Source organism: Triticum urartu, chromosome 2A (genome assembly GCF_056163025.1).
Source record: "Triticum urartu cultivar PI428250 chromosome 2A, HENAU_Tu73, whole genome shotgun sequence".
Taxonomy (NCBI): Eukaryota; Viridiplantae; Streptophyta; class Magnoliopsida; order Poales; family Poaceae; genus Triticum; species Triticum urartu.
The window spans coordinates 331,595,211-331,739,389 of NC_141874.1; the positions used below are offsets into that span (position 1 = coordinate 331,595,211).

The window sequence follows — 144,179 nt, forward strand, 5'->3', positions numbered from 1 at the left end:
CTCTCGCCCGAACCCATCTCCTCGATCCCCATCTCCTTCCGCGCACGCAGCCCCCTTCTCCATCGATCTCCTCCTTCCTCTCGCTCTCATCCTCTCGATTCCCCCGCGGCCCTGGCCTCCGACCGCGCCAGCCCCGACGCCCCAGCAGCTTCTCCACCTCCGCCAGGCGCCGCAGGCCGCCGCCCTGCACCCTCGCGCCGCAAGCTCCGCATACCGCCTCGCTGCGCAGGAGCTCTGCCGCAGCCGCCAACCTCCCGCGCCCTGTCCTCGCTGGGATCCGCCAGGGAGCCGCTCGAACTCTCCTGTGCCGCCGCTCCTTCTTTGATTCGGCGAGGTCCAGCCGTCCCAAGCACGTCGCCCTGCCCTGCCAGGGACCTCGTCGTGGCTGCCCACGAGGTTCCCACCGCCGGCGCCTGTTCCCGGCCGGATCCGCCGCCGGCAACATCGTTCCTCCGCTCCGTCTCTCCTACTACTTCGTCCCCGCGCCACCCGGTGACCCCGTCGTCACTCCGACCGGCGAGTCCAGGCCGCTGAGCTCTTCGTCTTGCTGCTGCTCCGCCATCGACCTCCTGTTGCTGCAGGACCATCCCCACCGGGCGCTGTGGGCATGCTGTTTCTTCTCTCTCAAGGTCGAAAGGATGCCAGTTACACAAAACACCAAGTACCATGTCGGTCCTCCAAGAGTTTGGGTTCGACAAGTTCGATGACGTTATTGTACAACTACGTTACCGAGACTGGCAAGACCGACTGAACAAAACCGCCAAGTACCTCTATGAACGAATGCGTCAAGGTCGCCTTGGAAATTGCCAAGTACACCACCGACAAAATCACACGGATGCTCGAACGAGTGTTGCATGAAACACCAAGTACCACGACGACCATCGGCATGTACCCCTACACCGCATCAGAACGCTGAGTTCCTCTTCGGATGTGTGTACGACTATCAGGGCCAAAAGACCCGTATACCATTATCGTCTCCAAAGAACCATGTAACGGAACCGTCAAGTTCGACTATGACTCGTGTACGGCTACGCGGGATTCCTCGGACGCCAAGTTCAACGATGCATCAAGTTCCTCGCCGTGACCCCGAACACCTACGGAAACCCGTGTAGCGATAGACATGTACCACTACTGCCGCCCGTACTTCTACAGAACGTGTACCACAACCATCGCCGAAGACCCGTGAACGATTAACGATGACCCTCCAAGTTCGTCCATGATTTCTATGTGCCATTGCCATCTACGTGAACCACTACTTCCACTACGGCATGAGTACAACTACTACCACCACTAACGTGGCGAGAACGTTTACTTCCGCTACGAACTTGATCTATTCCGAAAAGTCTAGCCTCGAAGGTATAACTCCGAGATGACGCCCGTGAACGAATGAATGCATGTAGGATGAGATGCCCCTTTGTCTGCACCATGTCAGTATTGTCACTCGTTTCCATGCCACTAACTCGTGGGAACCCGGTTACCGGGATCACCCCACCTTCTATCGCATGTCACGCTCCCGCCACTTTTCCTTTTGCACCGGTATTTCCATGAGCTACCGGAACCGTTATCGTTGACGTGGCACTCCCTTTCTTTCCGCCATGATGACAAATGCTTCATAATGCTCTTGTCAACTTTTAATAAATAATTGCATAAACTTGATCATGTCATCCGCATCATGATAACAACTTCAAGAATGATTAAAATTGTTGTTGCACCAAATTGCTAAATGCATATGGGGATTTACCGGAATTGTTGTTGTTGTTTCCGGCCTCATTTAAAATGCCTAACTATGTTTTCTACTCATGTTTCACCTCTTGCCATGTTTAACAACATTTAATATTGTTGAGTATCTAACCAAGAGTGAACCAAATAAGGATGTGGTGTTCCGTCAATATGCAACTCGTTGCATATTGAGCTCCACTTAATTTGTAGTATTGTTTGTGCACTTTGCCATGCCATGCATATTTAAACCGGACATGCATCATACTTGTTTGCACATCATGCCATGTTTATGTGATGGTTGTTTACTATGTTGTTTGCTTCTTTCCGGTGTTGCTCCTTCGGGTTAGTTCCGATAATGTCGTGTTTGTGAGGATCCGTTCGACTACGTCCGTTTGTCTTCTTCATGGACTCGTTCGTCTTCCTTGCGGGATTTCAGGCAAGATGACCATACCCTCGAAATCACTTCTATCCTTGCTTGCTAGTTGCTCGCTCTTTTGCTATGCCTATGCCTCGATACCTACCACATGCTTTATCATGCCTCCCATATTGCCATGTCAAGCCTCTAACCCACCTTGTCCTAGCAAACCGTTGTTTGGCTATGTTACCGCTTTGCTCAGCCCCTCTTATAGCGTTGTTAGTTGTAGGTGAAGATTGGAGTTTGTTCCTTGTTGGAACATGGATATTTTGTTGGGATATCACAATATCTCTTATTTAATTAATGCATATATGTACTTGGTAAAGGCTGGAAGGCTCGACCTTATGCCTGGTGTTTTGTTCCACTCTTGCCGTCCTAGTTTCCGTCATATCAGTGTTATGTTCCCGGATTTTGCGTTCCTTACACGGTTGGGTTATAATGGGAACCCCTTGACAGTTCGCCTTGAATAAAACTCCTCCCGCAAGGCCCAATCTTGATTTTACCATTTGCCACCTAGCCCTTTTCTTTTCCTTTGGGAGTCGCGCTCCCGAGGGTCATCTTTATTTTAACCCCCCCCAGGGCCAGTGCTCCTCTGAGTGTTGGTCCAACCTGTCAGCTGCCGGTGGCCACCAGGGGCAACTCTGGGCTGGTCTACTGGAACCTTGGACAATCCGGTGTACCCTGAGAACGAGATATGTGCAGCTCCTATCGGGATTTGTCGGCACATTCGGGTGGCTTTGCGGGTCTTGTTTTACCATTGTCGAGGATGTCTTGTAACCGGGATGCCGAGTCTGATTGGATTGTCTTGGGAGAAGGAATATCCTTCATTGACCGTGAGAGCTTGTGATGGGCTAAGTTGGGACACCCCTGCAGGGATTTGAACTTTCGAAAGTCGTGCCCACGGTTATGGGCAGATGGGAATTTGTTAATGTCCGGTTGAACAAAACCTAAAGCTTATCTTAATTAAAATGCATCATCCGTGTGTGTTACCGTGATGGTCTCTTCTCGGCGGGGTCCGGGAAGTGAACACGGTGTTGGAGTTATGCTTGACGTAGGTTGTTCTAGGATCACTTCTTGATCATAGTTTCTCGACCGTGCTTTGCCTTCTATTCTCGCTCTCATTTGCGTAAGTTAACCACCATATATGCTAGTGTTTGCTGCAGCTCCACCTCATACCTTTTACCTACCCATAAGCTTAAATAGTATTGATCGCGAGGGTGTGAGATTGCTGAGTTCCCGTGACTCACAGATACTTCCAAAACCAGCTTGCAGGTGCTGATGATATCGTGCAAGTGATGAAACCGAGCTAAGTAGGAGCTCGATGAAGATCGTGTTTGTTATGTTGTTCCGTTTTTCAGTTGATCAGTAGTGGAGCCCAGTTGGGACGATTGGGGATCTTTGTAGCATTTGGGGTAGTCTTCTTTTTATTTTGGTTCCGTAGTCGGACCTTGAATGTATCTGGATGATGTAATGCTTTATTCATGTATTGTATGAAGTGGAAATTGTAAGCCAACTATGTATCTTTTTCCCTTATGTATTACATGGGTTGTGTGAAGATTACCTCACTTGGGACATTGCTTACAATGCGGTTATGCCTCTAAGTCGTGCTTCGACACGTGGGAGATATAGCCGCATCGTGGGCGTTACAATCTTATCCACGCAAATAATTGCGTCCTTCTCGTCTGATAGAATGAAATGACTCCCACCGGCCCTGGCATCTTCAGGGTGTTGTAGGCATAGTGGGATGTCGCCATGAATTTTGCCAGACCTGGGCGTTGAAGGATTCTGTTGTATGGCCGGGGGAGGTCGACCACATCAAGCACAACCTTCTCAGTCCGGTAGTTCAACTCTCCTCCGAATGTCATTGGCAACGTGATCTTTCCCTTACGATGACTCCTACCGGGGTTGATTCCTTGAAACGTGCCCGTGACTTTGAGTTCTTCCTCTGCTATCTAATGTTTGCTTATGACCTTTGGGGAAATCAGATTCAACCCGGCCCCGCCATCAACCAACATCTTCATGACTTTGAGGTTGCAGATCGTTGGTGAGACCAACAATGACAAGCACCCTACCGCGGTGGTGCGGTCAGGATGGTCCTCTTTCATCAAAAATGATGGGCATGCATGACCACTTGAGCGACTTTCGAGATCCTGCCGCTGGCTCCATGACATTGACCTCACGTACCCACCATTTAAGTTGGCGGTAAGAGGAGTGCAGAGATGCACCCCCGTCAATGCACATGGTGTTAGTGGCCTTTTGGAATTCCTGCTTGCTGGTTTCCTCTTCATCCACTCCATCACTTTCATCATTGCAATCCTCCTTCTCTTGGCCCCTGGCAGGTTTTCCTTGGTTTTGAAGTGTCTTGCCGGGGCAATTTGCTCCACCGCCTCGGCCCTTCCCGCCAGCGCCATTCTGATCTTTTTCCTTATCACGCTTCTCATATTCAGCCCTCTGCTTCTTAATGAGATGCTCAACCTAATGACATTCCTAGAGATCGTGGCCCTTGGTTTGATGAATCTTGCAATATGGCCCATCACCTTTCCCAGCCTTCTCGGCAGCCGCAGCCTCCCAGTAATCAGTGCACATGGTAGCCTCCTTGTCGGGGGCTTCGGGTTTAGCCTTCTTACCGGTACTAGGCGTGCCCGATCCCTCAATGATCAACACAACCTTAGCCTTGCGCTTCTTGTTCTTCTTCTTCTTCTGATTGGTGGCCTTGTCGTCATCCTGTGAGATGATGTCGACGCCATCTTCTTCTCCAGGGAGTTTGCTCCCCTCCTCCACCCAAGCACAGTTGTCCACCAGGGTGTAAAGCTCCTTTACAGTCTTGGGCAACCAAATGTTCATCTTGGAATGTATCCCACGGTTGCGCATGTTGGACTTGAATGCAGCTATCATAGCTACCGGGTGAAATCTGGAATATTCCTGTGGACTCGGCTAAACCTCTACACGTATTTCTGCAGAGTCTCTCCTTCCTTCCACGGGAGGAGCTGCAAATCGCTGGGCCGCCCTGGTTCTTGGTGGCCGCCCGTCAAGGCACCAACGAACTCATGGCACAGGTCAGCCCAAGTCGAGATGGAGTTCTTCGGCAGATGCATCAGCCAAGACCTCACGTTTGGCTTGAGCGCCAAAAGGAAGTAGTTGGCAAAAATGTTCTCATCTCTTCCCCCAGCAGCTTGAACAGCGATAGTGTAGATGCTAAAGAACTCTGCCGGGTTTAGTCTCCCATTATATTTCTCTGGTATCTCTGGCTTGAATGTGCGAGCGGATGGCCAACATACTTGCCATAACTCACGGGCGAAGGCAGGGCATCCAGCCTCGAAAGGCAGGTACCTCCTCTGCTGAGTGCAGGCTCGTTGATTGGCCATCGTGCCCATTGGACTGGTGGTGGTTGCCGCAACGTTGCTCGATGGTGACGTGCTCGCCCCCATCTACCTGTCCTCCGGGGCTCGCCGTCGGCCTTGACGTGCTCGAGGATCGGACGAAGCCATCAAGACGTCATCAAGCTCTTGGTCGCGTGGACCTCGTGCTGGTTGCCGTGGTGGGGATTGCGCCATGGGGGTGGCCCCTTCCGCATGGCCAGTAATGTGGGCTGCCGTCGTTGTCTGGAGAGGCCGTGATGGGCTAGCTCGTTGTGAGCCTCCAGCCTTGGCAAAGCCAATCAGACTCTGAATGGTGGCTCTCCACCTATCCATCAAATCAGTTGCTGGCGGAAACCTCAGCAGCAGCTGGGCCTGCGCCATGGCCTCTGTTGGGGATATAACTTCGAGGTGTGACCCGCACAGGAGGGGCTGTGTTACACCATTGGCGTCTTAACACGAAGAAGGTCCAGGGAGGCCCAGGGAGAGGCATGAAGACGGCGGCTCTTGGAGGCAGGCCTGCTAAAGGCCCAGGACTGGGGTTGTGAACCGCCGTAAGAAGACTTGTTCTGTAAGGCATAACTAGTTAGAAACCGAGCCGGTCACGTTGTGTGAGCCACCCAGGAATCTGTAAGCCTTAAGGTCTCTACCTGTGTATATAAAGGTGAGAGACCCGGCAGCTGGTTAACTCAAGAAACAAGAAATCGAGAACTAGGTCAAGCATATTCGGTCCATTGTAATCGAAACTCAAGCAATACAACCAGATGCAGGACGTAGGCTTTTACCTCATTGAGAGGGGCCGAACCTGGGTAAACTCCATGTGTCATTTGTCCTGTTCAATCCCTTCAAGTTAACCTAGTCATGATGGCTCCACACCTAAGTCCTTTCACTAGGGCATCTGCCGTGTTAAATCCATGACAGTTGGCGCCCACCATGGGGAGCACGTAGGTTTCGAGTTCTTGAACGGCAGCTTCTCAGGGATCAAGGGATATGACATGGGCCGGATGACCAAGAGCCTCCACGGGAAGATCTACATCGACGACGCTGGATGTGGTCCGGAGGCTGATTCAATCGAATACGGGTACCAGGTCCCCTTCGGTGGAATCCACGTTTTCATCGGTAAGATTGGTGAGTCTAAGCCTGAGCCAGACATCTACGACGACACCATTGAGACGGCTCGGTGCACAAGACCTGCCATGGTCCAGCCCAGCCAGAAGAGAGCTTTTGTTGGCTTTATTCATGGGCAGATCTTGTGGAAGGTTCAGTGTCAGGTGGAGAGACAACCATCTACACAGGTGATGAGTCCTCAACCGGCAAAACTGAATCAATCTATCAATTGCAAGATGGTGGGCTTGGGGGCTATTCCGATGGCGACAGTATTCTGGACCCCTATGAGCCGTCAAGCAGGGCTGCTATTTTCATGGCCGGTACACAACAGATGCTGAATTTATCAACTGTTGCGGCTATGACCTCAAGTTCAACAGCTACCACGATGGCTGGGGCGAGTGTCCCTGTGCGCCCACTGGCTCAGGTCTTATACGAGCTCTTGGATGCTTTGGCAACTTTATTAGCTGCAGAGATAACCCCGGCGACTCAAGTACAACATAAAGTGGAGGTTGCAAAACTGAGGGATGAGATAGCTCAGGCTAAGAAGGAGCTTAACGGTGAGAATGCTAGGATGGCAACAGATCAAGCTACGCTGGAGGCCGAGTCACAATGGATTCAAGTAGAAACTTTCTGGTTAAACTTGGATCAAAATGCATCAAATGTTGTTCTTCGGAGAAGGCACCAAAGTTGTTTACCTCCGCAGTTCGAGGCAAGGAATCGTTTCAATACACCTGGGGCAGGACCAAGTAACCTGCCCGGTGTGACCCGGGCTACTGAGGCACCCCTGGCCAGGGCGACGGCTCAGCCTCGTGTGGTAGACCCGCCCCATCTGGACTTAACTCCGCTCCAGCAGGTGTTAATGCCGCCGGGTCATTATTCCAACCCTCTAGATAACATGATTGTTGCGGCCTCATGGCTGGCAGCTCTTCTAGTAGAAGGAGAATATCCTGCGGCGGTCCAGGCCCGAAAGGCAGTGGAGCTTCTTCAGACGGCGGTAGCTCAGCAGGCGGCTTACTTATATAGCCGCGAGCGGATTCATTCAACTCCGCATGCCAGCCGAAGTTACAGCCAACATGTTGAATCGCTGGTGGTTTCCAGCAGTGAGCTGCACCATAACCCGCCTCGTGGGCATGACCCGTCGTGTGATGATAACAATGCTTAGATTGTGAGGGATCAAGCTAGGGCACGTACAGAGGCGGACCTGGCGGCTCAGTTAGCAGCTCATCAATAGCTTCAGTTGAACCCGTCATCGTCTGTTGAGGCTAGGTTACCTCCGGGACGATGAGTGTGCCACGTTTAGCGCCGGCTCTACGGAATGAGCGCCTTCCCAAAGATTTTAAGGGCCCTCGCAAGGTGCCAAACTACACAGCGGATCTTCCACCGGAGGGCTGGATTGAGAGCTATGAGCTGGCTATGGAGATGCTGCATGTTAACGACGCTGTGTGCGCTAAGTACTTCACCATGATGTTGGATGGGCCGGCTCGCACGTGGCTGAAGGGATTGCCCCCCCAAGTCTATCAAATCATGGGCTTAATTGAAGGTGTGTTTTATTCAGAATTTGAAAGACACGTGTAAGCAGCCTCTGTCGATTATCGACCTAGACGCTTGTGTCCAGCGCGAGGATGAGCCAACCAACCACTAGGTCCGCCAGGTCTCGTCTTTTATCCAGTCATCGGATAGTATCAACGCTGGCTCTGCAGTCCTAATTTTGGAGAAAAATTTCCGGTTCATTCCCCTTAAACAGAAGCTAGGGCGGCTTAAACGTCACTGCAATGACATGGGAGAGATCATGGTGGCTCTCAGCAAATACGCCGACTCAGATAGCACTAAAGACCCTGATTCAGATGAAGAAAAGTCCAATAAGGGGAAGAAGAACGACAATGGAAAAGGGCAGCAGCCAAATATGACGGGGCATAACCAGGAAGGTAATGGTAAGCATAAGAGCCTGATAGCGGGTCAGACTTTGTGGCCAATACCAACACACAGAACAATGGCCAACGTCGTAAGGGAAAGCCACTACCTCGTTTGGGTGGCCGAGGTTCAACATTGAGCCGATGTTGAATGAGCCTTGCCCGAAGCATAGTTAGCCCAATAGACCGTCGACTCACATGTGGAAAGATTGTTTTATCATGAAAGAGTATAAGAGCTCCGGGTTTTCTCAGGACGACAATTACAACAATGGCCTGTACGGCGGTTCATGATCCGGCTCACACGGGCCCGGCTTTGGAGTTGGCGACTCAAATTTCGGATATCAGGGTCAGAGCAATCATGGCGGTTATGGTTAACAGCATGGTCAGGGTAACCAACAACAACAATCAGGGTATCAAAGTAATCCAAAGCATCTGAATAGTGGCCAATATCACTTTTTCACCACAAGCCTGTGAAAGTGGGATCAGAAGGTTCATAAGTGAGCAGTGAGTGCAGTTGAGCCGGTGGCCCCTTGATATTTACGATGGTCAGAGCAGCCAATTGTATGGAGTCGTGAGGATCACCCGCCCCGGATTGATAATCCGGGTCAGCTGGCTTTGGTGGTAGCTCCTCAGGTTGGAGGTTACAAGTTCACTAAGGTGCTTATGGATGGAGGCAGCAGTACCAATAACCTTTATTATGATACTTTTCGCTGGATGAATTTGACTGATAAATATCTTAAGCTGTCATCTATAGTTTTTCATGGGGTGGTCCCTGGTAAGTCAGCATACCCAGTGGGTAAGATAGCCTTGGAAGTGTCTTTTGGCAATGAACATGATTACAGGGCTGAGACATTGAATTTTGAAGTGGTTAAAATCATGAGCCCCTATCATGCTCTGTTTGGACGGTTGGCTTACGCCAAATTTATTGCATGGCCTTGTTATGTGTATTTGCATCTTAAGATGTCGGGTCGCAAGGGTATTGTCGGTGTCAAAACCGGCGGATCTCAGGTAGGGGGTCCCAAACTGTGCGTCTAAGGCGGATGGTAACAGGAGGCAGGGGACACGATGTTTACCCAGGTTCGGGCCCTCTTGATGGAGGTAATACCCTACGTCCTGCTTGATTGATATTGATGATATGAGTATTACAAGAGTTGATCTACCACGATATCAGAGAGGCTAAACCCTAGAAGCTAGCCTATGGTATGAGTGTTGTTGTCCTATGGACTAAACCGTCCGGTTTATATGGACACCGGAGGGGCTAGGGTTACACAGAGTCGGTTACAAGGGAGGAGATCTACATATCCTTTGGCCGGACTGTTCGACTATGAAGATACGGGACGAAGTCTTCAATCTTGTATCTTCATAGTCGAACAGTCCGGCTGTCCGGAGACCCCCTAATCCAGGTCTCCCTCAGTAGCCCCTGAACCAGGCTTCAATGACGATGAGTCCGGCACGCAGATTCGTCTTCGACATTGCAAGGCGGGTTCTTCCTCCGAATACTCCATAGAAGATTTTGAACACAAGGATAGTGTCCGGCTCTGCAAAACAAGTTCCACATACTACCGTAGAGATATTTCCACAAATCCAATCTGCTGACACGTTCAGCAACATGACATCATGTTATGGCTCGGTCATTATTCGAACCGTTTTTCTCAACCAGCAATGCACATATCTCGAGGCAGTTTTCTTGACACGTCTTGTCGAAGCAGAGATCGTGTCCCCCTTATTACGGGATTCTCATCAATACGGACGTGGGAAACCCAACCGTGCCATCAATTACGGCGCTCGGGGAATAAGCGATTTTACCAGGTAAGTGGGGAGGCGCATCACCTCTTCCGCCCTTATAAAGGGACAAAGATTCACCCTTTTTACCCATGCCTTCTTCCTTGCTTATCCATTCTCGCGCACCCGAGCTCCAGCGCCCAAGTTCGCATCTTTCTCCTCAAACCACTCTGAGCATGTCGGGAGCGGGAGGCAAGTGGATGGTCTCCTCCGTCACGGAGGATAACATCGCAAAACTATGGGAAGCAGGATATCTGGCCGCGGACATCACGCACCGGCTGCCAGATGCGGGGAAGATCATCCCTACGCCCGCACCCCACGAGAGGGTAGTTTTCCTTACCCATTTTGTCTGCAGACTGGGATTTCCACTTCACGCGTTCGTCCGCGGGCTCATGTTCTACTACAGGCTGGATTTTCATGATCTGGCCCCCAATTTCATCCTCAACATCTCGGCGTTTATCGTCGTGTGCGAGGCCTTCCTCCGCATCCGGCCCTACTTCGGCCTGTGGCTGAAGACCTTCAATGTTAAACCGAAGGTGGTGGTCGGCCAGCAAGCGGAGTGCGGAGGCTCCATGGTGGGCAAAATGCCTAACGTCACATGGCTCGAAGGCTCCTATGTGGAGACCATAAAGGGGTGGCAATCGGGGTGGTTCTACATCACCGAGCCGCGTGACACCAACTAGGTGGCGGCCCCCGAATTCCGATCCGGAATCCCCACGCGGCTCACCTCCTGGAAAGAGAAGGGCCTGTCCTGGGGTTCCGCAGTAGAGCTGACCGGACTCCAAACCTGCATCAAGAACATGATGAGCAAGAAAATCAAGCTTGTCAACGTGGTCCAGTTCATGCTCTTCCGCCGGATTCTCCCATGTCAATGACGGGTATTCAATTTGTGGGAGTTCGACCCGGCCAAGCACCAGACGCTGCGAGAGCTCTTCGACATGACGCACAAGGACGTCTGGAAGGAGCTGTTCAAGGGCGCCGAGGTACCTCCTCCCCTTACCGAAGACCGCGGACTCAGCGCAAAGCGCCATGCCAATCCAGTAAGTTTTTATATCTTGCAGGATAGTTATTTGCCCCCGCTTAATCATGTGCGGGATCTAAGCTTCTATGCCAATAACAGGACTGGGTAGAGACAGCGGAGCAGATCGATTGCCCAGCCCCCCTGCCTTAAGATCCTGTAGATGCTCTCCTAACGGAGATGTTGGTTCCGACGCCTTACGAGGTGCCGGCGAAGAAGGCCGCAGGGACCCGAAAGGGTCTCCGGCGGAAGGTTGTGTCGGACTCTTCGTCCGATAACTCTGACGCGCCCTCCTCTCATGAAAACGAGGAGGAGGAAGAGGAAAGTTCTCCCCCCACCAGCCGAGGGAGACAAGAAAAGGAAGGCTGCCCCAACCGGGGAGGCCGAAGGGTCCAAGAAGGGAAGGACCCTCCTTCTGGACTGCTCCACGACGGCCGCCCACAGCGACGATGAGTAGTTACCCAGGGACAAGCCCCTGGCGAATTCATAAGTATCTGGATACCATAGTAATTCATGGTATGTTTTATTGCACTGCTTCTCCTTACGTCGAATATGATATGCAGTTCGTCCCGAGCCCGTATCGACGTATCTTCGTCGGACGGTTCTTTGGACTCGTCGGATATGAATAGCGATTCACTTCCGACCGCCTCCACCCCTTTCCCTATGGACAACGTTGAGGTGTTGTCCAAAAGGCACCGAGCCAAGGGGAGGTAGTCCTGGGGGCGCCTCGAGGCGACCTTCCAGACCCTGGGCGCAAAGGGAGCAAAACTCCCACGGGCACCAAGTTCGGCCCCCAGCCGAACACTGCGCCGGAACCTTCGGTGGTTCCGGACTCCGGCAGGCGACCCCCATTAAAAGGGGCAAGCCGCCCGTGCCGGTGGCCTCTGTCCATCCAGAGGCACCAGACAACTTGCTCGGCGCTTCCATCGACAAAGAGCACCGCACTATCATGAGTGCGGTGATCGAGAAAGTTCAGTCCACCAAAAACGGACTAACCGAAGCTTGTGCCAGCCTCCTAACAGGCTTTGAGGTAAGGAATCAAAATATAGGAAAAATATTACCGCATAGACAGTAGCCCCCGATGCTCTGTTTGGCGTTCGTGAAGAAAGGCCGAATAGAGGATCAAATAATGACTCAGGAGTCTAATCAGAATATGTCTATGTGCATATGCAGGCTTCACTGCTGGCTGCTGTCGCATGTACTGCGGAGGTCACTGCACTGAAGCAGGACCTTGAGCGGTCCGAGGACGAGCTCGGCCTTATCAAGAGGCAGCTCGAGGAAAGCAAAGGTAAGCAATACCTTGTCTATATATTAAAAAGAAATTTGGTTATAAAATAATAGGATCATCATGAATTTGCCAGGGGCCACGACCGAGGTGGCGACCCTGAAGAAGGCGCTGTCCGAGGCCGAAGACATAGCGGCCAAGGAGTGCATTGAGCGGGAAAAGCAAGAAGCCCGGGTAGACGATGTGCAGCAAGAGCTTGAGGCTCTTGCCAAAAAACACGAGTCCTTGGAGCTGGACTCTAAGACACGAGAGTCCGAGCTTGCAAAGGCGCTCGAAAGCGCACGGAGCGCCAAGGCTGAAGCCCACAAGGCCCTCCAGGAGATTGAGGCGGTGAAGAAGATAGCGGCGGTTAAGGCATTTATTATGCAAAGAAAGCATGTGAAGGAAACTTTCCTTTTACTTACCTGAATTCGGAGCTCTCCAGGAGCGTTCGCAGATCTTCCCCGCAGTGTGCTTGATGCCGCAGAGTTTTACCGAGCTGAAGAGGGGAGCTCGTCGGAAAAGTTGTTCTGGTCTCGGTATACTGGGACCGAACACCCAATGCCCTTGAGCGACCAGCTGAAGCAACTGGTTGAGCTTCACAAGGCGGCTGAACAGACCATGAAGGGTCTTATAGTCCGGATGTGGCCTGGCGAACCCCTACCTAGCAGCTACTTCGGTCTGGTGAGGCGGCTTGTGGATGCCTGCCCATGGCTCGAAGTCATAAAGCAGTCCATCTGCATCAAGGGTGCGCCCAGGGCTTTTGCCCGGGTGAAGGTGCACTGGGCGAAGATGGACGCCGTGAAGCTAGTGAAGTAGGGGCCACCGGAGGGCAAGGAGCATCGCTGCCCCGAAATGTATTATGACAGTGTCCTGAAGGGTTCCCGCCTTGTGGCGGATGAATGTGCCAAAGATGTAATTTTTGAATGAACATGCTCATGTGATCCTGTAATGTGAAACGAGTTCATTTGTGCTATGCAACGCTTTTTGAATATAAAATATTACCTTCTGTGCGGCCGTTTATAAAATCTGAGAGTTGGCCAGTCGTCGGCTTTTGCCCCCATGTAACTAGTTTCGGGATAAACCTGAGCACTCTTTATCCCAATTTTGGGTCCTTCGAGGGAGGTGTTCAGCACAACGACCTAGGCAATCGGACTATAAGGCTTTATCACTCTCACTTAGCCATAGAAGTCTACAATTTCAAATTTTGGCGAAGCCCCTAGTATCCGGAAGGCCGAATTTGGGGCGCTATATACATCTAAGTCGGGCAAGGCCAACTCCTCGCCCGAAGCGGAAAAAGTCTTTAAGGACTTGAGACCTCTCGAACAGCGAACAGCTCTCGCCTTATCATGACAGTCAGTTTTCAGCTTTCTGTACTGAGGTGCTCGTCCGGAAGAACCGGGACACAATCGTAGTAGTTCTCCCAGTGCTACCTTAGCCGATATAGCGGAACGTAAGGTACCAAAACATGGGAGCCGAGCAAACCCAACTATTGACCCAAGACATGATTCGGAGCTGATGCATATAATGCTATATGTTCAGGGTGCCGCACTGTCGAAAGTGTTCGGACTTCTCACGCCGTATTATGGGGTAAACGAAAGCCCTTGGCGTACTGGTCATACCTGAATGTATGGGTGCAAGTTGTCGTAAATGAACATATACATAAAAAAGGATGGATGATGCAATAATAGACTAACACTATGCATTGTTATTTAAATAATACGTCGAAGCGTACTGATACAAGTAGTGCAATAAGCAAAAGATAGGACTATTTGACATGTGTTGTTCAAGGGCAAGCTGCATATGGGTAGTAAAAAGCGAGTGTATTGATTGTTATTGGAGACCACCTGGGGGTTCCCTTGTACGTCTTAGCTTCTTGCTCCTTGGTTGTTTCTTCCCGTAATGTGTCCGGCAATCATACTGCCGGAAAGGGCTTCCAGGGGGTAAGGTCCTGAAAGAGAAAAAATGATAAAGATATGCAGCCCCTAGGGAGGTTAAGCCGCATTGCGGGACGTGCCCTGATCGTGCCCCCGCCTATGCCCATGGTATTTTCAGTGCGTAATTATGTACGCGTGGCACGGATTTCGTCGCTTGATTGGGACTGGGATGGGGGCTGAATTGCTAGGCGAGCTCTGAACGTGCCAGGTGATCCTGTTGCAGGTTACTCCGAACTCGCTTGACGTTATCCGGGGGCTGTATCGCCGAATTGGAGGTTTGCCTTAAAAGGCTGCTTTGTACTTCTGCTGCGAGGGCCGCAGTGTGCTCTTCCGTGCGGAGCGAGCGTTCTGTGTTTCCATTGACTATTATGACCCCCCTAGGTCCGAGCATCTTGAGCTTGAGGTATGCATAATGCGTTACCGCATTGAATTTTGCAAATGCGGTTCGCCCGAGCAGTGCGTGATAGCCACTGTGGAACGGGATGATATCGAAGATTAACTCCTCACTTCAGAAGTTGTCCGGAGATCTGAAGACCACTTCCAGTGTGATTGAGCTCGTGCAACGGGCCTCTACACCTGGCATGACGCCCTTAAAGGTGGTTTTGGTGGGTTTGATCCTCGAGGGATCTATACCCATTTTGCGCACTGTATCCTGATAGAGTAGGTTCAGGCTGCTGCCGCCGTCCATAAGGACTCGAGTGAGGTGAAATCCGTCGATGATGGGGTCTAGGACCAATGCGGCGGATCCTCCATGACGGATACTAGTGGGGTGGTCCCTGCGATCGAAGGTGATCGGACAAGAGGACCATGGGTTGAACTTTGGGGCGACGGGATCCATCGCATAGACGTCCCTTAGTGTACGCTCCCGTTCCCTCTTGGGAATGTGGGTTGTGTATATCATGTTCACCGTCTTCACTTGTGGGGGGAACCTCTTCTGTCCGTTCGTGTTCGGCGGCCGGGGCTCCTCCTCGTCATCGCTATGCAGCCCCTTGTCCTTGTTTTCGGCATTTAACTTGCCGGCCTGCTTGAACACCCAACATTCTCTGTTGGTGTGATTGGCTGGCTTATCGGGGCTGCCGTGGATTTGACACGAGCGATTGAGCATGCGATCCAAACTGGACGGGCCCGGAGTACTTTTTTGAATGGCTTTTTCTGCTGACTGGATTTAGAACCTCTGAATCCGGCATTGACTGCCGTATCATCAGCGTTATCGCCGTTGCTATGGCGCTTGTGTTTGTTACGACGTGGTCTGCCGTTGGCATCTTTAGTATCTGAAGTGCCCAGATTCCTTGATGTGTTGTTGCTGCGAGCCAGCCAGCTATCCTCACCCACGCAAAAGCGGGTCATGAGTGTCGTGAGGGCTGCCATGGACTTCGGCTTCTCCTAGCCAAGGTGTCGGGCGAGCCACTCATCATGGATGTTATGCTTAAATGCCGCTAAGGCCTCTACATCCGGACAATCAACAATTTGGTTTTTCTTAGTTAGGAACCATGTCCAGAATTTCCTGGCAGATTCCCCTGGCTGCTGAGTTATATGGCTCAAGTCGTCAGCATCCGGTGGTCGGACATAAGTGCCCTGGAAGTTGTCAAGGAATGCATCTTCCAAATCCTCCCAACTACCGACAGAGTCTGCTGGCAAGCTATTCAGCCAATGCCGAGCTGGTCCTTTGAGTTTTAGTGGGGGGTACTTGATGGCATGCAGATCATCACCGCGAGCCATGTGGATGTGGAGGAGGAAATCCTCGATCCATACAGTGGGATCTGTTGTACCATCATATGATTCGATATTTACGGGTTTAAAACCCTCCGGGAATTTGTGATCCATAACTTCATCAGTGAAGCATAGGGGGTGTGTGGAGCCTCTGTGCTGGGCTATATCACGACGCAGTTCATATGAATCTTGTCTGCTGTATTCGGCCCGGCGGAATTTACTTTTAGTATATCCAGCGTGACGGTCGTCGTCCCGCGTTGGCGCGTGCGCGCGTGATCCGTATATCGACCTTGCATGTTTTTCCCTACTTTTCAATACGTCTCGCAGGTCACACGTGTTGCCCCGGGCCTTGGTATTTTTATTTGGTTGGCGGCGGAATGCGGGCTGGACTTCGAGCTGAAATGCCTCTCTGTCTTGGCCATGAGGTGGCCGGTCAGACGCATCGTACACTGGTGATGTGGGTTTCAATGCTTCCTCCTCGAGGTGAGGTAGCAACCTGCACTTTGGGTAATTTTTGGTTGGGCGCTCGAGTTCATATTCCTCGGCCGCAAGGACGTTGATCCATCTGTCTGCTAGCAAGTCTTGATCAGCTTGAAGCTGTTGTTGCTTTTTCTTCAAGCTATTTGCTGTGGCTATAATCCGGCACTTGAAGCGCTCCTGCTCGACGGGATCCTCAGGCATGATAAATTCTTCGTCGCCGAGACTCACCTCGTCTTCGGAGGGAGGCATGTAATTTTCCTCCTCCGATTCTCCGTCTGCTGCCCGCTCTGGAGGGCTAGCTTGTTCGTCCTCTCGCTCTAAATCGTGCTGGAGGGGATTATTGTCGTCTTCGGCACTGTCCGGAGTGTTATTGTCTCTTGTGCCGGTATCACTACTTTTGCTATGGCGGGACTTAGAGTGGCGCCGCTGACGTCGGCGTTTGGGTTGCTTCTTGGAGGGGTCATCCTCCGTTGTCTCATCGCCATTGCCTTCTTTGGGGGTGTCCACCATGTATATATATCATATGATGAGATGGCGGTCCAGCGCCCTATGGGCGGTGGTTCCTGTTCGTCTCCTGCATCGTCGTCCATACCGTCGATGTCTTCGGGGTCGAAGTCGAGCATGTCGGTTAAATCATCGAAAGTGGCTACTAAGTGGGTGGTGGGTGGGCAACGAATTTCTTTGTCGTCCGCATCCCATTCTAGCCGGACATAGTTCGGCCAAGGTTCTCCTGACAAGGAGAGGGACCTTAATGAATTTAGCACGTTGCCGAAAGGCGAGTGCTGAAAGATATCCGTGGAGGTAAACTTCATGATCGGTGCCCAATCGGATTCGACAGGCATGGACGTAGGCGGCTCGGAGTCTGTGGCCGGAGACAAATCCAGTGGTTCGGCAACACGACTCTCGTAAGGGGTGAAGTCAGTATCCAGCTCTATTGCCATTGAGAGTGCGGCCTCCATGGTGGGGTCTACCCCCCATCCTTGGATGGCACAATTTTCTCCGGATTTAGGGCCGGAGTAATTGCAGATGCGATCTCCCGAACATTGTCCGACGACAGAGTTACGTCATGCTCGTCATGATTGAGCGGCGCACCTGACATGGGCTCGAATCCGTCGAAGATCAAGTCCCCGCGGATGTCGGCAGTGTAGTTTAAGTTTCCGAACCTGACCTGATGGCCAGGGGTGTAGCTCTCGATCTGCTGCAGATGGCCAAGCGAGTTGGCCCACAGTGCAAAGCCGCTAAATACGAAGATCTGCCTGGGGAGGAAAACCTCATCCTGGACCGTATCATTACTGATGACCGAAGGAGCCATCAAGCCTTATGGTGACGACACAGTGGAACTCTCAATGAAAGCACCAATGTCGGTGTCAAAACCGGCGGATCTCGGGTAGGGGGTCCCGAACTGTGCGTCTAAGGCAGATGGTAATAGGAGGCAGGGGACACGATGTTTATCCAGGTTTGGGCACTCTTGATGGAGGTAATACCCTACGTCTTGCTTGATTGATATTGATGATATGAGTATTACAAGAGTTGATCTACCACGAGATCGGAGAGGCTAAACCCTAGAAGCTAGCCTATGGTATGATTGTTGTTGTCCTACGGAGTAAACCCTCCGGTTTATATAGACACCGGAGGGGGCTAGGATTACACAGAGTCGGTTACAAGGGAGGAGATCTACATATCCGTATTGCCAATCTTGCCTTCCACGCCAAGAAGAGTCCCATCCGGACACGGGACGAAGTCTTCAATCTTGTATCTTCATAGTCCAAAAGTCCGGCCAAAGGATATAGTCCGGCTGTCCGGAGACCCACTAATCCAGGACTACATCAGGTACCATCACGGTACATGGTCACAAGAAGATAGACTTGGAATGTGAAGAAGGTGATGCTGCTTACACTGAATCTGCATGTGCCACAGAGGAACTTAAGTTTTATAAAGACAATGTTGACCCGGCTGATATTACTCCATTGAATAAGCCAACCACAGAGCATGATCCTTTGTTGATGTTTACATCGGCGGATGATACCAAGCAGGTTGACTTCGTCCCTGGTGACTCATCTCAGCAGTTCGCTATCAGTGCCAATGTGGATCCAAATTAGGAAAGCGCGCTCATCGAGTTCATCCGTGACAACGCGGACATCTTTCCATGGAAGCCTTCAGACATGCCAGGTGTACCGAGAGAACTCGCTGAGCACACTCTCAATATTGATCCTAAGTTTAAGCCGGTCAAGCAATTCCTTCTTTGTTTTAATGAGGAGAGACGCAAGGCCATTGGAGAAGAGGTGGCCCGTCTCTTAGCACCTGGGTTCATTGTTGAAGTTTTTCATCCTAAATGGTTGGCTAAACCAATGCTAGTACTTGAGAAAAATGGCACTTGGCATATGTGTGTGGATTACACAGACCTTAATAAGGCTTGTACAGATGATCCATTTGCTCTTCCCCGCATTGATCAGATCATTGATGCTACGGCGGGTTGTGAGCGGTCGAGCTTCTTTGATGCTTATTATGGTTATCATCAGATCAAGATGGTAGTTAAAGACCAAGAGAAGACAGATTTCATCATGCCTTTTGGTGCTTTCTGCTACGTGTCTATGCTTTCTGGACTCATGAGTGCCCAGGCGACTTAGCAGCGTTGTGTTCAGCACTGTCTTCATAACTAGATAGGACGCAATGTTCACGCTTATGTGGATGATATTGTTGTAAAGTTCAGAAAGAAGGAGACTCTGCTAGATGATTTGAAGGACACCTTTGATAACCTCCGGGTCTATAATATGATGCTTAACCCAGCCAAATGTGTTTTTGGTGTGCCTGCAAGAAACTCTTGAGGTTTCTGGTCTCTGAGAGAGGTATTAAAGCTAACCCGAATAAAATCAAGGCTATCACTTCATTGGCTAAGCCGGCGTGCGTTAATGATGTCCAGCGTCTGGTGGGTCGTATTGCAGCTTTAAGCTGGTTTATAAGCCGGCTAGGAGAAAAGGCTATTCCTATGTACCAGATTATGAAGAAAACAGTCTAGAGTGATGCTGCTAATGAGGCGTTTGAGGCGCTTAAAAAACAGTTAGCTAAGCCGCCGATTCTTGCAGCTTGTGTTGAGAAGAAGCCCTTGCCTTTATATGTGGATGCTAACAGCAGAGCCATCAGCGTCGCGGTTGTAGTGGAAAGGAAGGAAACGGGTAAGGAATATCTGGTTCAAAGGCCGGCTTATTATGTCAGCGAGGTCTTAATTGGGTCTAAACAGAGGTACCCACATTGGTAGAAGCTAGTCTATGGGGTGTTCATGGTCAGTCGCAAGTTGAAGCATTATGTCGGGTTTCGGTTTCCGGCAGACCCTTGAGGTTCGAACACTGGGGTGCGCGCGGAGATTTCGCCTTCTACCTACCTGCACCCCACCGCCTCGCTAAGATCTAAGCTATGGAAAGAACAACACAAGAGACACAGGGTTTATACTGGTTCGGGCCACCGTTGTGGTGTAATACCCTACTCCAGTGTGTGGTGTGATTGATTGCCTCTTGGGCTGATGATGATGAACAATACAAGGAAGAACAGCCTCGCGAGTGTCTGTTCTTGGCTGGGGCGATGAACTGCTAGGAGTTCAGTCACCCTTCTCTCTCTCTGTGTGATGCTACTCGATCCGATCCCAACTTGTTTCTGGATTGGCCGGTCTTCTCCTACCATGGGGGTGGCTAGTCCTATTTATAGGCAAAGGCCCTGGGCCTCTTCCCAAATATTGAGCGGGAAGGGCGCCAACAATTGGCCATTTTGAAGGGGAACATCTGGTACACTTATCCTGACTAAAGTTGGTCCTCGCCTGCCAAAGGCTTTGGTGGGGACGCTGGCTTGGGCTCCACAATGACTTCCTCCCTGCCGTTGGGCTGGTCTTGGTCTCGTTGCACCGAAACGGGTGCCTTTGCTTGATGCTCTCGCCTGCGCTTGCTCCCTTTGCACCAAAGAGGAAAGGAGGACACTGCGCGGGCTGGCGCCCGCCTGGCACCCTTGGTCGTCATGGCTTGCGTCACGGGCACCTCGTGAGGTACCCCGTCCTGATCTCTCCGCCTCCTCGCGAGCCAGCCTGATGAGGCCGTGCCTGAGGAAGCTCTGTGTCGTCCGCCCCTCGAGGCTTGGCCCCTCGCGAAGCTTGATGAAGATGGGCCGCGCTGGGCCCCCCTTTGAGCCACGCCGCAGGCCGCAGGCAGGCAAGTCTGGGGACCCCCGTTCCCAAAACGCCGACAGTAGCCCCCGGGCCCAATGCGTGCCCGGACTTGGCCATGCAGGGAGGCGAAAGGGCAAGGGCGAAGCGCCGCAGGCCCTAACGGCATGCGGCCTTGGGTGCCGCGTGGCGGTTGATTGGACGTGAGCGCCTCCACTTCCCCATGGCGCCTCGGCAACTGCACGGACTGGACAAGTCCCTGCATGGAAAGCGGGTCATGATTACCTGCGATCATGGAGGCCGACGGTTGGCCTTCGCCGGCTATAAGTACGAAGCGGCTCGCGCCCTTCCAGTCCATCTCTTCTTGCTTCTCCTTCTTCCCGGTCCTTGCTCCGTCTTGCTGTGATGGCTCCGATCCGCCGGTTCATGGCGGCAAAGAAGGGAAAGGCTCCCCGGGAGGAACCAGACCTGCTCCCGCCGAAGAAACGGCTCGCCCCCCGCCACCGGGACGAGGGAGCCCATCAGGTGATGTCGAGGCCCTGGTGCGAGCGGCCACCGCCGGGGTTCCCGCTTCCCTTGTACGCCCACATCGAGGGCTTTGAAGGAGTCGATGCCGATCGCCACGGGCGGTACCGCTGTCGGCACCGACGGGTCATGAAGGTGTGGGTCGTCCCCCTGGGGTCCACACCGAGGGCTCCTCCCGAGAGTTCGTGCTCCACGCCGCCATGCCTCCTCAGTCTTGGATTCGCCTTCCTCCCTTCTTCGCCTCCATCATCCCGCAGGGAGAGCCCCTAGAGCTTTGGCTGCAGCATGCCGGCTGCAGCACCCTCGCGACCGAGGCAGAGGACACGGTCGTTCCCCCGGGCGAGGTCTTCATGACTCAAGGCTGGAGCGAAATAGCCTGGGTTTGCTGGACGAGAGGCGCCTTCGCGATCCACTTGGAGTACGACGGTGCTTCGGTGATGTTCTTCAAGGTCTTCGATGCGAACGGGCGCCGGCTGGAGTGCTGCCCCGGGAGAGGTGGTCGGGACCCTGCTACGGCGAGGACTAGGCCCGCCGACCGCTCCCTTGGCGGCTCCTCAGGCGGCGGAGGATCCAGCGACTCCGGCGAGCTCTTCGCGACTCCGGAGACGAGTGATGACAGCTACGAGCCCCCGAGCCGGCGCCGCTCCTAGAGCAGGACGGGCTTGTCAGGCCGTCGCCGACTCTGATCTGGATGGGGTTGGCGCCGGTGCTTGACGGCCCACTGTTGATGATGGCGTCTTTTGCAGGGGCGCGTGCAGTTAGCGCCCTTTTAGGATTTGTTCCTTGCGAGGAATCAAAGACGCGTCCCATGGGGGCTTTGTAAGATGCCTGTGATCCTGTTTGTTAATATAACCCTTGTCGTAGAATTGTGCGAGTTGCTCATTCCGTCTTAGCTCAGTTCTCCCTTTTGAACCTCACGAGGGCTTGGTGCTCTGCGCCGACAGGTCCTAGTCCCAAGGCGGCTTCAGCTGTCGCTGGTATGCCAGGTCGCGATGTCGTGGTCAAGGCCAGGAGGTGAGCGACCCGGGGTCCGGTAAGAGCCCCTGAATAGCGATGCTCAGGAGGTCCCCTTTGGCGCTCAAGCAGCCGTCGTTCGGTGAGAAAGGAGAGCGGCGTCGCTAACACGGGATTGCATTAGGTGCGGGGATGGTGCCACGGTAGCTGGTGCTTCCGGGTGGTGACTTATATCGAGAATCAGGGACCGCTCCCTGGTGTGTCGCCGGGTCCGTGCATCGGCAGGCGTGAGGTTGCTCGGCGAGGTCCTCGCGTGTCCCTCCCCTCTCGCCTTTGCTCCCCTTTCTGCTCTACGTCCTCGGTGAAGGAAATATGCCCTAGAGGCAATAATAAAGTTATTATTTATTTCCTTATATCATGATAAATGTTTATTATTCATGCTAGAATTGTATTAACCGGAAACATAATACATGTGTGAATACATAGACAAACAGAGTGTCACTAGTATGCCTCTACTTGACTAGCTCGTTAATCAAAGATGGTTATGTTTCCTAACCATGAACAAGGAGTTGTTATTTGATTAATGGGATCACATCATTAGGTGAATGATCTGATTGACATGACCCATTCCATTAGCTTAGCACCCGATCGTTTAGTATGTTGCTATTGCTTTCTTCATGACTTATACATGTTCCTATGACTATGAGATTATGCAACTCCCGTTTGCCGGAGGAACACTTTGTGTGCTACCAAACGTCACAACGTAAATGGGTGATTATAAAGGTGCTCTACAGGTGTCTCCAAAGGTACATGTTGGGTTGGCGTATTTCGAGATTAGGATTTGTCACTCTGATTGTCGGAGAGGTATCTCTGGGCCCTCTTGGTAATGCACATCACATAAGCCTTGCAAGCATTGCAACTAATGAGTTAGTTGCAAGATTATGTATTACGGAACGAGTAAAGAGACTTGCCGGTAACGAGATTGAACTAGGTATTGAGATACCGACGATCGAATCTCGGGCAAGTAACATACCGATGACAAAGGGAACAACGTATGTTGTTATGTGGTCTGACCGATAAAGATCTTCGTAGAATATGTAGGAGCCAATATGAGCATCCAGGTTCTGCTATTGGTTATTGACCGGAGACGTGTCTCGGTCATGTCTACATTGTTCTCGAACCCGTAGGGTCCGCACGCTTAAGGTTTTGATGACAGTTATATTATGAGTTTATGAGTTTTGATGTACCGAAGTTAGTTCGGAGTCCCGGATGTGATCACGGACATGACGAGGAGTCTCGAAATGGTCGAGACATAAAGATTGATATATTGGACGGCTATATTCGCACACCGGAAGTGTTCCGGGTGATTTCGGAGAAAACCGGAGAGCCGGAGGGTTACCGGAACCCCCTCGGGAGAAGTAATGGGCCATATGGGCCTTAGTGGAGAGAGAGGGGGGCAGCCAAAGGTGGGCCGCGCGCCTCCTCCCCCCCTGGTCCGAATTGGACTAGGAGAGGGGGGCGGCGCCCCCCTTTCCCTCTCCCTCCCCACTTCTTTCCCCCTCCTAGTAGGAGGAGGACTCCTCCTTGGCGCGCCATAGAGGGCCGGTCGGCCTCCTCCCCTTGATCCTTTATATACGGGGGCAGGGGGCACCCCTTGATACACAAGTTGATCCACGTGATCATATTCTTAGCCGTGTGCGGTGCCCCCTTCCACCATAGTCCTCGATAATATTGTAGCGGTGCTTAGGCGAAGCCCTGCGACGGTAGTACATCAAGATCGTCACCACGCCGTCGTGCTGATGGAACTCTTCCCCGACACTTTGCTGGATCGGAGTCCGGGGATTGTCATCGAGCTGAACGTGTGCTAGAACTCGGAGGTGCCGTAGTTTCGGTGCTTGATCGGTCTGGCCGTGGAGACGTACGACTACATCAACCAAGTCAACGCTTCCGTTGTCGATCTACAAGGGTACGTAGATCACACTCTCCCCCTCTCGTTGCTATGCATCACCATGATCTTGCGTGTGCGTAGGAAATTTTTTGAAATTACTACGTTCCCCAACAGTGGCATCCGAGCCTAGGTTTTATATGTTGATGTTATTTGCACGAGTAGAACACAAGTGAGTTATGGGCGATATAAGTCATACTGCTTACCAGCATGTCATACTTTGGTTCGGCGGTATTGTTGGACGAAGCGGCCCGGACCGACATTACGCGTACGCTTACGCGAGACCGGTTCTCCCGACGTGCTTTGCACATAGGTGGCTTGCGGGTGATAGTTTCTCCAACTTTAGTTGAACCGAGTGTGGCTACGCCCGGTCCTTGCGAAGGTTAAAACAGCACCAACTTGACAAACTATCGTTGTGGTTTTGATGCGTAGGTAAGATTGGTTCTTGCTTAAGCCCGTAGCAGCCACGTAAAACTTGCAACAACAAAGTAGAGGACGTCTAACTTGTTTTTGCAGGGCATGTTGTGATGTGATATGGTCAAGACATGATGCTAAATTTTATTGTATGAGATGATCATGTTTTGTAACCGAGTTATCGGCAACTGGCAGGAGCCATATGGTTGTCGCTTTATTGTATGCAATGCAATCGCGCTGTAATGCTTTACTTTATCACTAAGCGGTAGCGATAGTCGTGGAAGCATAAGATTGGCGAGACGACAACGATGCTACGATGGAGATCAAGGTGTCGCGCCGGTGACGATGGTGATCACGACGGTGCTTCGAAGATGGAGATCACAAGCACAAGATGATGATGGCCATATCATATCACTTATATGGATTGCATGTGATGTTTATCTTTTATGCATCTTATCTTGCTTTGATTGACGGTAGCATTATAAGATGATCTCTCACTAATTATCAAGAAGTGTTCTCCCTGAGTATGCACCGTTGCAAAAGTTCTTCGTGCTGAGACACCACGTGATGATCGGGTGTGATAGGCTCTACGTTCAAATACAACGGGTGCAAAACAGTTGCACACGCGGAATATTCAGGTTATACTTGACGAGCCAAGCATATACAGATATGGCCTCGGAAGACGGAGACCGAAAGGTCGAGCGTGAATCATATGGTAGATATGATCAACATAGTGATGTTCACCAATGAAACTACTCCATCTCACGTGATGATCGGACATGGTTTAGTTGATTTGGATCACGTAATCACTTAGAGGATTAGAGGGATGTCTATCTAAGTGGGAGTTCTTTAAGTAAATTAATTGAACCTAAATTTATCATGAAACTTAGTACCTGATAGTATCTTGCTTGTTTATGCTTGATTCTAGATAGATGGCTCGTGCTGTTGTTCCGTTGAATTTTAATGCGTTCCTTGAGAGATGATGGTAGCAATTACACGGACTGGGTCCGTAACTTGAGGATTATCCTCATTGCTGCACAGAAGAATTACGTCCTGGAAGCACCGCTGGGTGCCAGGCCTGCTGCTGGAGCAACACCAGATGTTATGAACGTCTGGCAGAGCAAAGCTGATGACTACTCAATAGTTCAGTGTGCCATGCTTTACGGCTTAGAATCGAGACTTCAGCGACATTTTGAACGTCATGGAGCATATGAGATGTTCCAGGAGTTGAAGTTAATATTTCAAGCCAATGCCCGGATTGAGAGATATGAAGTCTCCAATAAGTTCTATAGCTGCAAGATGGAACAGAACAGTTCTGTCAGTGAGCATATACTCAAAATGTCTGGGTATAATAACCACTTGATTCAATTGGGAGTTAATCTTCCAGATGATTGCGTCATTGACAGAATTCTCCAATCACTGCCACCAAGCTACAAGAGCTTCGTGATGAACTATAATATGAAAGGGATGAATAAGACTATTCCCGAGGTCTTCGCAATGCTGAAAGCTGCGAAGGTAGAAATCAAGAAGGAGCATCAAGTGTTGATGGTCAACAAGACCACTAGTTTTAAGAAAAAGGGCAAAGGGAAGAAGAAGGGGAACTTCAAAAAGAACGGCAAGCAAGTTGCTACTCAAGAGAAGAAACCCAAACCTGGACCTAAGCCTGAAACTGAGTGCTTCTACTGCAAGCAGACTAGTCACTGGAAGCGAAACTGCCCCAAGTATTTGGCGGATAAGAAGGATGGCAAGGTGAACAAAGGTATATGTGATATACATGTTATTGAAGTGTACCTTACTAATGCTTGCAGTAGCACCTGGGTATTTGATACTGGTTCTGTTGCTAATATTTGCAACTCGAAACAGGGACTACGGATTAAGCGAAGATTGGCTAAGGACGAGGTGACGATGCGCGTGGGAAACGGTTCCAAAGTCGATGTGATCGCAGTCGGCACGCTACCTCTACATCTACCTTCCGGATTAATATTAGACCTAAACAATTGTTATTTGGTGCCAGCGTTAAGCATGAACATTATATCTGGATCTTGTTTGATGCGAGACGGTTATTCATTTAAATCTGAGAATAATGGTTGTTCTATTTATATGAGTAATATCTTTTATGGTCATGCACCCTTAAAGAGTGGTCTATTTTTGTTGAATCTCGATAGTAGTGACACACATATTCATAGTGTTGAAGCCAAAAGACGCAGAGTTGATAATGATAGTGCAACTTATTTGTGGCACTGCCGTTTAGGTCATATCGGTGTAAAGCGCATGAAGAAACTCCATACTGATGGACTTTTGGAACCACTTGATTATGAATCACTTGGTACTTGCGAACCGTGCCTCACGGGCAAGATGACTAAAACACCGTTCTCCGGTACTACGGAGAGAGCAACAGATTTGTTGGAAATCATACATACAGATGTATGTGGTCCGATGAATATTGAGGCTCGTGGCGGATATCGTTATTTCTTCACCTTCACAGATGACTTAAGCAGATATGGGTATATCTACTTAATGAAACACAAGTCTGAAACATTTGAAAAGTTCAAAGAATTTCAGAGTGAAGTAGAAAATCATCGTAACAAGAAAATAAAATTCCTACGATCTGATCGTGGAGGAGAATATTTGAGTTACGAGTTTGGTGTACATTTGAAAAATTGTGGAATAGTTTCGCAACTCACGCCACCCGGAACACCACAGCGTAATGGTGTGTCCGAACATCGTAATCGTACTTTACTATATATGGTGCGATCTATGATGTCTCTTACTGATTTACCGCTATCGTTTTGGGGATACGCTCTAGAGACGGCCGCATTCACATTAAATAGGGCACCATCAAAATCCGTTGAGACGACGCCTTATGAACTGTGGTTTGGCAAGAAACCAAAGTTGTCGTTTCTGAAAGTTTGGGGCTGCGATGCTTATGTGAAAAAGCTTCAACCTGATAAGCTCGAACCCAAATCGGAGAAATGTGTCTTCTTAGGATATCCAAAGGAAACTATTGGATACACCTTCTATCACAGATCCGAAGGCAAGACTTTTGTTGCTAAATTCGGAAACTTTCTGGAGAAGGAGTTTCTCTCGAAAGAAGTGAGTGGGAGGAAAGTAGAACTTGACGAGGTAACTGTACCTTCTCCCTTATTGGAAAGTAGTGCATCACAGAAAACTGTTTCAGTGACACCTACACCAGTTAGTGAGGAAGCTAATGATAATGATCATGAAACTTTAGAACAAGATACTACTGAACCTCGTAGATCAACCAGAGTGAGATCCGCGCCAGAGTGGTACGGTAATCCTGTTCTGGAAGTCATGCTACTAGATCATGATGAGCCTACGAACTATGAAGAAGCGATGGTGAGCCCAGATTCCGCAAAATGGCTTGAAGCCATGAAATCTGAGATGGGATCCATGTATGAGAACAAAGTATGGACTTTGGTTGACTTGCCCGATGATCGGCAAGCAATTGAGAATAAATGGATCTTCAAGAAGAAGACTGACGCTGACGGTAATATTACTGTCTACAAAGCTCGACTTGTCGCAAAAGGTTTTCGGCAAGTTCAAGGGATTGACTACGATGAGACCTTCTTACCCGTAGTGATGCTTAAGTCTGTCCGAATCATGTTAGCAATTGCCGCATTTTATGATTATGAAATTTGGCAGATGGTTGTCAAAACTGCATTCCTGAATGGATTTCTGGAAGAAGAGTTGTATATGATGCAACCAGAAGGTTTTGTCGATCCAAAGGGAGCTAATAAAGTGTGCAAGCTCCAGTGATCCATTTATGGACTGGTGCAAGCCTCTCGGAGTTGGAATAAACGTTTTTATAGTGTGATCAAAGCATTTGGTTTTATACAGAATTTTGGAGAAGCCTATATTTACAAGAAAGTGAGTGGGAGCTCTGTAGCATTTCTGATATTATATGTGGATGACATATTACTAATTGGAAATGATATAGAATTTCTGGATAGCATAAAGGGATACTTGAATAAGAGTTTTTCAATGAAAGACCTCGGTGAAGCTGCTTACATATTAGGCATTAAGATCTATAGAGATAGATCAAGACGCTTAATTGGACTTTCACAGAGCACATACCTTGACAAAGTTTTGAAGAAATTCAAAATGGATCAAGCAAAGAAAGGGTTCTTGGCTGTGTTACAAGGTGTGAAGTTGAGTAAGACTCAATGCCCGACCACTGCAGAAGATAGAGAGAAAATGAAAGATGTTCCCTATGCTTCAGCCATAGGCTCTATCATGTATGCAATGCTGTGTACCAGACCTGATGTGTGCCTTGCTATAAGTCTAGCAGGGAGGTACCAAAGTGATCCAGGAGTGGATCACTGGACAGCGGTCAAGAACATCCTGAAATACCTGAAAAGGACTAAGGATATGTTTCTCATATATGGAGGTGACAAAGAGCTCATCGTAAAAGGTTACGTTGATGCAAGCTTTGACACTGATCCGGACGATTCTAAATCGCAAACCGGATACGTGTTTACATTAAACGGTGGAGCTGTCAGTTGGTGCAGTTCTAAACAAAGCGTTGTAGCGGGATCTACATGTGAAGCGGAGTACATAGCTGCTTCAGAAGCAGCAAATGAAGGAGTCTGGATGAAGGAGTTCATATCCGATCTAGGTGTCATACCTAGTGCATCGGGTCTAATGAAAATCTTTTGTGACAATACTGGGGCAATTGCCTTGGCAAAGGAATCCAGATTTCGCAAGAGAACCAAGCACATCAAGAGACGCTTCAATTCCATCCGAGATCTAGTCCAGGTGAGACATATAGATTTGCAAGATACATACGGATTTGAATGTTGCAGACCCGTTGACTAAGCCTCTTCCACGAGCAAAACATGATCAGCACCAAGGCTCCATGGGTGTTAGAATCATTACTGTGTAATCTAGATTATTGACTCTAGTGCAAGTGGGAGACTGAAGGAAATATGCCCTAGAGGCAATAATAAAGTTATTATTTATTTCCTTATATCATGATAAATGTTTATTATTCATGCTAGAATTCTATTAACCAGAAACATAATACATGTGTGAATACATAGACAAACAGAGTGTCACTAGTATGCCTCTACTTGACTAGCTCATTAATCAAAGATGGTTATGTTTCCTAACCATGAACAAGGAGTTGTTATTTGATTAACGGGATCACATCATTAGGTGAATGATCTGATTGACATGACCCATTCCATTAGCTTAGCACCCGATCATTTAGAATGTTGCTATTGCTTTCTTCATGACTTATACATGTTCCTATGACTATGAGATTACGCAACTCCCGTTTGCCGGAGGAACACTTTGTGTGCTACCAAACGTCACAACGCAAAATGGGTGATTATAAAGGTGCTCTACAGGTGTCTCCAAAGGTACATGTTGGGTTGGCATATTTCGAGATTAGGATTTGTCACTCCGATTGTTGGAGAGGTATCTCTAGGCCCTCTCGGTAATGCACATCACATAAGCCTTGCAAGCATTGCAACTAATGAGTTAGTTGCGAGATGATGTATTACGGAACGAGTAAAGAGACTTGCCGGTAACGAGATTGAACTAGGTATTGAGATACCGACGATCGAATCTCGGGCAAGTAACATACCGATGACAAAGGGAACAACGTATGTTGTTATGCGGTCTGACCGATAAAGATCTTCGTAGAATATGTAGGAGCCAATATGAGCATCCAGGTTCCGCTATTGGTTATTGACCGGAGACGTGTCTCGGTCATGTCTACATTGTTCTCGAACCCGTAGGGTCTGCACGCTTAAGGTTTCGATGACAGTTATATTATGAGTTTATGAGTTTTGATGTACCGAAGTTAGTTCGGTGTAACACCCTCGATGCGACTATAGCTCCCACGTGTCGAGGCACGACTTAGAGACATAATCGCATTGAAGGCATATGTCGCAAGTTAGGCAATCTTCACAAACATCCCATGTAATATAATAATAAAAGGAGAGATAACATAGTTGGCTTACACTCGCCACGTCAATCAAGTACATAAATAACATTACTTCATCCAAACACTCATGGCCCGACTACGGTGCCAAAATAAAAGATAACTCAACATGCGACACGGTCCCAATCACCCCCAACTGGGAGGCTTGAAAGCAAATGGTAGGCATTGTAGCATTGGCATAGCAAAAGAGCGAGCAAACTAGCATAGCAAAGATAGTGGTGATTTCGAGGGTATGATCATCTTGCCTACACAGTTGTCAGAGTTGACTGGATCCTCGAAAGCAAACTCAACGGGCTCCTCGTTAGCGAACTTGTCTCCCGTCTCTACCCAAACAAAACAAACAAGCAACACGGATACAATCAACCACGTGCAAGGGTCAAGCAATATGATGCAATGATGATATGCTATGCGGGATACAATGCGGGATGCAAAATGCAAGATATGACAGGAAATGCATGAACCTGCCCTCAACATGGAAATCCAAGTGTGCCACTGGAAAGACGAGATTAAATCGCTTGAAAACGATATAAAGAACGCCGGAATCGGAGTTACGGTTTGGAAATGGCAAGCGATACAAAAATGACACCGGTCTGCGATTTATAGCAAGTAGGCATCTAAATGCAATGAAATGAACATGCTACAGCACCCAAACATGACAACAAGATACATGGAAGGGATGCACACAAGATTCTTAACAAAAGTCTAGCACTGAGCTACGGCCAATTCATCCATTAACAGGTTCAAACAAGCATGGCAAAAATGCATATGGCAAACAGATCTCAGACTTGTCTGGAATTTCAGATCAGGTAGCCCTCTTCGGAGCAAAAAAACTACATGCTACAGGATCTTAACATGGCAAAGTAAAGCATGGAATAGAGCTACTCAAAGAGCTTAAGAAAAGTCCCTTAGTGACCTTGAGCCAAAAGGGATCATAAAATACAATCGCAAGCACGTGAACATAGCAAAAACATAATCAGTTTTCAGACTTAGTGAAAACTGACACATGCTGAAATATAACTCAAGTTTTTCAGACTTAGTGAAAACTGACACATGCTGAAATATAACTCAAGTAGGCATGTTTACGAGCTCGATGCACTCACTACGGTGCATGTCATGGCAAGACAAGAATACACCCATCAATAAGGCACAAAATTCAAGCTAGACATGGCAAGAACAATAGCATAGCATGCACGGATCAACTACAACATCATCGGCAAAATTGCAAACAAGTCCACAATCTGCCCAGATTCACAAAGTAGCAAAAGTAGAGCTCGATTGACTCAAGCTAGGGTGCTCCATAATTGCAAACAAAGACATTTATGCATAGAGCACTACAATATTAACAAAACATCCTCACTGATCATCCTCAAAAGAGGCACGGATCACTAGGAAACAACATGAAAATATGGCATCATGAGATAAACAGCTTGAGGACTTAGTGAAATGGCTAAGTCCCTGAAAACAAAATTACTAAGTGAACCACTTTGCAAGCTTGCATAAGACACCACACACATCACAAAAATACATGGGTTGCACCTCTGGAAAGATGACAAAACCCTTAACAAAACACATGTAGTGCATCAGGGCATATCATGCACACATTAATCATGACAAAAATGACAAAAACCTAAACGGAGCAGCAGATCTGACAATTAACTCAAGTAGCCTCCTTCTAACAGCATTTCGGGCATCAAGATGAGTTCAAATAAAAATGATGCAATGGAATGAAATGATGTACTCTCAGAGATGAACATTTTGATATGCTATATGCATGAATCGGAGCTACGGATGCAAAGTTATGGAGCCACGAACATGGGCATATGGACTGAAAATATCAGGGACCCTCCTTGGGCCTCCCAGGCCATGCGGTGGGAGGCGGCGGCGAGGCCACGTGGCGGCCCCTCAGTGGCTGCGGGCGGCGGTGGCGCTTGTCTGGCGAGAAACAGACATGTCCGGCGCGCGAGGTGGATTTTTAGGATTTCAGAGGTAGGAGGAGATCCGAAAATCGGGGGGGGGGGCCTTTAAATAGGCATAGAGGGAGCTAGGAGAGTCCAAATGAGGTGCGGTTTTCGGTCACGCGATCATGATCGAACACTCTAGATGATGGAGCAGAGTTAGGTGGGTTTTGGGCCAAATTGGAGGGGTGTTGGGCTGCAACACACACGAGGCCTTTTCGGTCCCTCGGTTAAACATTGGAGTATCAAACGAAGTCCAAATGGTACAAAACTTGACAGGCGGTCTACCGGTAGTAAACAAAGGCTGCTTGGCAAGTCTCGGTCCAATCCGGAAATGTTTAATCCCACACACGAAAGAAAGCTAGAAATGACCACCGGAGGAGAACGAAGTGCCAGAATGCAAAACGGACAACGGGGAAAATGCTCGAATGCAAGAGACGAACACGTATGCAAATGCAATGCACATGATGACATGATAAGAGATGCATGACAACGACAAAAACACACGGAGACAAAGAAACCGAACCCGAGGAAATAAATTAACTTAACACCGGAAACGGCAAGAGTTGGAGTACAAATTGGGAAAGTTACATCCGGGGTGTTACATTCGCAGTCCCGGATGTGATCACGGACATGACGAGGAGTCTCGAAATGGTCGAGACATAAAGATTGATATATTGGACGGCTATATTCGGACACCGAAAGTGTTCTGGGTGATTTCGGAGAAAACCGGAGCCGGAGGGTTACCGGAACCCCCCCCCGGAGAAGTAATGGGCCATATGGGCCTTAGTGGAGAGAGAGAGGGGCAGCCAAAGGTGGGCCACGCGCCTCCTCCCCCCTGGTCCGAATTGGACTAGGAGAGGGGGGGCGGCGCCCCCCTTTCCCTCTCCCTCCCCACTTCTTTACCCCTCCTAGTAGGAGTCCTACTCCTACTACGAGGACTCCTCCTTAGCGCGCCATAGTGGGCCGGCCGGCCTCCTCCCCTTGATCCTTTATATACGGGGGCAGGGGGCACCCCTTGATACACAAGTTGATCCACGTTTCATATTCTTAGCCGTGTGCGGTGCCCCCTTCCACCATAGTCCTCGATAATATTGTAGCGGTGCTTAGGCGAAGCCCTGCGACGGTAGTACATCAAGATCGTCACCACGCCGTCGTGCTGACGGAACTCTTCCCCGACACTTTGCTGGATCGGAGTCCGGGGATTGTCATCGAGCTGAACGTGTGCTAGAACTCGGAGGTGCCGTAGTTTCGGTGCTTGATCGGTCGGGCCGTGGAGACGTACGACTACATCAACCAAGTTAACGCTTCCGTTGTCGATCTACAAGGGTACGTAGATCACACTCTCCCTCTCTCGTTGCTATGCATCACCATGATCTTGCGTGTGCGTAGGAATTTTTTTGAAATTACTACGTTCCCCAACACTCGGTTCCCGTCCCTCGAGCGAGTCTCAGCCGTCGCTGGTATGCTAGGTCGCGATGCCGTGGACAAGGCCAGAGGGTGAGGGCTGGAGAGCCAGTAGGAGCCCTAAGTCGTGATGCTCAGGCACCCCCCTTTAACGTGCAAGCGGTTCGCGTGGATGAGAGTGGAGGAGACACCGCATGGGCCTCGCTTGACGCAGCTCCTTTAGGAGATCCTGTAGACCCATCATAGAAAGAACGAGGGGTTGCCATGACAATTGACAGTCAGCCGTTGGTTGCTTCCGAGAGGCGATGAGGCACTGAAGGCTTGACGAGGTGGCGCCATGCGGGGCTGCCGCGGCCAGAGCTTAGCCATTCAGGTTTGTCGGCGTTGCAGGGACGGACCCATGAGCAAGCGCCGTGCCGTTTTGGGAGCAGCTCCGTAAGTTGGAGTCAGTTGAGCGGGCAACTAGGTCAAACACATTAGCCGCGAAGGAGTGGATTCATTCAAATAGATGCTAGGAAGGCGGACATCACTGGGTCAGGCCTGAGCGACTTGGGGGATGATGCAGCCCGAGGGGCGCCCCCAACAAAGTAAGCTTGCAACATGAAATAAAAGGGATACATGCCGCAGGGATGGACCCAAGCGGCCTGGGAATAATGCAGCCCTGGGGGGCGCTCCCAGCTGGAAATGAAACTTGAAAGATGTCACCTGATGATGTTGAGGGCGAAGCAGCGTTGGTGTAGCAGACTCGATGGGCTGCGGAAGCCGATCCTCACGAGCCCCCAGGCCCAGGGGCCTCGGGAGGCTCCGGAGGCGCTGGTGGCTCCTCGCGGACCATCTCCATCTCGGCCAGGGCTGCGGAACGCCTGGCCTCTTGAGCCTCCATGATGCCCCTCATGAGGCGCTGGTACGTGGCAGCCGCGCTCGGCAAGCCGTAAGGCATGCGAACGTAGCTGTGGGGTGGACCTACGCAGCGCCCCACTCGCGAGGGCCAGAGGCGCTCCAGAGAGGCGACTCGATTGAGCCCTGGTATGTTGATGCAGACGCGCAGCCCACCATCCTTGCCTGGATGGGGGGCCACAGCTGGTAGGCGGCGGCCGCCTCTCGTGACTCTTGACTCCTGTAGCTCCTGAATGGCCTTGCTGACGAACTCCTGAGGGTCTGGCCCTCCTTGCCTTACTCCTTCTTGAGGGAAACGTGCTTCGAAACACGCCTCCATGTGGTGCCCAAGTGCCTCCCTCGTGACCCTGGCCAGGTCGGTGGCCCTCCAGAGGAGAGCCCCCGAGCCCTGCCTGAGGAGGGCACCGGGTGCGCTTTCCTATGTGATGGAAGGAGGTTCCCCCTGGGCAGGCGCGGTCCCTGAGGGGCCTGCCTCCTGAGGAGCCGGGCCGGACGATGTCTTCTTCTTCTTGGGGGTGGCCTCGGGAAGCCTCCTGCTTCCGCGATCCGGGTCTTCCAGTGATGCGGCCTGAAAGCCTCATTCCAGGGAACACACCGCGTCCTTCTCTTCACAGGGCACCGTGATGACTCCGCCACTTCCTGGCATCTTGAGGACGTTGTAGCCGTGGTGAGTCACGGCCATGAACTTGGCCAGCGTTCGGTACCCAAGGATGGCGTTGTACGGCAGGAGAATGTGAGCGACGTCGAAGTCGATGAGCTCGGTGCGGTAGTTGTTGCGCGCCCCGAAGGTGACAGGGAGGCAGACCTGCCCAATCGGGACCGTGGAGCCGTCGGTGACTCCGGAGGAAGGCTTGGTTGGCTGAAGCTAGTTGTAGGGCACTTGGAGATTGTTGAATGTTTCCACGGATAGGACGTTGAGCCCTGCCCCGCCATCGATGAGGGTCCTGGTGACCAGCACGTTGCTGATGATTGGGGAACAAAGCATCGGGAGGACTCCGGCCGTGGCCGCACACTTGAGCTGATCCGCTCAGCTGAACGTGATGGCGCATGCCGACCACCTGAGAGGGCGCGTGGCTTCGAGCTTGGGGAGGACTACATTCACTTCACGGGCGAACTGCTTGAAGATGCGCTGAGAGGCTGGGGCTTGAGCCCCGCCCAGGATGCAGGCGATCGCGCGCGGCTCCTGGAAGCCCCCAGCCCCCTCGTCCTGATGGAGGTCCTCATTTCTCCTTGGTTGCGGCGGCAGTGGAGGGAGGCCTGCGTTGCCTTGAGGGCGATCCTCGCGAGGCTGATCCCTCCAGTCTCCCTCGCGAGGCGGGTCTTGCCAGCGATCCTCGTGAGGTCGATCGCGCCACCCTTGGCGCGGGCAGCGGTCTTCCCAGCCCCGGTCACCGCGGTCGGGACGACGGCCGATCCTTCCTTCTCGTACGGCTCGGAGCTCTTGACATTCGTTGGTGTTGTGGGTGTGGAGGTCGTGGTACACATAGTACCGACTGCCCTTGGAAGATTCGGGCTGATATCTGCCCCTCTTGGTTTCTGGTTCTGCCGCGAGCACAGCAGCCCCCTTGCGCTTCACATCCTTGGCCTTGGGCTTCTTCTCTTCTGGGTCTGGGGCAGGCAGCTCGGGGAGGGAGAGACGCCCTTCCTCAGCCCTGGCGCACTTGGTCGCCAAGTTGAACAGCTCCAAGGAAGTGCACAGGTCTTCATGCATCGCCAGCTCCTCCTTCATCTTGACGTTGCGCACGCCGTCGGAGAAGGCTGAGATGATGGCCTCCTCAGTCACCTTGAGAATCTTGAGGCGTGCGTTGTTGAAGCGCTGGATGTACTTCTGCAGGGTCTCTCCGGGTTGTTGCTTGATGCGGCGCATGTCGCTCATGGCGAGTGGCCGGTCACGAGTACCTTGGAAGTTGGCGATGAAGCGGGTGTGCATCTCGTCCCAGGAGGAGATCGTGCCTGGGGCTAGGTTCAGGAGCTAGGTGCGGGCCCCGTCCTTGAGCGCCATGGGGAACCAGTTCACCATGACCTTCTTGTCTCTGTTGGTAGCTTCAATGCCCAACTCATAGAGCTGGAGGAACTCCGCAGGGTCGGTCGTGCCGTCGTAACGAGGAGGCAGGTCTGGCTTGAACTTGTCGGGCCACGCGACGCTGCGTAGCTCGGTGGTGAAGGCACGGCAGCCTGCTGTGGCCACAGGAGGCCTTGGGTGACGGAGAGCTTGGTCTTGCAGGTCCCCACGCGCTGCAGCTGGGAGCAGCGCGGGGTCTTGACGTGCGGGAGCAGGAGCATGGTCGCGATGTGCTGGAGGAGGGAGCGCCCGGGCAGCTTCTTGCAGGCGTGGGACTTCTTGGCAGCTCTGCTCTTGCCGCGCTGGCACCTGACGGAGCGGGTTCCGCCCAAGGGCCACGCGCCTTGGGGCCTGGGCGCCTTCTTGAGGAGGAGGCGGCAGGGGCGCCCCCGAAGCTTCGTCGCCCACGCAGGGCGGGGTGCGGTGCAGCGGAACGGACGGCGCAGGAGAGCCCCCTGCGGCGCGGACAACCTCGGCGACGCGGTCGAGCCACTCTTCGTAGACGTCGTCGACGGGACGGTAGCGCAGGAGCTCGTTTGCTGCGATGAGCGCAGATCGAGCCTCCATGGGTGCACGGAGCGCGCGGGACGAAGAACCAGCTGGGGTGAGCGAGGGAGTAGCGATGCGGCCGTCTTGCCGCATGGACGGGTGCTGAGACGACGCTTGCTGCTCGTTTCCCGCCGGGCCTGTGACGGTGTTGACGGCAGGTGACGGAATAGCGAGGACGCCCGCCGACAGGAGCCGTCTGGGTGACGCGGGAGGCGAGAGCGGCTCGGCGCTCGGCGCGGGCCCGACGAGCGTCAGACATGGACGCGATGGTCGGAGGAGAATGGGGCGGTGGAAGATGAATTCCGGCGCACCCCTACCTGGCGCGCCAAATGTCGGGTTTCGGGTTCCGGCAGACCCTTGAGGTTCGAACACTGGGGTGCGCGCGGAGATTTCGCCTTCTACCTACCTGCACCCCACTGCCTCGCTAAGATCTAAGCTATGGAAAGAACAACACAAGAGACACAGGGTTTATACTAGTTCGGGCCACCGTTGTGGTGTAATACCCTACTCCAGTGTGTGGTGTGGTGGATTGCCTCTTGGGCTGATGATGATGAACAATACAAGGAAGAACAGCCTCGCAAGGGTCTGTTCTTGGCTGGGGCGATGAACTGCTAGGAGGAGTTCAGTCACCCTTCTCTCTCTCTCTCTGTGTGATGCTACTTGATCCGATCCCAGCTTGTTTCTGGATTGGCCGGTCTTCTCCTACCATGGGGGTGGCTAGTCCTATTTATAGGCAAAGGCCCTGGGCCTCTTCCCAAATATTGAGTGGGAAGGGCGCCAACAATTGGACATTTTGAAGGGGAACATCTGGTACACTTATCCTGACTAAAGTTGGTCCTCGCCTGCCAAAGGCTCTGGTGGTGACACTGGCTTGGGCTCCACAATGACTTCCTCCCTGCCGTTGGGCTGGTCTTGGTCTCGTTGCACCGAAACAGGTGCCTTTGCTTGATGCTCTCGCCTGCGCTTGCTCCCTTTGCACCAAAGAGGAAAGGAGGACACTGCGCGGGCTGGCGCCCGCCTGGAACCCTTGGTCGTCATGGCTTGCGTCACGGGCACCTCGTGAGGTACCCCGCCTTGATCTCTCCACCTCCTCACGAGCCAGCCTGACGAGGCCGTGCCTGAGGAAGCTCCGTGTCGTCCGCCCTGCGAGGCTTGGCCCCTCGCGAGGGTCTTGGGTCTGTGTTGATGAAGATGGGCCGCGATGGGCCCCCCTTTGAGCCACGCCGCAGGCCGCAGGCAGGCAAGTCTGGGGACCCCCGTTCCCAGAACGCCGACACATTATTTCCTTGGTCATCCCATTATTGTGTTTAGTTTTGCTCACTTAGGGGATATTATTCAAAACAGAGAAGCCATAGGCCGAGTGGCCAAGTGGGCCATTGAGCTTGGACACCATGGTTTGAAATATATGCCAAGGACAGCTATCAAGTCTCAAGCTCTTGTGGATTTCATAAATGACTGGACAGAGTTGCAAATGCCTGAGGAGAAGCCTGATAATACATATTGGACTATTTATTTTGATGGGTCTAGGCAACTGGAAGGCTTGGGGGCTGGAGTTATTTTGACTTCCCCACGAGCTGACAGTTTTTTTATGTTTTAAGGCATATGTTTCCTTGCACTAATAATGTAGCTGAATATGAGGCCTTGCTTCATGGCCTGAAGGTGGCCAAAGATATGAATCTAAGCCGGGTTAGGTGCTTTGGTGAATCAGATTTGGTGGCTCAACAGGTTTCTGGCACTTGGGATTCTAAAGACCCACTCATGGCGGCTTTTCACTGTGCGATTGATAATATTGCTGGTCATTTCAAAGGGTATCAGGTGGAACATGTTGATCGCAGAAATAATGAGGCGACTGATGCTTTTTTCTAGCTAGGGTCTCAGCGTAAACCGGTGCCACCAAATTTTTTTCTTGATGTATTGAATAACAATTCAGTTAATTTGACGACGGAGCAGGACCATGTAATTCCTTACCCGGAGGCATAGTTCGTGGTGGCTCTTCATGCTATTCCTGATTGGACAGTGCCATACTTAGCTTATATGACCCAGGGCGAGTTACCTGTGGATGAAACTTTGGCCAGGCAGATAACCCGGCGGTCTAAGTCCATGACCATTGTCAATGACGAGTTCCACCGATGCAGTGTCATAGGTGTATTCCAACGTTGTGTTTCTTCTGAAGAAGGCCGCGAGATTCTAAGGGAAATCCATGAAGGGGATTGTGGACATCATGCCGGCTCTAAATCTCTGGTGGTTAAAGCTTTTCGTCATGGATTATACTGGTTTATGGCTCCTGCTAATGTGGAGGATCTAGTTATAAAGTGTGATGTCTATCAGAAATTTTCTAGACGAGCTCATGTGCCGGCTCAAGAATTGTGGATGCTTCCAATTACTTAGCCATCCGTAGTCTGCGGACTAGATATGGTCGGACCTTTCAAGAGGTCTAAGGATAAAAGGACCCACCTCTTGGTGGCGGTTGACAAGTTTACCAAGTGGATTGAGGCACAGCCGGTCAGTAAGTGTGATGCGGTAACAATGGTTCAATTCATTAAGAAGGTGATCTTCCGGTTTGTTACCCTCACAGTATCATAAATGATAATGGGACTAATCTATCTAAGGGTGCTATGAAATATTTTTGTCAATGCGAGCATATTAATCTTGACGTTTCTTCGGTGGCTCACCCCCAGTCCAATGGTCAAGATGAAAGGGCCAATCAAGAAATCTTGAGAGGGATAAACCCCATCTTATGGTCCCTTTGCAGCCGGGTTGTTGGGTTTAGGAATTACCCTCAGTGCTTTGGAGTATGAATACCACCCCAACAGATCAACAGGTTACACGCCCTTCTTCATGGTTTACGGGGTGGAGGAGGTTCTTCCAAGCGATATCCGTCATGACTCGCCCTTGGTGGAAGCTTATGTAGAAGTTGCTAATGGAAAGCATGTCAGGATGCTCTTGACATGTTGGATGTAGAGGGTGACCTTGCAGCGGCTCGTTCAATGATATACCAGCAAGATCGGCGTCGCTATCATAGCCTCCAGATCAAGACCTAGACCTTTCAAGAAGGTGACTTGGTGCTCCGGTTGATCCAAGATCAAACAGATATAGATAAGTTATCCCCGCCTTTGGAAGGACCTTTTGTGGTCAGCAAGAACCTGAACAACGGGTCATACTACCTCATTGATATTCGAGGCCACAAGGACTCACGCACATTCGGAGGAGGAGACCCGCCGGCCTTGGAGCATTGCTCATCTTTGGCCTTATTACACTTGAGCCACCGGCTCTTGTGATGTATATAGTTTCTTCAGTGTACATATTATGATCACTATAATAAAGCCGACATTCCTGATAATTCAGGGGCTCTGTCATTTCGATATAAGTGTCTGAGCCTTTATTATTTGTTCTATAGGTCAATTGGGGGCTTCCTGCTCAATGATCGTAGCTATGCTTACCCTCTTGATCAGGCTTACATGCCTTCTAGCAAGGCACTTGGGGGCTTCCTGATCAATGAGCATAGCTATGCTTACCATCTTGATCAGGCTACCTGCCTTATTGTGGGTCACTTGGGGGCTTCCTGCTCCATGAGCATATCTGTGCTTACCCTCTTCATCAGGCTTACATGCCTTCTCGTAGGTCACTTGGGGGCTTCCTGCTCAATGAGCATGGCTATTCTTCCCTCTTGATTGTCTTACATGTCAGGTGTATACAGCAAATTCTGGGTTATCCGACCTGTATGTCGTTGTTACTCTACCCAGGTAATCCTAGAATGACCCGCCGTACGATTAATAGTCAATCTTTTAAATAAGACCCTAAACTTGTTAATGTTAAACCGGTGGTTTGTCATGTGAGGACCGGTTTACAGGTGTGCAGGAATTAACTTAGTGGATGTGCAGCCCATGAAAGCACTTGAAGATTTAGGTTTGGCGGCCTATGAAAGGCTTGTTTTTCTGGACTGCAGTCGCCCGGCTCCTGATGGTACCGGCGGTGGCTGCGCCGGGATCCTGCCGTTGGGAACCAGTCGCTTGGATGGCGTGGTGACGACGTGATGGTGCGTGCGCACCAATGACCCCGTTTGGAGCATTGGCTGGGCCAGTTTGCTCCGGGGGTGGTGCATGTCCTACGACCGCGCCCGCGGCGAGGGTGGCATAGAATTGCGACCCACCCGAGGATGAACGCCACCGCCGTGGCTATGTCCCTTGGCTAGGCATGGAGGGACAGAAGGAATAATCTCTCTACCTGTACCTCGCAGAGCGTGGTCGCCGGGATGTTCTTGGTGATGCCCTTCTCCGGTGCCTCATGCTCCTGCTTCGGCCGTGGGGGAGGTGTTGTCAACGCCGCCTGCGCCGACCACGTCCCCCACAGTGCCCACATCCTCACATGCCTCCGCATTCCCCATGGCGTCGGCGGTCGCGGTTGGCGGGGCCTTCAAGGTGGACGGGTGAGCTGCGGTACCGAACTTCTTCTTGGGTGCCATAGTCGATGGAGCCGTCGATGATGAAAATGGCGATAAAGATGACACACTGCTTACGCTCTCGGGTTCGCGCAAGTGATCCCCCTACCTGGCGCGCCAAAGATGTCATGGGAAACCACGGGAACCAATGGGGCCGTGAGCCCCTTTCTGGTTCGGCGGGGGGATGGCACGTTGCACAAAGAGCAGAGAAGTGTAACACAACACAACAAATATCACATGGGCAGTTTTACTCAGGTTCGGGCCGCCGTTGAGGCATAAAACCCTACTCCTGCTTTGGTGGATTGATGGTGTATAATGGTGTAAAACACGGTGCTCTCGCCCGGCAAGGTTACCTCGAGGCGAGAGTGGCTACGCGCGTATGAATGTGTGATGGTCCGAATCCTTTCTACGGTTGCCATGGGCCTCATTTTATAGATGAAGGGGTCACCACAATGGCAAATCAGTTTTACATACCAATTAGATAGCAAACAGTGCTATCATACCTAACTCTGTGGGCTGATAGAGCGCATTAAATGCGCCGCTCAACGTCACACCATAGCATGCCCGACAGGCCTTGCTGGGTTGCTTTGCCAGCTTCGCGCCTGCTTGCTTGACACGTCTTAGGACGGGTGTCATTTGGAGGTATTTTTTGTAGGAAGTGGCCACCATGTGGCAAGAAGCAGTCACTTAGGAGCTTGAAACCGCACTGATCGACGACGTGCATCGTTATGAGGTGGTGTGGTGGAGTGGTTTTCTTCCACTACCCCTGGCAGGCCTGCCGGGGCAGTCTTGGAGGCTTGCTTCCGGGGTAACCCCAACCTTGCCAGGCCGCCTGCCCGGCAAGGGAGGTTTTTCCCATAGTGGTATCTTGTCTCTCTAGCTAGTCTTGGTCTTCTTGATCTGCACCTTGATCCTTCAAAGAACTGATCCCTCGTGCTTTGATCTGACCTTGGTCCTGTAATCTTGCTCTTGGGCCTGTGCACAATCTGGGCAATGGACCCAGGGTTTGTTGCACCGACCCTCAGGCCTGACATTGCTACATTCAAAATGCTTGCTGATGTCTAGAAGCCAATCATTGGCGCCCATGGCTTCAGTACAGTTGCTGAAAGACTTTAGCTGATTTGCAAGGAACTGGTTAAGGGTACCAAACTGAGGCTGATTGTTCAATTGCCCTTGACCTTGATTTCCTTGATTGCCTTGACCTTGGTTGCTCTCTTGCAAGAGTTACAAAAGCATCTTGGTGTTGGCGTTGGTGGCTGCCATGACAACTTGCCATGCCTCTGGAGGCGGAGGAGGTGGCGGAGGTGGTGGGTTCCCTTGGTTCCCATCATTGTGGTCTGGATTCAGACGCGTTGGAGGAGCCATCCTGAAGAAGGTGACAACCGTTAGAACCATGATAGACAGATAGACAATCTGAATCAACGGATAGAAATTGCAACATATAGTCTTCACAATAAAAGATGCGGTTATATCTCCCACGTGTCGGGGCATGACTTCGAGGCATAACTGCATTTTGGTTTTGTCGCAAGAAGGGTGATCTTCACACAATCCCATGAAATGAATAAGGAAGGGATAAATAGTTGGCTTACAATCGCCACGTCACACAATGATCAAATAATTCATACACCATCCAGAGTACACACATAGTCCGGCTACGGATGAATCCAAATGAAAAGAAGACAACCCCAAATGCTAAATCCTAATCGTGCCAACTGGGCACCACTACTGATCATCAGGAAATGAAACATAGTAACAACCAAGGTCCTCGTCGAACTCCCACTTGAGTTCGGTAGCATCACCTGCACTGGTATCATCGGCACCTGCAACTGTTTTGGTAGTATCTGTGAGTCACGAGGACTCAGCAATCTCAAAACCTGCGAGATCAAGACTATTTAAGCTTATGGGTAGGATGGGGTTATGAGGTGGAGTTGCAGCAAGCACTAAGAAAATATGGTGGCTAACATACGAGTACATGAGTAAGATGAGAAACTACGCAACGGTCGAAATCTAGAAGTGATCCTGAACTACATACGTTCATAAATAACCCAATCGTGTTCACTTCCCGGACTCCGCCAAAAAGAGACCATCACAGCTACACACACAGTTGATGCATTTTAATTAAGTCAAGTGTCAAGTTCACTACAGCCGGATATTAACAAATTCCCATCTGCCACATTACCGCGGGCACGGCTCTCCAAAGTTTATACCCTGTAGGGGTGTCCCAACTTATCCCATCACAACCTCTCACCATCAATGAAGGATATTCCTTCTCTCGGAACAACCGGCCAGACTCGGAATCCCGGTTAAAAGACATTTCGATAATGGTAAAACAAGACCAGCAAGACCGCCCGATGTGCCGACAAATCCCAATAGGAGTCGCACGTATCTCGTTCTCAGGGCACACCGGATGGGCAAGACGTCGGGTTGGCTGAGACCCTGGTTGACTAGGGGGCACCGGACATCGCCCAGGTTGGACCAACACTTAGGAACACTGGCCCGGGGGTTGAATTAAGATAATCCTCAGGTTAATTACTCCCAAGGAAAATTTTAGTTGTTATTAGGCAAATGTTAAAACCAAGGTTGGGCCTTGCTGGAGGAGTTTTATTCAAAGCGAACTGTCAAGGGGGTCCCTTAACCCCAACCGCGTAAGGAACGCAAAATCAAGGAACATAACACCGGTATGATGGAAACTAGGGCGACAAGAGTCGAACAAAACACCGAGCAAAAGGCCAAGCCCTCCACCCTTTGCCAAGTATATAGATGCAACAATTAAATAAGAGATATTGTGATATCCCAAAATATCCATGTTCCAACATGGAACAACCTACAAGGCACCTCCAACTGGCAACACTATAAGAGGGGGCTGAGCAAACACGGTAACATAGCCAAACAACGGTTTGCTAGGAAGGTGGGCTAGAGCCTTGCCATGGCAATATGGGAGGCATGATAAACAAGTGGTAGGTAGTGCGACATAGCTATAGAACGAACAACTAGCAAGCAAAGATAGAAGTGATATCGAGGGTAATGATCATCTTGCCTGCAAAGTTCTCAGAGTTGTCGAAATCTTGCTCCTCATAAACATACTCAACAGGATCCTCGTTCACGAACTCGTCTCCCGACTCTACCCAAAGCAAGAACACAAGTAACGGAAAAATAATCAATCACGGTGCGATGCACAAGCAACATGATGCAAGACATGGCATGGAATGCAAGGTATGACGTGCAATGCATATGGGTACTCCGGAAGGGATCAAGGCATCAACTTGGAAAACCAAGCATGCCGCTGGAAAGAGTGAGTGATTTCGGTGGAAATCGATATAAGGATCACCGGAAACGGATGCACGCAAATGATGAGCAAAACAAGAACAATGCAAAACTACGCTTGACAGCATCATAGCACTTGGGATGCAACAAGAAACTATGCTACATCACTCCCACATAGCAACAAAGCACATGGTAGTGAAGTACAAGTGAAGCTCTACAAATCATGAACATTGTGCTCCTGCTAGAACTCACTAGAACAAGCCTAAAATAGCATGGCAAAATTGCAAATGATAACAGCTTCACAGACTTGGTGAAAATACTAAACATGGTATAGACAACATCAAGTAGCAACGTTTAGAGCTAGCAAACAACATGCTACAGGAACATATCATGGCAAAAAAAGGCATGGCATGCTAGTACTAAAGGCAAAGAACAAAACTCCCTTACTGAACTTTAACCAAAGATGCATAGAGAAGATGCTAGCATCAATGCAAACATGGCAAGTTATATGATCAGTTTCAGACTTGGTAGAAAACATGGCATGGTAGAAACAGATTCATGATAGCAAGTTTGCAAGCTTATGCCACTCACCACAAAGCATTTCATGGCATAACAAGGTAACCAACAGTGAGTAGACACATTTATGAAGTTAAACATGGCAAGAGCAAGTTCATAGGGTGCATGGATCACTAGCAAAACTCATGGCAAAAATCAACTTCATGTTAACAATCTGCCAGCAACAATATTTAGCAAAAGTAGAGCATGGTAATGACAAGCTACACTACTACATAATTACAACTAGAGGCATGAATGGAAAGAGCATAACCATATCTTCAAAACACTCTTACTTAACTACCTCAAAATGTGCATGGATCTAATTGTAGCAACAAGACAACACAACAACATAATCTAACAGGAAAAGACTTAGCAAAAATACAAAGTGCCTGAAATCAACAACATCATATAGCCTACTATGCATGCTTGTGCTAGTCACCACAGAGCTTATAAAAATACAAGGCTTGCACCACTATAAAAATGGCATCAAGATGCTCCTAAAACATGTAGACATGATGCTCATAGGATGCACACACAAAATGCAATGAAAATGACAAATCAGCAAGTTATGATGAATTCCAACAGACAACATCATATAGCACTTTTGCAATGAATATTACGACATCAATATGGAGAGTAATATGCATGAAAATGGCACTAACATGAACAGCATCACGAGGTGAATATTTCGATATCTTATATGCGCAAATCGGAGCTGTATGAATGGAGATATGGCCGGTCAAACATGAGCACATAATGTAGAATATTGGGGACTTGGACGAAAATTATACCCTACAGATCTAGGGTTCTTCGCGCATGCGAACCGAGGCGAGGCCGGGCTTGCCGAAGATGTCGAGGAGGCGGCGGCTGAAGAAGGAGAGGCCGGCGAGGATGGGGTTGCCTGATCCGGTCACCGGGTGGTGCCCCGAGACGAGGCGAGGTGGCGGCGCGGCGTGGTGGTGGTGGCGCGCGGTGGCGGCGGCGCAAGAGGTGCGACGGTGGCGGCGTTGCCCGGGCGGCGGCACGGCGTTGGGGATGCGCGGCGGTGGGCGGCAGAGTTGCAGGACGCGGCGGCGCGGGCGAGCTGGATGGGGAGGGGCCTTGAGAGGTTCGAACTCTGGGGTGCATGTGAAGAACTCGTCCCCCCAGTGTGCCTACGCTCCGATCCACAGCCTAGCTCAACAAACAAAATGGACAAGAGACACGGCAGTTTACCCAAGTTCGGGCCACCTTGCGGTGTAAAACCCTACTCCTGCTTTTTGGTGGATTGGCCTCGAGGGGCTTTGGATGATATAGTACAATGGATGAATAGCCTCATGAGGTGAGGTGTTCTTGGTCTCGATGAGCTAGTGAGGTGGTCTAGGTGGAATGGATCCTCCCTCCCATGGTGGTGGCTAGGTCCTATTTATAGTGGCCTTGGTCCTCTTCCCGAATGTAGGCGGGAAGGGATCCCACAACGGCCAAATTTAAAGGGAGACAACTAGTACATGCTATCCTGAGAAAAGTAGTCTTCGCCTGCAAAAGCGCCTAGTCAGGATGCCGCGGTGGGCTCCATGATGACCTCCGTCCTGCCGTCCTGGTGGTCTTGGTATTGTTGCACCGAAATGGAAACCTTTGCTTGATTCCTCGGGACTCCGTGACTACTATTGCCTCCTTAACACCAAAGAGGAAATGGGTACACTGCTCCCGTTGGCGCCCTCCTGGCCTTGGTCGTCATGGCTCACGTCATATGAACCTGGCGAGGTGCACCTTGCATTGATATCTCCGTTCCTCAGGAGCCATCCTGGGGAGGCCGCCCTCCAGGGAGGTCTTGGCATTTTCCACCTCACGAGGCTTGGCCCCTCGCGAGGGTCTTGAGCAGCCGATGCTGAAGCTCGGCCGTAGTGGGTCATCGATGGAGCCATGTCGTGGGCTGCAGGCGGGCAACTCTGGGTACCCCATTCCCAGAACGCCGGCATCCTTCATGCTAGCCGCCGAGAGATCATTGGAAGTGAAGGAAAGGGAGGGAGGGGCCAATTCTTTCCTTTTCGACCATATATCATTAGTTGCAAACATTTTTGTGACTCCCCCAGCTCGTGCCGGGGTTGGGTACATAACTAATGGACTGCCTAGTCCCTCCCTTATGCTCCTTCCCGTTTTTCATCTTTGTAGAGCAAAAATGGATATGCGAGCGTGGTCTCCCCAGGAGACAAGGATAGGAGGGGCAACCATGGCTGGAAGAGAAGATGTTATGTGTAATCAAATGTACACCCCGCAAGAGGGGGGGATAGACAAAAGCTAAGTTGGCCTACTTGTTAGCTTTTCTTCGCACCTTGCACTTGCCTATCCCTCGGACAACCAAGGTTTCGTATGGCAAGTCCTTCATATGATGGCACCCTAATGTATTTTTCTATGCCCTCGCTTTGTTTCAAGCCTGCTCAACAAGGTGGGTGTCAACGTCAAGGACTGTTAAGGAAAAACCCACCGGCAGCGTGTCCTTGCCAGCTGAATGCTAAGGACCCGTTTCTCAAAGCAATCGCAACAGTATGATGTTGGCGGGCAATCAAAGGCGACACGGCAGCAAAAATAGCTCAAGGGTGGACCCGACGACCTTCGGACCCTTGGGACAGAGAGAACCTTGTCAGCAAGGGGTGGGGCCTTCTTCGCAGCGGCAGAAATGTTGGCACCCGGCGGCAGCTTCTTTAAGCCATCGGCGAGGTTGAGGTCCGGATAGTGGTAAGCGAGGTTGCTCAAGACCAGGAAGAGGGCGTCACGAGCAAGCTTCCGGGAGTCGTTAGCGAAGCAGGCGGCCCGGTCGTCCTCGTACATCTTCAGCCCTTCAATTAAGCCTTCGAAGAAAAGCATCAGCTTGACACTTGGAACTTCATGCTTGCCGACGAAGAAGACCCAACTCTTCATATCCATTTTTGCAATCTGGGCAGTGAGGCGCTCGGCGATGTCAACCATGTACTTGGTCCATAGGTTGCGTTGCTGGATTTGGTTATGCAGTTTGTCCTCTGCATATTTTTGGAGAGTTTTTGCATTGGTCAAGTCCTTCATTAGCAGCTTTTCCTGGCGGTTGGCAAATTAAATTTCCTTCTCCAGAGAGCCGAGCCACGCTTTCATGTCAGAGATGGTGCCGTTGGTAGTGTCAAGGTCCTGGCTCTTGGAGGGAAGCTACGATTGCACATCATTCTTGGTGGTCTTTGTTTTCTACGCTTCCTCTTCGAGAGCCATGATCTCTTTATTGCTCCTGACAAGGTCCTTCGTCAGCTTGCCAACTTGATGATCAAGATCAGTCTTGGTGGAAGATGCGGCAACTAGCTCATTGGTGACCTTATTCAATTAGGATGAGGATTCAAGAGCAAGCGCACTGAGAGCGGGTTTGTCTCTGTGCTCCAGGTCCATGGTACGCTGCTGTAAAAGGGCCTCCGGCTCCTCATCCTTGCCGCAGAGGGTGGCTTCGAGATTCTCTCCCCGGACGGAGATGTCCTTTTCCTTGGTGTTCAGAAGCTCTTCGTGCTCCGCCAAGCAGACCTCCCTGGAAGTGATATCTTCCTTGGCCATGGTCAGCACCTCCTCTTGCCGCATGATGGAGTGGGAAAACTTCTTGTACCACTCACGCATCTCGTTGCCTTTATCCGCCAGTTTCTTACCCTGAAGATCAGCAGAATCACACTATTCCTTGACTGCCTGCCATCTAAGACTGTATATGTGGTGCATATCTTTGAGTCCGACTGCCATGGATTCCAAGAAAGATAAATCCTTGGCACTGTCGAACGAACCACTCGCTTCCTCAACCCTCTGAGATAGCGGTGCCAGTATGCGTCTGATTTATTCGTCAAAGTCTGCACCTGCTGACACATATGAGCTAAGATGTGCAGGCCCAGGTTGAGCAAGGATCAGCGCCAACTTGCCTGGGTAATATAATGGAGCTGTGGCCAGAGGGTAGTTCGGAGGCAAGGGCCCCATGGATTGGAGATGGGCTTTATCCTCAATGACTGCATCTGGGCCGGATGTGCTCCTGGGGATTTTCTCCGTATCTTCAGGGGATTCCTGGATATCCCCAGTAGCCCGTTCCTAGCCTTCCGCGATAGCGATCCTAGCGGCCTCCCTGGCATCATCCTTCCCAATGCGGTCCACCTCCTTCAGTAGCTCAGGTTCATCAGTTGACGGGGCTGCGAACAAGAACAGCAGGTGGAATAATAAGAAGCCATAAACTGCCGAAGATCAAGGGCCAAGAGGCTAAGCAACTCAAGTAAGAAGAGACAAAAGGCAAGAGAATTACCCGGTGGTGTTTGTTGTGGGGAAGCGTCCCCCTCCCCGAAAACATGAGTTGCCGGCGTGTGGTTCGTGTGCCCTCGGTTGTTGTAACCTCAACACGAGCGGACCCCTCAGTGGAGGCCCTTGCCCATGATTCCTCTACTTGGACTTTGGATGGGGTGGACCCCCCTTGGTTGATTCCACCCTACTAGATCTCACTCTCTCCCTTGGCGGGGGATGAAGCATGTTCCTCCGCATCTCTACGGGCAGGCAAAATCTACCCCATGTCTTTCACGTCGGGGGCTAGGCTGGGGGCTAGGCACAGGATCCCCTGTCCTATCCCCTGCCAGACTCGTGCTCGCCAAAAGCCCCTGATACGTCCATTTTGCATCATGCTTTTATATTTATATTTATTGCATTATGGGCTGTTATTACATATTTTGGTACGATACTTATGCCTTTTCTCTCTTATTTTACAAGGATTACATGAAGAGGGAGAATGCCGGCAACAGGAATTCTGGACTAGAAAGGGGGCAAATCTAAGAGACATATTCTACACAACTCCAAAAGTCCTGAAAAATTATGGAGAAATATTTTGGAATACATAAAAAGTACTGGACGAATACCAGAGGAGGACCCACAAGGTGGCCACAAGCCTGTGGGCGCACCCTACCCCCTGGGCGCGCCCCTAGGGCTTGTGGCCCCCTGGTAGGCCTTCGGTGCCCACAGTACGGAATGACAATAGTGGATCTGAAAAATCTTGGGTACACTGACGAACTGTTCGTCCTAGCCAATGATGTGGCACAGGTTATCTATGTGAAGGACATGTCTACCAAACCGAGAAAAAGAAAAGATAAGGGAGCGAATACATCATACAATGAGCCAAAAGCGCCACATAGTTCTTTTAGGAAAAAGGGACATCATGGGAGTGGAGGGCAAGACAGACATGTCCGAAGATTATGAAAAGTTTCATGAAATTCCTCCCTTCAAAGTCAAGGCTGACCCATGCATCCTGATAAATGATGAAGACTATCCATGGTTACGGCGCAATAAGGAAAGGACACAAGCGAAGAAAAATTGAAGACTTTCTCTCCACAACTATTATGATGATACCATGCCAACTTTCAACATTTTCGTAGTTCATTTGAAATGCCTGTTGTACCAGACAAGTTTCTGTATGATATCCTGATACTTCGAAAGAGCTTGTCCATTTTGTACACGAAGTGCATCCAGTTTTTGTCGTAACCCTCTCAACTTTCTTGCAGATGCTATGTGGATGAAATGATGATACCATGCCAACTTTCAACCTTTTAAGAGTTCATTTGAAATGCTTTTCAATTTCAGGGTCTTATAGCTCAAAATAATCAGTAAATGCATGAAAAATAACAAATTATGTCAGAAAGGGTTGAAAATTGATGATGTGGCTTTGAATGGTGCATTTTGAGCACACAAAAAGTCAGGAGTTCACAGAATTTTCATAAAGAAATTTTTTGTTACAAACTTTAATAGCAAAAATAATTATCATAAAATAAAATAAATAAGTAATTAGAAACAAAATAATATGAACTTTAATAAAATATATAAGTAGAAACAAAATAAAATAAACTTTAATAACATAAATAAAACTTATGAAACTAAAATTATCAAAGTATTTTCTGTTCAAAACATTATAAGCAACCTCTAGTATTATTGAAACTAAAATTATATAAAATTGATGCAACTAAAATTATCAAAGTATTTTTTGTTCAGAATCATTAAAAGCAAAAATAATTTTCATAAAGAACTTTTTTTGTTAGAAACTTTAATAGCAAAAAGAATTAACATAAAGTAAAATAAAGAAGTAATTAGAAAAAAATAAAATAAAATAAATAAGTTTTTTATTGTAAGTAGAAACAAAACAAAATAAATAAAGCAAAAAAGAAAACAAAAAACAGGGAAAAAATTAAAAATATGCCACCTACTAGGCCACCACGACCTGAATACGACTAGAAACCCATCCATGGGCCAGGATTCAGGTCCGCAGAAGGCCTAGTAGGCCCATCAGGCATAGCAGTCACAATTAGGCGCGTAAGCCTGCAATGGAGAGGATCTCGAGAGGGGTGCGGTAGTGGGGCTTATAAACCACTGCGCGCCCCTCTCAACTAGCGAGCTGGGACTAAACTCCCACCACCATGCCGCTGTGCAAGGCCTTTGGTCCCGGTTGGTGGCACCAACCGAGACTAAAGGGGCGCATTGGTACCGGTTCGTGGTACCAACCGGTACCAATTCCGCCCTTTAGTCCCGGTTGGTGCCACCAACCACCAACCGGTACCAATTCCGCCCTTTAGTCCCAGTTGGTGCCACCAACCGGGACCAAAGGAGACATTTGGTCTCGGTTGGTGTCATCAACCGAGACTAAGGGTAGCATTGGTCCCGGTTGGTGCAACGAACCGGGACCAATGCTTCGACTATATAAGAAACACTTGTGAAAATTTTCAGTTTTCATCGCCAGTTGCCCCCCGCCTGATGACGCCACGAGCTGGACGCCGCCAGGCTACCCACGCCGTCGCCGTCGCCCTCCGCCGCCCCCGAGCCGCCCCCGTCGCCGTCGTCGTCTCCCTCCTCCCCCAGTCGCCCTCCGCCCATGCCGTCGTCGCCGTCGCCCTCCACCGCCCTCGAGCCACCCCCCGTCGTCGTCGTCGTCGCCCTCCTCCCCCCCGCCGTTGTCGCCGTCGCCCTTCGCCGCCCCCGCCGTCGCCCTCGCCGGCCGCTCCCGATGTGAGCCGCCGCCGCCACGGCTCTGTTCATTTTTTCCATATAATTTGTATTATTTTTTTCATTGCATTTTTTCATATATATATATAATGTATATATGTATGTGGTAGCTATATGATGAATGGATGTGGCTATGTATGTATGAATATAATATTCATAGCATTTTTTTATATATGTTTTTCATATATGTATTAATTTTTTATTTAGGTTGTTAGTAGATATCGATTTTAGGTTAGTGCATTTTAGGTTAGTGTAGAGGAAAAAGTAAAATAAGGAAAAGGAAGAAAAGATGAAGAAGGAAAGAAGGAAGAAGAAGAAGAAAAAGAAGGAGAGGAAGAAGGAGAAGAAGAAGGAGAAGAAGAAGGAGAAGAAGAGGAGAGAAAGAAGAGGAAAAAAGAGGAGAAATAAATAAGAAGTGGGAAAAATAAGAAGAAAAAAGAGGAGAAGAAGAAAGGAATAAAGGAGAAGAAGAACAAATAGAAAAATAGAAAATATTCTATTTTTTCTTCTTCTCCTCTATTCCTTTCTTCTTCTCCTCTTTTTTTATTCTTTTTTTCTTTGATCTTCTCCTCTATCAATCCTTTCTTCTTATCCTCTTTTTTTTCTCCTTCCGGACACCGCGGAGGTGGTTAATTTATAGTTAAAGTAGTGAAACTAGTTTATTTATAGTAAATGTTTAATTAGTAGTTGAACTAGTTGATTTAATAAAACTAATTTATTTATATAAGTGCTTAATTAGTAGTTGAACTAGTTGATTCAATAAAACTACTTTATTTTACTATATATAGAAGTAGTTTATTTTTAGTAAGTACTACTTTATTTTATTTATAGTAACTGCTTAGTAGTTGAACTAGTTGATTTAATAAAACTACTTTATTTTACTATATATAGAAATAGTTTATTGTTAGTAAGTACTACTTTATTTTATTTATAGCAAGTGCTTAGTAGTTGAACTAGTTGATTTAATAAAACTACTTTATTTTACTATAGAAGTAGTTTATTTTTTACAAGAAAATTAATAGAAATAGTTTATTTTTTTAGTTCAAGCAATTATTCCCGCATCGGCATCGATGATGCCTATGCCGCATCCTCGTCGTCGACTCGGCAGAGGAGGACGGCTTGATCAGAGGGGCCATGTCTGGGACTGGGTTCCGCCGGCTGGTATTGGGAGGTGCTACCTTCCGGGGGGCGTAGGTTGGTGAGGAGCCAGCCCGTCGTTGACCCGATCCTTGTTCGGTGGCGGTCGCGTGGGCCAGTGACGGTGCCGAGGCTTCCGGACACCACGGAGGTGGTACGTCACCGTGTCAGCGAGGAGGACGAGCACGCCCGTCGCTACATGGTTGCGTTGGAGGGCAGGTTCGACAATACCTGGTAGGTTCTTCAGGGATCTCACTGGACCTATGATCCTATGATGGTTCCTTCTCTTTGGGTGTCCACTGTCTGCGCTGATACCCGTCTGGCGCTACAGTTCTAGCTGTATTAGCGATGCTATATGTATGATAGTATTCGAGGAGTATTAGTGATAATATTCGACGATGTACGGACGCAAGAGATAATGTAGTTTTGCTTATAATTGAATGCATGCTAATTTGAATACTACTTTATTTTATGATTTGGTTTTGCTTATTGAATGCTCAAATTGGAAAAGTACTCCTACTTTGAATGCTAAAATTGGAGAGCACTATGCAATGCATATGCATTTGATTACTTGATAGCTTATAGGGTTTTTGTTTTTACAGAAATCTACGAGCCCCCTCCATCATCCGCGCCGTCGTCCCCGTCACGGACCCCCCTCCGACCTCGAGGTGAGACCTATAATATGAGTCCTATAATATGAGTCTTCGGGTTGACTTTAAGTCTGTCGAGTCTCCACCATATATGGGGGTAGCTTCTCCTTCATTCCCGTGTTGAGAGTTTTCAAGAAAAGACTAGACATACCAATAGTCAACCTGTGATGAATAATAATGATCTAACTTAGGTTTTTTAGTACATATATTTAATTGTAGACATTTAATATTCGAATTATGAACATAGGAAATGTCATACTCGGACGACGAAAGTCTCCCGGGGGAGTGCGGCTGGTGCCACGACGACCGAGGTCTGTGCGACAGGCCTGACCTAGACGAAGATCGGCGCTTCAGCATTAAGCTGGAGGAGACCTTCGATGTTAAAACGGTACGCAACGACGACAAGTGTTATTTTTTTGTAATTAAGCACGACTTCAGATATTTCAACGTGTACTTTTCATATTTTACAATTCGACTAGCTTATCGCATGGCATGCAAGACGCTATGTCTTGGAGAGGATGGGTTTTTAAGACCATGAAAGTTTCGAAACAAAGAAAATTCACCTAAGGACCCATCATGGTGTGGATTTTGAAGTAAAGCTGTACAATTCTGAGAGTGTAACCCATTTTGGTTGCAAAAATGGGAAGCACTTTGCAAGATGTATGGTTTTGATGAGGGTATGCTTGTCACCATGGATCTTGGTGATCCTGAAATCGAGCAAGACAATATGAACATTTGGGTCCTTGTTGATACGCCTCCAATTCTACCACTATGTGAGTTTATCAAACATAGTTATTAGCTAATTTATATTTTTTATTTCAAAATAGTTGATAGCTTATTTCCATTGACAGCTTATTTTCATTCTTCAAAGATTGTGCGAAATATGGTAGACAAAACCCACTACACCGATGGCTCCGAATTAACTTATCAGGAGAAAAATCATCTGGTCGGATTTTGTACTGATATTGAGAATTACAATATCTACAATCAAACTCCTCAACATTATGGTCAATATGTGCCACTAGTGCACGTGTTGAACTACGGTAACTACCATGGAGATACCTTGGTAAGATTTTTTAGTATTACGACATCCACGCTTCTTTTGCATACTTCTAAAACTAGTACATCATTGTTAACTATGAAGTTATTACTATGTTTTTCAATAGATAATCCCAGATAATTGTGTTCCTCATTTGATGTATCAGAAAGGTAGCCTTAATGTTTTGAACATACAGCCAGGTCATCCTATGAATCTCAACTGTCCATACCGGATTTCTAAAAGAAATGGAGACATGCAAATCAAAGGATGGAAAAAATGTATGGACAGTCGTAAGGAGGTTCTTGGAAGCAAAAGGAAGCGAAGCACAAGAATTGGAGACAGGATGATCTCCGTTCTCCATAATGGAGAGTCAAGGTCTATATTGTTTTATGCTATTTTACCTTAAAGAGGGTATTTATGTCCTACCTAATACTGATGATCATGTGCTAAGAACAATTAAGTAGGGTTGGTTCGATGACTATGAGGATGATGATCGTATGAGTTGTTATTAATAACGAGTAGAAGTTGTATGATGATGATTAGTAGACTTGTTATTATATATGATGATGCATGATGCGAGCATGAAGAGTTATTATATATCAGCGGGTGAAATGAACATGGATTGGATTGAAGTGAAGGCAACATGCATGTGGTGCATGTCGAAAGCAGTACAATCCAAACTTGATCAAGTTAGGATTATTATTACTTTCGACATGCACCACATGTTGCCTTCACTTCAATCTAAGCCATGTTTAGGCATAGCAGTAGCGTTGGTAAACCAAGCACGGAGATATAAGAGAGGACACTTCTCTCTATTAGCTAGCTAATAACAACATAAATTAACCCCCAAAACCCCTAAACCAGCCCCTTTAAAAGAAACCTCTGCTCGCCTTTTGGTCCCAGTTGGTGTCACCAACCGGGACCAAAGTCTCCCCTGCCTGGGCTGGCTGCAGTGGCCATGTGGAGGCCCATCTGTCCCGGGTCATGTAAGAACCGGGACTAAAGGCCAAAGGCATTAGTAACGACCTTTTAGTCCCGGTTCCAAAACTGGGACAGAAGGCCCTTACCAACCGGGACAAATGGCCCCTTTTCTACTACTGTGATATTATTGCAATTCCTACAAGCATATATTCCTTCCTCATAAAAATTTTCAGTAGCATCATGAATTAATTCAACAATATAACCATCACATAAAGCATTATTTTCATGATCCCCAAGCATAGAAAATTTACTACTCTCTGAGGGAGTCCTGGGCTAAGGGGTCCTTGGGTGTCCGGCCTGTTATCCATGGGCAGGACTGATGGGCTGTGAAGACATGAAGGCCGAAGACTGCACCGTGTCCGGATTGGACTCTACTTGGCGTGTAAGGCAAGCTTGGCGACCGAAGATTCCTTCTTATGTAACAGACTCCATGTAAACCCTAGATCCCCTCAATGTCAATATAAACCGAAGAGGCTAGTCCAGAAAGAAGGACCATAGATACTCATTACCATATTCACATAGGCTAGGCTTCTAGGATTTAGCCATTACGATCTCGTGGTAGATCAACTCTTGTAATACTTATATTCATCAAGATCAATCAAGCAGGAAGTAGGGTATTACCTCCATAGAGAGGGCCCGAACTTGGGTAAACATCGTGTCCCCTATCTGCTGTTACCATCGACCCTAGACGCACAGTTCGGGACCCCCTACCCGAGATCCGCCGGTTTTGACGCCGACATTGGTGCTTTCATTGAGAGTTCCACTGTGTCATCGACAAAAGGCTCGATGGCCCCTTCAATCGTCAATAAGGACGCTGTCCAAGGAGGAACTTTCCCCCCGGACAGATCTTTGTATTCGGCGGCTTCGTACTGTGGGCCAACTTGCTTGGCCATTTGGAGCAGATCGACAGCTACGCCCCTGGCCATCAGGTCGGATTCGGAAGCTTGAACTACGTCGCGGATATCCGTGGAGACTTGATCTTCGAGGGATTCGAGCCCGCGGCGATCGCTTCCCCTTATCTCGATGAACGTGACTTAAATCTATCATCGGATCACACCTAGGAGATGGTTCCCACGGCAGCAACGACCTTAGAGCTGAAGTAGATGGAGCCATCCAAGGCCTCATAGTCCACGTCGTTGGAGCCACACATGGACTCGACGCCCTGAAATATTCGCTTTAACGGAACTTCGGACTCGTCTCCGGCTATAAGTTCCTGATTGTTTACGCCTACGGACACCAAGCTAGATCGGTTATCGATCTTCGAGTTCAGCGCCGCTGACGTTTTCTAGCACTCGCCTTGGGGTGACGTGCTAAAATATTTAAAGAATTTGTCCTTGGAGAAGGACTCACAGCCGAACTATGTCCGGTTCAAACTGGAAACGGATGATGGGGAGTTTTGCTCCCCACCCGCCACCCGCTTCATAGCCACCATCGATGAGTTAACCGACGTGCTTGACTATGGCTCTGAAGACATCGACGGTATGGACGACGATGCCGACGAGGAGCAAGGCCAAGAGCCGCCATTCACTAGACATTGGACGACTACCTCTTCATACAATGTGTACATGGTTGACACACCTAAATGATCCGGCGATGACAAAGAAGAGCCAGACGCGAATAAAACCTCTGAGACACGGTCCAAGAGACGGCGGCCCAAACACCGCTCTAAGCACCGCCGCTCAAAGGACGACAACACTGGCACCGGAGAAAATAGTACTCCGGGCGACGCTGAAAACAATGAAGGCCCCGTCGGGGCTACATCCGAACAGGAACACGACAGCAGGCAAAACAACCCTGACGAACAGGCCATAGAAGATGACCCGGAGGATGATAGTTACCATCCACCCTCTGAGGAGGAGACAAGCCTTGGCAACAAAGACTTCATTGTTCCTGAGGATCCTCTCGAGCAGGAGCGATTTAAGCTTCAGCTCATAGCCACTGCAAGAAGCCTGAAAAAGTAACAACAACAGCTTCAAGTTGAACAAGACCTGCTCATCGACAGATGGATTGATGTCCTGACAGCTGAGGAATACGGCCTCAAGCGCCCAACCAAGAGGTACCCAAAACGTAGACTGCTACCTCAGTTCGATGAGGAGGCAACAGATCCCATACCTCCCTCGCACAATGCGGACCGAGAACCCCGCGGTCGGGATAAAAGGGCAACTCAGATCGAACAGCGGCCCGCCCCACCGCCTCGCAAAAACAGGGACAAACCAGCTCAGGACCATACATACGATCTTCGGCAAAAATTGGACAATAGAGCATGACACACCAGATCTATATACGGATCGCGAGGACGTTCCCATACTCGGGACGACAGCTACCTATTTGGATGTGACAAACTTAATCACACCCGAGCCGATAATCACAGATGGACGTCATCAGAGATACGCCGTGACACGGCCTGCTATAGAGCCGCCGCACACCCTCTCTGCTTCACATACGAGGTGCTGGATCATCAATTCCCCGAGGGGTTCAAGACTGTCAATATTGAATCATACGACGGAACAACCGACCCCGCAGTATGGATCGAAGATTTTATTCTTCACATACACATGGCCCGAGGAGATGACCTCCATGCCATCAAATACCTCCCATTAAAGCTCAAAGGACCAGCTCGACACTGGCTAAATAGTCTGCCTGAGAACTCCATCGGAAGCTGGGAGGACATGGAAGAGGCCTTCCTCGACAACTTCCAGGGTACATATGTCCGGCCACCCGATGTCGATGACTTAAGCCACATAGTTCAACAATCTGGAGAATCATCCAGAAAATTCTGGACTAGGTTCCTAACCAAAAAGAACCAAATCGTCGACTGTCCGTACGCTGAATCCCTAGCGCCCTTTAAGCATAGCATCCGAGACGAATGGCTTGCCCGCCACCTTGGCTAGGAAAAGCCGAGATCCATGGCAGCCCTCACGGCACTTATGACTCGCTTTTGCGCGGGAGAGGATAGTTGGCTGGCTCACAGTACAAACACAGCCAACGAAACATGCCCCTCCAAGGCCAAAAACAGTACCGGCAAGCTCCGACACAACAGACACAAATGCCAAAGCAATGGCGATAATGCCGATGACACTACAGTTCATGCCGGATTCAGTGGCTCCAAGTCCGGCCAGCGAAAGAAGCCCTATAAAAGGAGCAGCGGAGGACCATCCAGCTTGGACTGCATACTCGATCGTCCTTGCCAGATACATGGCACCCCAGAAAAACCGGCCAACCATACTAACAGAGATTGTCGGGTATTTAAACAAGCCAGCAAGGTCAACAGGCAGAAACAAGGAAGGAGAATCACAGAGCGAGGACGATGACGCGGGGCCCCGGCAGCCGAACACTGGGGAGCAAAAGAAATTTCCCCCTCAAGTCAAAACAGTAAACATGATATACGTTACACACATCCCCAAAAGGGAGCGCAAGCGCGCACTTAGGGACATCTATGCGTTAGAGCCAGTCGCCCCAAAATTCAATCCCTGGTTGTCATTCCTGATCACCTTCGACTGCCGAGATCATCCAACCAGCATCCGCCACGGCGGTTCAGCCGCACTAGTCCTCGACCCAATCATCGACGGATTTCACCTGACGCGAGTCCTCATGGACGGTGGTAGCAGCCTCAACCTGCTCTATCAGGATACAGTACGTAAAATGGGCATCGAACCCTCGCGGGTCAAACCCACGAAGACTACCTTTAAAGGAGTCGTACTAGGCATAGAGGCCCGTCGTATGGGCTCAATAACGTTGGAGGTAGTATTCAGTTCCCCAGATAACTTCTGAAGCGAAGAATTAATCTTTGATATCGCCCCATTTCGCAGCGGCTATCACGCCCTGCTCGGACGAACCACATTCACTAGATTCAATGCGGTGCCACATTACGCTTATCTCAAGCTCAGGATGCCCGGCGCACGTGGCATCATTACAGTAAATGGAAACATGGAACGCTCCCTCTGTACAGAGGAGCACACCGCCGCCCTAGCAGTAGAAGTATAGAGCGGCCTTCTCAAGCAGCATTGTAATCCAGCTGCCGAGCCCCTGTACATCATCAAGAGGGTCCGGACCACACTGCAGCAGGATAGCTCAGCTCAGCCGAATTAGCAATTCGACCTCCGTCCCAACCCTGATGAGGCAATGGCACCAATACCGCGCATACATAAACTACGCACTCAAAACCCCAGGGGAATGGACGAAGGAATAACTTGTTCGCGATCCACTGTACGACTCGACCGACCCTGGGATTTGCACGACTTTAATTTTCCTTTTTACGAGTTTTCTTCTCTTTTGAAGGTCTACACAGACAACCTGCTTGCAGAACACACCAAGGAGGCAAGGAGCTCTGGCTTACAAGGGAATCCCTAGGTGGTCTCTACTAAATGATTGCCATACTTGCTTTTCATACCCACATGTAGCTCGCCCTTGGTTGCGGCATGTTAAATTGCCCTATCTTGCTTATCGCATTACCTATGCAAAGTACGCCTTGACGTACTAGTTAAATCACAATGGTGAATACACGGTAGCGTCAACTTATTATTCCATTTTTCCGTTTACTCACCTCGGTATTAATTACTCACTGGACACATACACCATGGTACATATTACTATGCCAGGGGCTTCATTACACCCAACACTATGGCAATAAAAAGTCCGAACACTTTTACATTATAGTTCGGCACCCCGAACTTATAGCATTATATGCATCGTCTCCGAATCATATCTTTGGTCAATAGTTGGGTTACCCGGCTCCTGTGCTTGCTACCTTACGTTCCGCTATATAGGCAAGGGTAGTAAAGGGAGAACTACTATGATTGTGTCCCGGTTATTCCGGATGAGCACCTCAGTAGAGAAAGCCGAGAACTGACTATTATGATGCGGCGAGAGCCGGTCAGCTGTTCGAGAGGTTCCAAATCGTTAGAGATTTTTTCTGCTTCTTACGAAAGAATTGGTTCCCCTGATTAGGCGTGCATAGCGCCCCTAGTCCAGTCTTCTGAATAACAGGGCTTCGCCAAATTTCTTAATTGTCAAACTCCTATGGCTAAGTGAGGGCGGTAAAGGCCACATAGTCTGATTGCCTTGTTCGTTGTGCTAAACACCTCCTTTAAGGACCAGAATGTGGAGTAAAGAGTGTTTAGATTTATCCCGAACACCCCTGTACTATCTACGTGGGGGGCAGAAGCAGACGACTGGTCAACCCTCAGAGTTAATAAACGGCCGCACATGAGGTAAATTTAAATCATAAGCATTATACTACATAAACACCATTGTTCCATATTACAGGGCAAGGTAATACACATGTTCTCATGGGAATATGATATCCTTCGAACATTGCTCCGCCATAAGGCGGGACCCCTCCAGGACACCTTCAAAATAGTGCTCAGGCCGAAGATGCTCCTTGCCCTCTGGTGGTCCCTCAGTCATCACCTTTTGGCATCCAGCTTTGCCCAATGCGTCTTGACGCGGGCAAAGGCCATACGCGCACCTTCATTATAGACCGACCGCTTCACGGCTTCATGCTGCGGACATGCACTCACAAGCCGCTGCACAAGCCCGAAGTAGCTGCTAGGTATAGGATTGGCAGGCCACAGCCGGACTATTAGGTCCTTCATGGCTAGCTCTTCCAACCTACGAAACTCGACCAACTACTTTAGCTGGTCGCTGAAGGGCACCGGATGTTTGGATCCCAGATATTGGGACCAGAATAGCTTCTCCGTAGACATCCCTTCTTCGGCTCTATAATGCTCGGCAGCATTTGACACACTGTGTGGCAGATCTGTAAACGCCCCTGAAAAATCCAAATTCAGGATAAGTACAAGGAACGTTTCTTCTACAAACTTGCTATGCATGATGAAAGATTTACTTGCCGTAATCTTCTTGGCCGCCTGAATTTCTTGGAGGGCATTCTGGGCTTCGGCTCGTGCATTCTACGTGCTCCGGTGGGCCTTTGGCAATTCAGACTCTTGCACCTTACAATCACACTCCAAGGACTCAAATCTCTCTATCGCGCCCTGGAGCTGTTGCTGCGCTTCGCCAACCCGGGCCTCGTGCTCCTCGCGTGACGTGCGTTCCTTGGATGCATTGTCCTCGGCCTCGGCTAGCGCCTTCTTAAGGGCCACCACCTCGGTCGTGGCCACTAATAAGGTTTATGACACTTTAGTCCGGCTGGACTACTCATTTTTTCAAAATGTACCCACAGGTTACTGCATACCTTGGCTGTCTTCCAGTTGCTTCTTCACGAGGCCGAGCTCCTCCTCGGCCCGCTCTAGTTTCTGCTTCAGTCCGGAAACTTCCGCAGCATGAGCAGTGGCAGCCTACAGCGATACCTGCTTATTCACATAAACAACTCATGTTAGACTCCAGCGATATTCATTCTCGATCCTCTGTTTGGCTTTTCCTCCCGAACACCAAACAGAACATCAGGGGCTACTGTCTATACGGTGATGTTTTTCCTACAATCACATTACTTACCTCAAAGCCCGTTAGAAGGCTCGTGCAGGCTTCGGTCAGTCCGCTTTTGACAAACTGAACCTTCTCTATTACCGTGTCCATAAGGACACGATGCTCATCCATGATAGAGGCGCCTCGTAGCGCCTCCAGCAGATTATCTGGTGCCTCTGGTTGGACAAAGGTCACCGGTGGAACAGGCACATTCCCTCCTTGGGGGGAATGCCGTTCGCTGGACCCCGGAGCCATGTAGATCTCCAAAATGGTATCCGGCCGAGGCCCGAAGGGAACTCGGGCCCCGTCACCAGTCCCCGTGGGGACTTTTTCCCCCATATGTCTGGCGGCCAAGGAGTTATCCTGGGACGTCACCCCGATGGTCTATGGAATCTCCCCCAGCCCGGGAAAGTCTTTTTGGACACTACCTCGTCATCACCCTTGGGTGAGATGGAATGAGCAGGTGGCGGAGACATGCTAGCCATCTCCTTCGAGTCCAGCGAATCCTATGTCGAGGATAGCGGGGAGCCATCGCGTGCCGTACTGCAATGACAAGGTTTAAGATGTATCAATATTACGAACCAAGAAGGCCAGATGTTTTTTATTCTGGTACTCACGAGGCGGCCCGAGGCTTGGTCCGGCGAGGTCGCTCTGGACTGCTATCAACATCCCATGCGGAGTTATCCGCGAGGGAGCCTCTTCCCCTCTTGGGCGCCTCCACCTCCAAACTCATGGAGGCCTCCCTTTTCTCCCTTCCTCCCATAGGAGGGGAGTCGCCTCCCTCCTCATCGTCATCGTCGGCGGCCGAGGGGTCTGTCTCATCGTCAGACGAGATCACCAAGGTGCTCCTTCGGCGAAGCCCACTCCTGGTCCCCTTGGCTGTGGTTTTGACCTTCTTCTCCGGTACGTCGTAAGGCGCCGGAAACAGCATATTCGTAAGAAATGGGGTCTCTTTGTCTTCAGGCAGCGGAGCCGGACTATTAATCCATCCCGCTTGGTCAACCCAGGCATGAAAAGGAAATTGATAAGAAGGCTTAGTATCCTTCCTCGAAGTGTGTCCTTAAATACTATACCTTGATGGCTTACCGAATTGGCCTGACGCTTAAAGTTGAGCCCGCGATCTTTTGTCAAGGGTGGCGGTGTCTCGCTGCCCTTGAAGAGCACCTTCCAGATATCTTTGTGTGTCTTGCCGAAAAGCCTTAGCAGTGTCTGGTGCTTGGCCGAATCGAACTCCCATGGATAACAGGCCTGGCGCTGACACGGAAGGATCCGGCGTACAAGCATGACCTGGATCACATCAACGAGCTTGATCTTCCGGTTTATCATATTCTGGAGGCACGTTTGGAGCCCCGTGATCTCTTCCAAAGATCCCCAGGTCAGGCCCTTCTCTTGCCAGGAGGTAAGCCACATCGGGACTGCGGATCGGAATTTGGGAGCCGCCGCCCAGTTGGCGTCGCGCGGCTCAGTGATATAGAACCACCCCGATTGCCATCCCTTCGCCATCTCTACAAAGGAGCCTTCGAGCCAGGTGATATTGGGCATCTTACCCACCATGGCACCTTCGCACTCGGCCTGTTGGCCGCGCACCACCTTTGGTTTTACATTAAAAGTCTTCAGCCATAGGCCAAAGTGAGGTGGCATGCGGTGAAAGGCTTCGCACACAACTATGAATGCGGAGATATTGAGGATAAAGTTAGGGGCCAGATCGTGGAAGTCCAACCCATAGTAAAACATCAATCCACGGACGAATGGATGAAGAGGGAATCCCAGCCCACAGACGAAGTGGTTGAGAAACACAACCCTCTCATGGGGCTCGGGGGTAGGGACGATTTGCCCTTTTGCCGGGAGTCGGTGAGCAATCTCCTTGGCTAAATAGCCGGCCTCCCGGAGCTCCATGACGTTCTTCTTCTCAATGGAGGAGGCCATCCACTTGCCTCCAGCTTCGGATCTGGACATAATTGGAGTGCCTTCTCGAAAGAGGAAAAGCTAAAGACTGGGCGCTAGAGCTCAAGGACAGAAGGACTGAAGATGAAAAAGGGTGTGGGTAAAGGGGGAGTGTCCTTATCCCCTTATAAAGGCCGCAAATATCAAGCGCCTCCCCACTTGTCCTAAAAACTCGCCTATTCCCAAGGGCTGTCAAAACGGCACGGTTGGGTTACCCATGCCTGCATTGATGAGAATCCCGTGATAAAAGGACACGATCTCTGCTTTGACAAGACGTGCCAATGGCAACCGCGTCTTAAAACATGGAGCGACAGACGAAAGGTGGTTCGAAATTATGACCGAACAAACGTAATGTCATGTTGTAAAAAGCTGTCAGCGGATAGAACTCGTGTGAAAATATATATTCTCTCTGCGGTTGTGTATGGTATGTGACAGGTCTAGATACTATCGTCGCATCCGAAGACTATCTTGGAGTTCGGAGAAGTGGGAACCTGCCTTGCAATTTCGGAGACAATCTGCACGCCGGACTCCTCGTCATTGAAAGCCAGGTTTAGGGGCTACTAAGGGAGTCCTCGGCTAAGGGGTCCTCGGGCATCCGTCCTGTTATCCATGGGCCGGACTGATGGGCTGTGAAGACATGAAGGCCGAAGACTGCACCGTGTCCGGATTGGACTCTACTTGGCGTGGAAGGCAAGCTTGGCGACCGAAGATTCCTTCTTATGTAACCGACCATGTAAACCCTGGATCCCCTCGGTGTCTATATAAATTGAAGGGGATAGTCCGGAAAGAAGGACCATAGTTACTCATTACCATATTCACATAGGCTAGACTTCCAGGGTTTAGCCATTACGATCTCGTGGTACATCAACTCTTGTAATACTCATATTCATCAAGATCAATCAAGCAGGAAGTAGGGTATTACCTCCATAGAGAGGGCCCGAACCTGGGTAAACATCGTGTCCCCTGTCTCCTGTTACCATCGACCCTAGACACACAGTTCGAGACCCCCTAATCGAGATCCACCGGTTTTGAGACCGACACTCTCCACATAAGCAAAATTCTTCTCATTTGGAATAGTGGGAGTATCATAAGAAACTCGAATACTATAAATTGCTTCCACATTAAAAGAGTAATGTTCAGAAAAAGGGTAATCGTAATCATGACAAGTTTTATAAATATAATCGTCACTGCTTTTTATAGCATAAGTTTCATCAGAATAATCATCATAAGTAGGAACTTTGTTCTCATCATAATCAATTTAAACATATTCCAAGATAGTGGAATCATTACTAAATAAAGTCATGACCTCTCCAAATCTACTTTCATAATAGTCACAATAAGATTCAACATCCTCCAAAATAGTGGGATCATTACTTCCTAAATTTGACACCCTTCCAAACCCACTTTCATCAATATAATCATCATAAATAGGAGGCATGCCATCATCATAATAAATTTGCATATGAAAACATGGGAGGTTAAAAATATCATCTTCATAAAGCATAGCATCCCCAAGCTTGGGACAAACATTAATTGCAGCAAATAAATTCTCAAACATGTCATTCTCATCAAACATAGCATCCCCAAGCTTGGGCCTTTGCATATCATAAGCATAATCACTCTCATCATTAATAGTATGGATAACACCAATAGTATAACAATTATCATCATCACAATGAGTAATAGGAGCAACATCATTTGGGAGGGATACCTTTTTACCTTTGCTTCTTCGTATTTTCTTTTTCTTCTTCACATTATGTGTGGTTTAATCCTTTTTTGGAGCTCCTTATTAATGAGATTGGCTGAATAGAAGGCTCCTCCTCGTTACCTGATTCATCACAAGAAAGAATAGGAGGATATTGGGAAATCTCTTTCCTTTCATTAGTATTCTCTTCATCTTATATTTGTTTTCTTGTCTTTATGTAATTGGCAATATAAGGATTTTCAATGCAATTCACCGCAATATTAGTATCAAAATCAAGAACTTTATCAAGGACAAATTCTGGAAGATCCTTAGTTATACGTTTCATTTCTTCATAACCCATAAGCAAACTAAGTTCATTATGATGCGCAAGGGAAATCAAGTCATCACAATTTTTGTACACGATACAATCATGAAACAATTTGCATTGGAGATTTAAATGATCACGTTCATTGCAAAGTTCACAAGGATGGCAAAGAAATTTTAAATTTTCAGCACAAGCATCTAGCCTCTCTTCCAACCATTTAGTTTCTAAATACTTATAACTCTTGGAAAATCTATCTTCCCTATTTGGTGTGTGCTTGTAAGCTCTATGCACTCCACAAAAATTGACATGCTTATAAGAGACATTTTTATCATTACTAGTGCAATCATCATTTGCACTATGGATATTCGAAGAGTTCATACTAACAACATTGCAATCATGCTCATCATTCAAAGATTGTATGCCAAATATTTTATCGCATTCTTATTCTAACATTTTGCCACAATTATGGGAATCCTTATTTTCACGAAAGATATTAAAAAGATGAAGTATACGAGGCACCCTCAATTTCATTTTTGTTGTATACGAGGCAACCGTCTTCTTGTAGACGTTGTTGGGCCTACAAGTGCAGAGGTTTGTAGGACTGTAGCAAATTTCCCTCAAGTGGATGACCTAAGGTTTATCAATCCGTGGGAGGCGTAGGATGTAGATGGTCTCTCTCAAACAACCTTGCAGCCAAATAACAAAGAGTCTCTTGTGTCCCCAACACACCCAATACAATGGTAAATTGTATAGGTGCACTAGTTCGGTGAAGATATGGTTATACAAGTGCAATATGGATGGTAGATATAGGTTTTTGTAATCTGAAAATATAAAAACAGAAAGGTAACTAATGATAAAAGTGAGCGAAAACGGTATTGCAATGCGTTGAAACAAGGCCTAGGGTTCATACTTTCACTAGTGCAAGTTCTCTCAACAAGTATAACATAATTAGATCATATATCTATCCCTCAACATGCAACAAAGAGTCACTCCAAAGTCACTAATAGCGGAGAACAAACGAAGATATTATTGTAGGGTACGAAACCACCTCAAAGTTATTCTTTCCGATCAATCCATTGGGTTATTCCTATAAGTGTCACAAACAACTCTAGAGTTCGTAGTAAAATAACACCTTAAGAAACAAATCAACAAAACCCCTAATGTCACCTAAATACTCCAATGTCACCTCAAGTATCCGCGGGTATGATTATACAATATGCATCACACAATCTCAGATTCATCTATTCAACCAACACAAAGAACTTCAAAGAGTGCCCCAAAGTTTCTACCGGAGAGTCAAGACAAAAACATGTGCCAACCCCTATGCATAGGTTCCCAAGGTCATGGAACCCGCAAGTTGATCACAAAAACATACATCAAGTGAATCAATAGAATACCCCATTGTGACCACGGGTAACCCCCACAAGAAATACATCAAGTGTTCTCAAATCCTTGAAGACTCCATCCATAAGATAACTTCAAAGGGAAAACTCAATCCATTACAAGAAGGTAGCGGGGGAGAAACATCTTAAGATCCAACTATAGTAGCAAAGCTCGCAGTACATCAAGATCGTGCCAAATCAAGATCACGAGAGAGAGAGATCAAACACATAACTACTGGTACATACCCTCAGCACCGAGGGTGAACTATTCCCTCCTCGTCAAGGAGAGCGTCAGGATGATGAATATGGCCACCGGTGATGATTCCCCCTCCGGCAGGGTGCCGAAACAGGGTCCCAATTGGTTTTTTGTGGCTACAAAGTCTTGCGGCGGTGGAACTCCTGATCTAGGTTATTTTCTGGAGGTTTGGGGATTTATAGGAGAGGTTGGCGTCGAGAACAAGTCAGGGTGGTCTCTGAGTCATGCACGAGGCAGGAGGCGCGCCCGGGGGGGGGGGGGTAGGGCGCGCCCTCCACCCTCATGGATAGCTCGTGACTCTTCTGGCCCAACTATTTTACTCTGGGCTTCTTTTGGTCCATAAAAAATCATCAAAAATTGGCACGTCAGTTAGGCTCCGTTTGGTATTCCTTTTCTGTAAAACTCAAAAACAAGGAAAAAATAGAAACTAGCACTGGGCTCTAGGTTAATAGGTTAGCCTAAAAAATCATATAAAATCTCTCCCTAATAATAAAGCATGAATTGACTTTGTCGGGTTCACCGTCACAATACGCTTCTTCCCGTGAATTTACGCTTTCAGTTATTTTTTTCAACACGTCCATATTTTTTCAGTATAAACGATGTGGTACTAATTCGGGGACGTCTAGTCATCTAGCAATAAGGCGGCCCATCTGGCCGCATCAGCCCATCCAATCAATTGGATCTCCGCATATCCTCGATCAGCACGACAAGCAGGGACCCAGCAATCAGAATCTGGGGGCCTGTCTAGCGCGTGAAAAATAGTCCCTGGTGGAAATAGGCACTGGAGCGAGCGATCGAACTCCTGCCATGGCGTTCAGTCCCAAGGGCACATGCAACAAAGCCATGCCTGATGCTTGTTTAATGGAAAGGCAAGTTGTTTTTTTATACAAAAAATAGTCCCACCTCGGCTCTTGAAAGCCCATTCAACCAACTTATATACACCTATAATTTAAAATTAATAAGTTGCCTAAAGAATTAAAGTAGAGGCTCAGAGTGGGTAAGGGGAAATAAGGAATAAATTCCGCTATTATTAGCCAGCAAGGAAAGGAAAGGGAAATTAAAAGAAGGAAAGGAATGGAATTTTAGGCTACATGTACCGATGGAAAGAAAAGGAGAAATTAAAGTAAGGAAAGAAATTATATCAAGAAAAGAGTGTCCTACTTCACGTAAAATGCATGATGGCTATCAACATGGCCGATATTTTCGTCCATTGTCCAATATTTTTTGAATTGTATATGTACGTGCAATCCTATGTGAACTTCAAGTCGTACATTCTCGACGGTCACCTTTGGTCTAGGAACAGGGTGATAAGGGCGTCGACATTTAGGCTGGTTGGTTGGCGGCATGCATCAGTCGATGGCCTTTGACTTTTGGCTCTAGATCGAGGCATTCAGAGCGCGAGGATCGTCCTAGGCACGACGCCATCAAGTACGGCCAAAGGCACTAGGTGCGCTCACAGGTACAGTGACGCCTTAAGTATATGACCCTTGGCGCCGACGCGCTAGCCGCTACGACGCCAATCCCCTACAAGCGACGGAGAAAACAAAGCAGCGTCAGTAGTGGTTACTCTGCTAACGAAGTACACAAGAAAGACAGGGGTAGATAGCACCCCATCATTTAGTATTCTGCAATTTGGGCTTCCAATTTATTTTATTTATGTATAAGTTTCTACTTTTTCTGTTTGTTCATCGAAAACTTCACGAAGGACTCCGGCTCTCCGACCACTTGACTATGCCACACACTCGTGGGATGAACCACGACAATGTCTCCAACATAAGACTTACATGATTTTTTTCCTCCTTTGCAACGCACGAGCATATTTGCTAGACGTTTAAAACTCTATGACGTTTCTGACATTAAACCCACGATACATATCAAATGTTTTTTTAAATACTCATATCTTCTAAACCGTAACTCCAAATTTAACATGTCATATATGAAATTTGATTAGAAAAATATATAGAGTCTGAAGATGATGTTATATTACCTGTTAACCATTTAAAAAAACTATCTAGGGTGCAATCTGGATCAACAGTACATATCAAATGTTTTTTAAAATACTCATATCTTTTAAATGGTAACTCTAAATTTAACATGTTGTATATGGAATTTGATTATAAAAATATATAGAAAATATGATGTTATTTTACATGTTAACCATTTAAAAAACTATCGATGGTGCAATCTTAATCAACGCTACATATAAAAAGTTTTTTTGAAATACTCATATCTTCTAAACTGTAACTCTAAATTTAACATGTTATATATGGAATTTGATTAGAAAAATATATATAATCTCAATATGATGTTATTTTACCTTTTAAACATTAAAAAATTACTATCTGGGGTGCAATCTTAATCAACGGTGCATTATTCGCCTTCCTTTCATGTCGGTACTGATCAGGATTGTAGATGAACATCTCAACAAAATCAGGATTGGAGACAAAATTGAAGATCTCTTTCCCGTTTCTTTGTACGTAGTAAATCTACATCCAAGCTTTGTTTAAATAGAAGACATGTGGAATCTTGAATTTGCGCTTTTTTAGGCAAAGACCATCTTTGTTTGGGCCGTAGCTACAAATACTCAGATTATAGACCATTTTGTGTAAATTAAGAGCGTGTGGTATTCTTTTCTCCCGTTGCAACGCACGGGCCTTGTGCTAGTAGCATATAAATGCATATAAAACATCCAAGATGGATAATATAATAACATGGAACAATCAAAAATTATAGATACTTTGGAGACATATCAGGAGCTCTGTAGCATTTCTGATATTATATGTGGATGACATATTGTTGATTGGAAATGATATAGAATTTATGGATAGCTTAAAAGGATACTTGAATAATACTTTTTTCAATGAAAGAACTCAGTGAAGCTACTTATATATTAGGCATCAAGATCTATAGGGATAGATCGAGACGCTTAATAGGACTTCCACAAAGCACTTACCTTGACAAGATTTTGAAGAAGTTCAAAATGGATCAGTCGAAGAAAGAGTCCTTGGATGTGTTGCATGGTGTGAAATTGAGTAAGACTCAAAGCCCGACCATGGCATAAGATAGAGAGAGAATGAAAGTCATTCCCTATGCCTCAGCCATAGGTTCTATAAAGTATGCCATGCTATGTACCAGACCTATTGTGTACCTTGCCATGAGTTTGCCAAGGGAGTACAATAGTGATCTACGAGTAGATCACTAGACAAGCGCTCAAAATTATCTTTAGAGGACTAAGGAAATATTTCTAGGTTATGGAGGTGATAAAGAGTTCGTCGTAAAGAGTTAAGTCGATGCAAGCTTTGACACTGATCTAGATGACTCTGAGTATCGATCAGGATACATATTGAAAGTGGGAGCATTTTGGTAGAGTAGCTCCATGCAGAGCATTATAGACATAGAAATTTGCAAAATACATACGGATCTGAATGTGGTAGACCCATTGACTAAACCTCACTCACAAGCAAAACATGATAACACCTTAGTACTCATTAGGTGTTAATCACATGGCGATGTGAACTAGATTACTGACTCTAGTAAACCCTTTGGGTGTTGGTCACATAGAGATGTGAACTATGGGTGTTAATCCCATGGTGATCTGAACTATTGGTGTTAAATCACATGGCGATGTGAACTAGATTATTGACTCTAGTGCAAGTGGGAGACTAAAGGTAATATACCCTAGAGGCAATAATAAAGTTGTTATTTTATATTTCCTTATATCATGATAAATGTTTATTATTCATGCTAGAATTGTATTAACCGGAAACTTGATACATGTGTGGATACATAGACAAAACACCATGTCCCTAGTAAGCCTCTACTAGACTAGCTCGTTAATCAAAGATGGTTAAGTTTCCTAACTGAGGGAGTCCTGGATTAGGGGGTCTCCGCACAGCCGGACTATCTCCATTGGCCGGACTGTTAGACTATGAAGATACAAGATCTCGTGTCTGGATGGGACTCTACTTGGCGTGGAAGGCAAGCTAGGCAATACGGATATGGACATCTCCTCCTTTGTAACCGACCTAGTGTAACCCTAACCCTCTTCGGTGTCTATATAAACCGAAGGGTTTTAGTTCGTAGGAAAACACCATAACATACAATCATACCATAGGCTAGCTTCTAGGGTTTAGCCTCTCTGATCTCGTGGTAGATCTACTCTTGTACTACCCATATCATCGATATTAATCAAGCAGGATGTAGGGTTTTACCTCCATCAAGAGGGCCCGAACCTGGGTAAAACATCGTGTCCCCTGCCTCCTGTTACCAACAGGCCTAGACGCACAGTTCGGGACCCCCTACCCGAGATCTGCCGGTTTTGACACCGACATTGGTGCTTTCATTGGGAGTTCCTCTGTGTCGTCGCCGTTAGGCTTGATGGCTCTTACTATCATCGATAGCGGTGCGGTCTAGGATGAGACTTTTCTCCCTGGACAGATCTTCGTATTCGACGACTTTGCACTGCGGGCTAATTCGCTTGGCCATGTGGAGCAGATTGAAAGCTACGCCCCTGGCCGTTAGGTCAGATTTGGAAGTTTGAACTACACGGCCGACATCCGCGGAGACTTGATCTTCGAGGGATTCAAGCCACAGCCGGGCGCGCCGCACTGTCGCGATGGGTATGACCTAGCTCTGCCGTCGAACAGTACCCCAGAGGCTGCGCCCGCATCAGCTCCGACCCTTAGCTCGGAGCCAACTGCGCCAGTCGAGGACGGGTGGTTAGACACCGCCTCAGGGGCTGCAGTCTCAACGGCGATCGAGCCGAACACCAGCCTAACCCTCTACGCAACCCGTGACTCCAAGGTGCCGGACTCTTTTCCAGAATCCGAACCATCCGCGCCCCTGCCAATCGAATCCGATTGGGCGCCGATCATGGAATTCACCGTCGCGGATATCTTTCAGCACTCGCCCTTCGGCGACATTCTGAATTCACTAAGGTCTCTCTCTTTGTCAGGAGAGCCCTGGCCGGACTATGGCCAACATGATTGGGATGCGGACGACGAAGAAATTCAACGCCCGCCCACCACCCACTTCGTAGCCACTATCGATGATTTAACCGACATGCTCGACTTCGACTCCGAAGACATCGACGGTATGGACAACGATGTAGGAGACGAACATGAACCAACACCTATAGGGCTCTGGAAAGCCACCTCGTCATATAACATATACATGGTGGATACAACCAAAGAAGGAAATGGCGATGGGATAGCGGAGGATGAACCCTCCAAGAAGCAACCCAAACGCCGACGTCAGCGGCGCCACTCTAAGTCCCGCCAAAGCAAAAGTGGTGATACCGGCACAGGAGATAATAACACTCCGGATAGTGCCGAAGAAAACAACAAACCCCTCCAGCAAGATTTAGAGCAGGAGGATGGAGGAGCCAGCTCCCCTGAGAGAGCGGCAGATGGAGAGGAGGAGGATGACAATCACATGCCCCCCTCCGAAGACGAGGCAAGCCTCAGCGACGATGAATTCGCCGTACAAGAGGATCCCGTCGAACAAGAGCGCTTCAAGCGCCGGCTTATGGCCACGGCAAATAGCCTGAAGAAAAAGCAGCAGCAGCTTCAAGCTGATCAAGATCTGCTAGCTGACAAATGGACTGAAGTCCTCGCGGCCGAGGAATATAAACTCGAGCGCCCCTCCAAGAGTTACCCAAGGCACAGGTTACTACCCCGACTGGAGGAAGAAGTGTATGATATGGCTGATCAGCCACCTCGTGGCCGCGGTAGAGAGGCATTCTAGCCAAAAGCTCAGCCTCTACCCCAACGCCATTCAAATAAAAAGGCACGGGGAGATACGCCAGACCCGCGAGACATATTGGAGGACAAGGCAAAGCATTCAAGATCGATCTACGGATCACGAGGGCACCACTCTACGAGACGATAAACGTCACGCCAGATACAGTAAAAGCAAATCCGGCCGGGCCGAACACAGCGGGTAAGACCCATTCGAGCTGCGTCGCGATATAGCCCAATACAGAGGCGCCGCACACCCCTTATGCTTCATAGACGAAGTAATGGAACAACAATTCCTAGAAGGTTTCAAACCTGTAAATATTGAATCATACGACGGCACAACAGATCCCACAGTATGGATTGAAGACTTCCTCCTCCACATCCACATGGCCCGCAGCGATGACTTACACGCCATCAAATACCTCCCACTAAAACTCAAAGGACCAACGCAGCATTGGCTTAACAGCTTGCCAGCGGACTCCATTAGCTGTTGGGAAGATCTGGAAGCCGCATTCCTCGACAACTTTCAGGGCACTTATGTGCGACCACCAGATGCCGATGATTTGAGCCACATAATTCAGCAGACAGAAGAGTCGGCCAGTCAATTCTGGACTCGGTTCCTTACAAAGAAAAATCAAATCGTCGACTGTCCGGATGCGGAGGCCTTAGCGGCTTTCAAGCACAACATCCGAGACGAGTGGCTAGCCCGGCACCTTGGTCAGGAAAAGCCGAAATCTCTGGCAGCTCTCACGACGCTCATGACCCACTTTTGTGCGGGAGAAGACAGCTGGCCGACTCGCAGTAATAACATATCAAAGAACCATGGTACCTCAGATACCAAGGACGGCAATAGCAGGTCACGTCGCGACAAGCATAAGCGCCGCATTAACAGTGAAAATACTAAGGAGACGGCAGTCAATGCCGGATTCAAAGGCTCTAAACCCGGTCAGCGGAAAAAGCCATTCAAACAAAGTACACTGGGTCCGTCCAACTTGGACCGTATACTCGATCGCTCGTGTCAAATACACGGCACCCCAGACAAGCCAGTCAATCACACCAACATGGATTGTTGGGTGTTCAAGCAGCCCGGCAAGTTAATTGCCGAAAACAAGGACAAGGGGCCGCATAGCGATGACGAGGAGGAGCCCCGGCAGCCGCACACTGGAGGACAGAAGAGGTTTCCCCCGCAAGTGCGGACGGTGAACATGATATACGCAACCCACGTCCCCAAGAAGGAGCGGAAGCGTGCGCTCAGGGGCGTATATGCATTGGAGCCAGTCGCCCCAAAGTTCAACCCTTGGTCCTCCTGTCCGATCACCTTCGATCGCAGGGACCACCCCACTAGTATCCGTCAAGGAGGATTCGCCGCACTGGTCCTAGACCCAATCATTGATGAATTTCACCTCACTCGAGTCCTTATGGACGGCGGCTGCAGCCTGAACCTGCTTTATCAGGACACAGTGCGCAAAATGGGTATAGAACCCTCAAGGATCAAACCCACAAAAACAACATTTAAGGGCGTCATTCCAAGTGTAGAGGCCCATTGCACAAGCTCAGTTACACTGGAAGTGATCTTCGGATCCCCGGATAATTTCCGAAGCGAAGAGTTAATCTTTGATATAGTCCCGTTCCGCAGTGGTTATCACGCGCTGCTCGGGCGAACTGCATTCGCTAGATTCAATGCGGTACCGCATTATGCATACCTCAAGCTCAAGATGCCAGGACCTCGCGGAGTTATTATAGTCAATGGAAACACAGAGCGCTCTCTCCGAACAGAGGAGCACACCGCGGCCCTCGCAGCAGAAGCACAAAGCAGCCTCTCAAGGCAATCAACTAGTTCGGCGCTTCAAAGCCCGGACACCTTCAAGTGCGCTCGGGGCAATCGGCAAATAGATCGTCTTGCGCGATCTGAGCTTGCATAGCAATACGGCAGCCACCCCAATCCCAGCCCAACGGCAATATTTGTGCCACACGTACATAATTACGCATTAAAAATACCATGGGCATAGGTGGGGAGGGGGGCACAACTGCGGCACGCCCCAAAACGCGGCCAGAACTGCACTAGGGGCTTCCCGTTTGGTTATTTTTCTTTTTCTTTTAGGACCTTAATCTCTGGAAACATTGTCCGACAGCACTATTGCCGAACACATGATGCAGCAACCAAGGAGGCAGACATCTACGTTATACCACGGAATTCCCAGGTTGATTACAGTAACGAGTGAAATATTCAATTTAATATCATTCCTTAGCTTGCCCTTGGAAGGGACATAGTCCTACTCTTTGCTTATCGCACTATCTGTATCACTCTGCTTTAACGCAATTTTTTAATAAACAATGCATGACATTACGACTATTATTGCATTCTTGTTATATATATATGTGTGTGTTCATTAATGACGCCTTGGAACCGTACACTCTGGTACGACCAATACACCAGGGGCTTACGTACCCCACAATGCGGTGTGAAAAGTCCGAACACTTTCACAAGTGCTGCACCCCGAACTTATATCATCAGCTCCGAATCATGTCTTTGGTCAAATGTTGGGTTTGCCCGGCTCCTATGTTTTGGTACCTTACGTTCCGCTCTATCGGCTAAGGTAGCGCTAGGAGAACTACTGCGATTTTGCCCCAGTTCTGCCGGGCTTAGCACCTCAGTAGAGAAAGCTAAAACTGACTGTCATGATAAGGCGAGAGACTGGTCGCTGTTCGGTGAGGTTTTTTCGAGTCCCTAAAGACTTATGCCGCTTAGGGCGAGGGGCCAGCCCTGTCCGGCTTACAGGCGTATATCGCGCCCCGAATTCGGCCTTCTGAATACCAGGGGCTTCGCCAAAATTTAAAATTATAGAATTCTATGGCTAAGTGAGAGTGATAAAGCATTATTAGTCCGGTTGAATTGTTCGTTGTGCTGAGCACCTCCCTCGAAGGACCCAAATATGGGAACAAGAGTGCTCAGGTTTATCCCGAACACCCCAGCACTCGTGGCATGGGGGCAGAAGCCGAGGACTAGCCATCTCTCAGATTGGATAAACGGCCAAACAGAAGGTAATATTTTAAATTCACACAAGCGTTGCATAGCGCATATGAAACAAGTTTTCATCATGCAGGATCACACGAGCAAGTTCACTCAAATATTACATCCTTTGAACATTCGTCCGCTACAAGACGGGCACCCTTCAGGACACCCTCATAATAAATTCCAAGGGTGCGATGCTCCTTGCCCTGCGGCAGCCCTTCCTTGATCAGCTTCACAGCGTCTAGCTTGGCCCACTGCACCTTCACACGGGCGAAAGCCCGGCGTGCACCTTCGATGCATACGGACCGCTTGATGACCTCCAGCCGTGGGCAGGCATCCACAAGCCGCCTCACCAGGCCGAAGTAGCTGTCCGGAAGGACGTCGCCAGGCCATAGCCGGACTATAAGGCCCTTCATGGCTTGTTCGGCCGCCTTGTGCAGCTCGACCATCTGCTTTAGCTGGTCGCTCAAAGGCATTGGGTGTTCGGTCCCAGTATACTGAGACCAGAACAACTTCTCTATTGAGCTTCCCTCCTCTACCTGGTAAAATTGCACGGCATCCGACACGTTGCGGGGCAAATCTACGAATGCTCCTGGAGAGCTCCGAATTCGGGTAAGTAATCGGAAATTAATTTTACATGCTTGCTCTGCATATAGAATGCCTTACCCGCCGATATCTTCTTCATTGCGTCGATCTCCTGGAGGGCCTTCTGGGCCTTGGCCTTGGCACTCTTTGCGCTCTCAAGGGCCGCGGCAACCTCAGACTCTCGCGTCTTCGAGTCAAGCTCCAACACCTCGTGCTTCATCACAAGAGCCTGGAGCTCTTGCTGCACCTCGCCCACCCGAGCCTCGTGCTTCTCTCGCTCGGTGCGCTCCTTGGCCGCTTTATCTTCAGCCTTGGTTAGCGCTTGCTTCAGGGTCGCCACCTCGGTCGTGGCCCATGGCAAACATACAATGATCCTGTCATTTTGTAATCACATCCCTTTTTATATATACATATCTATAGACGGGGTATTACTTACCCCTGTTCTCCTCGAGCTACCTCTTGGCAAGGCCGAGCTCTTTCCTGGACCCCTCGAGGTCCTGCTTCAATACGGCGACCTCCGCAGTTAGTGCGGCGGACGCCCCCAGCGAAGCCTGCATATGCATATTGACATACTTATATTAGACTCCTGTGATATTATTTGATCCTCTGTTTCAGATTTTCTTTGTGAACACCGAACAAAACATCACGGGCTACTGTCTATGCGGTAATATTTCTACTACATTTTAAACACTTACCTCGAAGCCTGTTAGAAGGCTGGCACAGGCTTCAGTCAATCCGCTCTTGGCGGACTGAACCTTCTGGATCACCGCACTCACGATAGTGCGGTGCTCCTCATCGATGGAAGCGCTGCGAAGCGCTTCCAGCTAATTGTCCAGCGCCTCTAGATGGACAGAGGTCACCATCACAAGCGTCTTGCCCCTCTTAGAAGGAGGCCGCCTGCCCGAGCCTGGAACCGCTGGAGGTTCCGGCGCGGTGTTCGGCTGAGGGCCGAACTTGGAGCTCTCGGGGGCCCCGTCCCCGCGGCTCCCGGAGTCCGGAAGGTCGCCTTGAGGCGCCTCCAGGACTGTCTCCCCTCGACCCGGTGCCTCTTGAGACAGCACCTCGGCGTCGTCAGCAGGATGAGGGGAGTTGGCGGTCGGGACTGGATCGCTATCCATGTCCGACAAGCCCAGGGAGCCGTCCGATGATACATCGATGCTGGTTCGCGGCATCCGGCATAATCATGTTCGGCGTTAGGGAAAGCAGCACGACAAAGGAATGCTATGAGTTACTCTGGTATCCGAATACTTACGATCTCCCCGGGGGCTTGGCCCGGGGCAACCCTCGTCTTCGCCCTCGTCGGCGGCGGTGGAACTGTCCGAAAGGAGAGTCCTCCCCTTCTTGGACCCTTCAGCCTCCGCAGTTGGGGCGGCCTTCCTTTTCTTCTCTCCCCCGCCTGGAGGGGGAGCATCTTCTTATTCCTCCTCGTCTTTGGGGGAAGAGTGTGCCGCAGAGTTATCGGACGATGAGACCGATAACACCTGGCGTCGGGAACTCTTTCGGGTTCCCCTGGCCTTCTTGGTCTTCTCCGGCACCTTGTAAGGAGCCGGAGCCAGCATCTCCATCAAGAGAGCGCTCGCAATGTCTTCAGGCAAAGGGGCTGGACAGTCGATCTGCCCCGACATCTCCACCCAGTCTTGTCAAAGGCCTGGAGATTAGACCTCGCACATAATTAAGCAAGGGAAAATAAATGTCTTACAGGACGTATTGAACTCATAGAACGCGCTAAGCGCTTTGCGCTTAGTCCACGATCCTGGGCGAGAGAAGGAGGGACCTCGGCACCCTTGAACAGCACCTTCCAGACGTCCTTGTGCGTCGTATCAAAGAGCTCGCTCAGAGTCTGGTGCTGGGCCGGGTCAAACTCCCATAAGGTAAAATCCTATTGTTGAAATGGGAGGATCCGGCGGATGAGCATAACTTGGACTATGTTGACAAGCTTGAGCTTCTTGCTTGCCATACTCCGAATACATTTCTGGAGTCTGTCCAGCTCCACCGATGAACCCCACGATAGGCCCTTCTCCTTCCAGGAAGTGAGCCGTGTAGGGAATCCGGATCGAAACTCAGGGGCTGCCGCCCATTTGGCGTCACGCGGCTCGGTGATGTAGAACCATGCCGACTGCCACCCCTTTATTGTCTCCACGAAGGAGCCTTCGAGCCATATGACGTTGGGCATCTTGCCCACAATGGCTCTGCAACATTCTGCTTGTTGGCCTTGTACCACCTTCGGCTTGATATTGAAGGTCTTTAACCACAGGCCGAAGTGGGGCCGGATGCGGAGGAAAGCCTCACACACGACGATGAACGCTGAAATGTTGAGGATGAAGTTCGGGGCCAGATCATGAAAGTCCATCCCGTAGTAGAACATGAGACCATGGACGAATGGATGGAGGGGAAACCCTAGTCCACGAAGGAAGTGGTGAAGGAAAACTACCCTCTCGTGAGGTTCCAGGGTAGGGACGATCTGCCGCGCGGCGGGCAGCCGATGCGTGATGTTCGCGGCTAGGTATCCGGCTCCGCGCAGCTTCTTGATGTCTCCCTCCATGACGGAGGAGACCATCCACCTGCCTTCCGCTCCGGACATGATTGGAGAAGGTTGAGGTGGGAAGTGCGGACTTGGGCGCTAGAGCTCAAGTGTGCGAAAACAGATGAGTAAGGGAGGAAGAAGGCGTGGATAGAAAGGTGAATCCTTATCCCTTTATATGGGCGGACGAAACTAAGCGTCCCCACTTGCCTGGTAAAACTCGCTTATCCCCTAAGCGCCGCAATTGATGGCGCGGTTGGGTTACCCACGCCCGTATTGATGAGAATCCCGTAATAAGGGGACACGATCTCTGCTTTGACAAGACGTGTCGAAAAACTACCTCGCGTTATGTGCGGGGCTGGTTAAAAGAAAAGGTTCGAATAATCACTGGGCCATGACGTAACGTCATGCTGCCAAAACAAGCCAGCAAATTAGATCTGCGAAAATATTATTCTCTCTACGGTGGAATGTGGAAATTATTTTGCAGGGTCGGACACTATCCTCGTATTCAAATTCTTCTGTGATGTATTCGGAGAAGGAACCCGCCTTGCAATGCCGAAGACAATACTGCGCACCGGACTCATCGTCATTGAAGCTTGGTTTAGGGGCTACTGAGGGAGTCCTGGATTAGGGGGTCTCCGGACAGCCGGACTATCTCCATTGGTTGGACTGTTAGACTGTGAACATACAAGATTGAAGACTCCGTCTCGGGTCCGGATGGGACTCTACTTGGCGTGGAAGGCAAGCTAGGCAATACGGATATGGATATCTCCTCCTTTGTAACCAACCTTGTGTAACCCTAACCCTCTCCGGTGTCTATATAAACCGAAGGGTTTTAGTCCGTAGGACAACAACCATAACATACAATCATACCATAGGCTAGCTTCTAGGGTTTAGCCTCTCTGATCTCGTGGTAGATCTACTCTTGTACTACCCATATCATCGATATTAAGCAAGCAGGACGTAGGTTTTTACCTCCATCAAGAGGGCCCGAACCTGGGTAAAACATCGTGTCCCCTGCCTCCTGTTACCATCCAGCCTAGGCGCACAGTTCGGGACCCCCTACCCGAGATCCACCGGTTTTGACACCGACACTAACCGTAGACATGTGTTGTCATTTGATGAACAGGATCACATCATTAGGAGAATGATGTGATGGACAAAACCCATCCGTTAGCTTAGCATAATGAGCATTAAGTTTATGCTATTGCTTTCTTCATGCCATATACATATTCCTTTGACTATGAGATTATGCAACTCCCGGATACAGGAGAAATACCTTGTTTGCTATCAAACGTCACAACGTAACTTGGTGATTATAAAGATGCTCTACTAGTATCTCCGAAAGTATTTGTTTGGTTGGCATAGATCGAGATTAGGATTTGTCACTCCAAGTATCGGAGAGGTATCTCTGGGCCCTCTCGGTAATGCACATCATAATAAGCCTTGTAAGCAATGTGATTAATGATTACTTGCAGGATGATGTATTAGAGAACAAGTAAAGAGACTTGCCGGTGACGAGATTGAACTAGGTATGAAGATAACGATGATCGATTCTCGGGCAAGTAACATACCGATGACAAAGGGAATAACATATGTTGTCATTACGGTTTGACTGATAAAGATCTTCGTAGAATTTGTAGGAACCAATATGAGCATCGAGGTTCCGCTATTGGTTATTGACCAGAGAGGTGTGCCGGTCATGTCTACATAGTTCTCGAACCCGTAGGGTCCGCAGCCTTAACATTTGATGACGATTTTGTATTATATGAGTTATGTGATTTGGTGACCGAATGTTGTTCGGAGTCCTAGATGACATCACAGACACGACGAGGAGTCTCAAAATGTTCGAGAGGTAAAGATTCATATATAGGATGATAGTATTCGGAAACCGGAAAGTGTTCCGGGGGTAACGGGTACGTATCGGGTCACCGGAAGGGGTTCCGGGTACCCCCACCCCCCCCGGCAAAGATATGGGCCTTATTGGGCAAAGGGTGGGAAAGACCAGCCCCTAGTGGGCTGGTGCGCCCCCATATAGGCCTAATAGGAGGAGAAGGAAGGATGGGAAGGGAGAAAGGAAAGGGGAGGATTTGGCCTCCCCCTTCCCTTCTTTCCCCCTCTCATCCCTTCCCCCTCCGACATTTATGGAAGGGGGAGGCCGACTTGTGGGAGGCGCCCCAGTAGGATTACTCCTACTTGGGGTGCCCCTAGCTGCCCCTCTCCCTCTCCCACCTATATATATGTGGGGGGCACCGGTTGAACATACATCAATTGTTCCAACCCGTGTTCGGCGCCCCCCTCCACAGTTTACGCCTTCGGTCATATTCACATAGTGCATAGGCGAAGTCCTGCGTGAATCACTTCACCATCACCGTTACCATGCCGTCATGCTGACGGAACTCTCCCTCGACACTTTGCTGGATCATGACTTCAAGGGGCGTCATTGAGTTGAACATGTGCAGAACTCGGAGGTGTTGTACGTTCAATGCTTGATCGGTTGAATCGAGAAGACGTTCGACTACATCAACCGTGTTAAGCTAACGCTTCCGCTTTTGGTCTACGAGGGTACGTGAATACACTCTTCCCCTATAGTTGCAATGCATCTCCTAGATAGATCTTGCGTGAGCGTAGGAACTTTTTTTAAATTGCATCCTACGTTCCCCAACATACACGTGGCGGGTGCGCGCGAAGTAGGGAGCAAGTGGGATGGAAGTTTCTGCCCCGTGATCGTTGGGCGTGGGCGACCCACGTGCCATGATCTGAGTTTCCCCATAACGTTGCACACAACGCGCGGGAAACCCGGAAACTGGCCCGAGCTTAAGATTAATGAAGAAGCAAAGAAGATCTCAAGGGGGAAGCTGCTTCCACACCCCTCCATGTGCAATTATTAGGGCCTACCCTGACGATGCTCGACAGCATGTTCGGCACAGGCCAGGGGGCTTCTGTCAGTGAAACAAACCCTGGGTCCGTTGCCCAGACTGTGCACAGGCATGGGAGCAAGATTATAGTACCAAGATCATAGTGGAGCACAATAGATCAGTTCTTCAAAGGGCCAGCAGACAGCTCAAGAAGACCAAGACTAACTAGAAGAGCAAGATACCGCTATGGAAGAATCCTCCATTGTCGGGCAGGCGAACCTGGCAAGGACCGGGTCGCCCCCGGAAGCGAGCCTCCAGGTCATCCCTGAGGCCTGCCGGGACTCGCGAGGGCAGAACTACCTCACCACACCACCTCACCACGATGCACGTCGTCGATCGGTGTGGTGTCAAGCTCCAAAGTGACTAAGTGGCTGCTATTTGCCACATGGCAGCCACTTCCTATAGAAAAAGCCTCCAAATGACACCCATCCTACGACGCGTCAAGCGAGCAGGTGCAAAGCTGAAAAAACAGCCCTTCAAGGCTTGCCGGGTAAGCTATGATGTGACGTTGAGCGGCGCATTTAATGCGCTCATTCAAGCCTAAAGTGTCAGGTACGTAATGACTGATTTTCCACTGTGGTGACCCCTTTGTCTATAAAAGGAGTCCTGGGGCAACCATAGAAAGGGTTAGCGAATCCACCCCCTCACATTTTCATGCGCGCGTAGCTGTTCTTCCCTGAGGCAACCCAGCTGGGCAAGTGTGGCGCGCTCATCGCCCTTTTTTCCACCATCAATCCACCAAAGCAGCAGTAGGGTTTTACGTCTCACGGCAGCCGGAACCTAGGTAAAAATCACCTTTGTGATCTCTGTCATGCTGTCCCACAGTCCTCTACTCTTTGTGCCACATGCCATCCCCCCGCCGAACCAGCAAAGGACCCTTGGTCCCATAGGTGGCCGTGGTTTCCCACGACATACCCGTCCTGAGATGTGTCAAGCAAGCAGGCGCGAAGCTGGAAAAATAGCCCAGCAGGGCCTGCCGAGCGAGCTGTGATGTGACGTTGAGCGGCGCATTTAATGCGCTCGGTCAGCCTGTAGAGTTAGGTATGATACCACTGTTTGCTATCTAATCAGTGTGTAATGCCTGATTTGCCACTATGGTGACCCCTTGATCTATAAAAGCAGGCCCAAGGCAACCAAATAAAGGTTGGCTGATTCAGACCCTCACACACGCATACACGCATAGCCATTCTTACCCCGAGGTAACCCTGCCGGGCAAACGTGTTGCGCTCACCGCCATCTTTTCCACCATTAATCCGGCAAAGCAGAAGTAAGGTTTTACGCCTCACGGCGGCCCGAACCTGGGTAAAAACTGCCTTTGTGATCTATGTCATGCGGTTCCAAGCTTCTACGCTCTTTGTACAACATGCCATCCCCCCGCCGAACCAGAAAGGGGGTCTTGGTCCCATAGGTGGACGTGGTTTCCCATGACATCTTTGGCGCGCCGGGTAGGGGGGTCGCTTGCGCGAACACGGAAGCGTGAGCAGCGTGTCATCCTTATCGCCATCTTCATCATCGACGGCTCCATCGACTATGGCGCCCAAGAAGAAGCCCGGGGCCGCAACTCACCCGTTTGCCTTGAAGGGCCCGCCGCCCACGGCCACAAATGCCGGGGGAATATGGAGGCACACGAGGAAGTGGGCATTGCAGGGGACGTGGTCAGCACAGGCGGCATTGTCACCACCTCCCCCCCGGCCAAAGCAGGAGCGGGAAGCTCTGGAGAAGAGTGGTATCAGCAACATCCCAGCGGTCATGATCCACCAGGTATGAACGAAGGGGTTATTCTGTCTGTACCCCTTTTCCTCGACGAAGGGCACATCCACAGTGGTGGCACCCAGTCTGGGGTGAATCGCCACCCTCCAGCCGTCCCCGCCACAAGCGCGACCGCAGGGTGCGTGCCTCCCCTGGAGCGGGCTGACCCAACCACTATGCCCAATGGTGCTACGGGGCCTCAAGCACATTCACCGCGTCACCATGCCATCCAAGCGGCTGGTTCGCAATAGCGAGGGCGCGATGCATTTGCCGCCAGCACCGTCAGAAGTCTTGCGATGATGTGGTCTATGTCATCATCACCAATGCCAAGCACCGCTACGGAGGCCATGGCATGGGCCTAGCTGCTATTGAGGTTCCCGCCGGTAGCTGATCAGATGGATGAGTGCAGAGCCACCATTTAGAGTCTGATTGGCTTCGCTGAGGTTGGGGGCTCATAGCGAGCTAGCCCGCCATGGCCTCCCTAGAGGACGACGGCGGCTCGCGCTGCTGGCCGTACGGAAGGGGCTACCCCCACTATGCAGTCCCCACCACGGCGATAAGCGCGGGAGCCGTGAAATAAAGAACCCGACAACATCTCAATAGCCTCTTTCGACCCTCGAGCACGTCAAGGCCAATGGCGAGCCCCAAAGAATAGGAGGAGGGGAGGCGCGTGCGCCGTACTCGAGCGACGCCCTGACGACCACCGCCGGACCAATGGGTCCGATGGCCTCGACGTCGACGGGCCTGCGCTCGAGGATGGCGGGTGTCTACCTTTCAAGGTTGGGTACCCTGCCTTCACTGGTGAGCTGCGGCAAGTCCGTTGACCATCCGCTCGCACGTTCAAGCCAGATATACCCAAGAAGTATGATGGGAGGCTAAATCCGGTAGAGTTCTTGAGCATCTACACCATTGTTGTTCAAACTGCCGGGGGAAGAGATGAGAAGGTGTTCACCAACTACTTCCCTTTGACACTCAAGTCCAATGTGATGTCTTGGCTGATGCACCTACGGAGAACTCCATTTCGACATGGGCTGAACTGTGCCAGTAATCATTGGCACCTTCACGGGCGGCCATCAAGAACCAGGATGGCCCAGCAACTTGCAGCTTCTCCAATAGAAAGAAGAAGAGACTCTATGTAAGTATTTGCAGAGATTCAGCAGAGTCCATAGAAATATCCCAGATATCCACACGGCGGCTGTGATAGCTGCCTTCCAATCCAATGTGTGCAAGCGCAAGATACGTTCCAAGATCAATGTTCAGTTGCCCAAGACTGTGAAGGAGCTTTACGCCTTGGTGGACAAATGCGCCCGGCTGGAGGAGGGAAGGAAACTCCCAAGAGAGGAAGTTTGCGTCAACATCGACTCAAAGGATGACAGTGAGACCACCAGTCAGAAGAAGAAGAAGAACAAGAAGCGCAACAAGAGGCATAAGGATAAGGCCGTGATGACTGTCAAAAGATCGGGCACGCCTAGTACCGGCAAGAAGGCTAAGGCCGAAGCCCCCGGTAATGAAGTTGTTGCGTGCACTGACTGCCGGGAGGCTGCGGCTGTCGAGATGGCTGGGAAAGGTGATGGGCCATATTGCAAGATTCATCGGTCCAAAGGCCATGATCTCCAAGAGTTTCATCAGGTTGAGCAACTCGACAAGAGGCAGAGGACTGAATATGAGAAGCGTGATTAGGAAAGAGGTCAAAATGGCACTAGCAGGAAGTGCCGAGGCAGTGAAGGGAATCACCCCGACAAGGCTCTCCAGCAGGAACCAGTGAAAACTCGCTAGAGGTGAGAGAAGGAAGGTTGCAATCATGAGAGTGATGAAGGGGATGAAGAGGAAACCAGCGAGCAGGAATTCCAGAGGGCCACTGACGCCCTGTGCATTGACGGGGGTGCATCTTTGCACTCCTCTCACCGCCAACTTAAACGGAGGGTGCGTGAGGTCAATGTCGTGGAGCCAGTGGCAGAGTTTTGGAAGCCTCTCAAATGGTCACGCACGCCCATCATCTTTGACGAAGAGGACCATCTTGACCACACCACCACGGTAGGGTGCTTTCCATAGTTTGTCTCACCAACAATTCGCAACCTCAAGGTCACAAAGATGTTGGTGACGGCGGGGCCGGGTTGAATCTGATTTCCCCAAAGGTTATCAGTAAGCTTCAGATAGCAGAGGAACAACTAAAGGTCACTGGCATGTTTTAAGGAGTCAATCCTAGCAGGAGTCATCCCAAGGGAAAGATCATGTTACTAGTGACATTTGGAGGTGAATTGAACTACCAGACTGAGAGGGTTGTGTTTGATGTGGTCGACCTCCCCCTGCCGCACAATTGGATCCTTGGTCGCCCAACTCTGGAAAAATTCATGGCGGCATCCTACTATCCCTACAGCACTTTGAAGATGCCAGGGCTGGTAGTAGTCATTTCCATTCCATCAAACGAGAAAGACGCAATCATTTGCGTGGATAGGATGTACCGAGACGCAGTCGCGGCAGAGGCTGTGGCAGCAGCAGTCCCCACCAAGGAAAACAAAGGGAAGAAGAAGGACAACAGGGACACCAGCAAGGAATCCGGGAAGCATACCTCTTTGGAGTGCGCTACGCCTGTTGATGACTTGTCGGAGAGTTCCAACAGCAAGGGATCCAAGGCTGTTGTGCCACAAGTGAAAAAGGTCCCGACAGCGCTGGCTGGCGTTGATGGTACCTTTACTATCAACAGCACCCTTGATGACAAATAGGAAAGCACGCTCATTGCCTTCCTGCTGGCAAATATCGATGTTTTTTCCTGGCAACCATCTGATATATCCCCGGTGTTCACAGGGAGGTAATCGAGCACCACCTTGCTGCCTGCCCACATGCCCGACCCGTCAAGCAGAAGGTTCGAAAGCAGCCCATGGAGAGGCGGCAGTTCATTGCCGAAGAGATTAAGAAGCTTGAGGCAGCTGGTCTGGTCAGAGGAGTACTGTATCCAACATGGTTAGAAAACGCAGTGGTCGTACGCAAGGCTAACGGAAAATGGAGGCCTTGCATAGATTTGATAGATCTCAACAAGGCTTGCCCGAAGGACCCATTTCACTTGCCGCACGTCGACCAGATTATTGACTCCACTTTAGGTTGTGATTTTCTCTCTTTTCTAGATGCATACTCTGGATATCATCGGATCTTTATGTCCAAGGAAGATGAAGAGAAGACCTCGTTCATCACTCCATGTTGTACGTACTGCTTCGTGTGCATGCCTTTCGGGTTAAAGAGTGTCGGGTCCACTTTTGCAAGAGGAGTGCAGATTGGTTTTGAACCACAGTTGCACAAAAACATTGAGGCTTATATGGATGATATTGTGGTCAAGAACAAGGACAAATCAACCCTCATCCAGGATTTGGAGGAGACATTTGCTAATCTGCGCAAGATCAACTTGATGCTAAACCCGGGGAAGTGTGTGTTTGGCGTTCCCTCCGGCTAGCTATTTGGGTTCTTCATGTCCCATTGTGGCCTCGAGGCCAACCCCGATAAGATCAAGGCTATCGAGCAGATTTAGGAACCCAGGACAGTTAAAGATGCGAGGCGTCTGACAGGGAGCATTCCCGCACTCAGCATATTCATCACCAAGTCTGCCGAGCGCGCCTTGCCGTTCTGCAAAATTTTGAAGAACGTACGGCCCATGAAGTGGACCCAGGAAGTAGATGCAACATTACAAGATTTGAATACCTACTTGTCTTTTGTGCCCACTTTGGTTGCTCCCAAACCACAAGAGCCGTTGCTACTATACTTAGCGGCAACTAATCAAGTGGTTATTAGAGCCCTAGTGGCACAACGGGAAGTAGAGGAAACAGAGAGTGAGCAAAGCCCGGTAGGATCGGATGACAATCAGACAAAGAGGAGCACGGCAACATGGGTAACCCCAAGGACATGGCAAGGAAGAAAGTGGTGCAACATCCAATATACTTCGTCAGTTCCCAGTTACAAGGGGCTAGATCGAGGTACTCTGGTGTGCAAAAGTTGATTTTTGGCCTCATCATGGCCTCAAGGAAACTGCGCCACTACTTCCAAGCCAAAGCGATCACGGTTGTCACCCACTTTCTGTTGCAAAGGATACTCCAAAACCCTGAGGCTACCGGCAGAATAGTGGAGTGGGCTTTGGAGTTATTCTGCTTTGTCCTAAAATTTGAGAGCACACCAACAATTCAGAGCAGGGCATTGGCAAAGTTTATTGCAGAATGGACGCCAACCCCTAATCAAGCAGTGCTGGAAATAGTTAACCCCGACAAGGAAGGGCCCCAAGAATTGATCATGTATTTCTATGGTGCATTCTATCTGCAAGGTGCAGGGCTGACGTACTTCTCGTTGCTCCCACTAGAGAGCACCTGAAGTACGTAGTCCAAATGCATTTTCCCCGGGAGGAGGCAACGAACAATACAGCAGAGTATGAAGGGCTCCTTGTCGGGCTCAGGATCGCCACGGAATTGGGAATCAAGAAACTGATCATTCGAGGAGATTCATAGCTTGTGGTGAGACAAGTCAACAAAGATTACCAAAGTCCAAAGATGGAGGCATACATTGAGGAAGTGAGAAGATTGGAGGAGTGCTTTGACGGATTGCAAACAACGCACATACCCTATACGGAAAATAGCATAGCTGATCATCTATCAAAGTGTGCCGCACAAAAACTTCCTGTGGAACCAGGACCTTTTGTTCTCCATCTTACTCAGCCCTCCGTATCCCCAGCAACAATGGCCCGAAAGAGGAGGAAGTTCGACTCCGGTAGCCTCTCTCGGTAGAGCCTCCTAGGGCTCCTGACAGGGACCCTGCCGGAAACAACTCCCCATCGATTGTCGGGCTGTGCCCCCTGTTGGGCCACTAGTCCCCGCGGTCGAGGAACACGCTCCTGCAGATGAGGAGGTGCCGCTAGTCCTTGTTACCGAGCCCAGACTCCAACTTGGGCGAGGCACATAGTCCATTTCCTCCAAACCGGAGAACTTCTCGATGAGCAAGAGGAAGCTGAAAGAGTAGTCCGGAGGGCCAGTATGTATCAGTTTGTCGATGACACTTTATACAGATGGAGGCCCAACGGTGTGAAATTGATGTGCATTTTTCGAGAAGAAGGAAAGGAACTGCTGGTAGAAATACACAAAGGCATGTGCGGCTCCAACATTTGATCAAGGGCATTAGTTGGGAAAACATTTCAGCAAGGATTATATTGGCCCACAGCCCTCCAAGATGTGGTCGAGCTAGTCACCAAGTGTGAAGCCTGCCAGTTCCATTCCAAGAACATCCATCTGCCTACACAAGTGACGGTGTCCTAGACTAGGGGGTACTTACCACGTCGTCTCCTGACCAGCTGGATCAGGCCGAGGATGCCATGGCAGTTTACTCATGGTCCACTTTGGGCAGCCCATGCCACATACAAGGAATATTCCACAAGACTTGATGATCAAGACAAGGACTCCTCTCCACCGACGTATTCGACTAGGACTCTTGTTATCCTAGGCCTCCAATACATTATATAAGACGAGGCTAGGCTAGTCGATAGATTAGTATGACATTATTCATCATACCCTCAGGTTTTAGACCACAACATATGATCTCGAGGTAGATCAACTCTGGACTTGATACCCCATCAATGTAAACAAGAGCAGGACGTTGGGTTTTACCTCCAGCAAGAGGGCCCGAACCTGGGTAAAACATTGTCTCCTTCGTTCCTATTACCATTGATCCGAGAATCCACAGCTCGGGACCCCCTACCCTAAGATCTGCCTGTTTGGACAACAACAATGGTGCTTTCATTGAGAGTTCCGATGTGTGATCGGCAAAAGATCAATGGCTCGCCTGCAGATCAACTGTGACCTCGGCGTCTTCGTCGCCGGCTCTACTGGTCATCTTGGCTTGACTGGGGATTGTGCCCTACCTCCAATTGTCATGTTTGGACGAGGTCTTCATCAACATCAACTCCGATATCTATCATGATCATGGAGGAATCACACATGGAGCACGGGGGCTCAATGTCAACATTGCCCTCGGGAGACCGTGCTGTTTTTTCAAACAGTGAACTTGTATCCACTACCACCACCTCCTCGAGCATCCTTTGACGATTCCATCGGTGGATGAGGGAGTCCTGGATTAGGGGGTGTTCGGATAGCCGGACTATACCTTCAGCCGGACTCCAGAACTTTGCAAATACAAGATTGAAGACTTTGTCCCGTGTCCGGATGGGACTTTCCTTGGCGTGGAAGGCAAGCTTGGCGATGCGGATATTCAAGATCTCCTACCATTGTAACCGACTCTGTGTAACCCTAACCCTATCCGGTGTCTATATAAACCGGAGGGTTCTAGTCCGTAGGACAACTTCATCATACAACAATCATACCATAGGCTAGCTTCTAGGGTTTAGCCTCCTTGATCTCGTGGTAGATCTACTCTTGCACTACATATATCATCAATATTAATCAAGTAGGAGTAGGGTTTTACCTCCATCAAGAGGGCCCGAACCTGGGTAAAAACATCGTGTCCCTTGTCTCCTGTTACCATCTGCCTAGACACACAGTTCGGGACCCCCTACCCGAGATCCGCCGGTGTTGACACCGACATTGGTGCTTTCATTGAGAGTTCCTCTGTGTCATCGCAATCAGGAAGGATGCCTCTTCCCGTCTTTAAAGACGGCACCGTTGCTAAGGGAGCTTTGGCTGCCGGCCAAACTCTCCAGCTCGGCGGTTTTCTTATGACCGCCTGTTCGGCTATTGCGCCGACGATGACCTCTCGGGTCGTCAAAAGCAATCTTCACGTCAGCTCGGAACTCGCCGAGCAGTTAGATCCAATGGAGCTCTCTTCCGTAAACGAGCTCTTGGATCGCATCGCCGCCCTGGGGGTCACTACGGATTACGACCAGGTTGGGATTAAACCCGATCTAAGAGAAATTAACTCTCCCCAGGCCACCCACCACGTCGCCGTGGTAGAGGTGCAGTGCGGCGACCCTTCATCTATTCTAAGGACTAGTTAAGTCCGAATTCCTGACCCCTCCAAGCCGGATACCCGCGGAGGGGAGGATGTAACTCGAGACCTAAGCTTAAAATCAGGCAACGGGCTAGACTCATTGGACAACATCCAAGAATCCGGACCTCAGAGTTCGGAAGCTCTTCGGCCTCTGAATCTTAGATTGGGCGAGGTTTCAGAATCAACGCCACCCGCCCACCCGAACATAAGCGATCTTTCCCAAATCAGGCAAAAGCCCGAGGAAACAGTACATCATTACTGGGCCAGATTCCTCCTGGTTATGAATAGGATAAAGGATTGCCGTGAGGGAGACGCAATATCAATCTTATGCAGTAATTGCAATGACGAGGGAATCCTTAACGCCATAAGTCGTCGTGATATTACACGCTTCGCTGACTTGGCGTCCATAGTACAAAAGTACTATGCGATGGAAAGTGCCTGGAAAACCGAAATAAAATTTTGGGATAATCCGGCCTTGAATAGCAATCCCATCCGAACTAAGAGGGTGCATCATCATAAGACACCCAGGTTAAACACCAAAAAACCAAAACCCTCTATAGAGCATGGAACCGTACTGGAAAGATGGCTTGATGGACCCTGTAAAATTCACAGTACAGAGGACGCCACACCAACTCACAGCCTTAGAGCATGTTGGATACTCCGGCAGGTGGCCAAAATTGGGGAGGACCTCTTAATTTCGGAGGCCACAGAAAACCACCCCGGAGACACCAGTACCGTTCTCACAGTCTTCGAGACCTTCGCATCAAATAATACGTGAAAAAGAACACTCCACAGCCTTGCCGAAGTCTATCAAGTAGCAACAATAAACCCATGGAGCGGCATGGCTATTACCTTCAACGCAAGTGATGAACCTAAATTCTGAACAGCCCAAGCACCAGCCGCATTGGTCCTCAGTCCGATAGTGGACGGCTTTCGCCTCACCAAGGTACTCATGGATGGAGGCAGCAGATTGAACCTCATTTATGAGGAAACTCTTCAAAAAATGGGACGAGACTGGAGCCGCGTTGAGCGAAGCAGCACAACCTTTAGAGGAATAATCCCCAGTCGGGAAGCGCGCTGCACAGGAAAAATCACACTAGATGTGGTGTTCGGCACGCCGGATAATTACAGATCCGAAGAGGTCACATTTCAGGTGGCCCCGTTCAGCAGCGGATATCACGCCTTACTAGGGCGGGAAGCATTTACAATTTTCCAAGCAATACCCCATTACGGGTACATGAAGCTCAAGATGCCCAGGACGAATGGTATTATCGCTCTCGCTAGTGATCCGGACATAGCACTCCGTGCCGAAAACAAGACAGCCGCATTAGCCCTGGAGGCACTATCCGAAGCCTTAGCAGCTGAGGAACTGACTGCGCTGCGCTCCACAGTTAACAGGGATGATATGATACTCGACAAGAGATCCAAGTCCACATCCTTTAAGCCAGCAGACGAAATAGTCAAGTTCGAGGTCCATCCAACGGACCCCAATAAAACAGCATCCATCGGGGCATGATTAAACCCTGATATGGACGCCGCACTGCGAGAATTTCTACGTGAAAATTGGGACATCTTCGCCTGGCACCCTTCAGACATGCCAGGAATCCCACGCATGCTGGCCGAACACAGCTTAAATATCCTAAAAGGATTCAAACCTGTCAAACAAGCCCTTCGGCGTTTTTTCGAACCCAAGAGACAGGCTATGGGAGAGGAGCTAGCCAAGCTATTGGAGGCCGGATTCATTAGAGACATAAAACACCCGGACTGGCTAGCAAACTTGGTGATGGTACCAAAGAAGGACAAATCCTGGCGCCTGTGTGTCGATTTTAAAGACCTTAACAAGGCTTGCCCAAAGGATCCCTTCCCCCTCCCCCGTATCGATCAAATTATCGATGCCACCGCAGGACACGATTCATTATGTTTCCTCGACGCATACTCCGGTTACCATCAAATTAAGATGGCAGAATCAGACCAAGCCGCAACAGCATTCATCACACCATACGGCCCATTCTGCTTCAACACAATGCCCTTCGGGCTGAAAAACGCCGGTGCAACATATCAGCGCATGATTCAGACATGCCTGGCAAACCAGATCGGCAAGACAGTGGAGGCGTACATGGATGATGTGGTCGTCAAAACAAGACATGTCGAATCTCTAGTAGACGACTTGAGGCTAACATTCGACAACCTCTGAAAATACGACATCAAGCTCAACCCGGAAAAATGCATCTTCGGCGTTCCAGCCGGAAAGCTTTTGGTCTTCATTATATCCGGTAGAGGAATTGAAGCAAATCCGGCCAAGATTCGAGCTTTGTCGCAACTGGATATCCCAAAGGACCTCAAACAAATAAAAAAATTAACCGGATGCGTGGCGGCTCTAAGCCGCTTTATCTCTCGCTTGGGAGAAAATGCACTGCCCCTTTATCGCCTCCTTCGGCGCACCGAACACTTCGAGTGGACAGATGCTGCCACGGCCGGACTTGATGAAATAAAAGCCATATTGGAAACAAACCCAATCCTGGCCGCGCCAAACACCGGCGAACCAATGCTATTGTACATTGCAACAACCCATCAAGTTGTCAGCGCAGTACTCGTCGTCGAGCGGGAAACGGACGGACACAAACTCCCCCTTCAAAGGCCGGTCTACTACGTGTCCACTGTCCTCACTCCATGCAAATCACGGTACCTGCATTATCAAAAGATTGCATACGCGGTATTCATGGCATCCCGGAAGCTACGACATTACTTTCAAGAGTGTTCCATAACAGTAGCCTCGGAAGTACCACTCAATGATATTATCAACAACTGCGACGCAACGGGCCGGATCGCAAAATGGGCCATCGAGCTCCTCCCGTTCGATATAATCTATAAGCCACGGGGATCTATTAAATCGCAAGTTTTGGCCGACTTCGTTGCAGAATGGACGGAGGACGAGCTCCCTAAAGAGTACGGCACATACTCAAACTGGATCATGCATTTCGACGGCTCCAAAATGTTGGCCGGACTAGGGGCTGGCGTCGTCTTGATGTCCCCCACAGGAGACACAGTTCAATATGTGCTCCAGATCATGTACACAGACTCCAACAATGCAGCCGAATATGAGGCCCTCCTACATGGTCTCTGGATGGCAATATCCATGGGCATTCAACGCCTAGAGGTACACGGGGACTCAAACCTCGCGATATCCCAAATAAACGGAGACTTCGACGCCAAGGATCAAAAAATGGCAGCTTACCGCAACGCCATCCTAAAAATGTCAGCTCGGTTCGAAGGGTTGGAGTTTCATCATATAGCCCGAGAAAACAATCAGGCAGCGGACATCCTGGCACGCATTGGAGCAAAACGCGATGCAGTCCCCCCCAACATCTTTTTAGAAAGACTGTTCAAGCCATCCATAGCATGGGAGGGGGAACCCGCAGATAACAGCCCAGACCTAACCGCACCACTCGACGCCGAACAATCTGACATAATTGGAGGCCCTGCCATCGAAATTACACCTTCAGCCCACGTAATAATGGCGGTCATCGCCCCGTGGACAGAACCGTTCCTAGCCTACCTTACTAGGCAGGAACTCCCAGAGGACCAAAACGAGGCACACTGCATAGTGCGGCGATCTAAAGCCTATAAAGTCCATGAGGGAGAGCTTTATAAGACAAGCACTACCGGAGTCCTTCAAAGGTGCATCTCCGAAGAGGAAGGGCGGAACTTGCTGGCTGAAATTCATGCCGGACTTGGTGGCCACCATGCTGCAGCTCGGTCCCTTGTAAGCAAGGCTTTCCGTACGGGCTTTTACTGGCCGATGGCCCGAGCAGACGCTCAGGACTTGGTCCAACGATGCGTCGGCTGCCAGCTTTTTGCAAACCAAAGCCATATGCCACCCACAGCCCTCCGAACTATCCCCATCACTTGGCCCTTCGCGGTCTGGGGGCTTGACATGGTTGGACCCCTTAAAGGCGGAACCCACAAGAAAAAATACTTACTGGTCATGGTGGATAAGTTCACCAAATGGATAGAAGCTAAGCCTGTTAAGACGGCTAAATCCGGACCTGTGATAGACTTCATATCCGGGGTTGTACACCGTTACGGCATCCCCCACAGCATCATCACTGATAACGGCACAAACTTCACCTCCGACGAGGTAAAACTTTCGTGCAAAAACATGGGCATCAAGCTTGACTACGCTTCCGTCTATCACCCACAAACTAATGGCCAGGTCGAACGTGCAAATGGTCTTATCATGAGCGGCATTAAACCCAGACTAGTGCGGTCCCTCAAGGAATCCAACACGCACTGGGTAGAGGAGCTCGACTCCGTACTCTGGGGACTGCGGACCACGCCGAATCTCACCACCGGATACACACCATTCTTTATTGTGTACGGCGCAGAGGCAGTTCTGCCCTGCGACATAATTCATGACTCACCTCGAGTGCGCATGTACAAAGAAAGAGAAGCCGAGCTCGATCGGCAGGACAACTTGGACGCCTTGGAGGAGGAGCGTGACATGGCAAAAGCCCATTCTGCATTTTATCAACAGCAGGCTCGAAGATATCAAAGCAGAGAAGTACGGGCCAAAAATTACAATGTTGGCGAACTAGTTCTACGCCTGCCGGATAAGAAAAAGGACAAACTCAAGCCCAAGTGGAAGGTCCATTCATAATCGACCAAGTCCTGATTGGTGGAGCGTACCGCCTACGAGATGCGTCGGATAACCGACTCGAGCCGAACCCATGGAACGCCGCCCGTCTCCGAAGATTCCATGCCTAGCGCCGGACTCTGTGTTTGTCTCCTTCCTCTGTCCATTTTTTACATTTTCCGTCTTACATTTCTCTCCTTCCCCTCTTTTCTCTTATAGCCCTTAAAGGCTCATTAAGTGACGCGCTACCCGCGCTCATTAAACCTGGGGGCTTCTTTAACAGAAGCTTATTTATATGGGCTTCACGCCCAACACATGCGTCAAACTTCCGCATGTACCTTTTCTTCACCATTATATGCATCGATATGACTTAAGTTTTGGCCAAGCTGGGTTGCCTGGCTCCTGTGCTTACCCCTACGTTCCCGATTGTTCAGCTAGGCGGTAAAGGGAGCCCCTCTGCGATTGTTACTGCCGGATCAGCCGGATATGTGTACCTTAGAGTGGGTGAAGCCGAAAGCTAGCGTTCTTAAGGGAATATTCGGTCGGTGAACTAAAATACGGCCTTTTTTACTTATTTATATACATGCCCCCAGATGATTTTCCTGCATTTGCAGTCCGGACATGCACTTTAGGGCATGCCTCCTAGAGAAAGGAACCCCTAACGGAACTATTCTCTCTGGAAGATGTTTCTTACTAACCATGTAATATAACATAACTAGTTGGGCACTTGTCTGATAATGCACTAATGACCCCTACGCCTGGTCTCCATGCATACCCCGGTTCGTACATAACCGGTAGGGTATTCGGACACACTCCGGACCGTCAAGTCCCGAGGTAGAAGCGAAAAGGTCGGCAATGGCAAACAATCTACAATCCGGCTAGAAGGCATTACACATGTCAATTAACAATTATATAGTCACTCTGACTGATTGTATTCCTCTTCTATACCATCTAACAGGCTGTCTAATTTACAGTCCTGTTGGGAATACTTTGCGGCCAATTCTACTTGGCCTTATACTAAGCTTACAGGGATCTCCTTCCCATCAGGCCCCACAGGTCCGACTTCGGCCATGTGGTTTGGGTCAGACCTCGTAAACCGGGTATTCACCATGGCCCAGGCCTCCCTAGCACCTTGCCGGCAGGCCGATATCTTCCACAATCGGAAGCGCCGCCGAGCTCCCTTAAGCTTCTCCGCAAGCTCTCCAAGGCCCTCGAGCATGGAGTGGGACGGCCATAAGGCTTGGGCAACGCCTCGCATTGCCTGCCGAACTCGCTCGTGTAGTTGCAATAGCTCGGGAAGAAGGTCAACCGCAGAACTGGGCATCTCCTCTGCAGGACGACCTGTTAGCATACCTACAGACATTACTCTGTTAGTCGACTTCCTCGCCAAACTCTTTTTTCAAAAGATTCGCTTAAGCACTTACTAAATATGCCGCGTCGAAGCCGCTGATTCTCCTTAGTGGAGTCCGACAGCTGGCCATGAACATCTCTAAGTTCAACGTCCAGCTTGGTGTTGGCATCCTGAAGATCATTCTTCTCTCGCCTCACCTTTGTCAGCGTACTCTCACCGGCCTTTAGCCGGCGTAAGAGTTTTTGTCTCTCCGGATCGAGTCCGGCGCCATCTACAATATGATTTGTCAGATTTGCACCCACGCCGCAAAATACTAATCTTTTAAAGTGTATCTTACCAGAGAGGGTCTCTTTGGGCTCCCCTGCCGCGGCTAGTGCGGCCTCCAGTTGGGCTTTGCACTCTTCTAGCTCCTGGGACAGTACGGTATTCTTCTCTGTAAGAACCTGCATAACAAATGATCCTTAAATCAGTTACTCTAACTGTTTCAAGTCTCGGGGGCTACTGGTATATATATATATATTTGACCAAAATTTTCTTACCCGTATGTCTTTTACATACTGCTCTGTGGCTCTGGCTAAACCATTTTGAGCGGCACGGAGGTACGCATCTCCCGAATTGAAGGCATCTAACGCCTCTTGGGAGATACAAGCGTCGCGAAGAACTGTCCGGCGACGCCTGTGGTTCATGGCACTCTCCACCTCAGAATTCGTGGCAGAAAGCCTGTCCGCATCCTGTGTCGGAGGAGCGTCCCGTGCGTGCCTTGTGCTCGCCTCCGCTTCCGGGCCAGACGTTGGAGCCTGGCTGGTGGAGGTGCGATTGGCACCCTCTTCAGATATAGTCCGGCGAGGTTTCTTCGTCCTGAAGATAGCACGAACGTTAATATGCCCTAAAGAAATAACACCAGGGAAATAGAGGGTGCGCTATACCTTTGCACCGGCATCTCAGTCCGGAACACATTCCTTTTTACCCCACGGGGCCCTGCGGCCCCTCGTTGGCTAGCCGCTGCAGGTTCGGCCTCCTGCCTCGGAAATCTCCCCTGCAAAACGCGGTTGTCGTCAGAAAAACTGAAATACGTGAGAATGGAATCCTTCTCAAGGGGATGAGGCTCTGGTCTCTGTCACCTGGGAGGCCGGGATTAACCCTGGGTAATCAGCCGTAATGGCCACCAAGGTATTTTCCTTGCTTAGCTGATGGAACACCCCGTCAATAAGCTCCACCGATATGTCCGGATCCTCTTCGGAGTCCGGATCAAGGGACCGTTCTGGATCCTCGGGCTGTGGAGGACGGCTGTTTATATCCTTTACCTCCTGACGCAGTTCCTGTGTTGAAGTCGTTAGACTATATACTTAATCATGGGAATATAAAACGAATGGGCAAGCACAATTGTCCACATACCCAACTTGGAGGGTTGTACATAGTAAATCCGCCCTGCGGGTTGACGCGGCGGAATTCCTCCTCTTCTCCCTTGTACAAAGAGGACAAGATCTTTACTAGAGCAGCAGCTGAGGCTGGCCCCTTACGACCGTAACGGGTGGCGTCATCCTCCCCGTTAAAATCCCACATGGGGTGGCCTCTATATTGAAGCGGCTGCACCACCCGCATGATGCATGCGGCCATGACTCCAATCATGGTTAGTCCGGAATGAGCCAATAGTCTTATCTGGCCCATCAGGTAAAGGACGTCTCTGTCGCTTTCTCTCTGAGAGCTCCACGGACGCCAGCTCACGTGTTTCTTTAATGGAGCATTGCTGAACTCAGGGAGACCGACCCGGATAGGGTTCGGTAGCGGGACATCATCTATATAAAACCATTCCGAAGGCCAGTCCTCGGACGCCTTCTTTGGGGTCCCGGATAGGTATCCGGTCCTGGCGATGCGCCACACTTCGGCTCCGCCCACTTGATATATAGACCCCTCTTGAGAACGGGGCACCAGGCAGAATATCCTCTTCCATAGCGCGAAATGAGCCTCAACACCCAAAAATAGCTCGCAAAGGGCGACGAAGCCCGCGATATCCAATATAGAGGCGGGCGTGAGATTGTGCAGCTGGAGGCCGTAGAACTCCAGAAGCCCACGGAGAAACAGATGAACTGGAAATCCCAGTCCCCTTACTAGATAAGGGACGAAGCACACCCGCTCTCCCTTAGAGGGATTGGGGGTGCTCTCCGCTTGTTTTCCGCCATTATAGGTGGCGAGTCCGGCTCGGACCGGGACCATATAAGCCTGAGAGAGAAATCCCTTGGCCTGAAGCGACACTAACTCGTTGTGCGGGACGGAGCAACTCTCCCAGTCTCCGGGTTTAGGACTGGAAGGGTGAGGGGAGGAGCTGCGACGGCTGGCCATGTTGGAATGGACCTTTGCTGGAGGCGCTCTGATGATTACTCGCGGAGAGGAGAAGGTGTGGTTTGGATCTGAATCCCCATCCCGTTAAATAGGCGGCTCGTTTATGCGGCTAGGGGTGTGGATGTAAAAACACCCCGACCTTTCGCATTCGTTTGACACGTGGAAGACGGCCATTATTGGGCGTGGAAGCCAAGGAGCGCTACATTACAAAAATCGGGCATTATTCCTACAGGAACACAGAATTGGAGAAGAACCCGCCTTGCAATGCCGAAGACAATCTGCGCGCCGGATTCGTCGTCATTGAAGCCTGGTTCGGGGGCTACTGAGGGAGTCCTGGATTAGGGGGTGTTCGGATAGCCGGACTATACCTTCAGCCGGACTCCAGGACTATGAAGATACAAGATTGAAAACTTCGTCCCGTGTCCGGATGGGACTTTCCTTGGCATGGAAGGCAAGCTTGGCGATGCGGATATTCAAGATCTCCTACCATTGTAACCGACTCTGTGTAACCCTAACCCTATCCGTAGGACAACTTCATCATACAACAATCATACCATAGGCTAGCTTCTAGGGTTTAGCCTCCTTGATCTCGTGGTAGATCTACTCTTGTACTACATATATCATCAATATTAATCAAGCAGGAGTAGGGTTTTACCTCCATCGAGAGGGCCCGAACCTGGGTAATAACATCATGTCCCTTGTCTCCTGTTACCATCCGCCCAGATGCACAGTTCGGGACCCCCTACCCGAGATCCGCCTGTTTTGACACCGACGGTGGAATTGTGCGGAATTGAGTCTACAATAACACTGTAAAACTCGTCGCGTTACAATGGAGCAATCTTCACCGATCTCCGATATACTAGAGTCCTGTCAAATCTGGACGAGATTATGGACGAGTTTGGAGCGTGGTTTCCAACATCTAGCTCGTCCGTCCTTTGGAAGATCCATTTGTTGATCAGCTTCGGAATTCCTATATCTACCACCCCTCAAAATTTTAGCTTGATCCGACCGTTCAAACTCTGGGAAGCCTCCGTTGAGTGCATCTATTTTCAGATCTGTTTTCAGCGCGAGAACGAATTCGACCTGAGTTCATCTTTTTTATGAACATGATTTTGGATATCCTCTTTGAAGGAAATTTTGTATGGGGTATTGTGTTTTTTTCTCAAACACATCCCACTAATTTTAAAGTCTTTTTCAATATAATCTTCACCATCGCGTTGGTGTCAAATCAGCCTGACAATGTTGCTGCATGGCTGTCGACTAGCGCCACATGAATCATCGCTTCATCGACTGAGCCCAACCTTATCGGATCATCATCTCGGCAAGCCGAACAAGAGTTCGGGATCGTGAAGGCTAAATCATCACCAACATCATCGCCAGACATCGCTGCATGGTCACTTCTGCAAGCGGGCATCGACCACGTCAGAAGATCCGCCATGCGTCGGCATCGCCGCACTGTTGCTTCTGCAAGCCTAAATGCGACCTATGTGTCTGAAGATTGGGAGTCAATTCCGGCCGGACTCACCTCTCTTGTCCCAAATCCAGCTTCAAGTCTGGACATGACTTCAGCGTCCGAACACCATGAGTCAACCCTGGACGGGCTCACCCCTTGCACCATCGTACTGGAGGACGACTCCGAAGAAATCCCAGATACTAATCCGGCCAACCAAGCCAATGTCCACCACGCCGACCTGCTTTGAAACCTCGGCTAGCATGGTGTTGCAAAAGTCACACTACCAACATGTCCCATCACCTCGACGAGACCGGGGGCTTCGCCATCTCTTCATCAACCTACTCCGGTGACTTTGACGTCACCAGTCGACCAGCTTCGTCACATTAGCTGGACCGGGGGCTTCGCCTCGCCACATCGACTTGCGGCATCCCCACCTCATCAAGACGAGCTCCTCGCTCGGCCACCTCGGGCTTGGGGGCTTGGACCTTGGCTAGGCTGCGGACTACGTCTTCGTCTCGGCACGAGCTCGGAACTCGTGAAGAATACCGACTACATTAACCAGCTAAGTCGCCTCCATGCTCAGTTTTTTATTTCAATTTATTAATTCTTGTTCGGTTCAACCAAACATTATATTCGTGTTAAAAAATAAAGTTGTTCATTCAAACATTGATTGTTGAACACTTCTTTTTTCGTCACCTCGGTCATGACGGTTTTCGTCACCTCGGCTGCACCAGGGGCTTCGGCTCGTCACATCGACTGTGCGGCATCACCACTTCATCAAGACGAGCTCTTCACTCGGACAACTCGAGATTGGCTTGGAGGCTGGGACCTCGACGTGTTGCAAGCTCGACCCGCATCATCAACGCCGAACACATTAATTAGCTAAGTCACTTTCATGCTCAAAGTTTTTATTTTAATTTGTGTTTGGTTCGTCCATGCTCACGTGAGTTGTTTGTTAAAAGAAACTCCCTTTACCCATGTTAACTAGGGGCTCTTAAAATTTATATGAGTCGTTTTATAACAAATGTGTTTTCTTCTTGTTCGTTCCAAAGTCTTTTTCTATCACTCCTTCCTCGACTCTAGTATGCGGTCAATAGCCGGATAGCCTGGTTTCTCTCTAAAACCACTCGAGTTTAGTTCGCTAAACTGGCCTGAGAAGCACACCGCCTTAGGGAAAGGAGGTTGAAGCCGAAGGCTGACCCACTCGAAGTCTTGAGATCGGATGTGTCATGTTAAAGCACGACAGAAGCACAAACTAATTTTAAGACCAATTTTCGGATTGGCGCCAAAAAAAGGCTTGATTTAGTTCAGACGTAAAGTTTCCGCATAAGTTCTTTTGGTTTTTTAAGCTTATGGCACTTTTTATCTATTTGTGTGTTTTTTCTTTTATGAGGCGGGACATCCTCTTGACCGAGGTACCCTGCGTAATAATCCATCTTGGGAAATCTTTTTCGACCCATAGTTCGGCATTTTTCCTGCCGACCTGCACCTCGGTGTTGGGTCCAAGCATAAACCCTGTAGTACACTGCCGCACACTTTTTAAGCATCGACAATATCAACGGGGGGCTCTGACTTGAGGCGAACCCACCAAAATCCAAGGTACTCCGAGGATTCCTCGGCAAAATGTTCTCGGATATTGCTTTATATGCATCAGTTTCGAATGTGTCTTCGGTTAATAGTTGGGTTGCCCGGCTCCTGTGGTTGCCTCCTATGTTCCGCTTTGTTCGGCTAGGTGTGCAAAGGGAGAATCACTTCGATTGTGCTTCCAGCTCAAAAGGTTAATCACCTCAGTGGAGAAAGATGAAAACTGACTGTCACAATTGGCGTAAACTGGTTAGCGATCCGATGATGGTGTCAAACTATAGATTGATACTGATTACCCCGTGTTAAACGATGGGCCTTTCATAACATTGGCCGAAGTGTTACTGGCTAGACTTTGGTCGGCGCCGAACACTAACCGGGGGCTCGTAGCTAGCTTCCTCAGTTTAAAGCTCCTATGACTAAGTGAAAGTTATAAAGCCCGCATATCTGATTGCCTCATTTCCGCTAACACAACTGCCTTCGGGCACCGAGACGTTGGCTAAGGGTTGTTTTGTTATTGTGGAAACACCCTGTGTAGCATCTACAAGGGAGTGGAAGCCGCCGGCGGGCCACTTTCAACTGATAAACGGTCGCAAAGAAGTCAAAATAAACATATCATTGGCGTTTGTATATGAAGGCTGCCTTCCGTAATCATCATTATAAAGCCATAAATATGCATCAATTTGACTTAAGAGTCTGGCCAAGCTGGGTTGCCTAGCTCCTGTTCTTACCCCTACGTCCCTGATTGTTCGGCTAGGCGGTAAAGGGAGCACCTGTGTGAATGTTACTATAGGGTCATCCGAGTTAGTACCTCAGACCGGGTGAAGCCGAAAGCTAGCGATCTTAAAGGATATAATTGGTCAGCAATGACGGAAGTGAAAATTCAGGTTTGCTAAAGACCACAAAGTTTGGGAACTTTCCGCAAACTAAAGCCTCAATATTTTTCTCCCGCATTGATCGGAGGTGAGGTCTCATGATCATGGTCGGCATGACAACCCAAAGAAAGGAACCAATAGGGGAACTATTTTCTTTGGAAGATGTTTCTTACATTAAATAGTAATATAACATTCTCTCTGCATACCTTTGTTTATAAAACCGTAGGGCCGGATTGCCTTGTTTGTCGTAAATCTTTGCCCTCATAAAGGCTTTATAAAGTGGGACAAACACTCCCCGGCTATTGGCCGAGGAGGTTGAGGCCGATGGTCGGTCAACAAAGTTTTGTACAGTGTGGATTCGAGCATTAATGATGTAGAGTACTTGGATACATAGAATCATTACACATAATTTGTGATTTTACTCCGAATATCGATCCCTAATTCGTCCACTCATGCCCACATTAAGGCTTGGGGGCTACTGGGCTTCGGGCTTATCATTTACTAATATTAAAGGGACACATCGATCCCCTGATCTGGTGTTGCCACCCGAGCAGTGTCTCGGGGACTAGTGCATTGCCTATTCAATACAGAAAATTCAAAGTGCTCAGTGTTCGGCTTGACCGAACTATGGGCAAACGCATCTTCGGATAACAATAGGAACTATCTAGGACCTATCCGGCGTCAAGCTAATATATTACAGCGACTTCTCGAGACCCTCTCTCAAGGGCCCGTCCGCCAATCACTGTCTCCTCTAATATGCATCTCGGGTTTTAGGCCGACACACACACCTTGAGGGCTACTGGCTATATATCTCGTCAGTAATTAAATGGCATCAATCATAAGTAAAATCTGCAAACAATCAGCCGAATCCCGAGGTGGTGCATCACCTCAGAAGCAATCTGGCATAAAGCTCGAATGCAAGTGGCTGGCTCTATAGAGGGCATTTCTGGCATTAAGTTCGGCTTAACTTCTTTGACTTTTTTGAGCCAAGGTGATCTATGACACCTCGGATATAGTCTAGCGTTGGAGCTTGGATACTCTCCGGCTTTGGAGCTCGGCTGCAAAAAGACACCTCAGATGCAGTCCGACATTAGAACCTGGATACAGTCCGGCATTGGAGCTCGGACGCAAGAGGATACCGCCGCACAGGAAACACTTCAAACTCGAGGTGTGGTGTAAAAATAACAAGGCATTGATAAAGGCCAATAACTTAAAGGGGCTCCTCGGATACCCGACGTGTAAACTCTTTGGATTCACATCGGTGATCCTCAAGATCGACGATGAGAAGATTTGTTGAACCAGTTTTCAAGACCGACGACCGAAGATGAAGAACAGTTCAGAAGAACCGAGGAGCGTCCCCAACTTGAAGACCGGTTGAGGGGGCTACCGATGGTGTCCCGGACTAGGGGGTACTCACCACATTGTCTCCTGACCAGGTGGATCGGGCCGAGGATCCCCATGGCGGTTTACTCATGGTCCACTTCGGGAAGCCCATGCCGCATACAAGGAATATTCCACAAGACTTGATGATCAAGACAAGGACTCTTGTTATCCTAGGCCTCGGGTACATTATATAAGCCGAGGCCAGGCTAGTCGATAGATTATTAAGACATTATTCATCATACCCCCAAGTTTTAGACCACAACATATGATCTCGAGGTCGATCAACTTTGTACTTGATACTCCATCAATATAAACAAGAACAGGACTTAGGGTTTTACCTCCATCAAGAGGGCCCGAACCTGGGTAGAACATTGTCTCCTTCATTCCTGTTACCATTGATCAGAGAATCCACAGTTGTCGGCGTCCTGGGAATGGGGGTACCCAGACTTGCCTGCCTGCGGCCCAGGGCGTGGCTCCACCAACGGCCTGGTACGACCCATCTTCATTAGCATCCACTCAAGACCCTCCCGAGGGGCCAAGCCTCGCGGGGCGGATGACACCAAGACCTCCCCAGGGGTGGCCTCGCTAGGCTGGCTCCCGAGGAGTGGAGATATCTATGCAAGGGGCACCTCGCGAGGTTCACGTGACTTGAGCCATGACGACCGAAGCCAGGCGGGCGCAGAGTGCCAGTTTCCTATTTGGTGCTAAAGAAGCAGGCGCATGCGAGGAGTCTCGAGGTGTCCGGCAAAGGTTTCCATACCGGTGCAACAAGACGAAGACCAGTAGGATGGCAGGACAGAGGTCACCACGGAGCCCACGGGGGCGTCACCACCAGAGCCTTTGGCAGGCGAAGACCACCTTTTGTCAGGATAACTTGTACTAGTTCTCTCCCTTCAAAACTGGCCATTGCGGGTGAGGGAGTCCAGGATTATGGGGTCCTCGGGCGTCCGGGCTATGTGATATGGGCCGGACTAATGGGCTGTGGAGATACAAGATAGAAGACTTTCCCCCGTGTCCAGATGGGACTCTCCTTGGCACGGAAGGCAAGCTTGGCATACGGATATGAAGATTCCTTTTCTGTAAACCAACTCTGTACAAACCCTAGTCCCCTCCGGTGTCTATATAAATTGGAGGGTTTAGTCCATAGAGGCAATCACAATCATAATCATACAGGCTAGACATCTAGGGTTTGGCCATTACAATCTCGTTGTAGATCAACTCTTGTAACCCCTATACTCATCAAAGTCAATCAAGCAGGAAGTAGGGTATTACCTCCATCGAGAGGGCCCGAACCTGGGTAAACATCGTGTACCATGTCTCCTGTTACCTTCGATCGTTAGACGCACAATTCGGGACCCCCTACCCGAGATCTTCTGGTTTTGACACCGGCATTGGTGCTTTCATTCAGAGTTCCACTGTGCCATCGTCAAAAGGCTCGATGGATCCATCAATAATCTAGAACAATGCTGCCGCGAAGGAGATTTTTCTCCCCGGATAGATCTTTGTATTCGGCGGCTTCGCACTGCGTGCCAACTCGGTTGGCCACCTAGAGCAGATCGACAGCTACGCCACTGGTCACCAGATCAGTTTTGGAAATCTAAACTATGTCGCTGACACCCGAGGAGACTTGATCTTCCAAGGGTTCGCGGCCCCAACCACCGCACCGGCCTTAGATCAGAGCGTGTCATCAGGTCCGGAGACGAGAGTCTAGAGCCCGCCGGACTCTCTGTGGCCTTAGAGCTCAACACCCAAAAACCAGAGAGAATAGCGTCTCCGGCAATCATTGCAAAGCCGGACTCTTCTCTGCACACTAATTCCGAACCATGGAGGCCCACGTCATGCGAGCTCGGCCCAGAAACTTCCGACCCCGTTCGAGCCCCGCTCTTAAACGAGGCTCTGGACTTAATGTGATCCCTTTTCATCAGAGAAGAACCGCTTCTGAATCACGCCTAGCCCAGACTAGGGGCTGGAAATAGGGAATTTTACTTCCCACCCACTTCATAGCCACTATCGAGGACCTAACCGACATGCTTGATTACGCCTCGGAAGACATCGACGGTATGGATGATGATTCCAGAGAGGAGCATGCCCAAAACCCACCAGCCACTGGATGTTGGATGGCCACCTCCTCGTACGACATATACATGGTGGATACACCTAAAAACGGAGACGACGATGATGAGAAAAACCCAGTCGAGGACGAACCTCCTGAGATACCACTGAAACATCGACGTCAGCGGCGCCGCTCTAAATCGCGTCGTAGTAAGAATAGCAATACCGGCACCGAAGACAATGATACTCCGGAGAACGCCGAAGACCAAGAAGACCCCATCGAACCAACATCCGAACAGGATGATCGGGAGGACGGGCAAGTTGTCCCTGATGAACAAACAGGGAACAACGACTTGGAGGACAGCAACTATCGGCCACTCTCCGAGGAGGACGTAAGCCTTGGTGACGAAGATTTTATCGTGCCAGAGGAACCCCTAGAACAAGAGCACTTTAAGCGCCGACTAATAGCTATGGATAGAAGCCTAAAAAAGAAACAATAACAACTTCATGCTGACCAAGATCTACTCAGCGACAGATGGACTAATGTCCTGCCGGCCGAAGAGCACGGACTCGAACGCCCAACAAAGAGTTACCCAAAGCGTATGTTGCTACCCCAATTTGACGACGAGGTGCTGGAGCCCATACCGCCCGCACGTAATGCGGCTACCGGACCCAACCGACCACCACGTGGCTAGGACAGAACTGCAAGTCAAGCCGAACACCAGCCCACTCCACCTCGCCATAAAAGCAGAGAAACAACAGCTCAAGGATACACATATGACCTACGACAAGACCTGGAAAATAGAGTAGGCCAGAACATATCAATCTATGGATCGCGGGGGCACGCCCCGGTGCGAGAGGACGGTTACCAATCACGGCACAGCAAGTACAACCACGCCCCGGCCGAAAACCGCATACGGGCCTCATCCGAACTGCGTCGTGACACGGCCCGATATAGGGGCGCAGCACACCCCCTATGCTTCATCGATGAAGTAATGGAGCACCAATTCCCAGAAGGGTTCAAACCCATGAACATCGAATCATACGACAGCACAACAGATCCCGCAGTATGGACTGAAGACTTTCTTCTCCACATTCACATGGCTCGCAGTGATGATCTACACGCCATCAAATACCTTCCCCTCAAACTTAAGGGACCAGCACGACACTGGCTGAACATTCTACCAGATAATTATATTGGTAGCTGGGAGGACCTAGAGGATGCATTCAGAGACAACTCCCAGATGCCGATGACCTTAGCCACATAATCCAGCAACCCGGGGAATCGGCCCGACAGCTTTGGACAAGGTTCCTAATCAGAAAGAACCAGATTGTCGATTGTCCGGACGCAGAAGCCCTCACAGCCTTCAAATATAGTGTCCGAGACGAGTGGCTTGCCCGACACCTCAGCCAAGAAAAGCTGAAGTCCATGGCAGCCCTCACCGCACTTATGACCCGTTTTTGCATGGGAGAAGACAACTGGCTTGCTCACAGAAGCAATAGCACCAGCGACCCTGTTACCTGCGAAACTAGGGACGGCAATGGCAAGCCACGACGCGACAAACATAAGCGTCGAAACAATAATGAAGGAACGCAAGACATGGTGGTTAACGCCGGATTCAGTGGATCCAAACCTGGTCAACGGAAAAAGCCATTCAAGGCAAACAGAGATGGCCCATCTAGTCTAGACAGAATACTTGATCGGCCTTGCCAGATTCATGGTACCCCCGATAAACCCGCCAATCATACCGACAGAAATTGTTGGGTCTTCAAACAAGTCAGCAAGCTTAACGCCAAACACAAGGGAAAAGGGTCGCCAAGCGATGACGATGACCAAGAGCCCCTTCAACTGAACACAGGGGGACAGAAGCAATTTCCCCTGAGATAAAAACGGTGAATATGATATAAGTCACACATATCCCTAGGAGGGAGCGCAAACGCACACAACGGGACGTCTACGCCATAGAGCCGGTCGCCCCCAAATTTAACCCATGGTCGGCTTGTCCAATCACCTTCGATCAAAAGGACCACCCAACCAGTATCCGTCACCAATGTTTGGCAGCTCTGGTCCTCGATCCAATCATTGGCGGATTCCACTTTACGCGAGTCCTCATGGATGGTGGCAGCAGTCTCAATCTACTTTATCAAGACACTGTCCGCAAAATGGGCATTGATCCGTCAAGAATCAAGCCCACTAGAACTACCTTCGAAGGAGTAATACCTGGCAAAGAGGCCCGCTGTATGGCCTCAATCATGCTGGAAGTAGTCTTCGGCTCACCCGACAACTTCTGAAGCGAAGACTTGATCTTCAACATCGTCCCCTTCCACAGCGGCTATCAAGCACTCCTCGGACGAACTGCTTTTGCTCGCTTCAATGCGGTCCCGTATTACGCCTATTTGAAGCTCAAGATGCCCAGTCCACGTGGCATCATTACAATCAATGGAAACATGGAGCGCTCCCTCCGTACTGAAGAGAATACAATGACCATTGCGACCGAAGTACAAACTGGCCCTATCAAGCCGCACAGCTCCTTGACTATTAGGCCACCGGACTTCTCCACGTAGGACCGATCAGTTCTACATGCCAGTAGCCCGGCAACTACAAGGCTGGATTAGCATCCCAGCCTCCGTCGACTGGCACGTACATCAGCGGAATTCGTACCGCATGTGCACAATTATGCACTCAAAATACCTTGGGTGGAGGAAATATACTGACAGGCCTACAAAAAGGTTCGGCCTTATACGGCCTTCCCCTTTATTTAATCATCTTTTATTTTTTACCACCAGTGAATCAAAACCCACTCATTCTTCAGACCCATGAGGACCCTTTCCGAGCCCGATTCCATATACATGGCCGAAGGCCATTCCTTTAAAGCAATCGTTTGGGGCAAAAAGCGGCACAGACGTGCGGCAGGAAGACTACAACTTCGCTCAGGACCCCCGGCATATAAATGGCCTTTGTGATTATGGTACCTTTTGTAAGATTATGTTTTGACGTATCAATTAGATTTCAGTGAACCAAAATTATTAGTCAGTAACATTTTTTATTCCGCCTATTAAGTGGTCCCACATACACACCTCGGCACAAAATTGCCAGGGGCTCTATAAGGCAACATATGTGTTGCCAAACAAAATTCCGAACAACTTTACAACACAATTCAGCGTCCCGACTCGGCATTATATGCATCAGCTCCGAATCATGTCTTTGGTCAATAGTTGGGTTGCCCGACTCCTGTGCTTGCTACATTACGTTCCGTCTGATCGGCTAGGGTAGTAAAGGGAGAACTACTGCGGTTGTGTTTTTGGTTCGCCCGGTTAAGCACCTTAGTAGAGAAAGCCGAAAACTAACCATCATGATGCGGCGAGAGCTGGTCAGCCACTCGGTGATTCAGTACAATCCTTAGCAATTTTTCCGTATTACACGAAGGACCGTTTCCCGGTCACATATGTAAAGCATCCGCATCAGGGTAGCCGCGTACATACTTGGGGCTACCTAATAGACCCATTGTGAAACTCATATAGCTAAGTGAGAGCAATAAAACCGAACAGTCTGATTGCCTGGTACGCTGCACTAACACCTCCTTCAAGGACCAAGATGTCGGGTCAAGTGTTGTTATGTGCAATTCCGAACACCCCAGTAGCATCTACATGGGGTCTGAAGCCGACGACTGGGAACTCTCAGATATAATAAACGTCCGCACATGAGGATAAAAACTTTTCATCAAGGAATGAATATATCAGAAAACATTTAGTTTATAACATAAATCCCTGGACAGTTCGGACCCTTTCATTCGAACACTGTGTCCTTAGAGCATTGGCCCTCTATAAGGCGAGCACGTTTTAGCATGTCCTCAAAATAGCGCTCTGGTGTGCGGTGGGCCTTGCTTTCGGGAGGACCCTCAACTGCCACCTTTTCAGCATTCATTTTCACCCAGTCCATCTTGACCCGGGCGAAAACCATACGCGCTCCTTCCATACAGGACCACCTCTTGACGGCGTCAATCCGGGGCTACGCATCGACGAGACGCTGCACGAGGCCGAAGTAGCTATCCGGAATGACTTCAGCTGGCCACAACCGGACTATGACGTCCTTCATGGCCGTGCCAGACATCTTATGCAGCTCCGCCCATTGCGCCATCTGGTCATTTAACAGTAGGGTACGCTCCTTCCCCACAAACTGCGACCCGAAGAGCTTCTCCGACTCGTACCCCTCCTGGGCCTAGAAGAATTGGGCGGCGTCCAGAGCACTCGTCGGCAGATCCGCATATGCGTCTGGAGAACTCCACAGTCGATTAAGCGAGGCATATGTCCGGTCCCCAAATTTGTCCTGTAAAGAAAAAGCTTACCAGCCGCTATCTGACCGGCTTGACGGATTTCCTCGTGCTCTGCGCGGGATTCGGACCGTGCTTCCGAAGCATCTTGAATGGCCTTGGCGAGTTCGATCCCATTTGCCTCATTTTCTGTTTCCAATGACTCACACTTGGCGGCGATGTCCTTGAGTTTTTGAGCCACCTTGGGCACCTGTTCCTCAAAACGGCGCCGAGCGGCCTGTTTGGCCGTCAAGTCCGCAGCCACCTTATCGACGGCTTCCTTGCTTACCCTTGCTTGCTCCTTGGCTTGGGCAAGCTCTCTTCTAAGGGTTTACACTGCGGTGGCACCATCTGTACAAACACGCACATTGTAGCTCTTGAATTTCCACAAGAAACACGGACATAAAAAGGCATACAATAAGATGTATCTTCTACCTTACGCCTGGTCAAGCCACGTGTTAACAAGGACTAGGTCCTCCTTGGCTCGCTCCAGTTTCCGCTTGATTTCCGAAACTTCCGCAGATTAGGCAGTCGCCGCTAACAGCGAAGCCTGTTTTAATCCAAATAAAACAGTGTGTTACCACCTGATAATTGATTATTGATCCTCTGCTCGCTTTTCTTTCAAAAACCGAATATAGTCTCAGGGGCTACTATCTGTGTACATGCATGTAGTTCACAAAAATGATCAAAAACATTACATTGCGTACCTCAAAACCTGCTAGATTGCTGGAGAAGGCTTCATTCAGCCCGCTCTTGGCGGACTGAATCTTCTCAGACACCGTGCCCATCGGGGTGCGGTGCTCGTCTAGGACGAATGCACTTTGAAGTGCACCCGCAATTGTATTCGGCACCTCCGGATTAGTAGAGGTCACCGCTCCCTCTTCGCCCGCAGGAGGTTGTTCACCAGACCCCGGGGCCGTATGGGTCTCCGGAGTAGTCTGCGGCTGGGGGACGGATCGACCGAGGCCCTTGTCGCCGGTCTTCATGAAGACGTCCCCCCGGGCCCTCCAGTAGCCTAGGTATTACCCTCTGGCGCTGTTAAATCCCCCCGTTTCTCTTCAAGTCCTAGGGAGGGCCTATGAGATGTCACCTCGGTGTTATCCGCCCTAGGCGGTGGGGAGGCTAATGGAGGCAACCCGCTTTCCATCATCTCTGATGGCAGATCCCCCAAGGACGAAGATAGTGGGGGAAGCTCGCGGGCTGGACTAAAAGACAGAACTTAGAGTTACCATCATAGTTCATTAATTGAATAAGTGCGAAAAATCACAGACCACTACGAGTTGGCTTGGGGCTTAGTCCGGTGCCGGTGCTTCGGGACAACCTTGGCATCTGACTCCGACTCATTGGGGAGGGTAATTTTGTCCCTCTTGGATGCTTCGGCTTCTAGGTCTTCGGAGGCCGCCCTCTTTTTGCCCTTGCAGGGAGGATCTTCTTCTTCCTCTTCCTCCTCCTCCTCCTCGTCGTCATCACCCTCGTGAGAGGACTGGGCATCAGCGTCTCCGGGCACTGCGTCCGAAGTGCCCCCTCTTTTTTCTTCTTCTTCTTGTCCTTCTTTGTCGGTGCCTGGTATTTTGCTGGGACCAGCCTCTTCATTAGAAGGGGATTGGCTGTGTCTTCGGGGAGGGGAGTCAGACACCGGATCTGCTCCGCCATCTTAATCCAGACCTGTTTGGGGATGGATTACTTAGCACCTTGGGTTAACAAAGCTTATTCGTGTTCGGAGTTTTTAGAATTTACCTCAGAGGACGAATGGTTGCAGTCGAGGACAGTGTCGACTGAGGACCTTGGCCATGATTTCTGCTTCTTAAAAAGCAGTTTCCAGATACCCTTGCCGTAGAACCATTGTAGGGTCCGCGGCCCTTCCGGGTTGAGCTCCCACATCTTGAGGGGCCGCCTCTGGCAGGGAAGTGCACGGCGGGTCAGCATCACTTGGATTACGGCGGCAAGGGTAACGCCTTCGCTATCATGCTCTTGACGTGTTTCTGCAGCAGCAGCACCTCAGGGACCGACCCCCAGTCCGAACCCTTGTCAGTCCAGGATGTAAGCCTCAGCGAGGGTCCGGATCTAAAGGCTGGCAGACAATCTGCATGCCGGACACGTCGTCATTGAAGACTGGTTCAGGGGCTACTGAGGGAGTCCAGGATTATGGGGTCCTCAGGCGTCCGGGCTATGTGATATGGGCCGGACTAATGGGTCATGGAGATACAAGACAGAAGACTTCCCCCGTGTCCGTATGGGACTCTCCTTGGCGCGGAAGGCAAGCTTGGCATACGGATATGACGATTCCTTTTCTGTAAACCGACTCTGTACAAACCCTAGTCCCCTCCGGTGTCCATATAAACCGAAGGGTTTAGTCCGTAGAGGAAATCACAATCATAATCATACATGCTAAACATCTTGGGTTTAGCCATTACGATCTCATGGTAGATCAACTCTTGTAACCCCTATACTCATCAAAGTCAATCAAGCAGGAAGTAGGGTATTACCACCATCGAGAGGGCCCAAACCTGGGTAAATATCGTGTCCCCTGTCTCCTATTACCTTCGATCCTTAGACGCACAGTTCGGGACCCCCTACCCAAGATCTGCCGGTTTTGACACCGATAGTGGGATCCCTTCCTGCCTTCCGCCATTTTTGATATAACTTAGAGCTAACTTCATTTTGGAGAAGAAGAAGAAGAAGAAGAAGAAGAAGAAAAAGACTAGTTTTCTTCTTCTTCTTCTTTTCGGGGTCGGGGTGTGGTTGTGGTGTCAGGGTGTCGGGGTCGATCGGGGTGTCAGGGTGTCGGGGTCGGGGTGTGCTGTCAAGGTGTCGGGGTGTGGTGTCAGGGTGTCGGGGGTGGGGGTCGGGGTGTCGATTATCGGGGTCTCAAGGTGTCGGGGTGTCGGTGGTCGGGGTCGGGTGTCGGTGGTCGGGTTGTCAGGTGTTGGGGTGTCGGTGGTCAGGGTCGGGGTGTGGTGTTAGGGTGTCGGGGTCGGGGTATTTTGCCGGGGTGTCGTGTCGGGGTCGGGGTGTCAGGGTGTCGGGGTCGGGGTCGGGGTCGGGGTGTGGTGTCAGTGGTCGGGGCGGGGGGGTGTCAATTTAGTTTTTAGTTTCTTCTCCTCCTCCTCCTCTCCTCTTTCTTCTTCTTCTTCTTCTTCTTCTTCTTTTTCTTCTTCTTCTTCTTCTTCTTCTTCTTCTTCTTCTTTTCTTCCTGTTCCTTCTTTTCTTCCTCTTCCTTGATTTTCTTCATCTTATTATGTCATATGTGGACTAAATACGCTAAATTATGTCATAAATGGACTAAATAGGCTAAATAACAAGAAAAATGCCATTTTTGAGCTTACCTACCTAATTATGCCATTTTTGACCTAACTAAGCATATTATGCCATTGTTGATATAACTTAGAGCTAACTTCATTTTGGAGAAGAAGAAGAAAACTAGAAGAAGAAGAAGAAGAAGAAGAGGAGGAGGAGGAAGAAGAAGAAGACGACGAAGAAGAAGAAGACTAGAAGAAGAAGAAGAAGACTAGAAGAAGAAGAAGAAGAACTTCTTCTTCGTGTTCTTCTTCTTCTTTTCTTCCTATTCCTTCTTTCCTTCCTCTTCCTTGATTTTCTTCATCTTACTATGTCATTTGTGGACTAAATAGGCTAAATTATGTCAGAAATGGACTAGACACGCTAAATAAGAAGAAAAATACCGTTATCACGGAGGTGTAGCAATGGTCGGGGCTGCGCCACTGCCAGGCGGAGGTGAAGGACCGGTCGGGGTTCCGGCATTGGTAGAAGGAGTGGTCGGTGCTTGTCGGGAGCCATGCTGGACCAAAGATAATTTCCAATAATGTCTCGTTAGCAAGTTCGCAAACTGAAATGTGAATAGTAGTAAGAAACGACCATTCAAATCAAACTCACAGTGGTCGCCGGAGCAATCTGGGGCATCGGCGGAGGGGCTGACCCTTTTTCTCGCACATGGTCTGCACATTTGGTTCTCAAGAGTCAGTCAAATTAGATAGTAATGCGAACATTACATGCATGATTGGGCTAATATGCACGAGAAACGTACCACGATGAGGCCATATAGGGCCCGGTTAGTGCTGTCGTTCCGGTTCCTCTCCTCCTCCAATAGCTTAGCCATCCGCTCCTCCATCCCCCTCTCCCTCTCCACCACCTCCCTTTTTGCCTCCTCCAAAAGCGCATGCGTCTTCAATCTCTCTTTCTCAACAATAGCCTACAACACACCACTCCTTGTTAGCACTGTAATCATCGACGGATGCACACACAATCTAATGGAGGAAAGGTGAGAGAGTCCGTATAACTAACCGCCATGGAGAGCTCCGCGGGTCGTGCACGAGGCGTTATCTCAGGATCAAAGCTACTCAGGCGCTTCTTGATCTGCGGGAGAGTCTTTGGACAACGTATCAGTCCATCACCAATGGCATGTGTAACACCCACGATGCGGCTATATCTCCCACGTGTCGAGGCACGACTTAGAGGCATAACCGCATGGTGGTTTAGTCGCAAGTGAGGTAATCTTCACACAATCCCATGTACTGAATAAGAAAGGGACAAAGAGTTGCCTTACAATCGCCACGTCACACAAATAACAAGTTAAACAATCATCATACAGAGTACAATCAAGGTCCGACTACGGAACCAAAATAAAAGAAGACAAGCCCAATTGCTAGATCCCCGATCATCCTAACTAGGAACCACTCTTGGTCATTCGGAAAAGACACAAAACAACGATCAAGATCTTCATTAAGCTCCCACTTGAGCTCAGTTGCGTCACCTGCACTAGTACCAATGGCACCTGCAACTGCTTGGAAGTATCTGTGAGTCACGAGGACTCAGTAATCTCACACCTGCGAAATCAAGACTATTTAAGCTTATGGGTAGGAGAAGGTAGTGAAGTGGAGCTGCAACAAGCACTAAGCATATATGGTGGCTAACATACGCAAAAAGAGCGAGAAGAGAAGCAACACAACGATCAAGAAGCTATAAGTAATCAAGAAGTGATCCTGAAGCTACTTACGTTCAAGCATAACACAAGACTGTGTTCACTTCCCGAACTCCGCCGAAAAGAGACCATAATGGCTACACACGCGGTTGATGCATTTTAATTAAGTTAAGTGTCAAGCTCTCTACAACTGGACATTAACAAATTCCCATCTCCCACATAACCGCGGGCATGGCTCTTGAAAGTTTATACCCTGCAGGGGTGTCCCAACTTATCCCATCACAAGCTCTCACGGTCAACGAAGGATATTCCTTCTCCCGGGAAGACCCGATCAGTCTCGGAATCCCGGTTACAAGACATTTCGACAATGGTAAAACAAGACCAGCAAAGCCGCCCGAATGTGCCGACAAATCCCGATAGGAGCTGCACATATCTCGTTCTCAGGGCACACCGGATGGGCAAGACGTCAGGTTGGCATAGACCCTGGTTGCCCAGGGGGCGCCGGACATCGCCCAGTTCGGACCAACACTTAGAGAAGCACTGGCCCGGGGGGTTAAAAATAAAGATGACCCTCAGGTTGGCCAACCCAAGGGAAAGGTAATAGGTTGTTAGGCAAATGTAAAACCAAGGTTTGGCCTACTGGAGGAGTTTTATTCAAGGCAAACTGTCAAGTGGTTCCCATAACACCCAATTGCGTAAGGAACGCAAAATCAAGGAACATAACACCGGTATGAGGGAAACTAGGGCGACAAGAGTGGAACAAAACACCGGGCATAAGGCCGAGCCTTCCACCCTTTACCAAGTATATAGATGCATTAATTAAATAAGAGATATTGTGATATCCCAACGCATCCATGTTCCAACATGGAACAAACTTCAACTTCACCTGCAACTAACAACGCTATAAGAGGGGTTGAGCAAAAGCAGTAACATAGCCAAACAACGGTTTTCTAGGAAGGTGGGTTAGAGGATTGGCATGGCAATATGGGAGGCATGATATAACAAGTGGTAGGTAGCATGACATAACGGTAGAGCGAACAACTAGCAAGGAAAGATAGAAGTGATTTCGAGGGTATGGTCATCTTGCCTGAGATCCCACAAGGAAGAAGAACGAGTCCATGAAGAAGACCAACGGACGTAGTCGAACGGATCCTCACAACTCCGGAATGAAAACCTAAGCTAACGAGAGAAGCAACCCGGAAATAAGCAAGCAACATAGTAAACAACCATCACATAAACATGGCATGATGCACAACCAAGTATGATGCATGTCCAGTTTAAAGAGGCATGGCATGGCAAAGTGCAACAAACAATTCTACAAATTAAGTGGAGCTCAAGATGCAACGGAGTTGCATATTGAAGAAAACACCACATTCAAACATCTAGTTCACTCTCGTTTATCTACCCAACAATATTAAATGTTATTAAACATGGCAAGAGGTGAAGCATAACAAAACTACCTATCTAGGCAAGTTTAAATGAGGCCGGAACAGCAAGCAACAAGTCCGGAAAAATCCTCATGTGCAATTTATGGATTTGGTACCGTTCTGCACTAAACCATATTTTAGAGTTTTTAAACATGCAAAGTAATGCCACCATATTAAACTAGGCATTTTTCTACCCCACTTGCATATAAAGTTTATTTAAAATGGAGCTACGGTTAATTAGTTATGAAATAAATCATTTTAGGATGGCATTATGCAAAATATATGCAAACAACAATTTAAACGTTTCAAACATGCATGAAAGTTGGGTATTATGAAAACTAGATGAAATTCTAAGCATTTTTCATATTTAAAACATTTTAATATGATGCGCGGTTATTTACTTGTGAGCAATTTAAAATAATGGCATCCTCGTGTAATTAAGCATGCATCGGATAAATGAAAAAATGCACGGAATGAAAAAAAACACTACTCGGGCTGAATCTGGATCTGACAAGGGTTGCTCACATTGGGCCAAGCCTAGTTGAGCCTGGAGGCATGGCGCGGTGAGAAAGCACGGGGCCTGATGCGTGCTTGTGGCCCGAGAATAGAGAAGGCCGGCTCGGGGCGACGTAGTCAATGGGCACGGGCGCTGCTCGTCCTCCTCTGGATCAGGGATGAGGCGGCCATGGAAGGCGGGCGCCAGGAGGCTCGGGCGATGGCATTCAACGGGGCCGGCGAAGCGGTGAGTTTGCACGGCGGCGGAGGGGTCGAGCTAGACGGAAAACGGCACTCCGGCGAGGTCCAAGAGGCTCGAGGGGAGCTGATGGCGTCGGTGACGAGGGCAGGCAGCGGTGCTCGTGTGGCGAGACGCGGGTGTCCTCCTCCTCTGCTCAAGGAATAGGCCGGACCCGCGAGGAGCAGCGAGGATGGGGCTCTGGCGACGGGACCCGAAGGGGAACACCGGCGAATGGACGGAGGGCCTCGGACCTGATCAGACCTAGCAGCGGCCGGTGATGTATCTGCAGCACGGTGGAGTCGAGCGGAATGGCGACGGCTCAGCTCCTGTCCAACAGCACAACGCGGCGGTCGCTCCTGCGAGGCAGAGAGGCGGGGCGTCAGGGCCCCAGGTCCAGTGCTGGGACGGGACGGAGGAAGCCGGCGGCGGCTGCTGCTTGCGACACGGCCTCCACGGCTGCTCCTGCTGCAAGAAGAGAACAAGGGAGAGACGTCGTGAGAGAGAGCTAGGGGAGGGACAGGTGAAATAAAAGGGGAAAGGAGTAGGCACGGTCTGGCCGTGGTCTTGCCGGCGGCGAGGTTCCCTGGCGACGGCGAGATCGCGAGGGGGAGGAGAGCTCACGCCGAGGGGGGTTCAGGATTGCGGTGTCCGGCGGGGATGGACGAACAGGAGGCACGGGAGCTCTCTCCTCCATGAAGGTGCTCGAGAGGGAGGGGATCTATGGAGAGGTGGAGAAAGGCAGGGGCATCGGGCCTGCTGCGGCTATGGCCTCGATCCCAAACTGGATCGAGCGCCGGCTGTGGAGGATCGGTCAGGGGAAGAGGAGAGTGCGAGGCTGGGGTGCTGCGGGAGGATCCCGATGGAGAGGCGATGTGGAAGGAGAGGTGGCTGGCTCAGGTTGGTGTGGTGGTGAAAGCAAGGAGGGGATTTTTGATCGGGGATGAACCCGAGGAGGAAGAGATAGGAGGAGTGGCGCGGCTTGGGGTGGATGGGACAAGTGCCCTAGGTTTTAGGGTTTGGTCTGAAATTAGACTAGGGGTTGTTTATATAGGGTAGGTGCCTTGGGTTAGGGGGTATTCGGTCCGTCCGATCGTAATCAGGCGGTCGAGAATAAATTGGTTAGGGAGTCCAATTAACAAAATGGAGATGGTTTATAGATGTTTGGGGATGATCCGGACCCATCGGTGACGACTGAGTGGGTCGGGTTCGGGGAAGTTTCGGACGTGCACACGAGGGGGGTCTGTGCACTGTACAGAGAGACTCCGGTTTAAGCAAGAGGGAAAACGAAGAACAAGGTTAGTAGAGGATTGTGTAGATGGTCTAGGGAGGAAAGAGAGGGAAAACCCGGCAACAGTTTTCGGAGACCGAAAACGTCCCACGTTTGACCGACTATAATGCCGCTATAGTAATCCGTTGGGGCATCAAACAGACTCCGAATGCGATGAAATTTGGCAGGCGGTCTACTGACAACATAACAACACCGCATGCCAACTTTCATCCCATTCTGAGAACATTTTCTGGCCACTTATCAAATAATATTTGGGAGGTGCCGCGGGCGCGTGCAAGTGTGTCTGGGCTCAGAACGGACAGCGGACGAAACTAGAGGAACCCGGAGGGATGCATGTTTTGAAAACATGCAGATGCAATGCGGATGATGATAAGGCAAAATGCAACACGCAAGAAAATGACATGGCAAAGACAGCGAATAACTGGAAGACACCTGGCGCATCGGACTCGGGGCATCACAACACTCCACTACGAGAGGATCTTGTCCCGAGATCTATGATGGAACTGGAGGGAAGCGGGATAGGAAGAGAAGAGGTAAAACTAAGTTGCTTCTTTGACAAATGAGTGAAACCAAAGAACCTTGCGAGGTTGAACAAATTAAAAGAAAGAATGCATCGAAGATGAACTAATTTGAAAACACTCCGTTAGAAAAAGAGGAACAAAGAACATTACTAGAACCTTGTAGGTTGACAGACATAACAAAAAGGGTTGCAATGGACAAGAAGTACATGCACGCCCTCCGGTAGAAACGAGATGTACAAGGAACGGTAAGGATCAATTACGACAACACTCCGGAAGAATGTGTTGTTGATTTTGTTAGGTATCATCCAATCTTCCTAAGAATTGAACACAACTTAGGAAGATTGGATGATACCTAACAAAATCAACAACACATTGCCTCCAGAACTACTGAAAGAATGGCACAATGGGTAGAAAGATTTCAGACAGCACTCCGGTTGAGAAGGGAGGTAAAACTTGACAAAATGGGTAAAACTTGAAAAGAGGGCACGACACTCCGGTTGAATGGATAAGCAAATGGAAATAACATGATCTTTGACCAAAATGGGATGATGGGTGAAGAAAGCAAAATCACAATGCCTCCGGAACAAATGTAAGAATGGAATCAAACGAATGGAGGAGAAAACAACATCTTCTACCTCAAATGAGCTTGGAAAAGCATCTGTAGGAGAAGGGTCGAATGGAGTTGTTGGAAAACCAACAACGAAAAGAACAAGCTTGTAGTGGGCTTATGGAAAACTTCTCAAAACTATGAGGTGAAGTTCCGCCACTATCAGAAACAATTGATTGGATTGATATGAACAAGGAGACGAGAAACTTATTTCACTGGGAGGATAAATGAAGAACTTGGGTCATTTATAAGCACCACTATCGCAACCATCCTTAGGATAGGCTTTAGGTGAAATATAACCCAAGATAACTCCAATGAAGAAATTGGTGGATTTAAAATATCTCCTTCTTAACAACTGTTGAATCACGACATACGAAGGGAAATTGTCAAGAGTGACATAACACCACCTCAAAAGATAAGATAGGAAGAAATGCACTTCGGAATGCAAGATGAAGAATGCTTGAACTCCTCAAAACAAGACATGTGTTGAACACCATGTTTATTTGAGAGTATAGCTTGGCGGATCTTAACTTCGAGAGAAATCTTGAGGACAACTAAAGAATGAAAGGAATCCTTGACAAACCACCACGAAGAAACTCTCAAAGAACTCCGGATAGATAAAAGAAGGTCGCAAGGAAAAGAAGCTTGAAAAGAATAAGATGAATCCTTGCATTGCTTAGATGGAGCTTCGTGATGATATAACCGAGAAAAACTTGAAACTCTGGAAAGAAAAGATGAAGCATATCAAACCGCAAAATGTGACATGATGAACACTCTGGAAAGAAGAAACTAGATCACTTGGATGAAACAATAATAAGAATTACGTTATGTGTATCCTTCACCAATTTAGATTAATGACAAGCAACGGATTTGGCATACTACTTATTCTCGTAGAAATGATTAAGATAGATATAGCGTCACTTGGGATGGTCTTCAACGAACCGCCGGTAGGATTGGAAAGAATGAATGAATTGATATGATAACCAAGGAAGAGAACTCTTGAATGAAACACCATAAGAATTGAAAATGAACGAAGGAAAGGTAAAGAAACACCGGGAAGAATTATAAAAAGAACGAAGATACTTGAGAGAATATAAATACATGAGATCAAAGAGATCATGAACTGATTAGAGGATATCTGAATGATGCACCGGCCGGTAGAATTGGGAATGAGATCTGAATGTTGAGAATGAATAAATTTTCTGAAATGATGGCCTCTGGAGAATCAAACTAAAAAGACTCCTAAAATGTTTCGGATGGGTATGAAAAGAATTCTCACAATCGAAAACAATTATGATAGGATGGCATCAAGCTTGAACTACACATATTTGGGAAAATGGGTAAGGATTTAAGAGGAACTACACTTTGGTCTTCAAAATCCGAGAATGACGACGAGAAACCCCACCACGAATTGGTTAGACACTCCAGGAGAATCAAAAGCGAATTTGTTGAGCCAATGATGGAAAGAATTTGAGAGATCTACATATGACTGATGACAATTCATACTTATGTCATACTTTGAAATGAATTTGAGAATAACTCTGGAAAAATTAGAAGAGTCGGGTAAGATCCTGGGAAAAGACATGTGGGTTATGGCCCACTCAAGAGAAACACCGTTGAAATGATTTGAAGAGAGAGATTGCACCGGTTGAATTAAATGGCTTGAATGCGATAACAACCTCGAAATAACTTGAATGGATCGAGAATGGAAACGTGAATCTTCTGAGATATCTTTGGCTCTCCGGAACAATTGAATAGCGAGAGGTGGATGATTAAGAAGTGCACCGGCATGAGAAAACATTTGAAATGCGGAAAGGATATGATCAACACTGAAAGCTTGAATTGCATCCACCGGAGAAGAAAAGAGAACGAAGAATGATATATTGAAGCTCCGTTAGTATCTTACTGAGAACCACCGGATAAGAACATTGAAAGAAAAGAATAAAGAGACTTCACTTCCATAAGATGGATACTTGATTAAGAAATCCATGTCCTTGAATAAAAAGGGTGGGAGGGCGGGAAAACAAAGGCAGCTTGGGCAGATGGAACGAACACTATTGGGAAAACTAAGAGGTGATCTTGCGAATGTTGAAATGATCGGATCCACTTGAAGAGAAACACGCCGGTTGAAAAGGATTGACATGACAATCTCGATTATCACGAAGGATTAGCACTCCCATAGAAATATGAGAACATCACTTCGAAAAGGTATGGAATCCACAATTGACGTTGAAGCAAGTCGAAAATCACAACTCAAAACAAAATAAAGGATTTGGTTTGCAGAATAAACCGGAACAAACATATGATAGAACCCATATCGTATCATGTTTCTGTTGGAAGGATATCCTACGTGATACTTGAATTCCCACTTATAAACTCCCGAAACTTTCTGGTTATGCAATCAGGTGTTGGGGATACAGGGGAAGCATAATATCTCACCCAAACTAACAATCCCTACATCCAGCTGTATCCATCCGTCAACACATAACCAAGAAACCTTAAGAAATCGTGTACCTCAACCTTCTAAAAGCATCCGTTATACGAGTTATGGCAATACTCCCGAACTCCTGCCCCAGTACTGGGTGGTGTCGAGGTTATCTCACCAACAACTGCATAAGAGAGATTTTCGATGTCGGCGAAACTCAAGTATTCCAGAACTGCAACGATAAAATGGTGATGACAAAACCTCGGAGCTAAACTCCCTAGGACACTGCCACAACCCCTAAATGCCAGGAGGCACCAAGAATAATGTTCTCATCAAAAGAATATCAGAACGATCCCAAGATACCCGCGTGATCCTAAAAATATCGTGAAAAAATGAGGAGAGGAATGTCAAAACTTCTACATCAGGAGGCCTCACCAGAGCGACGAAGGGATTGAGGAGTAAAAAGAATCCTACTCTCCGATATATATAATCCTAAGACTCAAAACATTTTGTTCTAGACTCAACAACGTCAGTGATTCAATCAGCCAAGGAGCTCCTATGTCGGGGATGGCTCTGATACCAACTTGTAACACCCACGATGCGGCTATATCTCCCACGTGTCGAGGCACGACTTAGAGGCATAATCGCATGGTGGTTTAGTCGCAAGTGGGGTAATCTTCACACAATCCCATGTACTGAATAAGAAAGGGATAAAGAGTTGGCTTACAATCGCCACTTCACACAAATAACAAGTTAAACAATCATCATACAGAGTACAATCAAGGTCCGACTACGGAACCAAAATAAAAGAAGACAACCCCAATTGCTAGAGCCCCGATCGTCCCAACTGGGCACCACTACTGATCATTCGGAAAAGACACAAAACAACGATCAAGATCTTCATCGAGCTCCCACTTGAGCTCGGTTGCCTCACCTGCACTGGTATGAACCGCACCTGCAACTGTTTGGAAGTATCTATGAGTCACGAGGACTCAGCAATCTCACACCTGCGAGATCAAGACTATTTAAGCTTATGGGTAGGAGAAGGTAGTGAGGTGGAGCTGCAACAAGCACTAACCATATATGGTGGCTAACATACGTAAATAAGAGTGAGAAGAGAAGCAACGCAACGGTCGAAAAGCTAGAAGTGATCAAGAAGTGATCCTGAAGCTACTTACGTTCAAGCATAACACAAGACCGTGTTCACTTCCCGGACTCCGTCGAAAAGAGACCATCACGGCTACACACGCGGTTGATGCATTTTAATTAAGTTAAGTGTCAAGTTCTCTACAACCGGACATTAACAAATTCCCATCTGCCGTATAACCGTGGGCACGGCTCTTGAAAGTTTATACCCTGCAGGGGTGTCCCAGCTTAGCCCATCACAAGCTCTCATGGTCAATAAAGGATATTCCTTCTCCTAGGAAGACCCGATAAGTCTCGGAATCTCGGTTACAAGACATTTCGACAATGGTAAAACAAGACCAGCAAAGCCGCCCGAATACGCCGATAAATCCTGATAGGAGCTGCACATATCTCATTCTCAGGGAACACTGGATGGGCAAGACGTCAGGTTGGCATAGACCCTGGTTGCCCAGGGGGCGCCGGACATCGCCCAGTTCAGACCAACACTTAGAGATGCACTGGCCCGGGGGGGTTAAAAATAAAGATGACCCTCGGGTTGGCCGTCCCAAGGGAAAGGTAATAGGTTGTTAGGCAAATGTAAAACCAAGGTTGGGCCTTGCTGGAGGAGTTTTATTCAAGGCGAACTGGCAAGGGGTTCCCATGACACCCAACCGCGTGAGGAACGCAAAATCAAGGAACATAACACCGGTATGACGGAAACTAGGGCGGCAAGAATGGAACAAAACACCAGGCATAAGGCCGAGCCTTCCACCCTTTACCAAGTATATAGATGAATTAATTAAATAAGAGATATTGTGATATCCCAACATATCAATGTTCCAACATGGAACAAACTTCAACTTCACCTGCAACTAACAATGCTATAAGAGGGGCTAAGCAAAAGCGGTAACATAGCCAAACAACGATTTGCTAGGAAGGTGGGTTAGAGGCTTGACATGGCAATATGGGAGGCATGATATAACAAGTGGTAGGTAGCGCGACATACCGGTAGAGCGAACAACTAGCAAGCAAAGATAGAAGTGATTTCGAGGTTATGGTCATCTTTCCTGAGATCCCGCATGGAAGAAGAACGAGTCTATGAAGAAGACAAACGGACGTAGTCGAACAGATCCTCACAACTCCGGAACGAAACAGAAGCTAACGAGAGAAGCAACCCGGAAAGAACCAAGCAACATAGTAAACAACCATCACATAAACATGGCATGATGCACAACCAAGTATGATGCATGTCCGGTTTAAAGAGGCATGGCATGGCAAAGTGCAACAAACAATACTACAAATTAAGTGGAGCTCGATATGCAACGGAGTTGCCTATTGAAGAAAACACCACATTCAAACATTTAGTTCACTCTCATTTATGTACCCAATAATTTTAAATGTTATTAAACATGGCAAGAGGTGAAGCATAATAAAACTACCTATCTAGGCAAGTTTATATGAGGCCGGAACAATAAGCAACACGTCCGGAAAAATCCTGATGTGCAATTTATGGATTTGGCACTGATCTACCCTAAACCATATTTTAGAGTTGTTAAACATGAAAAGTAATGCCACCACGTTAAACTAGGAATTTTTCTATCCCACTTGCATATAAAGTTTATTTAAAATGGAGCTACAATTAATTAGTTATGAAATAAATAATTTTAGCATGGCATTATGCAAAATATATGCAAACAACAATTTAAACATTTCAAACATACATGAAAGTTGGGTATTATGAAAACTAGATGAAATTCTAAGCATTTTTCATATTTAAAACATTTTAATATGATGCAAAGTTATTTACATGTGAGCAATTTAAAATAATGGCATCCTCCTGTAATTATGCATGCATTGGATAAATGAAAAAAATGCACGGCCTGGAAAAAAACGCTACACGGGCTGAATATGGATCTGGCAAGGGTCGCTCACATTGGGCCAAGCCCAGCTAAGCCTGGAGACATGGCGCAGTGAGAAAGCGATGGGCCTGATGCGTGCTTGTGGCCCGAGAACAGAGAAGGCCGGCTCGAGGCAACGCAGTCAACGGGCAGGGGCACTGCTTGTCCTCCTCTGGAGCAGGGACGAGGCGGCCATGGCAGGCGGGCACCGGGAGGCTCGGGCGATGGCGTTTGACAGGGCTAACGAAGCGGTGAGTTTGCTCGGCGACGGAGGGGTCAAGCTCGATGGAAAACGGCACTCCGGTGAGGTCCAAAAAGTGCGAGGGGAGCTGCTGACGTCGAGGACGAGGGCAGGCAGCGATGCTCGGGCAGCGAGACGCGGGCGTCCTCCTCATTTGCTCAAGGAAGAGGCCGGAACCGACGTTGGCAGCACGCCAGAAGAAGACGACGGCGAGGAGCAGCGGGGATGGGGCTCTGGCGATGGGACCCGAAGGGGAACGCCAACGAATGGAAGGAGTGCCTCGAACCCGGTCGGACCTAGCGGTGGTCGGTGATGTATCTGTAGGACGATGGAGTCGAGCAGGACAGCGACGGCTCGGCTCCTGTCCAGCAACACAACGCGGCGGTCACTCCTGCGAGGCAGTGAGGCAGGGCGTCGGGGCTCCAGGTCCAGTGCTGGGACGAGACAGAGGAACCCGGCGGCGCTGCTGCTTGCGACACGGCGTCCACGACTGCTCCTGCTGCAAGAAGAGAACGAGGGAGAGACGTCGTGAGAGAGAGCTAGGGGAGGAGACAGGTGAAAGAAAAGGGGAAAGGCAAAGGCACGGCCTGCCTGTGGTCTTGCCGGTGGCGAGGTTCGTTGGCGGCGGCGAGATCACAAGGGGGGGAGCGCTCAGGCCGAGGGGGGTTCGGGACTGCGGGGTCCGGCGGGGATGTACGAACAAGAGGCACGGGAGCTCTCGGCTCCATGGAGGTGCTCGAGAGGGAGGGGATTTAAACTAAAACTAAAACTAAAACTAAAACAGAAACTAAAACTAAAATACTCTTCTTCTTATTCTAAACTAAAACTAATCTTCTTCTTCTTCTTCTAAACTAAAATACTCTTCTTCTTCTTCTAAACTAAAACTTATCTAAAATAAACTAAACTAAAATAACCTAAAACTAAAACTAAACTAAAACTAAAACTATAACCGAAACAGAAACTAAACTAAAATAAATTAAAAACTAAACTAAAAAGGGGGGAGAACTCGCCTACAGGGATCGCCGGAGGAGGCGCGGGGCGGCCGGTGGATGGGAGGGCGGCCGCTAGAGGACATGGCGGCCCGGTGGAGGGGGAGGCCGGACGACCGCAGCGGGACGGTGCGGGGACAGCGACGCATGGGAGGGGCGGGGCGACTGGACGGCCGCGGCGCGGCTGGCCAACGTGGAAGGGGCGGCGGGGCGCGGTGGAGGTCAGGGCGCCGCAAGGGAGGGGTGCGGGCCAGCGGGGTGGCCGGCTATGGCGGACGGGGTCAGCGGCGGTGGCGTGGGTGTGGGTCGAGGGTGTCAGGTACAGAGAAAGAAGAGAGAGAGGACGGGGCGGGACGGCTGTTTACGTACCCATCTCTTTGTCGTCCGCCAGCGGACGGTAAACAGTCTTTGCCTCCCGCTGGCGGACGACAAAGAGGTGGGGTCGTTGGGTTGTTACGATTTAGACCTCCACTAGACCCCACGCACCTCTTTGCCGTCCGCCAGCTGACGACAAAGAAACTTTGCCATCGGCTGGCGGACGACAAAGAACTAGCTGAAGGCAAAGGACCTCTTCGTCGTACGCTGTCTCTTCGCCGTCCGCTTCCTCAAAGCGGACGGCAACGGACCTCTTTGCCGTCAGCTGGCAGACGGCAAAGAGGCGGCGGAGGACAAAATGCCAGATTCCAGTAGTGTCTAGATGCATGTTGGATAGCGGTCGATGTGTGGAGTAATAGTAGTAGATGCAGAATCATTTCGGTCTACTTGTCGCGGACGTGATGCCTATATACATGATCATGCCTAGATATTCTCATAACTATGCACTTTTCTATCAATTGCTCGACAGTAATTTGTTCACCCATCGTAGAATTTGCTATCTTCAGAGAAGCCACTAGTGAAACCTATGGCCCCTGGGTCTATCTTCCATCATATTATTTTCTTATCAACTTGCTATTTCTATTTTCCAATCCATACAACAAAAATACCAAAACTATTTATCTTATTATCTCTATCTGATCTCAGTTTCGTAACTGATCGTGAAGGGATTGACAACCCCTTTATCGAGTCGGTTGCGAGGTTCTTGTTTGTATGTGCAGGTACTAGGGGACATGTGTGTTACCTCCTACTCGATTGATACCTTGGTTCTCAAAACTGAGGGAAATACTTACGCTACTGTGCTGCATCACCCTTTCCTTTTCAAGGGAACACCAACGCAAGCTCAAGAGGCAGCAGGCGGTAGGCCAAAATTTTGGAAATGTGGAGGGAAACTTTGTGCGCGGTACCGCTGGGCCATTCACTTTGAACGATTGTGTGCATGGCAAATGATTCTTCTGCTTTACGAGCGTTGGATAAGTTTGATAATTTAAATTTCAGTCTCAAGGCATGGGCACATTCACTGTGAACGCGCGCTGTGCCGTCGGACCATTCACTTTGAATGATTGTGTGCATCGCAAACGATTCTTCTGCTTTACACGCATGGGATGAGTTTAATAATTCAAATTTTGATGGAAATTTCCCCGGGTACGTCATTGCATAATTTAATATCACTTGCTAATTTGGGCACACAAAAGAGCGTACTGCAGACAGAACACACTTACTGAATCGAGGAATTTCAGTAATTACACAGAGCCAGTTGACCTAAACATTGCTCTAACAAAAGACCAGCATTAAAAACAAGGCCTAAGTACGCATAATAAAAAATCCGCCGCCGCACCGGCATATGCATCGCCGGTGTGAGATGAGACGTTGATGACTAGTCCGGGTGACATGCCGCCGTTGGTGGACTCCGCGTCCCCCTGCTGAAGTCAACCGCGTCCTCGTCCTTGTCATCGGCGCCACCGTCAAGGTTGTAGTACTCGTAGTAGTGGTTGCGCCAGAGCTCGCGTTGGACTCCCACTGCCGATTCCTCGATGGACAGACTCTTCTCTACCTCGATCTTGGCCACGCGCAACTCCTCCTCCCGACGCTCCTCGATCTCCACCTCCTCCTGCATCTCCAGCTCCCGCTCGGCGACCTCATGAGGAAGCAGGTGCTCCATGGCCACCGCCGCCTTTTCAGACGTGGGTTGCATGCTGGAGCCCGAGGTGACCTGGAATATCTTGGCGTGTGCATCCTCGATCTTGGCATGGATGGACTTGACCCAGGCCAGGGCGACACCAGCGGCACGGACGGCAGCTTGAGCACTCTCGGTGTTTGCAGCCGCCGTCGCAGGAGCAGCTACATCCATCTCTACTGCTGTAGCTGCCCTGTCGGCTGCCGCAGACGCCCTCTCGGCGGAAGCATCCGCGCTCAATGCGGGTGCGGCGGCACTCTCGGCGTAGGTGTCCGCGCTCTCGGCGCAGGCGGCCGCACTCGGGGGGGGGGGGACGCGGCCATCGTACGGGCCTTCACGAAGTGTTTCCACGGCGTCATCTTTGCAAGAAGGGGTGTGGGAATGGGGATCGGGATTCGTGGATTTGGGGGTTGCCGGCACTAGAGCAGATGAGTCGGCGAAGCTTAAGGAGGGAGACTTAAATAGATCTAGATATTTTCATCGCAAACGGTTCCTAGAAAACAAGTGTGTGTGATGTTGTAGATATTTTTTATTAGCTCTGAAAGACGAATTTGGAATAAAGTGCCAACGGATGGTGTTTTGAATGAACGAGAAATTTTGTGGTACTAATACAACTCTCATGTCAAATTTTGGAAAATTTCAGGGGTCATTTGACCTTCTAAGACATTTAAGTGATTTTCTAGCCTTTTAATGACCGTAATTGAAATTTGAACTACATGTACATCCAACAGCCAACCATAATGGTTTGAAAACTCATATTTCATGTACTTGTGTGCGATTTAATTCCATGTGCAGTAAGTTGGAATGAATTTTCAAACATATTGGTCTAACAGCTATGACACAATTAAGCATGGTGTGACATGGCATTTTAATTCCAAAAAATTGAAAAAAATCAGAAACACATGAAACCTTGGTTGATGTAATGTCATGATACCAAGATGATGTGGTAATTTTTTTTGCATGTTTGACCAAAGTTTGGACTCACACCCCTCACAAACGGGAGCAACTCACTAGAAGGCTCGTGGTACCGAGAGGGAACAATGCATGTTTGATGACGAACGGGAGATAGCTTCCCTTACGGCCTTCAATTTTTTGGCCACATCTAACGTGCACTACTACAACTGTAATGTGAAATTTTTGAAAATTCTAGGGGTCATTTGACCTTTTAAAGACATTAAAGTGATTTTCTAGCCATTAAATGACCGTAATTCAAACTTGAACTACATCTACATGCAATCCGTAACCGAAAAGGTTTGAAAAATCATATTTGTGTACTTGTGTGCGAGTTAATACCATGTCCAGTAGACTAGAAGGAATTTTCAAACATATTTGTATCACGACATGGACACATATGCATGAATATGTATGCATGGAGTGGCATGGCATTTTAATTCCAAAAAAAATCAGAAACACACGAAACCTTGGTTGATGTAATGTCATGCCACCAAGATGATGTGGCAAAGAAATTGGCATGTTTGACGAAAGTTTGGACACACACCCCTCACAAACTGGAGCAACTTGCTAGAAGGTTCGTCGTTCCGAGAGGGAACAATGCATGTTTGATGACGAACGGGAGATAGCTTCCTCTTACGGCTTTCATATTTTTCTACGTCTAACATGCACTACTACAACTGTAATGTGAAGTTTTGGAAAATTCTAGGGGTCATTTGACCTTTTAAAGACATTTAAGTGATGTTCTAACCATTTAATGACCGTAATTCAAATTTGAACTACATGTACATGCAACGCCTAACCGAAATGTTTTGAAAAATTATATATGTGTACTTGTGTGCGAGTTAATTCCATGTGCAGTAAATTAGAAGGAATTTTCAAACATATTGGTCTCACGACATGGACACATGCCTACGTATGCATGGAGTGACATGGCATTTTGATTCAAAAAATAGAAAAATGATGAGAAACACATGAAACCTTGGTCGATGTAATGTCATCCCACCAAGATGATGTGGTAAAGAAATTGGCATGTTGGACGAACGTTTGGACACGCACCCCTCACAAACTGGAGCAACACGCTAGAAGGTTCGTGGTTCCGAGAGGGAACAATGCATGTTTGATGACGAACGGGAGATAGCTTCCTCTTACGGCCTTCAAATTTTTTCCTACGTTTAACATGCACTAGTACAATTGTCATGTGAAAATTTGGTAACTTTTAGGGTCATTTGACCTTTTAAAGACATTTAAGTGATTTTCTAACCATTTGATGACCATAATTCAAATTTCAACTACATCTACATGCAACACCTAACCATAACGGTTTGAAAAATCATATTTTTGTGTACTTATGTGCGAGTTAATTCCATGTGCAATAAATTCGAAGAAATTTTCAAACATATTGGTGTCAAGGCATGGGCACATGCATGGAGTGCATGCCATGGGATTTTAATTCCAAAAAATTAAAAAATGATCAGAAAAACATGAAACCTTGCTTGATTTAATGTCATGCCACCAAGATGATGTGGTAAAGAAATTGGCATGTTTGACGAAAGTTCGGACACACACCCCTCACAAACTGGAGCAACTCGCTAGAAGGTTCGTGGTTCCGAGAGGGAACAATGCAAGTCTGATGACGACCAGGAGATAGCTTCCTCTTACGGGCTTCAAATTTTTTCAACATCTAACATGCACTACTACAACTGTAATGTGAAATCTTGGAAAATTCTAGGGGTCATTTGACCTTCCAAAGACATTTAAGTGATTTTATAACCATTTAATGACCGTAATTCAAATTTGAACTCCATCTACATGCAACACCTAACCAAAATGGTTTGAAAAATCACATCTGTGTACTTGTGTGCGAGTTAATTCCATGTGCAGTAAATTAGAAGGAATTTTCAAACATATTGGTCTCACAACACGGACACATGCATACGCATGCATGGAGTGACATGGCATTTTAATTCAAAAAATAGAAAAATGATCAGAAACACATGAAACCTTGGTTGATGTCATGTCATGCCACCAACATGATGTGGTAAATCCATTGGCATGTTTGACGAACGATTGGACACACACCCCTCACAAACCGGAGCAACTCGCTAGAAGGTTCGTGGTTCCGAGAGGGAACAATGCATGTTTGATGACGAACGGTACATAGCTTCATCTTACGGACTTCAAATTTTTTTCCTACGTTTAAAATGCACTAATACAATTGTCATTTGAAATTTTGGTAAATTTCAGGGGTCATTTGACCTTCTAAAGACATTTAAGTGATTTTCTAACCACTTAATGACCGTAATTCAAATTTGAACTACATCTACATGCAACGCCTAACCAAATGGTTTGAAAAATCATAATTTTGTGTACTTTTGTGCGAGTTAATTCCATGTGCAGTAAATTCGAATGAATTTTCAAACATATTTGTGTCAAGGCCTGGGCACATGCATGGGGTGCATGCCATGGCATTTTAATTCCAAAAAATTAAAAAATGATCAGAAAAACATGAAACCTTGCTTGATTTAATGTCATGCCACCAAGATGGTGTGGTAAAAAAATTGGCCTGTTTGACGAAAGTTTGGACACAGACCCCTCACAAACCGAAGCAACTCACTAGAAGGTTCGTGGTTCCGAGAGGGAACGATGCATGTTTGTTGACGGATGGGGGATAGGATCCTCTTACGGCCTTCTAATTTTTTTCCTACGTTTAACGTGCACTAATACAACTGTCATGCGAAAATTTGGAAATTTTCAGGGGTCATTTGACCTTTTAAAGACATTTAAGTGATTTTCTAACCATTTAATGACCGTAATTCAAATTTGAACTATATCTACATGCAATGCTTAACCTAAACAGTTTGAAAAATCATATTTTTGTGTACTTGTGTGCAAGTTAAAAAATCATTAGATGATGTAAATATCTGGTGTTCAAAAAAGAAAATGTAAAGATCTGGCAAGACAACCGGCCCCCACACGATTGGCAGTCTATCTCGCGGCTCGAGGTTTGGTAGGTGAATGGCGGGGATCATTAATCAGACATGGTTCTGCATTGGAAACTGTCAGCTATTATGTTCACACACGGATTTTGGCTATTATGTTCTCACACGGATTTTGCTACGGGAATTGTGTGTAATTCAAACTAAAGTACTCATAAATTCCGGCGACCGGAATTTGTACTATCCCCATCGATCTATATTCCGGCTGCCAATAAATACTATCTTGCTCACGTCGTCCCGCATGCATTCTCATCTACATCCTCCCCTCACTCGCCCTCTCTCTCTCTCCAATCTCTGCCATGGCTTCGCTGGTCTGCCCACGCGCCGAGGAGGAGTCGCCGCACCCCGATGACGCTCACTCGATTAGCAGTGATGAGGACCCCTACGTGTCGCCTGACGAGGTTGCGCCGGACCCCCAAACTTTGGATTGGTTTTGGTGCCAGTAAAATCTTTGTCTGTGGAAGTCACTGCCGCCAGCTGAGAAAGCCAGGCAAGTGGCGTTCAAGAAGCAGGTGGCGGAGGAGGAAGCCAGGTACCAGGTGGACTGTGAAGCCCATGATGCCGCCTGGAAAAAGGAGGCGGCGGAGCTTTGGGCACGGGCGCGTCGTCATGCCGAGGGTGTACGAAGACGGGTACTTCGCGAGGAAGGTCATAGATGCTGGGCGCCTCGTCGCTGCGTGGAGGTGGGCCGATAAGCTCTAGCGTGCCACCGATGAGGAGCTCTGGTGGGCGCCCAATGAAATGGCAAGATCACTCGCGCGCGTCCGCCAACAAGAGGCAGATCGGTATGTCAAGCGCTGCGAGGCGGGGGAGTCAGAGTACTGCCTCCGCACAAGGAAGACGCTGCGCACCAAGGAGCTGGTGGCGAGGGGCTGCCGGAATACTGGCCCAGGAGGGATTATTAGTTTTAGTATTGTTCGTTTTCAATTTTATGCATTGTACCTAGTAGTTAAGTATCCTCACGTATATGTGATGATATTTTATATATATATATATATATTTGGTGATGATCATCACCAAATACATATATATATATATTATGAATTCCATTTTCTATTTGTTTTTGTATACTAATTTGAATATAGCTGTTATCATCCACACATACATAATGGAAAGCGTATATATGGACATTGAAATAGAACATATAAGAATGGAAAACAGAGTACACACATTGAAATAGAGCAATAAATAGAGCAATACTATGATTATTGTGAATACAAAGCTATCCACGTCGAAACAAATTTTCATAATAAAACGCGTCCATGAGAGCATGACCTGCAACCCTTGCCTAGGGTAGCTCTTGGCTCTGCCTGAACACATGCAGGCGTTCGTCCAAGCGGTCGACACGTGCACGGTACATCTGGAGCATGATCTCGAGCTCCAAGTTGGCTATTTCATCGGAGATCACCAGCTCGAGGATGCGATGGCCATGTTCCTCTACTGCACCCAGGTGGACATCTGGGCCAAGGAGGCGGTCGATCCTACGGACTAGCGCATTGGCATCCAGCGGGCCGCGGACAAGGCGAACTGCACCCATGCAAACTGCGCGGCGGGCGTTCGATGCAAGTACGGCGTGGCCGGCATCTGGTGCAAGTACAACACTGAGGGCCTCTGCCCACTCCTGGTGAGGAACGGGGGTACTGACAGGACGTGTACCCAGCTGCGACACCGTGTCGACAGCAGGCAAGCGCTGATGGGCCCGCTCTTGCTGTTGCTACCTCTTTTAGCACTGTGTTGGTTTTCCCCGAAGAGGAAGGGATGATGCGGCAAAGTAGTGTAAGTATTTCCCTTAGTTTTTGAGAACCAAGGTATCAATCCAGTAGGAGGCTATGCGCGAGTCCCTCGCACCTGCACAAAATAAAAAATCCTCGCAACAAATGCAAATAGGGGTTGTCAATCCCTATATGACCACTTACGAGAGTGAGATCTGATAGATATGATAAGATAATATTTTTTGGTATTTTTATGATAAAGATTCAAAGTAAAATAAAGGCAAAGTAAATAACTAAGTAGTAGGAGATCAATATGATAAAGATAGACCCGGGGACCATAGGTTTCACTAGTGGCTTCTCTTGAGAGCATAAGTATTCTATGGTGGGTGAACAAATTACTGTTGAGCAATTGACAGAATTGAGCATAGTTATGAGAATATCTAGGTATGATCATGTATATAGGCATCACGTCCGAGACAAGTAGACCGACTCCTGCCTGCATCTACTACTATTACTCCACTCATCGACCGCTATCCAGCATGCATCTAGAGTATTAAGTTAAAAACAGAGTAACGCCTTAAGCAAGATGACATGATGTAGATGGATAGACTCATGCAATATGAAGAAAACCCCATCTTGTTATCCTCGATGGCAACAATACAATACGTGCCTTGCTGCCCTTACTGTCACTGGGAAAGGACACCGCAAGATTGAACCCAAAGCTAAGCACTTCTCCCATTGCAAGAAAGATCAATCTAGTAGGCCAAACCAAACTGATAATTCGAAGAGACTTGCAAAGATAACCAATCATACATAAAATAATTCAGAGAAGATTCAAATATTATTCATAGATAGACTTGATCATAAACCCACAATTCATCGATCTCAACAAACACACCGCAAAAAGAAGATTACATCGAATAGATCTCCACAAGAGAGGGGTAGAACATTGTATTGAGATCCAAAAAGAGAGAAGAAGCCATCTAGCTACTAACTATGGACCCATAGGTCTGAGGTAAACTACTAACACTTCATCGAAAGGGCTATGGTGTTGATGTAGAAGCCCTCTGTGATCGATGCCCCCTCCGGCGGAGCTCCGGAACAGGCCCCAACATGGGATCTCGTGGATACAGAAAGTTACGGCAGTAGAATTAGGGTTTTGGCTCCGTATCTGATCGTTTGGGGGTACGTGAGTATATATAGGAGGAAGAAGTACGTCGGTGGAGCAACAGGGGGCCCACGAGGGTGGAGGGCGCGCCTGGGTGCGGGGGGGGGGGGGGGGGGGGGTAGGCGTGCTCCCTACCTCATGGCCTCCTGTTACGTGTCTTGGCGTAGGGTCCAAGTCTCCTGAGTTGTATTCGATGAGAAAATCACGTTCCCGAAGGTTTCATTCCGTTTGGACTCCGCTTGATATTCCTTTTCTTCGAAACCCTAAAATAGGCAAAAACATCAATTCTGGGATGGGCCTCCGGTTAATAGGTTAGTCCCAAAAATAATATAAAAGTGGATAATAAAGTCCAATAATGTCCAAAACAGTAGATAATATAGCATGGAGCAATCAAAAATTATAGATACGTTGGAGGCGTATCAAGCATCCCCAAGCTTAATTCCTGCTTGTCCTCGAGTAGGTAAATGATAAAAACAGAATTTTTGATGCGGAGTGCTACTTGGCATAGTTTTAATGTAATTCTTCTTAATTGTGGTATGAACATTCAGATCCAAAAGTTTCAAGACAAAAGTTCATATTGACATAAAAATGATAATATTTCAAGCATACTAACAAAGCAATTATGTCTTCTCAAAATAACATAGCTAAAGAACGTTATCCCTATAAAATCATATAGTCTGGCTATGCTCTATCTTCACCACACAAAATATTTAAATCATGCACAACCCCGATGACAAGCCAAGCAATTGTTTCATACTTTTGACATTCTCAAAACTTTTTCAATCTTCACGCAATACATGAGTGTGAGAGGCAGTTAAGGTTGTTGTACACGACCTCAGTTGAGCATTCAGTTAGAGGCGGTGATCGCAGGTTCGCCGGAGGAGAGGGTGTTGCGAGCAAGATTGCACAAACAAAGCCCTCCTGCCCGCAGCCCTATTCTAGAAATTAGGCTGGCTACGTTACTTATAACCGCAGAACGTGCAATGAATCCCCAACGACAAACGAACAAGGGGAGGGGCATTTTCGGGGAGTAGCCCCCTTCAGAAGAAACTTCCTGGCACATAGATTAAGGGAGCCATCGAAAGGTGACTGAAACACCTGAAACGGGGACTACCCGAGCTAATGATAGAGGCAAGAACACTTTCCGGCCAAGTCCCATTAATTGATCATAACGATATCGTGGAAATGCTGCACGGACCCATATATATAGAAACAAAAAAAGAAGAACCTTGATACTAAACCAGATCAAACAAGGGATCTTCTTGGAAATGGGAAGATCTAGGATAGGCAACCAACCTCCTGGAAAGAGCGATGTGCATAGACCGGGTGAGTAGGGATGCAGCTCCGTGGACCGCTCGTCGGGCCTGATAGGTGGTGGTATCACACCCTTCTCAAAGGAACCGTACGTGAGACTCTCGCCTCATACGGCTCCGTCCTGGAATCTGGACCCCCCTTTTCCTTTGACCAACAGGTCCTCGAACCCATGGGGGTTATGAATCATTCATTCATTGATTGATTCAAGGTAGCTTTAGCCATTGTGGGTAGAAGCTAGTCGCCAGAAGCGAAGCAGCGATCTTCCGGGCCAGAAAGGTTCTATTTTTCTGATGCGTAAGCTAGCGCAAAATGAATGAAGGAAAAAGGCCTCAGGATTAGAAAGACTAAAGAGGCATGGAGGGCCGACTACAAGACTACGACTACAATACAAGCCATGAGCGATAGCGAAGCCTTCAGCCTTTTTTTTGAAAGCCCCACAACTAGCTATCTTATAGCAGATAAGGCAAGCCTACTCAACTAATCTCATGTAAACGCCTGTTCGCTAAAATCCAAATAGAAAAAGACAACTACTTATTAAACATGTAGTTGAGTGCTCCGTCCTTGTTCAGATCTTGACCGAGTCCGAGCTTCCCAAGCTCTATGCTATTTGGGAACTCAGCAAGGGTCTTACCACCTTCTTGATTGACTATATTTGAGTCTTTGGGGTACTTTAGGATTATATTCCGTGCCGAAGATTTGTGCTTGTGGGCTAGGGTGAATATAGCGGACCAGCGGATCTAGTAGTTGACAATCGTTCGGACTTGGTAAAGGTTGTCACAGCACCTGTAGTAGGACAGAGGACTTATCGCGATGCCCGCGGACCAATTTACTATGTCTCTGTCGCTGACGTTGGTCAAAAAGGCCACGTGGATTGGCCTGGGTCTTCTTCGGCTAATGAGACCTCGATCCCGAAGCCTTCGGAGTATCTTTTTGATTGGCGCCTCTATCTGTATGGGGAATTCGCTGCTGAAAGATCCCGCCTAGTGTCCCCTTCCTTCCCCCGCCGCCTTCCGACCAAAGGGATTATACAATTTCTTCTTCAGGACACTCATGCCCGATCGTGAGACTGCCTGTTGAACGCCTGATGGCACCTTGCTCTGACCTGAGCTATGCAACAACGAGATCCCCCTCGATCTTTGCCGGATGTGCTTGATGGTCCCCCATAATACGCTAACTTGGGGACTTTTTAGTCCATCTTTTCCAAGAGTCTCCGCTACTTGAACCGCGTCCAGTAGATGACCTCTTCCGCTCATCCCCTTTGTCAGCTCTTTGATAGGGATACTATAACCTAGGTCCCTAAACTTGGAATGGATGGCGGAGCGTAGGTGGCAGGCAGTTATATGGATACGGTGCTTTACCCGTAGACGCTTCTCCAGCTCTCGCAAGAATTGTATGGGAGTCGTCCTCGGGGGGACTTCCCGAATGACCGTACCGGGGAATTCTACCGTACTCCGTGCAGCTATGGTTGTTGATCCTGCGGAGCCTACCCAAAGGTTCAGACCGGATTGTAGGAAGCGGGTGATACGTTTTTGTATTTCTATGAGAAGAAATACGGCACCCACGATTCCCAGTAGTAAGTCATCGGCATATCGCGCGTACCAAATCCTTATTAATAAGGAATGGCTTTTAAAGGGGGCCAGCTTACGGGCCAGGCCTCTCTCTGACCTGATAACTAGTATCGCCTCCCCGCCCAGCTCTATCAGCAGGCCCCTTCTTTTGCAATACTTAAGAAGGTCTCTCATGGACAAATTCTTATTAAAGCCTTCTCTACCATTGAATTCGGCCTTCGGGGTCAACCCAGCGGCTTCTATGAGGAAGGCGGCGCAAAGGAGGCTCGAGGGCTTGTTAAGGAAGGCGGCTAGGGCCGCTGAAGGGGGGAAAGCGAAAGGCGTTTTCTGGTCTCCCCTTCGCCTGGGGGTGCTTGTGGGGGGGGGGTGTGCCACAATCAAACAAGGGAATGAAAGGTCGCTTTGTGTTGGATGCTCTTTACCCTCCCCACTATGAGGGCTCTGTTGTCTTGGGGAGCGTTGAAGCTTGCTTCTTTTCCATACTTTTCTTGGTCATCAATACGACGACCTATTCTTAATAGAACCGATCTTATTTTCACTACAAGAGGAATTTCGTGCTTCTGCCGGATCCTCCCTATCTCCTGATCGAGCTTGTGTAGGTAGATATTGCCTGGTAGGGCCGATAGTAGTACACTGTTTGGGATGGAGTCAGGGCGCTTCTCACCCCCTACGAGTCGTCCGGCGGAGAACTTTTTCTGAGTGGGGTAAAAGAACTTGGAATCGTCGATCTCTTCCTTCAAGATTGAGATGAATCGATGTCGGTCGATGGTGTGAAAACACTTCCTGATGTCGAATTCCAAAAACCAGCGAGAGGTTCCCCACTCTTCTTTGATCCGTCTGAGGGCCGAGTGGTAGCCTCGACCCGAGCGGAAGTGCGATGTGTCTGGAAACTCAGGATCGTAAATGGATTCGGGTACCATTCTGATCGCCTCTTTCATGATCTTTTCTATGGGTAGAACTACTGTGAGCGGTCTAAACTTCGACCCTTCTTTCTTTCTTCATTTAAAAAAGGGGGAGCAAAGCCTATTTTTTGCTCCCTCAATTGATAGATCAGGGCCCCTCCTGCCGGCCCGAACGAAAGTCTCTTTAAGGAAGTAGTCCCATCACTCTCGGGCCCGGCACCAACCAAGAGGAGGCGGGGCTCTCTCCAATCATTCCGAAGAGCCGAGATCTCGTAAAGGAAAAATTAGCTAGCTCAGCAGGTTTGGACCCAGGTGAATCAGTTCAGTGAAGGAAGGGAGCCTAAACTTAAGGCTTTTCCAAGCCTTGCCGATAGGCGCCTCATGGCTCGCTCAGTTCGCTTGCGGTGTTCTTAGATCGGTAGATCTGGATAGAGTCTCGCTCATAAAGGAAGAGTAGCGCGCTAGCGCGGCTCGCTTCGCTTTTCGACGTGGAGCTCGCTGCTGTCTTTTTAGCTTCAAAACTACAGGGCGTGCGTTAGCACTACGGCTTTTCAGCCTCCCTTTGCTGGTTCCGAACTATCACTGATCCCAGAGATCAACCTTCAAACCTTTTTCTTTGAATCTCAGGAAGGCTTTCTCGGGGAGAAAGCTGGTTGGGGAACTGCTAAACGACCTAAAAGAAAAAGAGGAGACTGACTCTGACCTTTCAAAGCCCTATCTCATCTGGTTGATAGTAGAAGGTACGTACGATGATACCATGGACATAAACGAGGTCGAGCATATCTTTAATGATTTCAAACTAAAGCGTACCTAAAGCCTGCCCTGGATATGAAAAGGGATTTGAGCCAAAAGAAGATGAGGATCTATCACCAGATGAGGAAATGGAAACAACTAAGTATTAGTTAGGTTTAGGTTCGGGAAATGGAAATGGTAACAGCGGCCCAAAAATGGTAAGGTTTTCTTTTCAAAAAAAAAGGAACGCAAATTTTTTGCGAAATCCTTATCTTTCGGCTTTTTAAAGAAGATAGGCCATTACAAAAACAAGGTATAACAGTCGACTTTCCTATCAGGATTTTACAACCTGAATACCAAGGGACCACTATTAGAAGAGAGCATAATAAGTAAATGCCAACACCATCTTTGACTTTTTGGATGGTCGGCGGCGCCATAAACTCGATAACCAGCACCGCGGAGTCAAGAAATTCAACTAAATAGAATCCTAAAACAATCTTATTCGAGCACACACGGGACCCACAGCAATGAAATTCACACAAGCGGCAATCATCCGAGCAGAGAATGGAGAAGGAAAATATACTTGAAATTGTTTTTTTCGAATGAGAAAACCTTTGGCAAACTCCTTGCAAATCTGTTTTTGCCGGGCACAATAGACATATCTGCTCAGTCACAACATAAGGAACCCCCAATGTTCCTCAAAGCCTACCCGGCCTAACAGCTTTAGTTGAATGATCTGATCCCGAAGCAAGCTTTCTACTTAAATTGCTATGACTGGCCAACTAATGATAGGACTACCTATCTTGATGCTTTGAATCTGTATTCAGAGCTTTTTTCCAACTACCGGGACTACTAATTTCAAGTACAAAGCTCTCCTATGAATATGCTACTGCTCTTACTTTCTACCTGAATCCGAGCATTGAAGCAAGCTCTTTATCGCGCCATAACCGAGTCTCTCCTTGCAGCTCTGACCAATCCACCCGTCATTTCAAATAACTGCTCCTTACTCTTTGATTGTATGTCCTTTTTTGCTTGATGTCTGGCTCACCGGATTTGGTACATGAAAAAGCCATTCCTTTTCGCTTTCCTTCAACCACTCAGTATACTTTTTTACTGGAAGAGTCAAGCGAAAGCAATTAGTTTAGAAGGAAGAGGGGGCTTATGTCCTCATTTCACTCCTTTTGCTCCTGCGAGACACGACTCAACTAATTTTTACAATTGACAGGGTAGCCCGGAGGTCAGATGAAGGGTCTTCCCCATAAAGATAGATTAGTACTTGGAAGGTTCAGATGAAGGAAGGGCTGAAACAAGGCAAAAACTATTCAATGGGGTAAATAAATATGAGCAATCCGTGAGAATAGCAAACCCCTATCTCTTAAAAAGAAGAAGATAGATAGGTCCACGAGTTGAGACAGAGAAGTTCTAACTAATCAAGTAGGAGTTTACCCACGAGAGTCAGAGGCTGCATCATCAAAGGGGTATAGAAATAATTCAGAAGCACTATGGCCTGAAGCGAAGGGCAGGAACGAATGGAATCAATGTGTTCCAATTTATCCGGAGTAAGGACAGCAGCTGAGAAGGGACGAAAAAATAGCGTAGACAAAAGGTAGGACCAGATCATGCGAAGAGCTCTTCGCCCTATTGATTAGGAATCTCGATCAGAAACCACCAGGCCATGTCTCCCGATAAAAGATGATCCCCACAATGGATGTCAGGCCTTGGCTTTATAAAATCTGATTGGATCCGCACTAGAGGATAAGAATACAGATAGGCTGACTAAGAAGATCTTCAAATTGTCTTACCTGAAAAGATGAGTTATTCAAAGGAATACCTGAAGAATAGAATAGAATAGAATAAACACATGGCACAGCTGGGTGCTAGAATAGTAGTTGATAGAAGTTCTAGTCACTTAAAAAAAATAACCACTGCTTAACTTAATTAGATCGTAGAAGATAAGCAAGCGGGTTCGGGCAGTTAGTCCTATTTGAAGGTAAGAAGTTCGGGTAGTAAGGGCTAGGTTTATATAGGGGCTATATTTTTGAGAAACATATGGTCTTGCTCATTTCTCATCAAGGAATGGAGATTGGGTTGGTGTTTGGAAGGGGGATTCAGTAAACTGACCTTGGCCAGCAAGCAGAAAAAGGACTGATGTCTTGGGGGGCGCTAGCGCACGTACTCTTCTTCTGCAAGACTCCATCCAAATCCACCACTTACTTGTTGGTTGGTGTTCCATTCTGTTATCTTAGACTATGCTACCTTCTTCAATTCCATTCTTCGTCTCCCTAGTCGAAGTCTTCTTGCTGGCCCAACCCAACATGCATTTTTTAGAGTGCCGTGCCAGGGCGATAGGCGCTCCGCCAGTCACGCATGATCGCCAGAGCCTTTCTTGGCTATGTAAATATAGGGCCAGAATAAGTGCAAGATCCTCAACAAAATGGATTAAGGTGGGCTTCGGATTTTTCATAATTTTTTCTATCTTTTCATCAAGTTCTTGTTTGATCTGCCGCTATTATCACAATATCCC

The 144,179-nt window shown here is 48.8% G+C and overlaps 1 pseudogene; it reads right to left on the reverse strand.

The window, feature by feature from the left end:
- Nucleotides 1-138,890: 138,890 nt before the first annotated feature.
- Nucleotides 138,891-141,013, reverse strand: LOC147985006 (uncharacterized; annotated as a pseudogene).
- Nucleotides 141,014-144,179: the final 3,166 nt, after the last annotated feature.